Genomic DNA, 121,896 nt, shown 5'->3' with positions numbered 1-121,896 from the left:
TGGTAACCATCACCTTTAGACATGAGCAGTATCATGGACATAATAGAGTATACTATTTCGTCCATGATACCCCCATGCGTTGCCATTCCTGAGGACTCAGGTGTTATTCCTCTGTATCCTGTAAATTCACGCCATATCCCACCCTTCAAACCGAAACACAGCCATGCAAACACAATCGCTTCATGGTAAAAACACGAATGGAAACCTAAATTAAATATGTATTTAATCTTACATAACAAGTGATCAGTGTTGCTGGACAAGTACAAATTATAAAATTAAATCGTACTTTAAGTGTAAATATAATATACGTAGCGTAAATATATTTTTTTTTATGAAAAAACTTTTTCATTTTTTGATTAATCGGGACATTTAGCGTCCCGATCAGGTACAAATAGGGACGCGTCCCCAGACCCCTGAAAATTTGGACGTCCCGCGCAAATCGTGACACCTGGCAACACTTCTTTCAACTTAAGTATTGTGAGAATATTCTATTACATAATTAAAGATTGTGGAAAAACTAGTTATTTTTATTTAAAAACTAAACTTCTGAATTTCGTTAAGATTTTTATGAGAACAATCTGCAAGTTAACCTTTGAGATAAAAAAGCTGTTTTCCCAAATTGGTTTATATTCGTAACTGACGGAGTTATAAGGTAACAAATATAATAAAAAAATACAACCGATTTGAGTATCTCGAATTGTGATTGAGAATTGAGAAAAAAAAATGTGTTAAAGTAAATGCTGTGAATACCTTCAATAGGCATGTGCATTAATACTGTATTGTATTTAATGTTTGTCATATATGTTATAATACGCATAAAAGATAGGCTCTCGACAGTCTGCTATCGGAGGATTCTCGGATACTTCGGTCATATTGCTCGACGACAGTCCGACAATCTTGACAAACTAATGGTTGTAGGCAAGATAGAGGGGAAAAGACCACGCGGACGATCGCCTAGTCGACGGTCGGACCAAGTAACCGCCGTTACGGGACTGTCAATTGCAGCTGCCCTGCGAGAAGCTGAAGACCGTGCGAAATGGAATAACATCATAAGAGAGGCAACAGACACCTTTCAAGGACACGACCTTCAGTAATGAAGAGGACGAAGAGAGAGAGAGAGAGATATGTTATAATGCAATATGCTGTTGGTGTTCCTTTAAATAAATTCCTTCCTTTCAAAAGTCGGTTGCAAAATTGTGTGGGTCGAAACGTCTGCACTTAAAACTGAATACTAACTTGACAACAGGATACGCTATATATAGCGTTTCCTGTTGTCAAGTTAGTGTTTTTTATGTGACATACAATGGTAAACAAGTTGATAGAAAGTGGTGACTGTCGCCTATAGATAGTCAGCTTTTTGTGGAGCATAATTTTATTTTTTATAAGTAAACTAATGATGAAAACACCTGAAATTCAGCACGATGGTTTCCAAGGGGGGACTATATGGACTTTTTTATATCTTTAATGGAAATAGTAACCCCGCCCGTGCTAACGGTATACGCTGGGGGGCACCAGTGAAGGATGATATGTGAGAATGAAAAGGCAAAGATGGTCAATCGTGATGAATACATTTGAAATTTAGCATGATGGTTTCCAGGGGTGACCACGTGGAGCTCGACTTGACAGAGTATATTGACAGCAATGAGACTGGTATTTAACTCTATTAACAATCTCTCTCACTGTCTTTTTTCATACAACTTAGTATGGCAAACAAGCTGACGTTCCACCTGATGGAAAGTGGTAACCGTTGCCTGTAGACATGAGCAGTACCATGCACATAACAGAGTATACTGTTTCGCCCGTGATACCCCCCATGAGTTGCCATTCCTGAGAACTCAGGTGTTATTCCTTTGTACCCAGTAAATTCACTGCCATATCCCACCCTTCAAACAGAAATACAGCCATGCAAACACAACAGCTTCGTAGTAGAAACACGAATGGGACAAAGGTGCCCAGCACACGATTTTTCTCTCCTCAAAATCTCCCTCTGGTCTGTTTTGTGGTCGGATTAAAATGTATTTAAACAAATTATATGTGTACGAATAAATATGTGTACAAAGTATACATATGTATGTCGCAATGTAAAGTTATAAACATGAGGTATTTACAACCGCAAATGTGTTGCCATATAAATCCGGATATTAGGTATTATTTTTATATTGCGGTTACGTTAGTACAGACAGCAAAAAAGTGAGTGAACTCAAATAATTATTCTTGTTACTTAACACTTCTTTATATCTATGATTTTATACCATTTTTTATGCAACAACGCTGTTTGTAAAATATGCTGGTTCTTCTTATTATATATTATTATTTATATTTTATTAATTGTAAAATAAAAAAAAAATAAAAAAAAAATATATATATATATATATATATATATATATATATATATATATATATATATATATATATAATACATCAAGTCAACAGACGGCATTTTTATTTTACAGTTAATATAAATAAAAAATAATAATATATATATAACAAGAACTAGCATACTTTACAAACAAACGCTTAGATTGTTGTGGAATGACTTACCTGCCGATGTTTCCCTACAGACTAAAGCATGGGGGTTATTAAAGAAGGGCGTATTTAGACTTTTCTATCTATCCTATTTAAGAGCTGCGCTCTTGTCGGTGGAGCTCTTGCCACTCACTACGATTTTCAGCGAGTCTCTTTACATCTTGAATGTCAGCGAGTCTCTTCACCTACGACACGACACCAACTCCTTCCTTGATCTGCCTGATGTAACTATATCTCGGTCTCCCTCTCCCCCTCCTTCCTTCTATCTTACCTTCTATTATAATGTTCATAAGTTCGTCGTGTCGTATCATAGTTCTTATTTAGATTGCCACAAAGAATAGTCCTGAGCCACCTGCATCCACTGACTTCTCGCAGTGCATTTGAAGTCGTCACTCCATCGAGTGGGGGATCGTCTTACACTGCATTTGCCCGTACGAGGTCGCCACTCGAGAATTTTATATCACGACCTATGCATTACAATTCTTGAACCTTTAAGGTGCTATGTTTTTTTTTTTTTTGTACAATAAAGGGGGCAAACGAGCATGCGGCTCACCTGATGGAAAGTGACTACCGCCATGATCACCCACAACACTAGCGGCATTGCAGGTGTGCTGCCGGCCTTTTATGTCTTCGTACCTTGTAATTTCACTGCCACATCCCATCCTTCAAACCGAAACAGCTTCACAACAGAAGCACGACTAGGTCAGAGGTTTTTTTTTAAAAGAGCATTAACCAAATTTTTTATCAATATCTTTCAACTAAAATTATTTTTTTCGAATTGAGTTGGTTAGAAATATAATTGAAAAAGGCTTAAAATTAAGTTGATTCGAATAAAAATTCCCCTTTCTTAACCGTGGGTGTCGTAAGAGGCGACTAAGAGAACTTAATGGTCAGGGGATAGGCAGTAGCATTACTCTTAAAAAACCACCAAAGCCTAACTGCGGTTCCCAACCCGCCTGCCAAACGTGGCAACTACTGGAAAAATCTTTATTCTTTATTGTACACAAAAGGTTATTGAAATGTAAAAACAAACATAACAGTGCACAAAGGCGAGCTTATCTCCAATAGAGATTTCTTCCAGCAAACCCAATATGAGAAAACTGACAGTTCATTAGTAGTTACAGTCATACATGTGTACCAATCGACTTAAATGTTATAGTTAAAGTAAATAAATAAAATGTCTTGTGTATGTCTGAACCTTCCTTAAGAAGAACGGTTCTTTGCATGATTTTTTTTTATTGGTGAAATAAATTAAGGTAATATAATTCATGTTCAAAATTAAAGGAAAAATGGTTAAAAAAATAAATTTGACAGCCATGTTTTTTTTTCTGCAATGGACATTAAAAAGGTATCCAGACACGATCAACTTAAAGTGAACTTGTTCTTTTATATAATTTTTGGGCATTCAATGCTATGATGGAAATTTCCACCAGTATGCAAAGAAGGGTTAAGGGCCATAATGTTGAGCAGAGAACAGTTAACGGCTGACATGATGATGATGATGAAGGCGATGATGAAGGAAAATTACTTTTAGTAAATTTAATTTTTAGACATATGCATTATACTGAGGTTTTACTCTTGTGAACTAGGATATGAATATGCTTGTCCTACTCTGTGCTCTATCTGTGCACCAAAATTTCATTCAAATCCAACCAGCCGTTTAAGGGTGATTTGGTAACAAACATCCAAATCTCTGTACAAATTTTCATGAACGTGACGGACGGACGGACCGTTGCATGCTAGTCTAAATTCGCTTGATTTTTTTTGCGTATATATTACGCGATGTCTTTGCCAATTCTGGACAGATTTTTTTTGCCATTGATAGTGTTTTTCTTTTATTATTTATTCTTTTGTGTTGTTTGTCTTATATTTACGATAGAATATTTGGCAATTTTTAATGAAGCAATATCTTCAAATTTTTTTTTCTTTCTTTCAAATTGTTAATTTAATCTATGGCTGTATATACATAGAAACTTTTACATATAGTACGTGTTTGTTAGTACTCTATATAAAAAATAAATTTAGTTCAACATACTATACTTCCGATACACCGATCCATTCATTTACCGACGAAAAAAAAACCAAAAACCAAAACATGAGGTTAAAAAAACAAATCGCGGAACTAACACAGTTCTCTAAGAGCGAAGTAATTCAAAATCTAAAATACATTGCCGTCTCAATACTTATACTGAAAAATAAATCATTAAATTATCGAGCAATGTATATAAAACATTGCAAAAGAAACAGTTTTTAGTATCTAGGAATGATTGTAAATCTATGATATAATAGTCCAATTTAACTTGAGCTACGCTATACAAATAGTAGTAAGAGGGAAGGGGTCAATTTAAATTGGCATTGGTAAGTACAACAAAATGAACACAGCCTGTCACTTCACTATAAAAATGTCCGTTAAGTCTGTAGTGTTATCAATTGACTGTGTGTTGTTGACGACAATCGAAATGTGCTCGTTCCAAACATATGTGAGTTGTGTCCATTAATTATATATTAATATATTAATTTAATTAATTGTGCTCGAAAAAAAGGTCGGAATGTGATTTTACATTTTTTACCATGTTTTTTTTTTATGTGAAATATCTGATATACATACGATTAGATGGAGCGTTGAGTGTAAAAAAACGCCGCGAAAACGATCGGTCAACTGTTGGTTAACGTGCCATTTTTGCGTACTTTGTGTCCATGTTTAGTTTCTTATGAGGGTGAAAGAGTAAGAGAATCCTTACTGATATTATAAATGTGAAAGTGAGTTTGTTTGTTTGTTATCTCTTGGCTTGTTTACTTAGTTAAGTATAGTTATTTAGTTTAGTTATTCTGCCGCTGTAATGGCTTAACCAGTCATTTTAAATTTTAGGTTTACTTGTAGACTTTATCTCAATTAATCAAATAATCTTTGATAATAACTATTATTCATATAATAGTTTACAATATAACTTCTATACATGATTGCCAGATGCGATTTAGATTTATTCAAACGTAAAAGATTTTTTATTCAAATCGATAAAATTTCCATGATTTTTACCCAATTACAAACTCGTATAATTTTTCACTACATTTTATCATATGACAAAGTTAATGACGAAAAATAAGGACATTTCTTCTATTCCTATCAATAACTTATCTTATCCTCTCCTTCTCTCGTCGATCTCATTTCGATATTTCTATATACTTTACAAGTATCAAAGCTGCCCAAAAAAATTATTCACTTTTCTCGAAACTCATTTCATTTTTCTTCAAAAATTTCTTCAACAATTTTGCAAACAAATGCTCAATCTGGCAACACTGGCTCTACGGGTCGGTTTAGATGAGTCTGAACACAATAAACTATAAGAATACTGGTTAAACTCTAAAATAATTGCTACGTAGTTTTAGATATTAGAGAAACACATAATGCCTTCCTAAATATCAGTAAAGACATATATCACGGATATCCGACAATGCGCTTCATGTTGTGTAAACATACGGGACAAATTGGAAAACTTTGCATCGCAAAAATTAAAGATTGTGTCCCACAAAAAAAGTGACTTTAATTGTGAAAAAACCTATGTCTAAAAATTAAACTACTAAACCGATTTTAAAAAAAATTCTATAGGACTAATCTGTAAGTACGAGTATATCCTTTTAGCTAGAAAAAGACATAATTTTCGATGTCGGTTGAAAACTAACGGAGTTATGATGTAACAAACTTAAAAAAATACAGCTGAATTGACAATCTCTTTCTTTTTGAAGTTGGTCGAAAAAGTGCGTAAAATTATTAGTGATTAGTAATCATTCTGAATCTGAATTTCACGAAGATTACTGCTAGTCCTTAAAATTAATAATAATATGAGATTAAATTTTTCATAGACACATTAGAAAAATATTTGAATTTAGAACGCGGAATCATTTTGTTTCACAAAGAGGACGTTGGATGTTGCGGTTTTTTTTTGTTATAAAACTATCTTTTTACTCGCTATTTCGTGCGCGTAGATTTCAGAAGTAAAAAAAAAACAATAAAGTAGACTTTTAGATAGCGGATCAAGATAAAACAGACACCAGATTTTATGTTAGACTTTTAGGAACACGATGTAATAAAATTGTAACTGGATAATATCTGTATATATACGCCAGAGGGAGACTTTGTACAAAAGATTTTATGTTTCGTGTTTCAGACTTTTGTTTGCATGGCTGTGTTTCGGTTTGAACACAATTTTACGTAATAAAATTGTAACTGGATGATATCTGTATACGGGAAATATTTTGAAAAAGTTAATATGAGGGATTATAATAAGAGAAATAGAAGTTAAACAATATTTTTTTGAAATTTTGTCTGTTTAACTGTATGTTTGTTTCGGCATCACACAATGACTACTACATCATATTAGACGCGGTTTTCACAGTTGTATTCTTGAAGATCTAACTTATTTTTCTATTTCTAGATCTAATTAGTTTTCCTACATTTGAAATCCATGCGTACGAAGTGTCGGAGAAAATGCAATTATTTTTTTTATGTATCTTAGAAAGGCAAACAAGCTGACGGCTCACCTGATATACTACAAAACGGTAATACAGTTATTAGTGACTTTTGCAAAAAAGACGCCGCTTCTACATATATAAGTATTCAAATTTGTAAAGGGGGGGGGGGTGAAGAGATTATTAGTAATTGAAGCTAAGGGCTTCATTACTAGCAATATACCCAACTAAGTTGACCTCCACGTGCTTCCCACTGGAAACCCTTATGCTGAATTTCATCAAGATGTGCTAATTAATTTGCTTTCATCACCTAACATCCCTCACCGGTACCCTGCCGGCGTATATCGTTATTACAGGCGGGGTTACCATTGCATTATCATCTATTAAAACCGTTACGGTTCCGTTCCATATAATCGAGCGTGTGTTTACACTTGTGTAATAACGTGTACAGAGTAGAGGACCGTGCAGCAAGAAGCAGGCCGTCTGCGCTTCGTACATACTTGTTATTTATCGTTGTAATTATGGTATAGTGGGTGGGTTAATGCCTTTATTGTTACAAGAAGTAGATTTATATACAACTATGTACATCCTACTTGTACAGAATGTACGGGATGGGATGTAGTGGATGAAAAATATGTACCTTATCTTTATCCTTAATAATATTGATAGTTTAAGATTGTGTTTTATAAAAAAAATCGACTTCAATTTTGACAATACCAGTTATTTTGATTTATATTTTTTTTTTATACAAAGAATGGCAAACAAGCTGACGGCCCACCTGATGGAAAGTGGTAACCGTCGTATACACCCTTCAAACCGAAACACAGCCATGGACATACACAACTGTATCACTGTTTGAAACACCAATGGGTCATTCAGAGGACTCAAGCAATCGATTTTCCTCCGTATGGGAGTAATTCACGTAAATATATCTCTTTTAGATAAAAAAAAGAATTTTCCAAATCGGTTTAGAACTGACGGAGTTATGAGGTGACAAACATAAAGATATACAAACTAATTGAGTATCTCCTTTTTTGTTGAAGTCGGTTAAAAATAAGTACATCTTTATCTTACTAATATTAAATACTGGGAGGAAAGGAATTGTTAGTAATGTGTAATAACAGCCGCATTGCTAGTAATATACCGTATCAGGACGACCTGCACGCGGTTCCCCCTGGAAACTATCATCGTGTTTAATTCTTCACGATGAGTCAACTAACCTGCCTTCATTTTCACCTATCATCCCTCACTGATGCCTTGCCAGCATATTCCGATAGCGCAGGCGGGGTTACCATTCCATTCTCATCCATTAAAAAAATATATGAAATACTAGCCGACCCGTTGAAATTCGTATCATTTACAACGCTATCTATTAAAAATATTTCGAAGTAGCGATTCCCATACAAATTTATTTTATTTTTTTGATTTTCGAGCTGTATTTTTCTTTTTTCTTTTTAATCCCCCATTATAATGAATAAAACGAAAAAAATAAAAATTATTGAAAACAGTCTACTATAAAAACTGGTTTGTGTTTTATTTTGACAATCCTTTGGATAGTTCATTTGTTTTCTTACTTCATACAGATATATTATGCTGAGATGTGCGTACCAAGTAACGGGCAGTTTTAAAATAAGAACACTGAGATAATTCTCTTCTTTTCTTAGTCAGTCACTGCTTTTTTAAGCGCGTGAATTTTTTTTTAATATATGGCAATGGAATGGTAACCACACCTGCAGTAACAGTATATAAAAAGGCAAGTCAGTTATCCCATGGTGATGAGCATGAATTCAGCACGATAATTTCCAGGCGGGAACAAGTGGAGGTCGACCTGACAAGGTATATTGCTAGCAATGGAACTGGTAGCCCGCATTACTAACAATCCTCCCCCTCCCTCCAATGGAGCCGTTTTTTTAATGGGAGATAATGGTATGGTAACCCCGACTGCGCTATCGGTATACACTGGCGTGGCACCAGTGATATATGACTGATGAGGATGAAAGCAGGTCAGCCCATCCTGACGAATTCAACTAGAATTAGCCACGATGGTTACCAGGAGGAACCACATGGAGGTCGATCTGGCAGGGTATATTGCTAGTAATGGGGCTATTTGACTCCATTACTAACAATCCCTTTCTCCCCGCAATGGGGCCGTTAGTATGCATTAATATCTCTTCTCACCAGTCAGCCACTGTAGGCAGAATGGCCATGGCTGTCCAGATCGTATACCATGGCAGAATTTCATTATTTATTTTCTTGTCTAAAACATCACCACTAGCGAGAATACTAGTCAATATTATTTTAATCACGATTTAATTCTTCTTCTCTATTTGCGTAGCGAACTTTAACTTTCGAACATGCAACGCGGGAAGTAAAATTGACAGATGTCAAAATTCAATGTCACCGTGACAGCCGAGCGTTACCGAATCGTGTATCTGTGGCGCGTGATGCAACGTCCCATTCACCGGAGCCGTGCAGTTTTTTTTCGCGCCTTTTTCCCTCTCACCGCGAGATTATTCCGGTCTATTTTCAGTTAAAAATAAAAGACGAATTTGTGTGTATCGCTTATTATTATGTCACTTCCGATAAGCAGAATGCTTACTAGGGCGTAACGTCGTGTATGAATTGAATAAATTATAATGACAGTGAAAGAGTATTTGTAAATACTATTTTATAATTATGTTTTTACATAATATCTGATCGAGTTCGTCTATGGTATTTTTAATGGCCTATTATATTGTTTACGTGCAATTATAAAGTGCTAATGAAGTAATTTTTTTTAATGGGTGAAAATAGTATGTAGTAGTAACCCCGCCTGCGCTAACGAGATACGCTGGCGGAGCACCAGTGAAGGGTGATAGATGAGAATGAAATCAGGCCAGTTAGCCCATCATGATGAATTCATCAGGAATTAATCATGATAGTTTCCAGAGGGAACCGCGAGGAGGTCGACCTGGTTGGGTATATTGCTAGCAATGGGATTCTCAGTCTCTATTACTAACAATCCCTTTCCCCCCAATGAAGTTATATTCATTAAAATATAACCACAAAATAAATAGACTGGATAGAAATGACACTCTTATGTACTAGATGTATCACGTTGCTTCACTCGTAAAAATTTGTACATAAAGAATCTTATGTATTACATTAGAATATAACCTATCTGTGTACTAAATTTCATTTAAATCCGTTCAGTAGTTTTTGTGTGAAAGAGAAACAAACATTCATCCATCAATTCTTCTTTACTAACTTTGGCATTTATAAAATTATCTAATAGAACTATTTGTATACCGTTGCTTCTCCCGCGTGAATTAAGACATTAAATATTCTATGCGCTAAGTTAGGATATAGCCTAGGTAAGGTAACAGTGTACCAAATTTCGTACAAATCATATATATATATATATACAAGCGAATTGCGTACCTTCTACTTTTTTATATCGCTTAAAAATAGACTTTTGACGTCATTGTGACGAAGAGGGATAATGTATTTTCCCATTATATCTATGGGAACCGTCGAGTGGACTGCAAGTGATGCGTGTACAGATATAGTGGCTGGCTGCTAACCCCATGATATATTAAACAGGAGCGACGTGACACTACGTGCAACACGCTGATAGCGAGCGTGTTGTCAACTAGGGTGACACGCTTTTGTTGTTTCGCAGGATTTTTTTTTCAAATAATCACATCTCCCCTCTTAAGGAGAGGAGATGGCAACTAACCCCCGGCAGAAGCACAGTCGGTCGGGGTTCAGGGCCCCAGGGAGAGAAACCGGCGTACAATGCGGGCAGTATCTTATTATTATTAAAGCCGTTAACTGTCCACTGCTGGATGCAAGCATTCTCCATAAAGGGAGTTCTGCCAGTAGTTGCCACGCTTGATAAACGCAGTTAGGCTTTTAGAAATGTTTTAAGAGGGACGCTGCTGCCCATCTTTCGCCCTTAGTCGTCTCTTACGACACCCACGGGAAAGGAATGGGTGGCCCATTTATTTTTGTACATTTTCGAGTATGATTTGTAAAAGTACTAAATCACAAGTTGTCATTGATGATTGATGATGACGTTTCGAAAGTAAGGAACTATTACTATAAATGTGAATCGGATAATTGTTTGTAGTGGCGTAACTATACCATTTGGGGTCTGTGGCAAATTCTTTTGATGGGGCCCTATCAGTAAAAAGAAAAACTTTTCACGTAAAATAAAATACTCAGGTACAATGCAAAAAAATCTGAGCTTGCGGCCTCTTGAGCCGGGGCCCTTTTGGGTCGGGGGCCCGTGGCATTTTGCCAGCCCTGTCACCCAATTGTTACGCCACTGTTTGTTTGTTTGTTACTTTGTAGCGCATTAACAATTTAACCAATCATTACGAAATTTGATATTGACGTGTTATACGAGATGGAAGAGGATATAGACTTTTGTTCCGGTCACGCGGATAAAGTCGCGGGTAAAAGCTAGGAAATAATAAAAAGTATTTCTCAACAAAGACAGTGAAACGAAGTTCAAGTGATTGCAGTAATATTATATATTCGATATTTTTTTATGATTATTATCGGAGATATTAATTATATAGGTTCTTGAGTGGCGACCTCGTACGGGCAAACGCAGTGAAGGACAACCCCGCCCACTAAACGGAGTGACTACCTCAAATGCATAGTAGAGAGAAAGATAGAGATAATGGCTGAGATGATGATGATGATGATGATATTAATCATCAAAAATGCAAATCGAGTGTACTTTAAATGATAAGTGTACATATATAGTGGATATTCCATAATGTATTGAATAGAGGCGGCGTGACGCTACCTGTAAACCATAAAACCCTAAATACATATTTAATCACATAAAGTCAAGAATTTTAAATGTTATATGTCTCCAAATATGAAATATATTCAATTTTATTTACTGCTAAAGTTTCCCATAGACGTGAGAGAATGTACTGTACAAAGAATTAAATTAGGGTCGCACCAAATTGCTTAAAAACCCGTGACGCGTGCGCCGATACGCTCTACTTGCAGTTTTATCGTTTTTATAGACTACATACAAAAATTAAATTTAACATCTTTGGCATAAATACTTTTTTTAAAGTTTAACTTGAATGTATGTATATAAGACTTAAAATTGTCACGAAAGTAATCTTTGTTGAGGTAGTTAGAGGCATTTGTCGACTGTTGCATGTTTAAATCCTACCTGTCAATGGGCGAACCTAGCGCCATCTCTTGATTCTTTATTGTACATAAAACATAATATTAAGCACAAACAGAAAATGTTATGGCCTGCGCTAACGGGATACGCTGGCGGTGCAGCAATGAAGGGTGATAGATAAGAATGAAAACAGGTCAGTTAGCCCATCATGATGAATTCATCAGGAATTAACCATGATAGTTTCCAGGGGGAACCGCGAGGAGGTCGACCTGGTTGGGTATATTGCTAGCAATGAGATCCTCAGTCTCCATTACTAACAATCCTTTTCCCCCCATAAATATTGATTGTTATCGGTATTAGAAATAATTTATTTTCTTTTTAAACTTATTACGTCCACGTGATAAGAATGCAGGGATAAGAAGTATGCCAAGTCCTTCTTCACTTCAAATAGTATATATATATATATATATATATATATAATAAACCAAATTTCTTGACAATTAGTCGAGTCCTTGAAGAGAAAAGATTCGTGGACGCTTGAACAGTACGTTTCTCATAAAATTATTTCCAAGAAATATAGTCCTGTTTCTCCCAAGCTATTTATGGTCACAACATCGAAGTCAGTGTCGGACATTTTTGAAATATGGCGTAAAGTAATCTTTGATAAATAGCCCGTGTCCACGCGCCCTGAAATGTCTCGAGAAGGCTGCTCCAGACTATAGCTACACGCTATAAATATCTTATACCTTACTCAGAATTAAGTAGATTGAACAAAGTTTTTCCTAAAACGCGTTACAGAGATGATTTCTTTTTATGCAACTTACAATGGCATACAAGCCGACGGCCCACCTGATGGAAAGTGGTAACCGTCGCCTATAGACATGAGCAGTACCATGGACATAACAGAGTATACTGTTTTGCCCATGATACCCCCATGCTGAGGATCCAGGTGTAATTCCTCTGTACCCGGTAAATTTACACCATATCCCACCCTTCAAACCGAAACACAGCCATGCAAACACAACTGCTTCACGGTTGAAACACGAATGGGACAGAGGTGCCCAAGCAAACGACTTTTGTACAAAGTCTCCTCTCATAAACGAACTTATTTCTTCTAGTTCGTGAGCGCGCTGCTAGTCGCAACATCCTTCGCTGACCAGACCCAATGGACGCCCTACAATATGAACTTGCAAGGGCTCGGCTACCAGCAGGCGGACCAGTCAGGGCAGCAGAGCATCTTCGATGCACAGCATGATCAACAGGTACGACGAACAGGAGAATAAATATGTAACTGTTAAAAAAAAATTCTATTGCTAGCAATGTACTCTGTCAGGTCGACATCCACGTGGTCTCCCCTAGAAACTATCGTGCTGAATTCCAGGTGTATTCAACACGATGGGCTAACTGACCTTTACAGGGTACAGAGGAATAACACCTGAGTCCTCAGGAATGGCAACGCATGGGGGGTATCATGGGCGAAACAGTATACTCTGTTATGTCCATGGTACTGCTCATGTCTATAGGCGACGGTTACCACTTTCCATCAGGTGGGCCGTCAGCTTGTTTGCCATTCTATGTTGTATAAAAAATAAAAGAGTAACGCATTAATATTAAAATTAAGACACTTTTTGCCTAACAAAAACCTGTATTGCAAACAAAATGAAAGGAAACATACTTTAATTCTGGTATCTTTTGATGTGATTATTTCATAAAAATAGTATGTCCTTTGAGCATTAAAAATTCAAGGGAATCTTCATGTCCATAAAGAACGTATGGGCGAATATTCTAACACAAATATGCTCCGTTTCTGGTCTATTTTTGTTCGGCAACAGATGAGCTAGTTTTAAATATGTATTCATGCCTTCCTTTCATGTATTTAGTAATACTGTATTCCCTTTTATTGAAAAGACATAATGGATTTTCTATATTTACCTTTTTTTTTGGACATTAACGGCGGAAATAAAAATAATTATACATTTCGATATTGCGGCAGTGTTGCCATTCTATTGTAACACATTTAAAAAAAAAAATTAAAATGTATTCTTTCAAACAAAAAAAGAACTTTTTAAATTGGCTTATAAATGACGGCATTAACATCACGGTAACAAATACAAAAGTTACAATGTATTTGGGAACTACTTCTTTATTTGAAGTCGGTGAAAAGAGGTATTTTTTATCGGACTAATGTCAGAATACAGTCAAAATTCTCGCTTTTTGATTTTGAATAAAAATAGACGTCAGTAGCCTAAACCGGATATCAGGGGGAAAGGGATTATTAGTAATGGGGGTCTAATAAACCCATTGTTAGCAATACACTCTTGTTTGCCATTCTAAGTTGTATAAAAAAAAATAGAAAAATAAAGTAATGTGACAATGTCCAAATACTGCCCAGTACCGCGCGCAGCTCACGTGTATACCACAGCTATTGTCAGTAAAAAATTAAGTAAGGAATAAGTACCTAAATATAAAATTAAACTAAGTAGGTATCATAGTAAAAAAATAAAATAAAAAATGAATGAATCGACTGTTAGGCGGAACGAAGTTCGCCGGGTCAGTCAATAATAATAATAAACTCTTTATTGCGCACAGTAGAGATGTCTACAAGGAGTATTTATACAGAATGTGCATAAAGGGAGAGGAAGACCAGAGGGAGACTTTGAACAAAAGTCGATTGCTTGGGTACCTCTGTCCCATTCGTGTTTCAACCGTGAAGCAGTTGTGTTTGCATGGCTGTGTTTCGGTTTGAAGGGTGGGATATGGCGTGAATTTACAGGGTACAGAGGAATAACATCTGAGTCCTCAGGAATGTCAACGCATGGGGGGTATCATGGGCGAAACAGTATACTCTGTTATTTCCACGGTACTGCTCATGTCTATAGGCGACGGTTACCACTTTCCATCAGGTGGGCCGTCAGCTTGTTTGCCATACTAAGTAGATTAAAAATAAAATAAAAAAGCTTGGAGAAATGTGAGTAAATTTTAAATGATATATTTACTGATCGAAATAATGAATAAATTTTATGCTTCTCCATCCGATATAGTAATCTATATATCAAATTTCATAGTGTACAGTGAAACCGTTAAGACGCTAAAAACAAACAAACAAACGCACTATCACATTCATAATACTAGTTCAGTGGGGGGAATTGGATTGTTGGTAATGAGGAGGTTAGTTCTCATTGCTATCAATATACCGTACCAGGTCGAAAAACCATCGTAACAAACAAACACACTATCACATTCATAATGCTAGTTTAGTAAAGACTATAATTCCATTATCTTCCATTAAAAAAAAAAATACTAGTTTAGTAAAGATTATAAATTAGCCTTTTATTTGTTTACTTTTTTTATATTTACGGTGTCTGACTTGCGCCATCTACCTTTCTCTTTATACTTATTTACTATGTATGCCAAATTGTCTGTAAGAGATTGCTTGTAGCGATAAGGCCGCCTTTTGTATATTTTGTTTTATACAACTTTGAATGGCAAACAAGCTGACGGCCCACCTGATGGAAAGTGGTAAGCTCATTTCACATTTCTCTCCAAAAATCCCTGAGGACTCAGATGTTATTCCTCTGTACCCAGTAAATTCACGCCAAGCTTCAAGATCATTTCACTTTTCTCCAAAAATTTCATAAAGTATATCATATCTCCAAGCAATCAATTCTCCAATAATTAATTTTTACCCAAAATTGGGGGAAATTACCCAATCTGGCAACGTTGCAGGCGGGGTTACTATTTCATTAAAACAAAAAAAAAACAGGCTCAGGAATGCCAATAATATCGGAGTGTGTACTATACAATAATATGTATATTAGTATTTTTTTTAATGGATGATAATGGAATGGTAACCCCATCTGCGCTATCGGTATACACCGGCGGGGCTCCAGTGAAGGATGATAGGTGAGGATGAAGCAGGTCAGTTAGCCCATCGTGACGAATTCAACAAGAATTGTTCACGATGGTTTCCAAGGGGAACCATATGGAGGTTGACCTTATAAGACATATTGCTAGCAATGGGGCTGTCAAACTCTATTACTAACAATCCCTTCCCCCCCCCTGTATATTAGTATTATGCAATGTAAATTGTCTATAAATGCTTATTTTCTATGGACCACGGTTTACACTTCCAATCGTTTGCCCGTCAGTTTGTTTTCAGTCGAAGCTGCATAAAAACAGGACCCTAAACACTAAAATCGTAATGTTTTGCTAACAGAAAATATAAGAGCTCGTAAACATAGCTTACCATGGCGGGAAAATCGTAGAGATATTTTTTTTTTTATTATAGCCTCAGGAGCGACTCCAGACAGCTTTGTTTCGGAGCGCGTAAGGTTTTTGTTTGAATAATACTTCTTTATCGGTGGCAGGGAAGTGAGAAGAAACAGAAGTTTGCAAGCATTATTGTTTGGCAATTATTTGTAGATTGGACAAAACTTAATACGTTTAATTTCATACGAATATAACTCGCCATAGAATTTACATAATTAATGGATCCCTTAAGTTAAGGATTTGATTGGTTGATTGGTTTTTGTTTATTGAAGATTATTGTAGTTTGTTGCTATAACTAGCTTTTACCCGCGACTTCATTTGCGTGACAATGAATCCGTCATAGTCGTAGAATACTGACGGATATTTATATGTAATCTTTGTCAGATCCGTCAGTATTCTACGACTATGACGATATGTTTATTGACCAGGATAAAAGTAGCCTGTATTCTTTTCCATGTGGCGGTATATGTGTGTGTGTGAGTCGTAAGGCGTTATAAAGTTATAAACAAACAAACGCACTTTCACAATAATAATATTAGTATATTATTATGGATTTATGTAAAATGTTGTTATTCAGCGTTTTTGCTTAACTATTAAGTATAGGCGTTGTCAATTTGAAAAAAAAATCGATAAATAATGTTTTTTCTGTTATATGCTTTTTTTTATACAACTTAGAATGGCAAACAAGCTGATGGCCCACCTGATGGAAAGTGGTAACTGTCGCCTATAGACATGAGCAGTAACATGGACATAACAGAGTACTGTTTCGCCCATGATACCGCCCATGCGTTGCCATTCCTGAGGACTCAGGTGTTATTTCTCTGTACTCAGTAAATTCACGCCATATCCCTTCAAACCGAAACACAGCTATGCAAACACAACTGCATCACGGTTGAAACACGAATGGGACAGAGGTACCCAAGCACTTTTGTACAAAGTCTCCCTCTGGTATTCGTATTACTTATATTATACTTTTATTGATTCTAAAATATTACTTTTAAGGTTTAAAAAATAACTAGCAACAACAAAAAACTATAAACTAAAATATTTATAGAAAACATTCTTTTTTCAAGCGACTTCAAAAAGAGGAGGTGTAAGGAGGTTTCAATTCGGTTGCATTCGTTTTAATGGTTGTTATCTCATAACTCCGTCAGTTGTAAACCTATTTGAAAAATTCTTTTTTTATCTAAAAGGACATGCTTACAGATTCCTTTCATAGAAATTTTATGGAAATCAGTTTAGTAGTTTATTTTTTAGATAAAAAAAACTGGTTTTGTCACAATTAAAAAATTCAAAACACACAAAAAAGTCGGTTTTTTTGTGGGACACGATCTTTAATTATTTATATTCGATATTGAAATTTTCAATTAGTTATCTACACATAACATGTCAATTAAACTCCATTTCTCATCTTAAAAATTATTACGATAGACATGAGCTGTATGGGCAGAGCCCTTTGCCTTTCCCTTTGAGATGAACAGAATAAAAAAAAAATGAACGCAACACCTCAATTGTCTACAATTATAAACAGAACTTAAAAAAAAAACAACGCAGCAGTAGCGACCTCTTCTTTGCGAACTAAATATAGTGTGTGTGTAAAATGATTTTAAAAATTAAATATTTAATAGTAACCAGCGAGAATAATAACTATGAAAGTAAAAAGGAACAAATAAGCTTGGACACATTCACAACTCCACAACAGTTGAATGCAGCGAGCGATTTTATATTGCTTTTTTTTTAACTCTTCCGTTTCTATTGTTATTAAATTGGCGCGAAACGAAGCTTTATGCATAAATAAAAAATAAATTCAGTAGTTTAACAGTTTATTTCCGGGAAAAGCATAAAGAGAGTCATAAATGCCTGCACGAATATTAAAAAAGTATTAAAATGGTTATATGCTTAGATTATGTATGTAGGTTGTCTCCATACAAATGTTACCCCAAAAATAGGTCAGCTATTTTACCCATGTGTGAGCAAATCGGGTTACCAGTATGTATAGTTAATACTAAGCATCTAGGAGAAATTTATAAGGTTAAATTTAAAAATAAAAACGATACAAAATTCTTACGAATATATTGTTACCAAAGGAAGACCTTGTACATAAATCGTTTGCTTGAGTACCTCTGTTCCATTCGTGTTTCAACCGTGAAGCAGTTGTGTTTGCTCTTCCTTCACGATTTCTTCACTTTTAAAACCATATTTGCATGTCTTAAATACTGACATGCAAGTTGAAGGGTGAGATATGGCAATGAAAATTATAGGGTTCAGAGGCCTAACACCTTAATCCTGGGGGGAGAAGGGAATGTTAGTAATTACTCTAAGTAATTAGCAATATACTCTGTCAGGTCGACCTCCTCGTGGTTCCCCCTGGAAACCATCGTGATTGATTTATTGTTAAATTCGTCACAGTGGGCTAATTGACCTGCTTCATCCTCACCTATCATCGCTCACTGGTGCCCCGCCGGTGAGGGATGATAGGTGATGAGGAAAGCAGGTCAGTTAGCCCATTGTGACGAATTCAACTAGTATTAATTACGACGGTTTCCAGGAACAGCGTGGAGGTTGACCTCCCAGTCAGCAACGGGGGGGTTGCTAGCAACGGGGACGAATGTCTCCATTACTAATAACCCCTCTTCCTCTAAATATCGGTTAGATACCAAAAGATACCAATCTTTTGTTTCTGGAATTGTCAATCTATCTTAAACTTAATCATTTTGTTTACAGCTACAAGCGAGCGACTTCTCGGGTGGTTACGACTTTGGAGGTCACGGGGGCGGCTTAGGAGGTCACGAGAGCAGCCTCGGCGGTCACGATTACGGCGGTCACGACCTCGGCGGTCACGGATTCGGCGGTCACGAGCTGAAAGCCCATACGTACCCAGTCCACGAGCACGTCGAAGAAGAGAACCCGGAACCGATAAAACACTACAAAGAAGTAGTCGTTCCAGTTCCGAAGAACGTCGAGTTCAAAATCAACCAGCCCATCATCATACCGGTACCGCACCCCATACCCATACAGGTACCGGTACCAAAAGCGGTCGTCGTGCCAATCGTGAAGGAAGTGTCCATTCCTGTAGAGAAGTCTGTACCTTATCCCGTAGAGAAGACGGTGCACGTTCCCAAAATCAAGGAAGTGCCTTTTGAAGTAGTCAAGCACATTATCGTACCTGTGGAGAAACCGGTTCCATTCAAGGTACCGGTCTACGAGACCATAATACACACGAAGAAGGGCTCGCACAAGATCTAATTTGTTGTTAAAGTGCATTTGTTGTTAATGCATTTGTTGTTAATGTAATGTTAAAGTCTGTTGTTTGTTGCGTGCGACTGTTGTTGAATGTTGTGTGCTAGTTATTTTGTTGTTAATATTATTCAATAGAAATTAAGGTACAATAAATATATTTTACATAGATTTTTTTGTTTTTTTTTTTAAATAGCTGTCTATATCTTTGTCTATGCTCATATGAATCAGAATAAAAAATATCGTACAAACTAATCTAGTATCTAAATAGATATTTAATTTATAAAACATTTAGCCAACTTTGATAACAATAATAACTAGTTGGTTTGAAATAAGTGCATAATTTAAATACATATGTCTTCTATTATCAATGCCTCATTTGTATATGTAACCCCATATGCTTATATAGATAGTCTCCATAGAAATGCTTCGAGAAAAACGGGCAAATTTTTCATATAATTTTGCGTGATAAATAGTTATGAGTGATTCTTTTATAACTTCTATGTTTATTTTGTCTTATAATTTCTGCATCTTTTTAATGTGTAAACACTCATTTTATTTTTTAAATAATACGTCAAGATACATTTTACGCGTAAGTGTGCAGAATACTGATAAAAAAACGAGTCAGCTAATTTGACAATTAGCTGATAAAAACTTGACCTGTTTTTGTGGCTCTATATATCAATGATGCCAACGTTTTTTGCCTCGCCTCATGCGTCATTGATTACAAAAGATGATTTAGGTATCGTCAATTAAAATTTGCAAGCAATTATTAACAGATTCTCTACGTCTGTCGCTAAAATGGATTCATCATTATAGCCCATTGTGTTTGCTACTGCCTATTCTATTCCATATATGCCAAGTGTAATGTTCCAATGGAAATCCCTTGACAAATTGTTATAAGCGTCTAAAATCAGTATCGTATCGGATATTTGTTCGTTAACATCTAATTGAATGTTATTCAAAATGAAGCTAAACATATCGTTGTTAAGATTAATAATAAAGTTAATAATATTATTAATATTGGTCTCTGTACTTTTCATACTGTCAGCAACACTGTACAGTTCGCGTTATTGGCCTGATCTGTACAACTATGCCAACGCAAATATAACAATAAAAAGAATACCAACAATAACGGAACTCAATTTGACGGCACTCGAATATGTTACTGAGAATTCAACGACCGAAATAGATTATGTTTGGTCGACGAGAAATTTTGATGTGAATACAGAAGATTATATGGCTGTTGAAGATTTCGATTCTCCAACAGGTAAAATTAAAAGGAACGCACAAACTGAAGAAGCAAAAGATTACGGCGAAGTGCCAAACAAAATGGTTGTGATCGATTATTTTTTTGAAGACGAACACTCGAATACTAAATTAATTAAAGATATAATAGACGAGAGTAAATTAACGACGAAAGATCTGGAAGACGTTGAAGTAATGAGTGGACGGGGAGCTGTTGATGAAGTGGTAAGTGTTATTATATTTTAAGGCATGAATATTTATAAGCTCGACGTTTGCAATAGGATTCAACAAATCCTCTGCATCTATTACCCTACTGGGTATTACTGAATACCTTTTACATCCATGAGATTTCCCATTTAAATAAAGGTCGCGTTCCACTTTCAAATTTGTATAATTTATTATAGTTTTGCATGTATGTTTCTCTTTAAATAAATTGCGTATTATTTTGTCAATTCTATTTTGGCACAAAAGGATCTATTTGGACTTTGAATGGATTCAAGTAATTCTTTCTAACACTATAAATGTGAAAGTGACTTTGTCACTTCCTTAACCAATTAAACCTTTATAATAATAATATAATTTATTTGCTGAAAAACATGGTATACAGATGTTAGCAATAATATGTTAGGAACAGGCGTGTTTTGCCAAAACATTGGAGTGCAAAATTTTAATATTTATGGTAACTTCTTTTCAAATACTATTAACAAAATATTATTTATGTGCTTATAAAGTGGAATTATTCTTTAGTCCAACAAGTCCTTAATTGAGTAATAACACTTGTCCTAAAGTCATTTGTACAGTGCGTTCTTAAATTTTGTCAGTGTTTTTATATTTATAATATTTTCGGGTATATTAGGACTTGTTCGGACTGATACCTGCTGTTGATTTTCACCACCGTACAACCCGCCACAAACTAAAGTTTCATCCCAATCACCTGGACGAGTGGCGGTCTTCCACCGTGCGTTTTTCAAGGCACTTTCTTCCACACACAACCATTCTTTGGAATCAACTTCCAGCAGCAGTATTTCCGAACCGATACGACAACATAACCTTCAAGAAAAGAGTATATTCCTTTTTACAAGGCCGGCAGCACACCTGTAATGCCGTAGGTGTTGTGGGTGATCATGGGCGGCGGTAGTCACTTACCATCAGGTGAGCCGCATGCTCGTTTGCCCCCTGTGTTGTAAAAAAAAAAAATTTTGATAAATCGTTGTCCTAGGAATTCTATGTAATACTAGTCTATTTGGATTTCTCCTTTCTTTCTTTGTAACGACTTAACCAATCTTTATGAAATTTGGAATACACATAGGCTACTTAGAGTCGTAGATTGTTTCATTCTTCTAATACAGCTAATTGTCTGTTACAGTAATATTTATGTATTTATTCATGTATGTATATATTTATTTATTTAACAAATTATATGTATGTTTATATTAGTCTAATTATATGTTTATAATATATGAATATATTAAGCATTGCTTTTTATATTTTTTCAATTTAGTAATGCATCGCCTATTTATTTCTCGGTTTGCCCAATGGTTGACTGGTAGAGAACATCGTCCGGTGTTGAGTTTGCCAAATGTGCATAGAGTTTCACTGTTCATTAAAAATTTTAATAAATAAGTAGGGTGGAGAAGGACATAGCCTGGTTTTTGTCCCGGTTAGTGATCATATCCCGGTTACGCAGACATATTCACAGGTAAAAGCTAGTTCTGTCTATAAAATAATAAATGCGAAAAACTGTAATGATAGATAGATGGACAGATTTTTTTCTTTTTTATGCAACATAGAATGGCAAATAAGCTGACGGCCCACCTGAAGGAAAGTGGTACCCGTCGCATATATGGTAGACATGAGCAGTACCATGGACATAACAGAGTATACATACTGTTTCGCCCATGATACCCCCATGCTGAGGAATGAGATGTTATTCTTCTGCACTCTGTAAATTCACTACCATATCCCACCATTCAAAGCGAAACACAGCCATGCAAACACAACTGCTTCACAGTTGAAACACGAATGAGAAAAAGGTGTCCAAGCAAACGACTTTTGTACAAAAGCTCACTCTGGTAAGTCCCTCTCTGTTTGTTACTCTTTCACGAAAAAACTATTGAACGGATTAGAATACAATTTAATTTAATTTAGCTTAGCAAATAAAATACGTACTGATTCACTGCGAGCGGAGCCCGGGACACAGTTAGTCATTAAGAAGATAAGAAGCAATACTCGACACCTTTTTCTACACAATCGGTTAAAACGATCCGTCAATGTGTAAATGATTGACTCAGACTCCCCGTGACCGCATGACGAGGGACGGACCCTGTCCGTGGGTGTTTCCTGCTAAAATTGGCAAAATGGAACACCAATAGTCACAGCGGTATGTCCAATATGTCCTTCGGTAGCTCCCAGAGGCTTTCTCATTAAAATTAGTGGTATAAATTATGCGAAAGTTAAATATTGTTAAAGACTTGTATTGGAGCCTAATTACAAACGCCTACGTGTCATTTGTAACACTAACTACTAACTCTTAGCCGCGACTTCGTCTGCCTGGGATACATTCATTGAACGAGATAAAAAGTAGCCTACACCCTTCTATATTTATTTATTAATTCATTAGTACATATATGTGTACATGGCGGACTTAATGCTAAAAGCATTCTCTCCCAGTCAACTATAGGGAAGTGTCAGAATACTCGAATGCGGTACTAGTAATTATTGATATACATACATACTAAAATTACATACATAAACAAATAAATATATATAAATAACAATTATCTATTCCGTATAGTATTTTTTTTGATGGGTGAAAATGGTATGGTAACCCCGCCTGCGCTAACGGGATACGCTGGCGGAGTACCAGTGAAGGTCGATAGATGAGAATGAAAACAGGCCAGTTAGCCCATCATGATGAATTCGTCAGGAATTAACCATGATAGTTTCTAGGAGGTACCGCGAGGAGGTCGACCTGGTTGCGTATATTGCTAGCAATGGGATTCTCAGTCTCCATTACTAACAATCCCTTTTCCCCTCCATAGTATTATATTATCTGTGGTATAGATAAAGATAAAATTAAGGCACTATAGTGCTAGTGCATCCGGGTCGGTTTATATTTTTTAATTAAAAATATCAGTGTCGTTCCAATTTTATGAAACGAATATGATGTGACCAACATAATAATATTCATTTTATAAAATTAATGCATTCGGAATGTTGGTCACGTTTGTATGAATCCGTATGCAGTTTTTAGGGTTCCGTATTGAAATGGCATTAAGAAACCTTTACGATACGACTTTGAAACGTCCATTCGTCTGTTACAGCACAATAAGTACCTATAGTAAGATTTTTATTTATTGATTTAAACTTTAATGCACAGTTTTTATCAGAGGGAGATTTTGTACAAAAGTCGATTGCTTGGGTATCTCTGTCCCATTCGTGTTTCAACCGTGAAGCAGTTGTGTTCGCATGACTGTGTTTCAGTTTGAAGGGTGGGATATGGCGTGAATTTACTGGGTACAGAGGAATACACCCGAGTCCTTAGGAATGGCAACGCATGGGAGGTATCATGGGCGAAACAGTATACTCTGTTATGCCCATGGTACTGCTCATGTCTATAGGCGACGGTTACCACTTACCATCAGGTGGGCCGTCAGCTTGTTTGTCATTCTAAGTTGTATAAAAAATAAAAATCGGTAAAAAAACTTTTAAGTTAAACGGTTTTATTTTATGTGCACTGAAAACTACAAAATAAATAAATAGTTACTTACCTATCAACCTACGTAGGTGATCTCGGTCATTAATATCTCTGATGGTAGTGGTTGTCATAACATGAACCATGTCAGCGGCCGAAAGGCAGTTCATGAGAGAACACTAACACCAGGGTTTGCTTGGTAGGTAAACTAAGCAGCCCGCACTATAACAAGTAGGTATTTTGACCTTCTAGTTCAGAAATATTTTAGTACTAGGCAGAATAGCTTTTAGGCATATTAGACTAAAATAAAAACGTGGGGCCCATTAACTATTTCTGTATTACTTTCTACTATACTAAGTGTGGATTGCATCGACTTATTATAATCGTCATCATCATCATCCTAGCGGTTTATCCCGGTCGCATCCGAAACCTCATAGCTCCGGAGTCCAGGGTCCGCTGAATCGACTTACTATAATCGTAACTGGAGGTTTTGACCATCAATAACCAGCCGTTACGGCTTCACCAGCGAACGCCGAGCTCATGATCTACCAAAGTATAAGATATGCTCTGCTATAGGTATGATTTCAGAGGGGCCCCACGTTTTTATTTTAGTCTAATATGCCTAAAAGCTATTCTGCCTAGTACTAAAATATTTCTGAACTAGAAGGTCAAAATACCTACTTGTTATAGTGCGGGCTGCTTAGTTTACCTACCAAGCAAACCCTGGTGTTAGTGTTCTCTCATGAACTGCCTTTCGGCCGCTGACATGGTTCATGTTATGACAACCACTACCATCAGAGATATTAATGACCGAGATCACCTACGTAGGTTGATAGGTAAGTAACTATTTATTTATTTTGTAGTTTTCAGTGCACATAAAATAAAACCGTTTAACTTAAAAGTTTTTTTACCGATTTTTATTTTCTTGTTTTTAGTATTTAGTGAAATTGTTTACCGAATATTCCTCATTTTATTTAATTCATTCAGTGCATCATTATTACATGGTTTCTTACCTGATAATTTAGTACAATCTAATTCCTCAATACATAGCCCTTCCAGAGACTTGACTCGACTTAGAGCCACGTATGCTTGTCCTTCCTCAAACCATTTTGAGCCCAAATATACTACTGCATGGTCGACGGTGCTGCCCTGCATTTTATGGACGGTGAATGCTCATAACAAAACTAAGGGCAACATCCTTTTTTCAGCCGTACCATAATTGAATTTTGCTGGAAACTGTATGGCTTTAGGGTAAATAACGTGCATGCCGTCTGTGCCAAAGTCAATTAAAACTGATGATATATCTGTTTCGTACATTTGGGTTCGACGGAACTGAGGCCAAAAAGGTGTCTGAGTGTCAAGTGTCTGAGTGTCTTGTATCCGAGTGTCCAGTGTCTGAGTGTCTAGTGTCTAGTGTTTAGTATCTGAGTGTCGAGTGTCGAGTGTCTAATGTCTGAGTGTTGAGTGTCTGAGTGTCTAGTGTCTAGTGTTTAGTGTCTGAGTGTCGAGTGTCGAGTGTCGAGTGTCGAGTGTCGAGTGTCTTGTATCTAGTGTCTAGTGTCTGAGTGTCTAGTGTCTGAGTGTCTAGTGTCTGAGTGTCTAGTGTCTGAGTGTCTGAGTGTCTGAGTGTCTGAGTGTTTAGTGTCGAGTGTCTGAGTGTCTAGTGTCTGAGTGTCTGAGTGTCGAGTGTCGAGTGTCGAGTATCGAGTGTCGAGTATCGAGTGTCGAGTGTCTAGTGTCAGAGTGTCTAGAGTCTGGGTGTCTGAGTGTCAAGTGTCTGAGAGTCTAGTGTCTGATTGTCTTGTATCCGAGGGTCTAGTGTCTGAGTGTCTAGTGTCTGGGTGTCTGAGTGTCTAGTGTCTGAGTGTCTAGTGTCTGAGTGTCTAGTGTCTAGTGTCTGAGTGTCTGAGTGTCTGAGTGTCTGAGTGTTTAGTGTCGAGTGTCTGAGTGTCTAGTGTCTGAGTGTCTGAGTGTCGAGTGTCGAGTGTCGAGTATCGAGTGTCGAGTATCGAGTGTCGAGTGTCTAGTGTCAGAGTGTCTAGAGTCTGGGTGTCTGAGTGTCAAGTGTCTGAGAGTCTAGTGTCTGATTGTCTTGTATCCGAGGGTCTAGTGTCTGAGTGTCTAGTGTCTGGGTGTCTGAGTGTCTAGTGTCTAAGTGTCGAGTGTCGAGTGTCGAGTGTCGAGTGTCGAGTGTCGAGTGTCGAGTGTCAAGTGTCGAGTGTTGAGTGTCGAGTGTCTAGTGTCTGAGTGTCTAACGTCTGGGTGTCTGAGTGTCAAGTGTCTGAGAGTCTAGTGTCTGAGTGTCTTGTATCCGAGTGTCTAGTGTCTGAGTGTCTAGTGTCTGGGTGTCTGAGTGTCTAGTGTCTAAGTGTCGAGTGTCGAGTGTCGAGTGTCGAGTGTCGAGTGTCGAGTGTCAAGTGTCGAGTGTCGAGTGTCAAGTGTCGAGTGTCGAGTTTCGAGTGTCTAGTGTCTGAGCGTCTAGTGTCTGGGTGTCTGAGTGTCAAGTGTCTGAGAGTCTAGTGTCTGAGTGTCTTATATCCGAGTGTCGGAGTGTCTAGTGTCTAGTGTTTAGTATTTGAGTGTCGAGTGTCGAGTGTCGAGTGTCTAGTGTCTAGTGTCTGAGTGTCTGAGTGTCGAGTGTCTGAGTGTCTAGTGTCTAGTGTCTAGTGTCTAGTGTTTAGTGTCTGATTGTCGAGTGTCGAGTGTCGAGTGTCGGGTGTCGAGTGTCTGAGTGTTTAGTGTCTGGTGTTTAGTGTCTGAGTGTCGAGTGTCGAGTGTCTGAGTGTCTAGTGTCTAGTGTCTAGTGTCTAGTGTTTAGTGTCTGATTGTCGAGTGTCGAGTGTCGAGTGTCGGGTGTCGAGTGTCGAGTGTCGAGTGACGTCGAGTGTCGAGTGTCTGAGTGTTTAGTGTCTGGTGTTTAGTGTCTGAGTGTCGAGTGTCGAGTGTCAGAGTGTCTAGTGTCTGGGTGTCTGAGTGTCAAGTGTCTGAGAGTCTAGTGTCTGAGTGTCTTGTATCCGAGTGTCCAGTGTCTGAGTGTCTAGTGTCTGGATGTCTGAGTGTCTAGTGTCTAGTGTCTAGTGTTTAGTGTCTGAGTGTCGAGTGTCGAGTGTCGAGTGTCGAGTGTCGAGTGTCGAGTGTCGAGTGTCTAGTGACGATTAGTGTCTAGTGTCTGAGTGTCGAGTGTCTGAGTGTCTTGTGTCTAAGTGTCGAGTGTCGAGTGTCGAGTGTCAAGTGTCGAGTGTCGAGTTTCGAGTGTCTAGTGTCTGAGTGTCTAGTGTCTGACTGTCTAGTGTCTGGGTGTCTGAGTGTCAAGTGTCTGAGAGTCTAGTGTCTGAGTGTCTTATATCCGAGTGTCGGAGTGTCTAGTGTCTAGTGTTTAGTATTTGAGTGTCGAGTGTCGAGTGTCGAGTGTCGAGTGTCGAGTGTCTGAGTGTCGAGTGTCTGAGTGTCTAGTGTCTAGTGTCTAGTGTTTAGTGTCGAGTGTCGAGTGTCGAGTGTCGAGTGTCGAGTGTTGAGTGTCGGGTGTCGAGTGTCGAGTGTCGAGTATCGAGTGTCTAGTGTCTGAGTGTCAAGTGTCTGAGTGTCTAGTGTCTCGTGTCTAGTATTTAGTGTCGCGTGTCTGAGTGTCGAGTGTCGAGTGTCGAGTGTCGGGTGTCGAGTGTCGAGTGTCGAGTGTCGAGTGTCGAGTGTCGAGTGACGTCGAGTGTCGAGTGTCTGAGTGTCTTGTGTCTGGTGTTTAGTGTCTGAGTGTCTAGTGTCCGAGTGTCTAGTGTCTGAGTGTCTTGTATCCGAGTGTCTAGTGTCTGTGAGTCTAGGGTCTGAGTGTCTGAGTGTCTAGTGTCTGAGGGTCTAGCGTCTGAGTGTCTAAGTGTCGAGTGTCGAGTGTCGAGTGTCGAGTGTCGAGTGTCGAGTGTCGAGTGTCGAGTGTCAAGTGTCGAGTGTCGAGTTTCGACTGTCTAGTGTCTGAGTCTCTAGTATCTGAGTGTCTAGTGTCTAGGTGTCTGAGTGTCAAGTGTCTGAGAGTCTAGTGTCTGAGTGTCGAGTGTCTGAGTGTCTAGTATCTAGTGTCTAGTATTTAGTGTCTGAGTGTCGAGTGTCGAGTGTCGAGTGTCGAGTGTCGAGTGTCGAGTGTCGAGTGTCGAGTGTCGAGTGTCGAGTGTCGAGTGTCGAGTGTCGAGTGTCGAGTGTCGAGTGTCTGAGTGTCTTGTGTCTGGTGTTTAGTGTCTGAGTGTCTAGTGTCCGAGTGTCTAGTGTCTGAGTGTCTTGTATCCGAGTGTCTAGTGTCTGTGAGTCTAGGGTCTGAGTGTCTGAGTGTCTAGTGTCTGAGGGTCTAGCGTCTGAGTGTCTAGTGTCGAGTGTCGAGTGTCAAGTGTCGAGTGTCGAGTTTCGAGTGTCTAGTGTCTGAGTGTCTAGTGTCTGAGTGTCTAGTGTCTGGGTGTCTGAGTGTCAATGGTCTGAGAGTCTAGTGTCTGAGTGTCTTATATCCGAGTGTCGGAGTGTCTAGTGTCTAGTGTTTAGTATTTGAGTGTCGGGTGTCGAGTGTCGAGTGTCGAGTGACGTCGAGTGTCGAGTGTCTGAGTGTCTTGTGTCTGGTGTTTAGTGTCTGAGTGTCGAGTGTCGAGTGTCGAGTGTCTAGTGTCTGAGTGTCTAGTGTCCGAGTGTCTAGTGTCTGAGTGTCTTGTATCCGAGTGTCTAGTGTCTGTGAGTCTAGGGTCTGAGTGTCTGAGTGTCTAGTGTCTGAGGGTCTAGCGTCTGGGTGTCTGAGTGTCAAGTGTCTGAGAGTCTAGTGTCTGAGTGTCTTGTATTCGAGTGTCCAGTGTCTGAGTGTCTAGTGTCTAGTGTTTAGTATCTGAGTGTCGAGTGTCGAGTGTCGAGTGTCTAGTGTCTGAGTGTCGAGTGTCTGAGTGTCTAGTGTCTAGTGTCTAGTGTTTAGTGTCTGAGTGTCGAGTGTCGAGTGTCGAGTGTCGAGTGTCGAGTGTCTAGTGACGAGTGTCTAGTGTCTAGTGTCTGAGTGTCGAGTGTCTGAGTGTCTTGTGTCTGGTGTTTAGTATCTGAGTGTTGAGTGTCGAGTGTCGAGTGTCTAGTGTCTGAGTGTCTAGTGTCCGAGTGTCTAGTGTCTGAGTGTCTTGTATCCGAGTGTCTAGTGTCTGTGTGTCTAGGGTCTGAGTGTCTGAGTGTCTGAGGGTCTAGCGTCTGAGTGTCTAGTGTCCGAGTGTCTAGTGTCTGGGTGTCTCAGTGTAGTCCTATTATTTGATACCCATATTGTGGTGGTTGTGGAAAAATATGTACCTAGTCCGTAATATTGGAACGGCGTCCATCTTGAATTTTAAATTTTGACATAATCATCGTGTTTTACTAGTGTAGCCCTTTCATTTGATACCCATATTGCGGGGGTTAAGGAAAAATATGTAATCCGCCATTTTGTATCGGCGGCCATCTTAGATTTATAATGTTATTGATTTTATTATATTGTATTGTCATCTAAATTAAATGTGTGTACCAAATTTCAGATCAATCTGACAACGGGAAGGTGCTTAAATTCCAATTTCTAATTTTGACCCAAATAAATAAATACCGTACAGGTCGAGCTAAATAAAACCGTTTATAAAAAATAGTAAAATTGTACATATGGCGGACTTAACACCGGACGGTGTTCTCTACCAGTTGTAACCATTAAACAAACTGATAAATAAGTTTATATTTATATCAACAAAGGATGATCGATGATGCCAAAAGCAGAGAATCGTCCATGGTGGTGATTGGGAAAGGTCCATGTCCAGCAGTGGATAGATACAGGTTGAAATGATTATGATATTTATTGACACATCTATATTTAAAAAAAATATTTTTAATGTCTTTGGGAATAAGAAATGTCTGGTTGGTTGAAATTCTAAAATGAGCTTACTAGTCCAAGTGGAGTATCAAATGAAAAGGTTTTATTTGATTATTTTCATTTGAATCAGAAGATTGACATGTGTGTGTGCGTGCGTGCGTGCGTGCGTGCGTGTGTGTGTGTGTACGTGAGCGTGCGTGCTTGTGTAGCAGGAATTCTATAAACTTACTATGTTGTTTGTTTCCGACAATTGTTTCGAGTTTATCTGAAATTTTATCATTAAATAATTAAGATTGTGCACTACAAAAAAAAATATTGACTGCAATTGTAGTATTTTTATTCAAAAACTAAACTTTTGGACCGATTTTGATAAAATTTATATGGGACCAATCTGTAAGTATATTCTTTCAGATAGAAAAAAAAGGTTTCCAAATCGGTCTGCAATTGACTAAGTTATAAGGTAATAAATATAAAACATTCTTTTGAAGTCGGTTAAAAATGAACATAATTTAAAAAAATATAATATCATAAAATATGAAAGAGGTTTGCCTCCACATAATATTAAAACCAGTTCTCATTTTATGCCACTAACTTTTCGACTTGTGACAGAAAAAGTAAAAAAAAAGTACGGAACTCTCGGTGTGCGAGTCCAATTCACACTTGGCAGGTTTAATTTAATTGAATCGTAATCGCATTGCTATCTCAATAGGGGGAATTTGTGAGTGTACTTGTAATGTTAAAACACAGTATTTATTCTTAAATAAATATAAAGCAAGAGTGGCCGACTTGACTAGACCCAAGATCTACTGTTTACTGACGAAATCCTGCACGATCTACCAATCGCATACTTCTTGAAATCACAAATATATAATAATAGAATAAGTTTGTGTTTACTTAAATTTTTATATTCATCTAGAATCTTATATATAAAATTCTCGTGTCGCGGTGTTTGTTACCAAACTCCTCCGAAACGGCTCTACCGATTTTTTTGAAATTTTGTGTGCATATCGGGTAGGTCTGAGAATCGGCCAACATCTATTTTTCATACCCCTCAATGATAAGGGTGACCCTCCCAAAAAAAATTTTTTTTCTTTTTTTGACAAATTTTTCCATTTTTATTTTATTATGATTTAGCATTGAAAAATACATACAACCTCAAATTTTCACCCTTTTACGATCAGCCCCTGTTTTTTAATCGCGATTTTTATATTTCGCAATAAGTGGTAAAACAACGTTTACGGGGTTAGCTAGTTTTATTATAAATTTTTCGAAATCAGTTATTTTGTCCCGATCCTGTAACCGATATATATATATTCTTTATTGCACTTGTAAGTTACATATAAAGTAATGTATTTATAAATGTTGTGAGCAAGGGTGGGCTTATCTCTGACAGAGATCTCCTCCAGTCAACCCAGTACAGTAAGAAAGCATTTCGTTAGCGGGCAGCTGAAGTGCTACAACTATTAATACATAAACAAATTAATAATTTAGATAACCTTTTTAAAATTGGTTTAACCCAATCACAGTATTACATCGATAGACTAAACTATTACGCTAGAGGTCGCCTGTGCAATGGGGGTCAGTGCGGTGTCGTAACCGGTGACCGCGGGGGTCACATACATCACTTAATCTCTAATTTGAGCAACTGTGACGAATGGATCGCTAATTTTATTGTTAGACTGCGTTTGGGTATCACGATTCTTGTGGATAATTGTACTGGGTTTTGTAGGACATTTCGGTTTATAAAAAAAAAAAAAAACATGTGTTATTTTATGCAATTTAGAATGGCAAATAAGCTGACGGCCCACCTGATGGAAAGTGGTAACCGTCGCCTATAGACATGAGCAGTACCATGGACATAACAGAGTATACTGTTTCGCCCATGATTCAGGTGTTATTCCTCTGTACCCTGTAAATTCACTGCCATGTCCAACCTTTCAAACCGAAACACAGCCATGCAAACACAACTGCTTCACACAACGTGCACAAGCAAACGACTTTTGTACAGTCTCCCTCTCTCCTTGTTTTTCAAAAGCACGTAAGAATATAATATAATAATTGCAGTCTATATATATTTTATTTATTATAAAATGTATAAATCAAGTGCCATTGCACGCAAGTTTCTTGCTCGTTCTTCTTGTGATGAGACAGCTTTCCGAACGAGCGGTAGATTAAAAAAAATGTAATGACTTTTCAAAAGTGCTTCAATGTAAGTTTATTTGAATAAATGATTACTATTCTATTCTATTCTATTGTGAAAGAAAGAAATATTATTATTATTATTATAATAAAAAAAAAGCCGAGGAATGTCCGAATAATGTGCCCTAAATGTGTACGCAACACAGCGGACTCTCGAGAGATAAAATTGATTGTCGTGAGAATGAGGAACAAGTCGTAACATATTTATATAATGTGTTATTATGTTAGAACGATAAATAATTGAGTTTTTTTTTTCTGTTATTATTACCGCATTCTATAATTTAAACGTTCGTTTTCCGATTATTACGTAAACAGAGTGGCTTAGTTTTTATGTTTTATTCAAATATAATATTCTGATAGCTTCAAGTTACTTAGCGGGCTATGGAGAGGGCTATATATATATATATAGGCTCGAAGTCTCTTTGCGTGATAGAATCCGAAACGAAGATATCCGCAAAAGAACCAAAATAATCGATGTAGCCCGAAGGATAAGCAAGCTGAAGTGGCAATGGGCTGGTCATATAGCTCGAAGAAACTGATGGGGGAGAAAGGTTCTTGAGTGGCGACCACGTACAGGCAAACGCAGTGTAGGACGACCCCCCACTAGATGGACTGACGACCTCGAATGCGTAGCAGGGAGTCGTGGACGCAGGTGGCTCAGGACCGTTCCTTATGACAGTCGATGGGGAGGCCTATGTCCAGCAATGGACAAATACTGGTTCAAAAAGAAACAGACTTAACATTCGATTGTATTTTTCCTTATGTTTTTCTACCTAATATCTTCGTCAGTTGTAAACTTATTTGGATTGTTTTTTGCTTACAGATATATTATATACTGGTTTTATGTAATTAACTGAACCCAAATAAAAAAAAAACTAACATCTCTTTTAAATTATTAACGCCCATTAATTTCTTTCTTTCCATAAAAAAAAAATAAGCAGATAAAACCCTATCTGAGAAATCAGTTCATATCAGGCACGATATGGCTGATATACCCGAAGAAGGTAAAAGCCCTTAAGAATAAAAATATATATCAAAATCGGTATAGTAATTTTGTAATCAAAATAACAAATTTTGTCACAATTGAATTCAGTTTTTTCTACGGAACGTAATATGTCGTTGTTATTTTCTCGTTAAACGTAGACTTAATAGTTTTGAATTTAAATGAAATAAATGTTTATTTATACCATTGATATTATAAATGTGAAAGTTCACAAAGAAAGTTGTTATTCAAATACATTTAAAGGACAAAGGATTTGTATGAAATTTGGTACTGGGTTTTAATCCACTTTGTGTACAAAATTTCATGCTTGGATTTCATCCTTATATCTCTAATTTAACAATAGGGATTTCTATGTATGAATAATGAATAAATAAAAAATATTATTTTTTTATTAATATAAACAACTGATTTTAGGTTTATTAAGCTTTTTAAATAAAACATCAAATAACAATTTGAACATTATTTCACAATTTTCATTATTGCCAATTGTTATAATTAGATAAACTAACTTTATATAAAATCAACATTCTATATGTAGCACTAAAAATTTAGCTGAACTATTATTATACTATGTAATGTGGGTTGAGCGCTGTTGTCTGAGATACAGGCTTTATAACCTAGTTCAGACACAGATGTTTAGGCTGATCCAAATGTACAAATGAATTCGTATCTACTTTTACTGTAATTTCCAATGCTGAGTTTGTTACAATCGTGGTTATGCAATAAAGTTATTATTATTATTATTAAACAATTTGAACGTTTAAAATCGTGCGTTATTTTACATACACATAAAAACTGAAGGTTTTATGTATGTAATTGTATTATTATATATACACCAGTAAATATTGATTTTTATAATTTAAAAAAATTTATTTACGTATATTTAATTCTATACAAAAAATTACATTAATAATATATATAAAATAAAGATGCACAACAGGCGAGCTTAACTCTGTAAGAGTTCTCTTCCAGCAAACCCTGAGTGGAGAGGAGCATTAATTATTAGTGGGCAGTATGCGTACAATAATAGACGGAAACTTTATAGATGTTTCTATTAAAAAATATGAAATATATATATATATATATATATATATATATATATATATATAATAAAGATGTACAACAGGCGAGCTCAACTCTGTAAGAGTTCTCTTCCAGCAAACCCTGAGTGGAAAGGAGCGTTAATTACCATATAGATATCTTTTAAGGTTTATTCAAGAATTTACATCGTTATACTATGTTGAAAAATTACATGATATTAATATTTTTTTTTACCGTCATCATCATTTCAGCCATTACCCGTCCACTGCTGGACATAAGCCTCTCCCATAGACTGTCATAAAGAACGGTCCTGAGCCACTTGCATACACTGACTTCGTGTAATGCATTTGACGTCGTCAATTCATTCGTCACTCCATCTAGTACGGAATCGCCATTCAAGAACCTTTTTCCCATCTTATGTGTTTAGCCCATTGCCACTTCAGTTAGCTTATTCTTAGGAAAATTAAAAAAAAAATTAAAAGTGAGTGTGTGTAATATATAGCAATATCTACGTATATATTTTAGTTACAGTGTCTATACATATATTAACCCAATAACAAATGTTTTAGATATCCGATACCCATCTGTAATTAAAAATCTTCTAGATATATCCAGCATATGTATAGATATAAGTACATAAATATAGCATCGCTTATGCGTTGTTATTGTTAAGATTATAAATAAGGCCAGAGGGAGACTTTGTTCAAAAGTCGTTTGTTTGGGTACCTCTGTCCCATTCGTGTTTCAACCGTGAAGCAGTTGTGTTTGCATGGCTGTGTTTCGGCTTGAGGGGTGGGATATGGCGTGAATTTATTGGGTACAAAGGAATGACACCCGAGTCCTCAGGAATGGCAAGGCATGGGGGGGTATCATGGGTGAAACAGTATACTCTGTTATGTCCATGGTACTATGTTATATATATATATATATATATATATATATATATATATATATATATATATATATATATAATGGAATAGTAATCCCACCTGTTCTAACGGTACACACTAGCGGAACGTCAGTGAAGGATGATAAGTGAGAATAAAAAGGCAGGTCAATTAGCCCATCGTGTTGAATAGACCTGAAATTCAGCACGATGGTTTCCAGGGGGAACCACGTGACTGGGCATATTGCTAGCAATGGGACTAGCAGTCCGCATTACTAACAATCCCTAGCAAAGATATATTTAAGAGTACAAATAAGATATAATAAATATATCCAGTTTTTCCTATATTTGTACCTTCATTTCGTACCTTTGTTTCTGTGAAGTTTTGATTTATGGTCCCTTGGGATCACTATATATTGTCGGGATATAATACACTTAAGATCATGTTCGTATCAAGAAAAAAAAAAGGTAGGTTACTTTTTCTCAAGTATCATTATAGTGGAGTACTATATTGCATTAAGTTTTCTTTTATATTCCCATTACCTTATTACCTCAGTATTGTATACGGACATGTGAGGCTCTGGGATGTAGGGCATGTTTTAAGGATGGTATTAAGTATAAATGTGGAAGGTTATAAGGGCAGGGGGAGACGTAAAAAGACGTGGATGGACTGTATGAAATGATGATACCTGTATGATCAGAAGGAGACTGTACAAAACACGCATTAATTGATTATTATGTAATAATTAGTCAATGTAAATAACAGCGCAGGCTAGGTTACCATTCCATTTACATTTATTAAGAAAAGTCACGGGACAAAGTTAGTGTTAAGTACAAGCAAACACTATTCAGATTACATCAAATCATCTAAGGCTTTTATACAAATCCTATTATTCCCCCAAAACTGCTCATCCATCAGCGTCTTTATTATAATACTCAAGGTGAAGCAAAAACTACGTAACAGAATTCACACATTAATTTGAATTTTAAACGCAAGATGTTAAAGTTTAATTTAATTGCAAATTCAACTTTGCCCATCGTCGTAACATAATTGTATTTATTCATCTACACATGCATTTGTTTACTATAACTTGCATAGCGAACACGCTTCTATCGAAAGCTCTTTGTAAAATGTATTTAAAATATATTCTCACATTGTGTCTCGTGCTAGTCGGTGTGAATAGTGAATGTGACAATTATTTGAAGTGTTTAGGTGATTTCATTAACAATTTCTTTGGTAAAATTAACAATACGACAAATATTGAAAATAATGCAAAAAACTTTACCTATTACGAAGTGAAGGACGTTAACGGTAGTGAATTTACTAAAATAATAACGGATATTTCGTCTTTGTTAAAAAATGAAAGTGACGGAGCAGTTACATCGGAATCGGTGTTATCTAAATCTTACAGTAATAATCAAACGCATTTAATAATAAAATTGTTTGAATTCAATGATAAATCAATGGAGTTTGAAGCTGATAATGGGACTACAACAGAACCTGAAGACACCATAGATTCAGTGCAAGAGATAACAATAAACGTGAACAAATCCCATGTTTTAACAGTAACTGAAAATGTTATAAAGGAAGTTAACAATATGATTGTTAATGTAGAGAATTTAGAAGATAACGAAGTATCATTTGACGAGTCATATTTTAATTTTGATGACGAGAATAATACAGATTATCCTAATATAGATTATATAGAATTATATAAGGATGCAACCATTGAATACAATGTACTGAACGTTACTGTAGCACCCAAAGTGGACGACGTATTTGAAAATGAGAAGGAAATTGATAATATCATTGATTATTCCTCAAACATTCCCAACGAAGTTTCCAATATCTCCAAAGATGAAGTAAGTAAACTTGAATCGTTTTTGTTTTGTGTAACAAAAAAGTTAGTTGGTTTATTAACGAAACAGGTTTTTAAAATTGTGGAAATACTTAAATTATATTATTTCCATAAAAAAAAAACATCATAAAGTATAAACAAATCTTGGTTTATGGTTCGTATGTCGATTATAGTTCGATTGAAACGATTTTCAGTTTCAGTTGAAGGCTCGTATGATACATAGACATTTTTAATATTATATATGTTTTTATAATACTTTGAAGAAGATGAGGAAGAAGCGAAAGAGGTTTGTTTGAATCGAAGCATTTGGCGTTCCATTGTTTCTGTCTACCCTAATGGGAGACAGGCGTGACAGATATGTATCTATGTATGTAATACTTCGAATACTAAAAAAAAACTCGGCACATCACTAATCCACTTTCAATCAGCTTTTTAATTTAGTAATTAATTCATATACAAAAGAATCGCTAATTCCCACTGTGTGAACGAAACCCGGAACCCGAAACACTGGTTTACTTACCTTTATTATTTTACGAGTACCACGACATGAATGTTTTTGAAATATAATAACACGGAAGTGTATGGGGACATTGTGACATAACATAAACGACTTATTTATGTAAGAAATTACATGATGCGATTAAGATTTTACATACAATAAATATGGTTATAAGTTGATAAATCTTTCATACATTTTATGGGTTCCGTACCTCTAAAGGAATAAACGGAACCCTTATAGGATCACTTCGTTGTCTATTAAGATCTTTTTTTTTAGGAATGCGTCGAGGTATCAAGTTGAAATTAATATCATATATTCAGGTTTGCAATCTCTTAAAGCAGTGAAAAAATCAAGCTTCTAAATCGACGCAATCAAAAGATACGGCCGTTTATGTTCCATTTATATCGCATATTTTGACATTCGCAAAGGGAATTAAAACCTATAGAGTACTTCCTGTGGACTCAAAGTCATGAATTTTGGCAAGAAGCAATGTTATGTAGCACAGCTAAAGGGAAAAATATGAAACTAGTAAATTTGTAGATTTTAAACTAAAATAAATATTTAAACTTGATGAGTTTGTACAGAACCCTCGTTGGGCGAGTCCGACTCGGATTTTTTTATATTATAATTGTTATTAAATTAATAATAGTACTTAAAATCATGATTGCTTTTTAAAATAACCGTTTTTTATTACATGCCCATTTTATTATATGCCCAAAAAAAGATTGTTTTTAAGTTTGTTGTGTATGTAAAAATATCTTGCGACCCCCTTATTATGTAAAAATATCTTGCGATCCCCTTATTATGTAAAAATATCTTGCGACCCCCTTAGTATGTAAAAATATCTTGCGATCCCCTTATTATGTAAAAATATCTTACGATCCCCTTATTATGTAAAAATATCTTGCGACCCCCTTATTATGTAAAAATATCTAGCGACCTCCTTAGTATGTAAAAATGTCTTGCGACCCCCTTAGTATGTAAAAATATCTTGCGATCCCCTTATTATGTAAAAATATCTTGCGACCCCCTTAGTATGTAAAAATATCTTGCGATCCCCTTATTATGTAAAAATATCTTACGATCCCCTTATTATGTAAAAATATCTTGCGACCCCCTTATTATGTAAAAATATCTAGCGACCCCCTTAGTATGTAAAAATGTCTTGCGACCCCCTTAGTATGTAAAAATGTCTTGCGACCCCCTTAGTATGTAAAAATATCTTGCGACCCCCTACCCTCCACGGTTTCGAATGTGTATGAATTTTACTATAGTACAATTATGAAATCCGTACAGTTGTATTTATATTCACAGTTAGGTATCGATAAAATAAAATAAATAATACATAATAAAGTATTTAAAACAGACATGTAATCGATGTCTGTTATAGATACTTCATTATGTATTATTGATTGATTGATGTATTTATGGAACTGTTGATTTTTCACTGCTTCGCGACCTTCCGCAACCCCCTTGTAGAGGCTCGGGGACCCCCTAAGGGGTCATGACCCATACTTTGAAAAACACTGAACTAAATCAACCGTGATGAGTCAATGGTATTTTAATGAATTTCTAATTATAAGACGTTCCAATATTAGTTTAATATTAATATCAAAGTTAAACATTATAGGCAAGAGGGCAGAAATAACAATTCTTGTGTAAACAGTTCTAAATGGGACACAGAGCACGTAAGTTTATTTAACAAATATTTATATATCGTAAAAAATAAAAAAAAGATAGTTTTTTTTTTATGATACTTAGCACGACAAACGTGCTGCCGGTCCATTGATTTTCGGTTTGAAGGGATTTTTTTGATGGGTGAAAATAGTATGGTAACCCCGCCTGCGCTAACGGGATACGCTGCCGGGGCACCAGTGAAGGGTGATAGATGAGAACGAAAACAAGTCAGTTAGCCCATCATGACGAATTCAACAAGAAATGTTCACAATGGTTTCCATTGGGTACCACGTGAAGGTTAATAAGGCATATTGCTAGCAATGGGGCTGTCAAACTCCATTGCTAACGAGCTTTTTCCCCCCTGCAGATGACTATTGTACAGAGTTGCCCTCTGGTGAATGTAATTTCAAGAGAGCGACAGACAAACTGCTTTACCGTATGTCAGCAAGCGGCGTGGGTAGGCAAAAATGCGAATCATTCATCCAGTAGAGACGAGAGCGATTCAGGAATGCGCCAAAACAATTTTCCATTGAACACCATGACTGATGGTTTGAGTTCGCCATTTTTCACATGTGTTTGAATAGATTTTGACTTCTCTCTCGGCGGCGTACGTATTGCAATCTAGAGCATACCTTCTAATATTTAAACTTTGCAGCCGACTTCAAAAAAGGAGGAGGTATTAAAGTCGGTTGTATAATTTTTTTATGTTCGCGACCTCATAACTACGTCATTCATAATTCTTTCTTTATTTATTTATTATACCAATATAAGATACAGCGAAGCATTTCAATACAATACACTGGCAGATTTTTTTTTAATGGATGATAATGGAATGGTAACCCTACCCGCGCTATCGGTATACACCGGCGGGGCACCAGTGAAGGATGATAGGCGAGGATGAAGTAGGTCAATTAGCTCATCGTGACGAATTCAACAAGAATTGTTCACGATGGTTTCCAGGGGGAACCACGTAGAGGTCGACCTAATAAGGCATATTGTTAGCAATAGGGCTGTCAAACTCCATTGCTAACAATCCCTTTCTCCCCACACTGGTAGATTAGATCTAACTGTACTTACATTTATAGGCAACCACAGCATGACTTGTGTTTGATAAACATTAAAATAGAGTTAAATTATTAAATGTCATTAACGAATAAAGATATTTAACAATATTAGTAAATAATGGAAATTGTGATTAAATTATTTTAAATTATTAATAAATATAATATAATGGCGTGGTACCTCAATTTTACCAGAGGGAGACTTTGTACAAAAGTCGATTGCTTTGGTACCTCTGTCCCATTCGTGTTTCAACCGTAAAGCAGTTGTGTTTGCATGGCTGTGTTTCGGTTTTCGGCGTGAATTTACTGGGTACGGAGGAATAACACCTGAGTCCTCAGGAATGGCAACGCATGGCGGGTATCACGGGCGAAACAGTATACTCTGTTATGTCCATGGTACTGCTCATGTTTATAATGAAAACAGCTTGTTTGCCAGTTAGCCCATCATGATGAATTCATCATGATGGGCTAACGCAAATAGTGTCTGAACGTGGACACACGAGGTTCAGGATGGCTTCGGAAAATAAACTGGAAAATTACTGAAACCACCTGACGGAAAGTGGTAACCGTCGCCTATAGACATGAGCAGTACCATGGACATAACAGAGTATACTGTTTCGCCCATGATACCCCCCATGCGTTGCCATTCCTGAGGACTCAGGTGTTTTCATTCTCATCTATCACCCTTCATTGGTGCTCCGCCAGTGTATCCCATTAGCACAGGCGGGGTTACCATACCATTTTCAATTTTAGTAAATTTTTTTAATAGGTCATATATAAGGGGGCATCCATTAATTACGTATTTTTTCGATCAAGACTTACGTGAGATTAACGCAATATTTTTACAATTTATATTTATTATTCGCGTTCTATAAAACTATAAGTAATTTATTTAAATTAAATAAAATTCAAAGCAAAAACATTTTCTTTTACCCATCAAAAAAAAAATTAGACCCTTCCCCCCTATTCACCAGGGGTGTCACGTGCGCGTTGCCGACCGTGAAGAAATCTTAATATACCCTTTTTGAAGAACTCCATTCCGCAGTCCATAGGGAAAACCTCGGCAGGGAGCTCATTCCACAGCCTGAGCGTTCGTGGGAGAAAATTTCTCTGAAACCGCACTATACGTGACCATTTAGGTATTTCCACTGTATAACGTTAGTTTTTTTTTTAATGTATGATAAAGGAATGATAATCCCGTCAGCGCTATCGGTATACACCGGCGAGGATAAAAAAGGTTGAGTAAGGATGAAAAACCAGGTCAGTTAGCAGATCGTGACGAGGGGAATGGATTGCTAGTAATGAGGAGGTTAGTTCCCATTGCTATCAGGTCGACCTCCACGCGGTTCCCCCTGGAAACGATCGTGACTAATTTATCGTTGAATTCGTCACGATGGGCTAACTGAGCTTTCTTTTCATCCTTCCTTTTCATCCTTACTGGTGGGCACCAGTGCTAGTGTAACATATACCGATAGCGCAGGCGGGGTGACCATTCCATTATCATCCATTAAAAAAAGCGCATCGTGACGAATTCAATGATAAATTAGTCACGATAGTTTCCAGGGCAAGGACAGTTAACTTGTAGAGATAGACCTGATAGGATTAACTGGTAGCAACGGGGACTAACCTCCCCATTACTAACAATACCTTCCCATCAAATAATTTTAGTTTAAACGCATAAATACATAGATTCAAATAGATATATAGATGGAGCATTGAAAATAAATTTATTTTTCAACGCTGATAACTCGGCCAGACAACGCTTAGCTGCGGTATGACGATTGCGAAATCGAATCCCAACACAAACCACTGAAATATCAAACGATATTGGGATCATTTAAAAAAATGATTAAAACCATTTCGTTACGGATCCCCAAAATAAGTGATACCTATTCAGTAGCTGGTTCTGAACAAGCTTGCAGAAATCGGAGTTAATTCTATTATATGTATTCTAAGAATTCGCTATCGGCAAACTTTATTACAATTCGTGAGAACTGTTACGTCTTCTCTACTATGCATTTGTTTCCACTGGCTGGATAATTCAAGTGGGATTTAAATAAATGATTTTAAAAAAAAGATATATAATTAGAATATAATAAAAAAACATTCTGTTTTTAAAAATTTATATATTTTTATGTCATAACTATCGGTTTAACGTGTAATCAGATCGAGAAAGTTCGACTTGTTTCGGGATCAATTCGTGATTCTTATTCATGAGCGGCTTTGACTCTAAATTGCGCGCTAAATTGTTATGCAATAGATTAGTATTTTAATCACAATAGTATATTACATGCAAGCATCGACAAATCAGCCTTTATAAGTCTCCCTCTTGGGGGGTGGGGGGGGGGGGGGGGTCTGCCAGTAGTTATTATGCTTGGCAGGCGATGATAATGGCTTGGTAAGCCCGCCATCGCTGACGGTATACGCTAGCAGGGCACCAGTGAGGGATGATAGGTAAGGATGAAAAGGCAGGTCTGTTAGCCCACCGTGATGAATACACTTCGAATTAAGCACGATGATTTCCAGGGGGAACCACGTGGAGGTCGATCTGATAGGGTATATTGCTAGCCATGGGACAGGCAGGCGGATTGGCAACCGCAGTTAGGCTTTGGAGGATCCTTCGCCCTCCCTTAGTCGCTTCTTACGACACCCACGGGAACGGAAGGGGTGGCCTATTCTATGCCAGGACAACACGGCAAGTGTGAAGTGCAAAATTACATATATAATACGCCTTTTGTGCTATGAAGTACAAAGGGTAGTCTTATAGCTAAAACAATCTCTTCTAGACAACCTTTGGGTACAGGGGGAAAGGCATTGTTAGCAATGGAGTTCGACATTGCTAGCAATATGCCCTATCAGGTCGACCTCCACGTGGTTCCCCCTGGAAACCATCGTGAACAATTCTTGTTGAATTCGTCACGATGGGCTAACTGACCTGCTTCATCCCCATCTATCATCCCTCACTGGTGCCCCGCCGGTGTATACCGATAGCGCGGGTGGGGTTACCATTCCATTATCACTCATTAAAAAAAAAAAACCTTTGGGTACAGGAGAAAAGTAAAACACGATAGCTATCATCGGATTAAGAAGAAATCATATTGTACGTCAAAAATAAGGTAAAACAACGTCCATTTGACGTCTATTCGACGTCGTTTGATCCCGATTCGATTGCATAAAAAGTCACCCGCAGTTTTGTCGCCGAAATAACAAGAGCAGATAAAATTGTCGACCGACCCGTTTCCTGTCATTTTGTGTTTTTTACCCAGGTTTTTTGGGTTTCGTTTTACAAAAAAGGTAAACCGATCCTTTATAAGAGTGTCTGCCTGTGTCTATTAATATATATCTTCGCGGAAATATATATATTTTTATACTTTTATTACAGAGAGGAAAGAGTTGATTAAAAAAAAAACTCAAAAACTATTAAACGCATTTTAAAAGTTCTTTCACTTGTAGAAAGCTACATTAACAGGAAGTGACGTAGGTCATATGTTATTTTTAAAAAGTTACTAGAGGAAGACTTCGTACATAAATCATTTGCGTGGGGTACCTCTGTCCCACTCGTGGTTCAACTGTAATGCAGTTGTGTGTGTGTGTTGGCTTAACCTGTCTACTCTCAGTTGGCCAGAACCTAGGGTTTTTTTTTAATGGATGATAATGGAATGGTAACCCCGCCTGCGCTAACAGTATACGCTGGCGGGGCACCAGTGAGAGATGATAGGTCAGAATGAAAAGGCATGGCAGTTAGCCCACCGTGATATATATACTTGGAATTCAGCATGATGGTTTCCAGGGGGGACCATGTGGAGGTCGACTTGACAGGGTATATTGCTACCATGGAACTAGTAGTCCGCATTACTAAAAATCTCTTCCTCCCCCAAGTTGTTGTGTTTGCATGGCTGTGTTTCGGATTGAAATGTGGGATATGGGGAAAGGGATCGTTAGTAATGGAGACTGAGAATCCCATTGCTAGGAATATACCCAACCAGGTCGACTTCCACGCGGTTCCCCCTGGAAACTATCATGGTTAATTCTTGATGATTTCATCATGATGGGCTAACTGGCCTGTTTTCATTCTCATCTATCACCCTTCACTGGTGCTCCGCCAGCGTATTCCGTTAGCGCAGGCGGGGCTACTAGACCATTTTCACCCATCAAAAAAAACACCTTAGTTCTCAGGAATGGCAACGCATGGGGGGTCCATGGTACTGCTAAGTTAGAAATTACAATGATATAAACCGGATTATGATAACCGAAAAGTAAACGAGAGGAGAGCGTTGATTGAAATAATAAAGAGTAGAAGAGGCAAAATGCTGGGCCACCTTATACGACATGACGATTTTTTTAAGAGCATAATAGAAGGAAAGATAGAGGGCAAAAGAGGAAGAGGAAGACCGAGGATTAACTACATGGGACAGATAAAGGAAACACTAGGCGTCATGTCGTATAGGGAGATAAAGGATATGGCCTGGGATAGAGCTGGCTGGAGGAAGATGCATGGATTGGTTGCACCGACAAGAGGAAACTCTTAAATGAAAATGAAACCGGATTATCAAAAATTTGCCTATTACAGTTATTATAAAATATTTATTCACCTTTCCGCCTGTCTGGCTGTGCGGAGCTGGAGTGGATCGCTAGCAAATTACATTTGTGACATCCATACTGACATCAAAAATGTGAAAGTGAATTTTCTATTACTACAACTTTGTATAGCTGAAATGCTTAATTATTTTATATGTCGACGTTAATTTTATTTGTGTTCATAACACAATTAAATGAATTTTGTACGCCGGATTCTGGTGAAGAGTGTGAACAGTATTTAAGCAATATGTACCATCGTTTTTAGCACTTTTAAAACAAAATAAAGTTCTTTGCATTTGTACTTTTATTATCTGGTTCAGATTAATGACATAAAATTTACTATAGACGTAGATGAGATATAAAATATAAATAAATAAATACTTGGGATGGAAATAGACATAGGTTTATTTATCTATATTCTATTAAACTAATTTAATAAATATAAAAATAAGTTATAATTATTTTTATTACTTACATTAAACCTTTTCAACATGTGTGTTCTCTGACAGACGGATCGTTTACAACAGTGTTGCCAGATACAACTTCGAAATACCACAGTTTATATTTTGGCTCGATCATCCGATGGACTAAGTTGCGGGTTAAACACAGTTTGAAATATAAACAGGACGAGTACATAAACTTGTTATATTTTGTATATACTTTATAATACGTTTTAAGATTTTATTCCGGATAAAGCTAAATTCTTAGTAAATTCGTAGCAACTTTATATTCACATAATTTTGTATTCATATCTCTATATGTATTTAAATAACGAACAGAGTTTTGTGTCTCCAGTCAAACTGTTTACAATTACTCCTCTCCATCCAATGGTTGCCTGGAAGAGATCGCTCTTAGCGATAAGGCCGCCCATTGTTTTCGCATTGTGATTATTTCTTGTAATTGTTTATATTTATAATAAGTTTACTATTGTAATCTTATGGAGGAAACAATAAAGAGTATCTATCTATCTATCTATTCGTTCGTGAAAAGTTAGTGATAGAGAAACATAGGAGTAAAGCCTGGCGATTGGAGGGAGAAGGGATTTGTTAGTATTTGGGCTTAATAATCCCATTTCTAGCAGTATACCCTATCAGGTCGACCTTCACACGATTCTTCTTGGAAATTTTGTTTTATTGTTGAATTCGTCACGATGAGCTCACTGAACTGTTTCATCCTCACCTATCATGCCTCACTGGTGCCTCGCCAGTGTATGCCGTTGAGGATGAAAAGACACGTCGGTTAGCCCATCGTGAAGAATTCAACGATAAATTTGTCACGATAGTTTCCAGGAGTAACCGCGTGGAAATCGACCTGATAGGGTATATTTCTAGCAACAGGGACTGACCTTCTCATTACAACAATACCTTCCTCCCAACATTTAGACATTAGTTACTTTCCTCATTTATCTAAAGAGATGAATAACCGGAAAAAATACCGGACGAATAAAGATTCATCCGGTATTTTTTCCCGGTTATTCCGATTAGTTTCGCGTTCGTACCGGCGGCGGCGACGGCGGCGGCGGCGGGGAGCCGGTTGATAGCGATTATCACGCTATGCGCTGCCATCAATCACCCGCCCACAATGCACTCGGCCAGGTCTCACGCAGATCTACGAAAAAATATTTGTACTACGATATTTATTACAAGGATTACTTTAGTAAATGTTATTGAAAACGAGTATGCGTGTATATGCTTGTTTTTAAACCGTATTATTATTATTTCAGCCGTTAACTGTCCACTGCTGGACATAAGCCTTCCCCATAAGAGGAGTTTTGCCAGTAGTTGTCACGCTTGGTAGGCGGGTTGGCAACCGCAGTTAGGCTTTAGTGATAGATAGATAGATAGATACTCTTTATTGTTTCCTCCAAAAGATTACAATAGTAAACTTATTATACTATATATATATATATATATATATATATATATATATATATATATATATATATATGATGAGTTAAAGTTATCTATTAGAGATAACCTTTGGTTAAAGGAGAACATACATGCCTCAAATTAAATAACTGTAGGGTAATAGATTTATATAGTAATTTACATGGTATATAATATATTCTTTAGCAATATATAGGTTGTAAACCTCTTGGTAATAAATAGAAATGAAGCACAAGTTTTCAAAGTTCATTTATTTTAGATATCAAACTATTAAATCAAATATTTACTTATTTTACTCTGTATTTGACATATAACAAATAATATAACATAAATACTCAACTTCTGTTAATCCATTAACACTTATTTAACTATAGTTTCTTTAGGAATTCCATCAACAATAATTGTGATATATTTTATATAATGACCACGTGGTTCACTATACTTGTTCACTCTTGATACGACAGAGAGCTCCGCTCTGTTCAACGGTTGGACAAGAAGTGTCTCCCCACTCAAATAACAATCTTTTATATCTACAGGGCCGAATTCGAGTGAACAAGTCAGCGAGACCACGTGTTCTTACAATTTCATTACTTTTTATTTAAGTATCATGATAATAAATGATTATAAAATAAATTAAAATATAAATTAGTGTTTTATATACATTACAAGAATAATTCATTACAAATATTTGGTATAATAACAATTTTAATATTTTATTATATTTAAAGTAGTTAGTCTGATTTTTATTAATAAATGTAGGTACACATTTTGACACAAAATGTTTGAGAAAATTGATATAATTTAAAATAACTAACACATGTATATGTATATAGGTTGCAAGTTTTGTTACCTATTTGTTTTCCGTTATCCTTGTATGGCGTGATAAAATAATAAACATCAATTTATCTGTCGTTTAGTTCCAACTAATTTATAACGAAGCCCATTAATTGTATTATCATTGTAACAAAGTTACATCTATTTATATAAAGCACATAATTATTAGCTCGGCGTCTATAGTAATGTTCTCCACACGAACGCCCAAGGTTGGGTAATTAAAGACGGGGGAAAAAACCTCAGTTGTGTTTTGCTCACGCGTCCGAGAGTGATTATGTTTGTTTTGTACAAATAATAAACAATTGCTCGGGTACTTATGTCCCAGTTATGTTTGCTGTATATATTGTCCGGAAAGTTCGTATAAAAGTGTTCTGGAATGCGAGAAAGAGGAGTGGGGAGGCCAGGTCGCAGGACCCCTTCCTTATGTCCCTAACAATGCTTCAGTTCTGGTCTGACCGCCGTGCGGTGCGAACTGGCTTGTCACGCCATCTGTGAAGTTACCTCTGAACGAAACCCCGTCGGCATGGAGCCCGCTTCCGTTGAAGAGCAGCGCGTCGTAATCAAGTTTCTCTCGAAACTCGGCAAGAATGGAAATTTTTGCCGATCTCAGAACAGTTTATGGGGATGATGCTGTGAAGGAACCAACCGTCCACAAGTGGCTAAAAAGATTCAGAGAGGGCCGAGAAAGAGTTCGATGTTCGGGGGATTGTCCATCAAGAATTCGTCCCTCCAGGCCAGACAGTTGATGGAAAATTCTACGTCGATGTGCTCAGACGCCTCAAAGCTCGTGTGGCACGAGTTCGTCCAGAATTGGCGCGAGAGGGGCGTTGGATTCTTCACCACGACAATGCCCCTGCCCACACCTCTCTTGTTGTCCGTGAGTTTTTGAGTAAAAATTCCATTACGGTGACCGAACACCCCCCTATTCGCCGGATTTGGCCCCGTGTGACTTCTTCTTGTTCCCAAAAACCAAATTGGTACTGGGGGCGGCATTTGGGGGACATAAATGAGATAAAAAAAGCTACGACGGGGCAGCTGAGAAACCTACAACCAGAGGACTTTCAAGGAGCCTTCTCACAGTGGAAACGGCGTTGGCACAAGTGCATTATGTCACAGGGGGAGTACTTTGAAGGGGATAAAATTGATTTACCTGAATAATTGTAAAATAAAATTTTTAAAAAACTTTTATACGTACTTTCCGGACAAACCTCGTATTTTGTCTAGTTCACCTTTAAATGTTATTTTCTAGGAACCTGGTGAATTTGTTACGATGGATTTACTGACTTGACTACATTCTCAGGGGGGGAAGGGATTGTTAGTAATACGGACCACCAGTCGACATCCACGTGGTCCCCCCTGGAAACCATCGTGCTGGATTTCAGGTGTTATCGTTACGATGGGCTAACTGGCCTGCCTTTTCATTCCCATCTATCATCCATCACTGGTGTTCAGCCAGTGTATACCGTTAGCGGTTCTGTACATACATATATATGTATATTTCATTTCATTTCATTTTATATATGTATTTATGTATTTGTATGTACATATGGATTTACTTAAGTATGTATTAATAACTTAAAATATACATTTATATATTCACACAATTGTACGCTTTCGTATCTCCATATATATTTAAAAAACGAACAGAGTTTCGTGCCTTCAGTCAAACTGTTTATAATTACTCCTCTCCATCCAAAGGTTGCCTGTAAGAGATCGCTCTTAGCGATAAGGCCGCTCATTGTTTTCTCACTGTGATTAATTCTTGTAATTGTTTGTATTTATAATAAGTTTACTATTGTAATTTTATAGAAGAAACAATAAAGAGTATCTATCTATCTATTTATCTTACACGGCTGTTAAAGATGACGGAATAGCCTCTTTTTTAGCACTCAGGTAGAGTAAAGAAGGAAATTCTATACATATTTTTTAAATGTTTTTAAAATTACTGGTGTGAAAGCTACCGTCCAAGCCAGCCGGTCAGAATGCGCGCACGGTAAATTTTATCTCATTACTCGTCCATTGTAAACTTGCCCTTACGAATAAAAAAAAAAGCCTATTATAAAGGAATTCTCTCATAATTTACGGGGAGTGTGCTGAAAGAGGTTTAAAATTAAAAAAAAAAATGAAATCGCTCTGCCCGCCATCTTGGAATTTTGTGGGGTGGCGATAAATAGTCGCCAATTGTATTGGATTTGAACATTATATTAACAAAATTTTAATAGAATCAGGTAGAGTCTTTACTTACGTTATTACTTCCATGTTTCAGTAAATATTTATAATATAAATTTTGAATTAAAATTTGATTGTTCACTTGCAATGTATAAACTCAAAAATATTTATTCGATTTTAATTTTTAACCTATAAAAAGCTACGTTATCAGCTGTTTTTTATTAAAAAAAAAAAAAAAAAAAAACAGCTAAAGCCGGAGTGAGTCGTACGTTTAGAATATTTTATATATTGTTAACAAATTTTTATTTTTAAATAAATTCAGAATAGAAAAACGTCTTCGATAGGGTGCCAAAGGGGGTACGTTCACTAATTCTCTTACCGTTGAAATGTTCAATGCAAATTTTTCCAACCTTTTTTACCACCAACCCAGTTTGCATGTTCTTTTTTAGAGTCCCTCACTTTAATTTTACTTATCATTTGTCGCGAATACAGTATAACATCAGTATAATCTCTCTTTCTTTCTCTCATTTCTAATTTTCTCTGGTTCTTCAACCCCGCTGAGAGATTCAAATGCTTACAAAGGGACGTTATCACCCACTATAGATAAACCTATGGTTTAATTTATATAAATAAAAATATTTATGTAGTATTTCATCATCATCATCATCCTCATCATCATATTAGCCTTTAACTGTCCACTGCTGAACATAGGTCCCCTTAAGGGATTTCGCTAGTAGTTGCCACGCATGGCAGGTCAATTGGCAGTTGGAGATGTTTTAAAAGGGACGCTGTTGCTCATCTCTCGTCCTCCTTTAGTCGCTTCTTACAACACACACGGTATTTATTCATACTTATTTATTTATTACACACACACACCATATACACACAAGTATGCACACACATAAACTATCATGGTTAATTCCTGATGATTCATCATGATGGGCTAATTGGCCTGTTTTCATTCATACATGTGTATTGGTTACCATACCATTTTCACCCATCAAAAAAAAAAAAACTTATTCATACATGGTGGGATCTAAATGAAATAATTGCATTATACAGATTAGTTACACAATTGTGAGTACTGCTAAAAAGCCTATGTTAATATCTGTATGCATGTATCTGATAACGCGAGTACTGCTTCCTGCAGGACAGGCTCAGCCTAGTGTAGGAGGCAATGATAAAATCTGTGCCAATACAAACATACTTTGTTAAATAAATATATCTTTATCTTTATTATTTCAGGTCCACCCAATTTGCCATGGAAACATAACGCAAGGCGTGTTCCCATGGATCGCTGCTATTTTCGTTAAAAACACCACAATTGATAATCAGTTTGAATACTACTGTGACGGAGCGTTGCTGTCTGAGAGAGTGATACTCACAGGTACGTATATCTTTACGCTAACTTCTCTTATTTTTTTTTTATACAACTTAGAATGGCAAACAAGCTGACGGCCCACCTGATGGAAAGTGGTAACCGTCGCCTATAGACATGAGCAGTACCATGGACATAACAGAGTATACTGTTTCACCCATGATACCCCCCATGCGTTGCCATTCCTGAAGACTCAGGTGTTATTCCTCTGTACCTTGTAAATTCACGCCATATCCCACCCTTCAAACTGAAACACAGCCATGCAAACACAACTGCTTCACGGTTGAAACACGAGTGGGACAGAGGTACCCAAGCAATCGACTTTTGTACAAAGTCCCCCTTATACAGGATAGACAGAAAGAGGAATGGAGTGCCAAGGAATTTTAAGAAGTCCTCCTGGAAACCACTTTTGGTTAATACTTCATGAATTCGTCATGATGGGTGAAATGAGTTGCTTTGATCCACACGTATCATGCTTCACTGGTGCCCCGCCAGTGTATACTGATAGTGTAGACGGGGTTACCATTCCATTATCATCTGTAAATAATTTTTAAACGTGCACGTATCTTTTAAACTATTATACTTCTCTTGTTATTTTTACCTTTCCCTCTGTATTTATTTATTTATACCTTATTATACACCTTGATAATACATAAAATATGACAGAGGTAAGTAAATGTACAAAGGCGAGCTTAACTTTAAAAGAGTGGGGGGAAAGGGATTGTTAGTAATGGAGACTGAGAATCCCATTGCTAGCAATATACCCAACCAGGTCGACCTCCTCGCGGTTCTCCCTGGAAACTATCATGGTTAATTTAGCTGAACTATTATTATACTATGTAATGTGGGTGGAGCGCTGTTGTCTGAGATACAGGCTTTATAACCAAGTGCAGTGACAGATGTTTAATCTGATCCAAATGTACAAATGAATTCGTATCTACTTTTACTGTAATCTCCAATGCTGAGTTTGTTACAATCGTGGTTATGCAATAAAGTTATTATTATTATTTTAAATTTCACAAAAATTCTCATCTCCCCTCTTAAGGAGAGGAGATGGCAACTAACCCCCTGCAGAAGCACAGTCGGCCGGGGTTCAGGGCCCCAGGGAGAGAAACCGGCGTACAATGCGGGCAGAATCTATTATTTTTCTTATTAATTCCTGATGATTTCATCATGATGGGCTAACTGGCCTGTTTTCATTCTCATCTACCATCCTTCACTGGTGCTCCGCCAGCGTATCCCGTTAGCGCAGGCGGGGTTACCATACCATTTTCACCCACCAAAAAAAAAAACTCTGAAAGAGTTCTCTTCCAGCAACACTCAAAGTAGGAAGGAGCATCAATATCAGCGGGTAGAGCGGTGTACAATATTCATCTACAGGAGGGAAAGGGTTTGTCAGTAATGAAGTTTGACAACCCCATTGCTAGCAATATGACCTATTAGGTCGCCCTCCACGTGGTTCCCCCTGGAAACCATCGTGAACAATCCTTGATGGGCTAACTGACCTGCTTCATCCTCACCTATCATCCTTCACTGGTGCCTCGCCGGTGTAAACTGATAGCGCGGGTGGGGTTACCATTTCATTATCACCCATTAAAAAAAATCTACTATTTACGTCAGGTTGCCAGTAAGAGATTGCTTGTAGCGATAAGGCCGCCTTTTGTATATGCACATTCTGTATAAATACTCCTTGTATACATCTCTTTTGCGGGCAAAATAATTTGTTTATAATTATTTATTATTGTATTTGGTAAAATATATTAATTTATTACCAATAACCTTTCTTTATAACCGTGTTGTTATAACATAATGGATTCCTTAAAATAAACAGCCACCACCTTCCAGAACAAATAAATAAACAATTTTGGTTTGCAAACGATTTTAATTCGAAAATTAATATAATCAAGCGCTTTCAGCGGGATACGATGAGATTGTGTTTTCACCTGAACGCCTGTTATTACAGCGCTGTAGCGATATATTATTTTAGCTGTTGTGGCTTTAAAATGAAATGAACTCTTTATATTAAAGTTATGTAGTATATATATATATATATTGTAAATTATTTACTATTAGGTATTTACTAGATGGAGACTTACAAATGTCGTCTGCTTTGGTACTTCTGTCCCATTCTTGTTTCCAATGTTCCCACACGGTACGGATTAAATCTTTAGCGAAAATTACATCGACATACCGCTGTAATTCTAAATTTACCGTAAATATCCAGCTGGAAAGAAAATACTTCGGGATTGTAAATCCTAGTCACGATGGACCAACTAACTTAGTATCATCTTGAACTATCATCCTTCACTGGTACCCCGCCAGCGTATACCAATAACGCAGATGAGATTACCATACTATTTTCATCCATTAATAAACAACTCTATGGTATAGTATGGTATTATACTGTCTGTACCTATGGTGTTTAGTAGATATACTTTTTTCTACCGTGAAGCAGTTTTTTATGGATGATAATAGAATGGTATCCCCGCCTGCGTTAACGGTAAACGCTGGTAGGACGCCAGTGAGTGATGATAGGTTAGGATGAAAAGGCAGGTCAGTTTTTCCATTGTGGTGAATATACCTGAGATTTAGCAAGATGGTTTCCAAGGGGACCACGTAGAGGTCGACCTGATCAACCTTTCCAATGCATTTGAGGTCGTCGATCCCTGTGGAAAGGGGGGGGGGGGTCGTCCTTCACTGCGTTTGTCTGTACGGGGTCGCCACTCAAGGACCTTTCTTCACCATCGGTTGATTCTTTTGTAATAAGATCAGTAAATAGTATGTAAAAGTATGCCAAAAAATAACTATATCAAACTGATAGGACAGCATTAGTTTATAATAGTAATGCTGAAAACTAAGGCTGAAATATAATATTTTGACAGACGGACGGACAAATGAAGTCGCACTGTATGTTCTTAGCTTTTTGTACAAAATCTCATTGACAGTAATAAATTCTCTTATGTATATTATAATTATAAAGAGACAAATTAAGAAAGAATAAATAAGAAAGTCAATAAATAAGCAAGCAATAGGGACAATGCTGGTTACTTCCTCTTTTAAAGAAAATGCCATTCAAGTGAAGTGACGCAATTTTACACTGAGATGAAACTGTAGAGCAGCCTTTCCCAAAATGGGCGATAATGCCCCACTGTGGGCGCTGCAGGCCTAAAGGACAGTAAGAGACCCAGAAAAAATTGGGGGCGTTGTGTAGAGGTTTGGGGGGTGATTTGTTGATCTTGAAGTAATAGTGGTTTTTGAGTAAGTGAAAAAATGGGGGCGCTAAGAAAATAAATTATTCTCAAAGTGGGTAGTAGACAAAATAAGTTTGGGAACCCCTGCTGTAGTTCTAATAGAAAATATTTTTTTTTTATTTCTGTGTATGTTCTTGGCACTTGTTAGATTTATATATATATATATATATATATATATATATATATATATATATATATATATATATATATATATATATATATATATATTTTATACTACTTAGATTGGCAAACAAGCTGACGGCTCACTTGATGGAAAGTGGTAACCGTCGCCTATAGACATGAGCAGTACCATGGACATAACAGAGTTTACTGTTTCGCCCATGATACCCCTATGCGTTGCCATTCCTGAGGACTCAGGTGTTATTCCTCTGTACCTTGTAAATTCACGCCATATCCCACCCTTCAAACCGAAACGCAGCCATGCAAACACAACTGCTTCACGGTTGAAACACGAATGGTACAGAGGTATCCAAGCAAACGACTTTTGTACAAAGTCTCTCTCTGTTAATTATATATAATTAATAATATTTATTAATTGCTTTGCTTATTTCCTATATTGTATAATGCAAATAAAGTATACTCATTTATTCATTCTATAATTCCTGCGTACGAAGTTGCGAGAAAAAATGTAATAAAACGTCCGCTCTAATCAAATAAACTGTGTGCGTTTCCCGTCTCCTCCTTGAACTCCTCGGGAAAAATGGCCAATTTAATTATGAGCGACATCCTTCCATCTGTTGCTGTCTGGCCGATAAAAAATAAGGCTTATTGAATGAACAAATTAACAGCGTATTGATGAAAATGAAGCGGACAGTTTGTTTTATGGGGAACTAGCTGAGGCCCGCGACTTCGTTTGCTTTGAACTCTGTTTTATATTATCGTCAGCATCATATCAGCTTTTAACTGTCCACTGTTGAACATAAGCCTCCCCCTTGGTGGGTTTTGCCAGTAGTTGCCACGCTTGGCAGGTGGGTTGACAACCGCATTTAGACTTTTAGAGATGTTTTAGAGAGGGGCGGTACTGCTCATCCCTCGCCCTCCCTTAGTCGCCTCTTACCTCTTACGACACCCACGGGAAAGGAAGGGGTGGCCCATTCTATGCCGGGACATACACAGCGATTTTGTATTCTATACAACTTTCTTTAACAGATGTGTCTCGCCGTATCCGAGGCACGCTCGACCCATCAATATGAAGCGTAGGCATTGTACATAATGTCATTCCGACAATAAATGTTATGTTACATTTTGCTGAACACAAAAATAGCTGATTTTTTTTTAATGGATGAATATGGAATGGTAACCACCAGTGAAGGATGACAGGTGAGGATGTCCACCAGTGAAGGATGATAGGTGAGGATGAAGTATGTTCACTGGCCGGGATAAAAAGTAACCTATAACCTATTCCGTCCCATAAAGTGTATACCAAATTTAATAGTATCTGGTCAAGCTGTTAAAGCGCTATAAGGTAATACAAATAAACAAACACCAGAGAGAGACTTTGTACAATAATCGTTTACTTGGGCACATCTGTCCCATCCGTGTTTCTACCGTGAAGCAGTTGTGTTTGCACGGCTGTGTTTCGGTTTGAAGGGTGGGATATGGCGTGAATTTACAGAGTATAGAGGAATAACATCAGAGTCCTTAGGAATGGCAACGCATGGGGGGTATCATGGGCGAAACAGTATACTCTGTCATGTCCATGGTACTGCTCATGTCTATAGGCGACGGTTACCACTGTCTATCAGGTGGGCCGTCAGCTTGTTTGCCATTCTAAGTTGCATAAAAAAAATTAGTAACTTCGAGGATGAGTGATTTGTAAAATATGCGGGAATTACTAATTATAAAGAAAAGTTAAAATCGGTTTTAAAATGTGCGAATGATGCTTTTTAATTATATAATTAATCGCCATTTGTACTATTAGGCCTATTTTGAAGTTTCATGTATCCTTTTGGGACATATCTACATTACAATATATATAAAAAAATGTATGGTACAAAAGGCGGATTTAATGCATAAATATGGCATAATCTCTCAGTCAACATTTGGGAAAACAGAAATGTAATTATGCAGTGAAAAATATTGAAAATTGTTAATATATAGTTAGTTTTAATCTTTCGCGTTGTTTACACATACGTATTTTAAATACACAATCGGGACTTAATGCGATGTAAAAGCCTTTACAGGTAAATAGTACCTACATATCTGCTACCTAACCTACCTACGTACTTACGTACATATACAGTTCAGTAGTTCAGTACATATACAGTATACATATACAGTAGTTCTTACCAACCTGTCCTTTAAGGACAGGTTGGTAAGAACTGAAACAGTAAATTCAGACCATTTTTCTGAAATGAAAACCAGTGGAAATTCTTTCCGGAAAATTAAAAAATTTTCAAATGTTTGTTTTATTTAAAATTTATTTATTTATTTATAAAAGACACACCAACAATATGCTCCCATCAATTAAGCAGACAATGTACAATGATATAAGTAAGTAAAAAGTGAAAAATTACTATTAAAAAATGCTTAAATCTAAGTTTACTTGAACAAAAACATCTCACTCCTCATTACCAAGCTTAAGGCCATATGAACACATCAATTAAAGGTGTATACAACTCTCACAGATAAGCGTCAATGTATACTAAGTAACAATTATGAAATACCAAAAAACAGCAATGTATTGTTCGTATTAAAATTAAATTAACCGCCCTAAGGTCAACGTCACAAGCGTACGAAAACTACCTACGAAGAACCGTGCGTTGTAGGTACTCGTCACACTCGTCGTGTGAATCGTAAACTTTTAAATACATTGCGCGGCGTCAAAACCAAGAATCGTTCATTATATGGCTATGGTGCTTTTTCGGTGGGAAATTAATCTACCATCTGATTCAGACCATTGATCTGAATCAGCTGTTTTCGTTTTGGCCAACCTGCCCCTTCCACCCTGTATATGTACATTGATGTAGAACTTTAAAAATCTTGTTGTTTTTAGTGCAATTTCCTTTCACGTCTCATTTAAATGGGTCTGAAACGCTTTTCCTATTTTCTGGGCCACGACTAACAAGTGAAGAGTCTATTAAAGGTGCCGCTCCACTACTAATTAGTCTTAAAGGTCTTTGAACGTGAAAATAAATAGTTGGAACCAATTTAATTGGCTTCAGATCCATTCAGGTCGGTAAATAAGAGTTCTGACAACTGGAAAACGAATTAGCTGCTTGTCGTTTAGAACTTTGGCAACAAATAACAAAGTTGGACCCCTGGTTCGGCAAATTTATAAGTTGGTAGTAATTAACGGGTGTAATTGGTCTAAACAACAACGCGGGTTTATGGTCAAAGTCATTGGGAACTGATGGTTCTGCTTCCTGAGCTTATATATTGGTTTTACCTTTTAATAAATTTGTAAGTGTCAGTAATAAAAACCCTGTTAAAGTTTGTTTTAATGAAACAATTTGATGGGAGCGTTAAGATAACTCAGGTTAATTATCATAGTTTATCTAAATGATGGTGTTTATTCCTGTGTCTTATAAACCATATGACCCGTGGTCCCCGTGTGGTCCCGGCATAGAATAGACCGTCGTGCGGGTGTTGTAAGAGGCGATTACGAGAACATAATTTTCGAGGGATGGGCAGCAGCGTCCATCTTAAAACGTTATCGAAACATAACCTCGGTTGTCAAACGTGGCAAATACTGGCTAAACTCCCTTAAGGCCTATGTCCAGCAGTGGACAATTAACGGTTGATATGATGATGATAAACAAATACATCATTTAACGCGAATGAATGAAATGTTAATCAATTTTTAGTTCTATTGAAATATATAACACAACTAGAAAAACTAAAGCCGTGTGAAGCCGAAGCGGACTTAGATTAATTTTAGTTAGTTAGTTTGCTGTTTTGTCATACATAATGTATGTTTAAATGAAACGGTTCTAAATTTAAAATAAGACGTAATCTCGTATTATTAAGAAATGGACAGACAGTTTGCCCACGTCTGGGTCGTCTACCTGAAACATGCAGGAATATATTTTGTAACATCAAAAACGAAATTTCGTTACGAGCTTCAGGAATTCTTTCTCGGTACGTACACGGGTAATCAGATTTGCCTGTGCTTCATTTATTTCTGTCATTCTCTCGCGAGAGATTTTATCAAATCCCATGTTATAATATAAAGCATAATTTTATATAGATAAGAAAGTCACACTTTATTTGGCGCCGACTGGATTGACAATATCTTTATGACCTATTTGCGAGTGAAAAAAAATAATAATACAAGAAATATGGCAGAAACGCTGCAAATATTTGTTGTTATTCCACTGAAATGGCAATCAAACATACTGCCCACCTGATGGTAAGCGGATACCGTAGCCTATAAACGCCTGCAATACCAGGGGTATTACACGCGCGTTGCCGACCCTGAAGAAACCTCTTTACCCCCCTTTTGAAGAACACCATGCTGTAGTCTCTTGGGAAAACCTCGGCAGGGAGCTCATTCCATAACCTGAGTGTTCGACGAAACAGTATACTCTGTTATGTGCATGGTACTGCTCATGTCTAAAGGCGACGTTTACCACTTTGCATCAGGTGGGCCGTCAGCTTGTTTACCATTCTAAGTTACATAAAAAAAAATGTATAAAATTCTTGTTATGTATATACCAAGTATATAGGCATGTTTTACTACTTCATTAATGCTCTTCTCTAATTCACCCGCTGGGTCCGTAATGCACCGAAAATAAATTAACAAGAAATTATTGCAAATGGAAATATGCAGGTAGGTATTTGATCTAAAGAGATCTTCGTTATGAATACTAAAGCGAGTTAAGCGCTTTCCTGAAGCTGATTAATAAGAATAGTACGTACAAAGCTAAAACACTGAAGTAAAAATCTTTTCATTTGCAGCGGGCCGCTGTGTAACTACTAATTCTACCGTTGATCCGGAAGACCTAATAGTTATTCTTGGAAAGAAATCTTTACATTCGACGAGCGAGAATGAACAAGTTCACAGGGTTAGTATGAAATTGCTTAGCCATTTATTTCTTCGATATTAATTAACAGGTATTTATTTGTACTGCGTATTAAAGAGAGAATTTGCAAAAATTATTAGATAGGGGCTGTTAATTCTATAAGCCCTTCAATTACCTCTTTCAAGAAAAGGTTGAAGTTACATTTTCTTTCCTTTGAGTCATAAACTTAATTTTTCATTTTTATAATTGAACTGTCAAACCTTAAAATCATTCAACTAAATTTCTATTGTAGAGAGTATATTCATTTATTTTAACATCTATTGTATAAGTAGGGAGGTATTATATTTATTTATAGTATATGTATTTATGTAATATTTTATTATGTATCTTAATATTTTATTTAACTGTATATTTGTTTATGTACTCTAAATATTAATAGTTGTAGCATTTCAGCTGCCCGCTAACAACATGCTTTCTAACTGCATTGGGTTGACTGGAAGAGATCTCTGTCAGAGATAAGTCCAGCCTTGCTCACAATATTTATAAATGCATTAACAATGTAATTTACAAGTGCAATAAAGAATATACATATAAGAGACTTTAATAAGACATGAACAGAATTGCACATATATTGAACAGAGGAAGACTTTGTACAAAAATCGTTTGCTTGAGCACCTCTGTCCCATTCGTGTTTCTACCGTGAAGCAGTTGAGTTTGCATGGCTGTGTTTCGGTTTAATGGGTGAGATATGGCAGTGAATTTACAGGGTACATGGGAATAACACCTGAGTTTTTAGGAATGGCAACGCATGGGGGTATCATGGGCATAATTGTATACTCTGTTATGTCCATAGTACTACTTATGTCTATAGGCGACGGTTACCACTTTCCATCAGGTGTATTACATGTAAATTAAATTGTATGTAATTTACATATACATGTATGTTATGTAAATTACATATATATATATATTTATAAATATTGTGAGCAAGGTTGAACTTATCTCAGAAAGAGATCTCTTCCCGTCAACCCAATATAGTGGGATAGCATATGGTTCAATTCCATGCAAATTTAAAAACTGTCAAACACACTTTTGCTTTCAGACAGGAAAGTAAATTAAATAGATGCTTTTAAAACCTTTCTTTTTGCAGGTAAAATCTGTAAATGTACACGAAAATTATACAGTTAAAGATGGCGTCGCTGTAAATGACTTGGCAATGCTTGTATTGGAAGAATCGGCTGATTTGAACAAGGACGTGGGGGCGGCTTGCATGTTTGGAGAACAAGACATCATAATTGATTATCAGAAAGCTGCGGTTAGTATATTTAAGACACTTTAATTAATACATTAATATGTAATTTAAGACTGTTATTTCTTTTTTTTGAAAAAAAAATGTTTTATGTCAATGTCAATGTTAAGATGGATTGGTAATAGATTACCTGGTGGAGGAAGAAGAGTTTGTAAAAGAGACTAATGGACTAGCAGCTCCATTACTAGTAATATATCTTGTCAATTCGACGTCCAAGCAGTTCTCCCTGGAAACCATCGTGGTCAATCTTGATGAATTCGTCACTGCATGCATTGGGCCCATTGATCTGCTTTCATTCTCACCTATCCGCCTTCACTGCTGTTTTGCTAGCGTATACCGATAGTGCCGTTGGAATTACTATTCCATTTTTATCCATTGAAAGCCTGTTACTGTCTGTATGGATCATCCTGAATAGCTTTTTTCAATACTTTAATTATCATCATATTAGCCTTTAACCGTCCACTGCTTAATATAAGTCTCCCCCATGGGGGGTTTTGCCAGTAGTTGCCACGCTTGACAGGCAGATTAACAATCGCAGTTAGGTTTTAAAGATGCTTTAAGAGGGACGTTGTTGCCCATCCCTTGCCGTTTCTTAGTCACCTCTTACGGCACTCATGGGAAAGGAAGGGGTGGTCTATTCTATGCCGGGACCACACGGTCATTTTCAATAATTTACTTTCTGTATAATTTTACTAAATCAAACCAAGTGCTATTCAAATATGTCTGTTATCTGAAGTTTGAAAATGTCTAATGAGCATTTTTACTTACCTATCTACACCAGACTCATTTAGCGCCTACCGTATTGCCTATAGCAAAGATACGCACTATCATTTCTCTCTTCTTGCGAATTGTTGCTACGCCCTTTTCATTAGGCGCTAACAAAAGAAATATTTTTATTTCAGACTACTGCATGGAGCCTTTCTGGGGATTTAACGCCAATATATTTTGATAAAGAGAAAAGTAGAGCTTGTAACCAGAAGAATAAAGTGGAAAATACGTTTTGCTCTACTTACGGCGATGGTAAGATGTAAAATAAAATACATAGTTTCTTTTTGTTTACTTCTGTCCGATTGTGGCGGAGATAAATAACAGGTGCTTTTCTTGAGAGTTCCAGTTATTTCTAAGGATAATTTACTCGCTGTACAGTTAGACGCTGTTTTAGTGACGTGGGTAAATTAGTCGAGAACGAAACAGTGTTTTATATAGTTTTTTATATTGATGCTCTGTATATCAAACTATGAAAATGAACAAACGAGATGTATGAAGAGTAAATGAAATATACTTAGATTATACAGATAGTGTCTCTATACAAATGCTTCGAGAAAAACGGGTCAACTTTTTCGTACAATTTTGTGTGATAAATAGTTATGAGTGATTCCTTTAAAACTTCTATTTTATCTTATAAATTCTGCACCTTTTTAATACGCACAAAACTAATTTCAATTATTAAATAATAATATAATATAGATACGTCAAGATACATTTTACGCGTAAGTATATATACTTACAAATAAACTAATAAACAATGAATAATAACTAATAAAAATGAACACTAATAAAAAAACGAGTCAGCTAATTTAATAATTAGCTGACAAAAAGTTGACCCGTTTTTAAGGTACGATGCTCTATCTATATCAACCTTTCCTAAAGTGGGCGATAACGCCCCTTGTGGGCGCTGCAGACCTAAAGGGGATCGGTAAGAAACCCAGAAAATAAATATCATGAAGTAATAGTGGTTTTTAAGTAGATGAAAGAATGGGGGCGCTAAACATTATTTATTCTCAAAGTGGGCAGTAGACAAAATAAGTTTGGGAACCCGTGATCTATATAATTTAAGAAGTAAGAATATAATAAAATTATAAGTGTAGGAAGTCTGTATATTGAAAGTAATTAAAAATAATTGATCTAAGCGGATTGTTTAATAAAGCAATTTTGTCTGTCTGTTTGTTTGTTTATCTGTCTGTATGTTTATTTCGATAGCACGCAAAATTTACTGCATCAAATTGAATTCAGTTTTCACTTATGTATTCTTGATAGTCTAACTTAAATTCTGGTGTATGCGAAATTGGGCTTTGAATCAATAAAACAAGCTCTCCAATATTATTTTATATTGGTGTTCTCTACTGTGCTACTAGGAAGTCAATGCAAGTCTGCTCTCTAGCGCTTAGAAGTATCGCTCGAAAAGTAGTGGGGCGGTGACGTAGCAAAGTGAAAGATAAATACATGAGTCATTCAATATCAGTCTTTAGTCAAATGAGAGATTAATTTTTGCACATTAATTTAAATAATATCAACATGGTCTATGTTTTATTTTGATACGCCATGTACAAATGGTTTTCTTTTCATTAATGTTCCTACTTCTGAAATCCGCGCGAATGAAGTAGCGGGCAAAAAGTTAGTTTGGTTGTATTACATATTAATAATCTCGGTTTTTAATGGTTGACTGGTATCCGGTGTTAAGTCCGCAAATGTACATAGAATTTTTGTGCATTAAAGTTTAAATAAATAAATAAAATAAATAATATTTAGGATAGAGAAGAACAGAGGTTACTTTTGTCTCGGTTACGCAAACGAATTTTGACGTAATCGCATACCTTGAAATAGGTCATGCTTACTATAATATCCAAATTGGTGGCGACGTGATGGGCCGGATCTTTGGCTTTCCTATAATATGGTTGTTGATAGTTTATCCGTCCATATAACATGGTCTGTTTAAGAATACTGTACATTTTTTATTTTCTATCTTTTAGTTTATGTTAATCATCATATTTTTTATTGTAAACTTAATTTTTATTAAAAAAAAAAAAACAACAGCTGTGTTTCTCGTCCGTTCTTCCCAGCTGAAATTGCATTTCGGACTTTATTTTTTATACAACTTAGAATGGCAAATAAGCTGACGGCCAACCTGATGGAAAGTGGTAACCGTCGTCTATAGACATGAGCAGTACCATGGACATAACAGAGTATACTGTTTCGCCCATGATACCCGTCATGCGTTGATCGTCAGGTGTTATTCCTCTGTGTAAATTAACGCCATTAAACACAACTGCTTCACGGTTGAAACACAAATGGGACATAGGTACCCAAGCAATCGACTTTTGTACAAAGTCTCCCTCTGGTAAACTGGGCGGTAGATTAAAAAAAAATATTATTCTAAAATGCTTATTATTATTACTTGAAAAAAAAAAAACGATTTACTACTAATAACCTATATTTTTTCAGACGTACCCCTATGTCCCAGTTACGGAGGTCTGCATGCGACAAAACATACGGACGAGAAATGGTACTTGCACGGTATTCGAACCGGGGACCCGGCGGCGAAGCGAATATGTATAAAGAGAGATATTACGTATACTAGCGTGATAAATTTTGTTGATTGGATTCTCGAGAATGTTCAGAGCAATAAAAACTAAATGCTGTTATTTTGATACAGTTTTTAATTTGCATGCAATTCCATATTTAAAAAAAAATACCTCAATTTCAAACCTCAAAACGGTTTATTACATAAAACCTAGCTGACTCGGCAAACGTTGTTTTACCATATACATTATTTCGAGAACTATACATGAAAATTTATCGTACTACAATTATTATATTCCATTGCCATCTTGCAATTAATATAAAAATCGCGATTAAAAAACAGGGGTTATCGTAAAAGCTTTATTTGTTGTGTGGTTTTCAACGCTAAATTCAAATAAAAATATAAAATTTTGTCAAAAAAAATAAAAAAAATTTATTCATGTTGAGGACATTTTAGGCCGATTCTCAGAACGTCAAATTTTTACATTATAATTTTATATTTTTAACCTACCGTCACGAGTTCGGTATATTAGATAAAAAAAAAACTGATCTTTTATAGAATTTTGTATTCAAGAAAATTTTGCTTTACAATTAATTTATTTATTTATTCTTTATTAGTTGTGTGGTTCTAGTATAGAACAGGCCACCCCTTCCTTTCCCGTGGGTGTCTTAAGAGGCGACTAAGGGATGGCAAAGGGATGGGCAATAGCGTCCTTCTAACAACATCTCGAAAGCCTAACTGCGGTTGTTTATCTTATCTTATCTTATTTTTCGCATATGGGGTCAGCTAAGCCGATGCACGTCGACCCATACGGATCTTTTGTGCTTCCCTCTGCCTTATATCATCATTACATGGATGCTATGTGTTATCCTAACGATATCCCGCGGGGGGGAAAGGGATTGTTATTAATGGAGACTGAGAATCCTATTGCTAGCAATATGCCCAACCAGGTCGACCTCCTCGCGGTTCCCCCTGGAAACTATCATGATTAATTCCTGAATGAAATTCATCATGATGGGCTAACTGGCCTGTTTTCATTCTCATCTATCACCCTTCACTGGTGCTCCGCCAGCGTATCCCGTTAGCGCAGGCGGGGTTACCATTCCATTTTCACCCATTAAAAAAAACGATATCCCGCAGTTTAAGATATATGTAGTCCCCTGGCTCTGAGTAAGCTGTTCCCTGTAGACTCATACGCATACTTGCCAACGAATCGCAGTTGCACATCAAGTGTTCCATGGATTCCGATTTCTCCCCGCACAGTCTGCACAGTGTGTCCGAAGATAGACCCATCTTGTGTAGTATATGCTTTATTGGCATATGTCCAGTTACGGCACCCGGTTGTTAATCCGCCTGCCAAGGGAGGGAACTTAAATTAGCTGACAAAATTTTGATACGTTTTTTTTACTCGATGCTCTATCTATATAATAAAAACTTTAAACATAAAGCGATACGGAGACTGATTGACATATCTGACATGTCAGTGTCAATAACAAAAGATCTGTGTTGCCACATACAATAAATTTAAATACGATAAATACAAAATTATATTGCAACATAAATAAAGCCTTAACGTCCTAATATAACACCCTAAAAAAACATCTTAAACTTAGCCCTTGAAATAATGTCTTAAAATAACACGACAACAGTTTAACGCCCTTACACAACATATGCATTCATACGAATGTGTCACTATTGTGCATGGTCCCGGCATAGAATGGACCACCCCTTGTTTTCCCGTGAGTGTCGTAAAAGGCGACTAAGGTAAGTTACTTATTTTTTAATAGATGAAAATGCAATGGTAACCCCGCCCGCGCTATCGGTATACACCGACGAGGCACCAGTGGAAGATGATAGGTGAGAACGAATGCAGGTCAGTTGGCCCACCATGATGAATTCGACAAGAATTAACCATAAAGGTTTCCATGGAGAACCGCGTGGAGGTCGCTCTGAGAGTGTTAATTGCTAGTAACGGTGCTATTAGACCTCATTACTAACAATCTCTTTCCCCCCCAGGTAACTTACTAGTCGAGGGATAGGCAAAAGCGTCCCTCTCAAAACATCACCAAAGTCTAACTGCGGTCGTTTACTCGCCTGCCAAGCGTGGCAACTACTGGCAAAACCCCCTTAATCTAATCCCCCTAATTATGGGGGAGATTAATGTTCAACAGTGGACAGATAATGGTGGATACGATGATAATACGAGAGCTTACTCTTTTCTTATGCCCATACAGTATTTTTTTATGCAACTGAGAATGGCAAACAAGCTGACGGCCCACCTGATGGAAAGTGGTAACCGTCGCCTATAGACATGAGCAGTACCACGCACATAACAGAGTGTACTGTTTCGTCCATGATACCCCCCATGCGTTGCTATTCCTGAGGACTCAGATGTTATTCCTCTGTACCCTGTAAATTCACTGTCATATCCCACCCTTCAAACCGAAACATAGCCATGCAAACACAAATGCTTCACGGTAGAAACACGAATGAGACAGAGGCAAGCAATCGGCTCTTGTACAAAGCCTCCCTCTGGTTCTCTGTCTCTCAGATATCTATAGCTTAATTTTGTCATTGGCCCAAATCGTCCCTTATTAAGTTCGAGAGATGAATCAATAAGGATTAAGCGGTCCAACTATACAGGCCGTGTACAATCACTAATTGTATGTCTCCTGACATTGATTACTGAAGAAATATCAAAAGAAATTTATTATTTCCCCCCTTCCCCCCATATTTTAGGGTTGTCATCTCCATATTTGAGTATTACGTAGAAGGTTGAAGCGGGGATAATAAGTGACATATACCAACCAACCAATCACATACCAAAAATTGTTGAACAAAAATTAACCACTCTGTTTTCCAGGGGGAACCGCGTGGAGGTCGACCTGATAGGGTGTATATAGCTAACAACGGACCTGTTAAACCTCTTTATTAACAATTCCTGTGGCTAAGAAATTTGAGGTTAGGTTGTGTTTATAAAGTTTTCTCATAAAGTGTATTTCGGGGCTTTTGGCCACAACAGAATATCAGTGTTTTGCTCTTTTGAGGGCAAAACAATAATTTGATTTGTGTCCATCTTGTGTTACTGTGTGCGTGTGCCAACACGCAGGAAAGAAAAAAAATTACTTCTTTTGTGTATTTTGCTTTTTTTTTTTTGTATATATGCATTCTTTAATCTCTTTTTACCGTGTATGTCTATATTTGTCTGTTATTATTTGTGTGCTGTAATGTAAGTAATGCAAATAAATTATATATCTATTTATATATGATTCAATTATACGAAATAACGTAGGCACAATAATTTATTACGAAGCGCGGGTGGCAACCCTACCACGTCGGTTATTGGATGAGACCCTATTATGTAATATGAATTAGAGCAGTATTATTTATGACCGTAATATTTAGCGCCTCTTTGGTGTATTTTTTTTTTTTTGGGTCCATGTATCCCGAAAGACAACGTCGAAAGGGCTCGTGTTAACACTGGTTGTATTCCGCGGACTTGTCCGCGTGATTTAGTACATTAAGTATCCTATGTAGTGTTAGTTTGGTATCGGTCCCTGGACATAAAAGGATTAAGGGTAATGAAAAGGCCGGTGAGTTGGCGAGAATGGGATCAGAATCAAAGATGGTAGGTCCTGAACCATGCGTTGCACTTGCATCAAGTGTTGTTAACTCTGCCCTTGAGGAGTATACGAGGAAAAAACAGCAAAAGAAACGGAGGACTTTGAAGGGACTTAGACATTCTAAAAAGTTCTTAAATGACAATATTGAGGGATGGGATAAACTCATCTACAGCGGTGGCAGACAACAGGCAAGACTCATTATGGGTGCCCTAACTGGACATATGCTAATAAGGCATATACTACACAAGATGGGTCTATCTTCGGACACACTGTGCAGACTGTGCTGGGAGAAATCGGAATCCATGGAACACTTGATGTGCAACTGCGATTCGTTAGCGAGCATGCGCATGAGCCTACTGGGAACGGCTTATCCAGAGCCAGGGGACTACAGATATCTTAAACCGCGGGATATTGTTAGGGTAACACATAGGATCTATGAAATGATGGCATAAGGCAGGGGGAAGCACAAAAGATCCGTATGGATCGACGTGCATCGGCTTAGCTGACCCCATATGCGAAAAATAAGATAAGATCCTGTGTAGTAATTTAGGATCTAACCTACTTGTGTACTAAAAGTAATTTAATTCCGTTCATTAGTTTTGTGTTTGAAAGAGTTACCATTATTCCTCTTAGAGAGGTTTTATCACTAATTGTCACGCTTAGCAGACAGATTTTTTTTATATACAACTTAGAATGGCAAACAAGCTGACTGCCCACCTGATGGAAAGTAGTAACCGTCGCCTATAGACATGAGCAGTACCATGGACATAACAGAGTATACTGTTTCGCCCATGATACTCCCCATGTGTTGCTACTCTCGAGGACTCAGATGTTATTGCTCTGTACCCTGTAAATTCACGCCATATCCCACCCTTTAAACTGAAACACAGCCATGCAAACACAACTGCTTCACGGTTGAAACACGAATAGGACAGAAGTGCCCAAGCAAACGACTTGTGTGCAAAGTCTCGCTCTGGTAAAAAAAAGATTTACTTAACACTTTTATTATATATGATAATTGACAATGACGATAATAATAATAATTATGATCTCTTTATGACCCTTTTACGACCCCATTACTAATAATCCTTCCCCCCCCCATCCAAGTATATTGAAATACAGAGCACTATGAACTTCATAGAACACGGGTCAGATGTGCCACAAGCTGTATGTTTATATAAAATTTTTATAATATAAAAAAATATGTTTACCACTGTACCGTGTAGGTATTTTTTATGCAACTTGGAATGGCAAACAAGTAATAATGTAATAGACTAATAACATTTAGATAGAGTGTCACCTTAGAAATGCTTCAACAAAAACTGCCTGACTTTAAACGCCGCGGTTTTGAATTTATAACATAACTTACTTTTATCACACAAACAGTTAATTTAGTTATGTTTATTATTTAATGAAATCTACAACATTATTTTAAGCATTTTACTAACCTAGTGTAACTGAATATTTCTCCCAAAAAATATTGGTCCAGAAATAATATGTAGGTCCTTCCATAATGACTTTTTACTAGGACATATCATTATTTTTTTGTTATAGAAATATTATTAAAATATGATAAAATCATATCATTTACCAGAGGGAGACTTTGTACAAAAGTCGATTACTTGGGTAACTCTGTCCCATTCGTGTTTCAACCGTGAAGCAGTTGTCTTTGCATGGCTGTGTTTCGTTTTGAAGGGTGGGATATGGCGTGAATTTACTGGGTACAGAGGAATAACACCTGAGTCCTCAGGAATGGCAACGCATGGGGGTATCATGGGCGAAACAGTATACTCTGTTATGTCCATGGTACTGCTCATGTCTATAGGCGACGGTTACCACTTTCCATCAGGTGGGCCGTCAGCTTGTTTGCCATTCTAAGTTGTTATAAAAAAATATTCCAATAATTATTAAGTGGTGTATTATTATATATTTATAATATTTATAATATATATATATATATATATATATATATATATATATATATATATATATATATATATATATATATATATATATATATATATATATATATATATATATATATATATATATATATATATATATATATATATATATATATATATATATATATATATATATATATATATATATATATATATAGTAAATTGCCATGTCTAATCCTATTATTTAATATTATAAATGAAAAAGTTTGTAAGAGTGGATAGATGGATAAATGTTTGTAACTCTTTCATGCAAAAATTATTGAATGGAATGAATCGAAATTTGATACATAGGTATTTTAATTTAGAACATAGCATATTTTATTTGCTGATAAGTCAGCAGGAGAAGTCATGAGATACAGCTAGTCATATTTTTTTTTCTAACTTTTTTTTATTATAAAATTTGCTGTTACTTAGTTCCGGAAGCTCAAAACTATTTAGCGTTTATTGCATCGTTTCTTTGAGGAAAATATTCAGTTTTATGACTAGAGAACTCTCTTAAGGAGATAACGATTTAATCTCCTACGTTACTTGATATTACTTTTTATATTTTACCACTGCATTTTCTAACATAGATATAATGACGACTGTTGTGTTTTATTAATCGATGCATGTATCTTGTAATTTGAACTATATATATATTGTCTTTGAGTGTGTTAAAAATTCAAATTTTAATTCCAAGCAAACTGCCTTGTATATAAATAAATACAAAAAATACTTTTAGTATTATAAACACAACATAATACAAGATATTGAATATTAGAACAGTTTGAAAAGACGCTTCAGCCGGCGGTTGGTTGAACGTTTCTGCGGCGTTTCTTGACACTTCGCCCTATCTAGATGCGTTTGATCTATGATTATTAGCTATTTTTACTGCCAACTGTATCCACTTAAAGTAAATCGATTTGTATGCAAATACCAAGGATAAAATACTTAGGTACCGCCTCTGTCACATCGATAATGCGTGTTGCATAACAATCGCGACGCTCGGTGTTTTGACTTGATATATTTCTTTCATAGTTATTGGATATTCCGTATTTTTTAACATCTTGGAATTGCGAATGTGATTATCGGACACGTATACAGTGACCTTGGCATAGCGGTTTTTTAGATGACTAGCTACCCGCTCCGGTTTCGCGCGGGTGTATTAATGAAGTGAATATGTTTTTTTAATGGATGATAATGGAATGGTAACCCCACCCGCGCGGGGGGAAAGGGATTGTTAGTAATGGAGACTGAGAATCTCATTGCTAACAATTTACCCAACCAGGTCGACCTCCTCGCGGTTCTCCCTGGAAACTATCATGGTTATTTCCTGATGTATTCATCAGGATGGGCTAAGTGGCCTGTTTTCATTCTCATCTATCACCCTTCGCTGGTGCTCCGCCAGCGTATCCCGTTAGCGCAGGCAGGGTTACCATACCATTTTCATCCATCAAAAAAAAAACCCCACCCGCGCTATCGGTATACACCGGCGGGGCATCAGTGAAGGATGATAGGTGAGAATGAAGTAGGTCAGTTAGCCCATCGTGACGAATTCAACAAGAATTGTTTACGATGGTTTCCAGGGGGAACCACGTGGAGGTGGACCTAATAAGGCATATTGCTAACAATGGGGCTGTGAAACTCCATTGCTAACAATCCCCTTCCACCCAGTGAATATGATAGTCTACCCTGTCAGTCACTCACTTTTTTATATGAGGATTTTTTATCTCAAAATTTTGTATGATTGCAAAAGATTGCTCTCAGCAATAAGACCGCCTTACTGTACTTATACAATTGTATCGTTGTGTTTGTAAATTGTCTTGTTTATTTGCTATATTGTATAATGCAAACAAAGTATACTCATTCATTCATTCATAATTATTAGTGACTCTAGTAATAGAATAAGTGGAAACATTTCTTTGTATGTTTTTTTATGCAACGTAGAATGGTAAGCAATCTGACGGCTCACCTGGTGGAAAGAGGTAACCTTCGCGTATAGACATGAGCAGTACCACGGACGTAACAGAGTATACTGTTTCGCCCATGATACCCCCCATGCGTTTTCTGCCATTCAAGCCATTCCTGAGGATTTCATTATATTTTCTAAAATTGGTGTTATAAATATAGAAAAATTAGCCAAAGAAATGATATTATTTTATTTTGCCAATAGCTATTCGTGAAGTAAATAATTTATGTGATAACCAATACCCTACACAACCTCGTATAGAAAATGGAAGAGTCGACAGATAAGAAAAATAGTATAGTGTAATATATATATATATATATATATATATAGGTATTATCATGGGCGAAACAGTATATTCTGTTATGTCTATGGTACTGCTCATGTCTATAGGCGACGGTTATCACTTTCCATCAGGTGGACCGTCAGCTTGTTTGCCATTCTAAGTTGTATAAAAAAAAATTGGCAAATGTTACCTTTTAAAAAAAATATAAGATTTTTTCAATATATATCAGTATTATAAAATGGAAAAGTTCTGCTTTTTAATTTTTTTATTAGATAGATAGATATTGTTTTTGTTCTTCTGTTTATTTGTTCATCACGTTGCACCGTCCATTATATTTTCTATTATTCCTGTCTACGGTCGACTGGTAGATAACATCATATGGTGTTAAGTCCGCCATTTATTCTATCATTTATAAAAAAATATATATTTATATAACATTACAATTATAAATAAAAAAAATATTTTGATTAAAAAAATAATTTATTTTGATTTAAAAACAAAACTATTTAATCGATTTTGATAAAATTTCACTGAGGCTAATCTGAAAATAAAATCTTTTAGATAAAAAAAAAAATTTAAGCCGTCAAATTCAAAATCAAATTTTTTTTATTCAAATACACTTGTTTACAAGGAATTTTTATATCGTCATTTTTTTTTAAATCTACTGCAGGTTTCGTAAAGTTGTTATCTGTTGAGAAGAGCCCGCAAGAAACTCAACATTTACTCTTTTAAATCTTTGTTAACATTATGTGTATTTATTTTAACGTACTATGTTTAAAATTACACGTCGCCTATACACATGAACGGCACAGAATATACTGTGACGACGGCGGTACTTCCAGTTAAAAAAAAAAAGTTATGCTCAATCAATACTTATATTAATATGCATGATGGGCTATTGATAAATATCTTAGGGCAAAATATGGCGGCCGGAGTCACATCTGCATACAAATCGCCGACATAACCGAAGGCGATGTTTCATTTATTCCGGGTCTGTAGCGTACACGACAATTGCTTGGCAGTTGTAGACGGGCGACACGTATATGCATTTTTCAATATTAAACAATAGTAGCGACCTCGTACAGACAAACGTGGTGTAGGACGACCCCCTGTTAGTTGGAGCGACGACCTCGAATATATTGCAGGGATTCAGTGGATGCAATTTTTTTTAAATGGACGATAATAAAATGGTAATCCCGCTGCGCTATCGGTATACATTGGTGGGGCACCAGTGAGGGATGATAGGTGAGGATGAAGTCAGATCATCAGGTTGGTCCATCGCGATAAATTTGAGAATAATTAATCACGATGGTTTTCAGGGGGAACCGCGTGAAGGTCGACCTGACGGGGTGTATTGCTAACAATGGGTCAGTTAGACTCCATTACTAACATACCCTTTCCCTCCAGTAATGGAGATATTTTTTAATAGGTGATAATGGTATGGTAACCCCGTCTGCGCTATCAATATACACTGGCGGGGCACCAGTGATAGATTACTAATGAGGATGAAAGCAGGTCAGTTAACCCATCCTGACGTATTCTACTCGAATTAACCACGACGGTTTCCAGGCGTCAGGGGTGTTCTTCTCTAGAAATCTGTCCGATTCTAGAATAAGGACATACGGGTTTGCGACCCCGGCCTCCCGAGCCGCTGCAGTGTCCCAGTCCTTTCCGCAATTGCAGTGTCCCCTCCCCTTTCCTTTCCCACATAAGTTCCTTATTTCCCTCATTCACCAATTTCCTTTACGCTTTTCCAACGTTCCCTTCCTTTTTTCTTCAATCCTTTCCTCCATACCGTAGGTGGCGGGAACCACCAACAAATGCATTCCCAGAGAGGGTTGACGTCAGGCAGGTGGCCGGTCGTAAAACTGAAAACCAAATCTTTTTGTAATATAGATAAAATCATATTACGCCGACCACAAATGATTGGGATAAGGGTAGGAAGATGATGATGATGTTTCCAGGGGGAACCATGCGTAGAGGTCGACCTGATAGGGTATATTGCTAGTAATGGGGCTATTTGACCCCATTACTAACAATCCCTTCCCCCCAGTCAGGTCAGTTAGCCCATCATGAGTCAGTTCAAACTCCGACTTGCACTTGGTTTATATTTGGGTGGCTGTGAGCACATTTTTTTTTTAAGTTTACACTTTTATTATACCAATATAATAAAAAAGAGATATTTAGGAAAAAATAATATGCGAGTTTTTAATAAAAACAGTAGAAGTTATATATATATATTTTTTTTATTTTCGTCTGTCTGTCCGTATGCTTGTTTAGGTATAACGTAGAAACTGCTTGACTAAATTTAATGCAGTTTTCACAGATGTGCTCCTAAAGGTCTAATTTAAAATCTGGCATTATGTTTTATATCAATACACAATTTCAAAGTAGGTACCTATTTCCAAAATCCACGTGTACGTAGTTGCGGGCAGAAGCTTAAGTTATAAATGTGAAAGTTCGGTTGTTTTTTGTTTGTTACCTCCGGGCTACTTAACGACTCAACAAATCAAATAGTATTTGGTACGGAGAAGGATGTAGGTTACTTTTTATTCCGGTCAATCAATAGAATATGTATCTCGGTCACGCAGATGAAGTCGCGGGAGAAAACTAGTATATATATATATATATATATATATATATATATATATATATATATATATATATATATTTTTCAAAAAATTAGCATTGGAAAAAGAAGAGTAGGGAGAACAAAAAGACGATGGGCTGACGAATCTACAACTAATGACAGTGACTGGAGACTGGGGAGGCCTTCAACAAAAATATAAACTGAAAACTTGCCACGTCCTTCTGCCAAACGTGGCACTCCCATTATGGGGAAGGCTTATGAACGTAACAGGAGAAAAAATGATTAATCTTTGCAGAGTAATAATTTCATAATCGATTTTGTAAATAAAGAATATATATATATATATATATATATATATATATAAAATTACTTTTAACATAACGCCATCTAGTGATTTTTTCCGATTTTTATAGATGGAATATATTTTAACGTTAAATTTTTTTAAATGTATTGTTTTTAGGTCGAATTAGCTGTTGTTGTCATAAATGAATATTAAATAAAACGACCCATCTGAAGGTGATCGTATTAATATATTTTTGTACATGGGACTATATATATATATATATATATATATATATATATATATATATTGTATATATATATATATATATATATATATATTTAATTGTATATAATAATATTATATTTGGAAAGTAAATCTTTATCTTATTATATATCTAATTAATTTATTTATTCATGAAACAAAAATTTTGATATACAATTAAATTAAAAAAAAATATATTTTGAATTAATCAGAAATAATCTAATTTGAAATTTATTTTTGTTGTTGTCATAAATGAATCCAAATAAAACCCATCTGATGTTTTTATATTTTTGTGTATGGAACTATGAATGGCAGATATATATATATATATATATATATTTAATTGTATATAATAATATTATATGTATAAAGATAATTATTATTTAACTAATCAATTTATATTTTTAAAACTTTTAATATACAATTAAATTAAAAAAAATAATATCTTGAATTAATCAGAAATAATCTATTGAGTTTATTTTTCGTCTCCACTGTCTTTTTTTTTTATACAACTAGACATGAGCAGCACCATGGACATAACAGAGTATACTGTTTCGCCCACGATACCGCCTATGCGTTGCCATTTCTGAGGACTCAGGTGTTATTCCTCTGTACCCAGTAAATTCACGCCATATCCTACCCTTTAAACCGAAACACAGCCATGCAAACACAACTGCTTCACGGTTGAAACACGAATGGGACAGAGATACCCAAGCAAACGACTTTTGTCTGTATTCATGACTTTAAGAAATTTATTATGATAGTATAAAAATGTACAAGTCAGAAAGGGGTCTTCGAAAGGGGTTTTCGGTGATTTGATTGATATAGTTATGAACGACAACAACATAAATTGTCAATAAATAAAATTAAATACTGTATATATATATATATATATGTCCATTATATGGTCCCGGCAAATGGTTCAATAATTATATATATATATATATATATATATATATATATATATATATATATATATATATATATATATATATATATATATATATATATATATATATATATATATATATATATATATATATATATATATATATATATTTTGATTTAAAAAACTGAACTAATGAGTCGACTTAAAATTTCTCTGGGATTAATATATAAGTATATCCTTGCAGATAAAATAAAAAAAAATTCCATGATGGATGGATGGATGACTATTATATAAAAACAACAAATACATTTATGTTGGGAACTTCCCTCTTTTTGAAGTCAATTGATATAAGAACGTTAGTCGATTTTTATTTAGATGTCACTAATTAGCGCGCGATTGAAAATCTCAAGTCAATAAGAGACGCCGATGGCTGACAAACAATCGGATGCTCATTACTAGTCGACGCCGATAGAATTTTTTATTGCGCTCCCCTCATTACGTTGTCGTTAGTTCCATATCATCAGTGCAGTTGGACGCTTGTCACGGATAACGGCTATTAGAAAACATAATATCACAGTTGAAAATAACAGTTTATCAGTGAAGTAATGTTCCCAAAATGTGGTGGAGGATATTGACTTTTTGTGTTTTGGTCACGTTCGTGCTTTTTGTCGTGTTGAGTTGTATACACGGACGCCCTGTCGTGCAATTATTCTTCCACCGTTGCTGCGAAGACAATATAGAGAACGATCAATTGATATACGAGAATTTGGGCAACAATTTCCTCAAAGAGAGACTGGTCGCCGTTGATGACGTTGTCGATAACAGTTCTCTAGCCTCCAAAGAAGATGTGGACGAATTAATTGTAATGCTGAGGGAAAAGATGAACGTACACAACCCTGTTGACAGAACAAAGTTGAAACACGAAGATGCTTCGAGACTAGCGCTTGGTGACGTCAAAGAAACAAATATGCCAATGGAAAACGATACTAATTTCGATGATTATACAACAGATAATGCAATAATAGCGATCGATAAGGACATAGAAGGTAATACGACGTTCAATAAGGAAGTAACGGAAAAGATTGCGTCGAAGGAAAGAATTGACGTTCTAGGATAAAGGAATCAGTAATAAACTTGTAATACAAAAGGTCATAGAATTACAACGGTATAAAATTACTGTGGAAATGAAAACATCATTGTTTTTTTTATCATATTGAAAAATGTCCAAACGAAAGTTGGTGCCAAAAGTTATGGTAGCAAAGATTTCAGTTCCCATAGTGATAAATGGAAGATATAGTCTATGACAATGAGTTAATATTAGATGCGTGAAGAACTTCATATAACAAAAATGTATTCTTTTTTACATCTGTAACTTCCTTCAGTGTGAAATTAAAGTGTAAAGTTAGAATTGTCTGGAATATTCAATAAATATAATAAATATTCCTAGACACGTTATGGAAACATCCAGTCCTGAACCAAACAGTGCTTTAGTTTGGGTACTACAAAAATCACAGGTATATTTCAATCCTCATCATATCAGCCTTTCACTGTCCACTGCTGGACATTAGCTTTGCTCTAGGGAAATTTTGCCAATAGTTGGCTTGACAGGCGGATTGCCAACCGCAGTTAGGCTTTGGAGATGTTTTAAGAGGGACGTTGCCAATCCCTCGTCTTTCCTTATTCGCCTCTTACGACACCCACGGGAAAGGAAGGGGTGGCCCATTCTATGGCGGGAACTACACAGCGATATATTTCAATACTTTTGTATAATAAAAAAAAAAATTTACTCTTTATTTCAACAGTAAACGAAATAAAAAGATATTGGTTACATATAATAATAAAATATATGAAGCTAATAATATAATGTCAAAGAAAAATTAAACAAAAAAAAAACACAATGGCATCTGATACATTAGTCCTATCATTCGACACTCAGTCTTAATCACGTGCATTGAATAATGATTATTAAAACAATACGAAATGAGTTCAAAATCGATTATCTTGTTTGTTATTTGTAAATTCCAGATTTATTACTACCGGGTTCATACTATAATGTTCGGTCTAAGGTCAATTTTCTTAACTCTTCATGCTTAAACTCCGGATACGGAATTATAGAGGCACTAATAACTGTTGTTAATACAAAGATGACCAGAGGGAGATTTTGTACAAAAATCGATTGCTTGGGTACCTCTGTCCCATTCGTGTTTCAACCGTGAAGCAGTTGTGTTTGCATGGCTGTGTTTCGGTTTAAAGGGTGAGATATGGTGTGAATTTACAGGGTGCAGAGGACATCTGAGTCCTTAGGAATGGCAACGCATAGAAGGTATCATGGGCGAAACAGTATACTCTGTTATGTCTATGTTATGCAACTTAGAATGGCAAACTTTCTATCAGGTGGGCCGTTAACTTGTTTGCCATTCTAAGTTGTATAAAAAAAATTACTGTACGGGGAAAGGGATTGTTAGCAATGGAGACTAAGAATCCCATTGCTAGCAATATACCCAGCCAGGTCGACTTCCTCGCAGCTCTTCCTGGAAACCATCATGGTTCATTCCTTGTGAATTCGTCATGATGAGTTAACTGGCCTGTTTTCATTCTCATCTATCACCCTTCACTGGTGCTCCGCCAGCGTATCCCGTTAGCGCAGGCGGGGTTACCATACCATTTTCACCGATAAAAAAAAATATTGACTGTATCCCGTGAGTAATACTGTTAAATAAAAAAGTAACATTGTATTTTTATAAATTCATATAAATATTAAAATGTTATATTATATAGTAGAGTCTCTGTCTACAGTCGTACACTCTTGACAGAGTGGTCGTGGTATCTATAATAATAATTATAATAAACTTTATTAACAAATACAGGGTTACACAGTTACATGTTTTATGCCCTAGCTTACAAATTAGGGTAACCTGATGACTGTGATGATAGTGGATCTTCCATGAGGCCCTCCTTCGCGATTGAGGTCCTCGCAATGCGTCTCCATCTACTTCTGCTTACAGCCGAGCGAGAGCATTCCACAATAGACTGAGATATCTAGAGAATAGATAGAGTATCTCCATACAAATGCTTCGAAAAAAGTAGGTCAACTTTTTACCAGATTAAAAATTATTACTTTAAATTAAGGTAAATAGGTGAATTTAAAATATTGTTAGGATTAAATAATGTATTATAACATTTAATTATTTAATTTTATTCATTAGGTTTTGTTGGTAGAGAACTCTTACAGAGCAAAGCTCGATAATTGTACATCTTTATTCGAAATAAATTAAAACAATGTAATTTTTTGTATACAATAAAATATAAATAAACAATTACAAAATTAGTATCATAATATAAAGGATAGGTTATTATATTTATTCTAATGTCAAATATGTTAATAATATGATAATCTATTTGTATTGTAAAACAATTATTTTCTTAATTAAATAAACTTATAAAAAATTATTCAACCGATTACATAAATTATATTTTTTTTTTATATATTATTATTATTATTATATTATTCGTTCGTTTCTGTCGTCGTCCATTGTATATTAAATCATTTACCAGTATTTAATCTAAGTTATGTACAATAAAGATTTTTACAATTACAATAATTCGATTATAATTGTAATAGTATACTTAGAATGACATCTTATAAACTGATGGCCCATTTCATCAAATAAATTTCATTTCATTTCAGCAAATAAATTTCATTTCATTTCAGCAAATTGATTTTTTGTTTTGTAATAATGTATGTAAATATTTATGATTCTTAACGTCTGTCTTTAAACAATATAAGAGTTGAGATAATCGAGTTTAAAGTTTTACAAATCATAGACGTAAATATACTTTTTAACAGACATAAAAAAGACGATTTTCAATTGGGTACTTTTTTTTAAATTTTATTTATTTATTTATTTATTTACAGAGTATAACAAATACAGTTATTTAATCGATGATACAAAAGGCCCTTATGCGTTGCCATTCCTGAGGACTCAGGTGTTATATATATATATTATTATATACCTATATACTGTACCCACATAATATATCACGCCATATCCCACCATAATCGAAATTGAAAATAACTGGTTTTGTCACAATTGATGTTGGTTTTTGTTAGCGGAGTACAATTTAATTATATATCTCAAATTACATTATTTAAATGAAAAAAATTGTTACTTGTTTAATGTATTTTTCAAATATTATATGTATTCAAATATTATAATTATTCTTTTATCTCTTGTATTTATATGTAATCGACTTTGACAAACAAGCTGATACACCTAAGTCTCCCTCTGGTAAGATGGATCTATGTATCAATGTTGGTTGTTATTTGTATGCTGTAAGTAATGCAAAAAAATTATATATTTATCAATGTATTGTAATTCAAGTAATTCAATTGCATTAGCTGTTTATTGGAGTAAAACTTACAAATATTAAGGTGGCCTCAGGTTATAAATTTCTGACAAAATTCCCGATTGTACTATATTTTAATAATATTTTTTTATTGTATGTAAGTGTTATAATTGTAAATAAATAAAAAAAGAGAGTTTTAAATATTTTGACAGCTAGATTCACTAGGTTAATTTCTCAAATCCCTTTTTATTGTACTCCAAAAAATTATTTCAAGTATTCCATTTATCAAACATTTATCAAACGATAACAATTTTGGCCGAATTTGCTAAAAAAAACTCAACCTGGAAAATTTTTTCCAGGTTGAGTTTTTTTGAGTGTCTCGGGAAAAAAATTTCACGATCACCTCTAGAACTTTTTTTTAAAAAGAAATGTAATGACTTTGATTTCACTGAATTGATATATTATTAGAAATATATATTATTGTGATAAATAGATCTAGTTTTTATAATAATATTATAATGACTGTTGTTTATGCCAAAGTTAATGATAACACGAATATTAAATAAATAATATTTTTTTCAAATAAAATACATTTATGAAATAATTGTGTTTTTTTTTATAAACATAATGATGGGCTATCATCATCTCGACCATTATCCGTCCTACTGGACATAAGCCTCCCCCATAGACTGCCATAAAGAACGGTCCTGAGCCACCTGCGTCCACCGACTCTTCTTGCATTCACGTCGTCACTCCATCTAGTGGGGCTCATTTTTAAATAGATGATAATGAAATGGTAACCCCGCTTGCGCTAACGGTATATGCTTGTGGGGCACCAGTGAGGTATGATAGGTGAGAATAAAAAGGCAGGTCAGTTAGACCATCATGATGAATTCACTTGGAATTGAACATGGTAGTTTCCAGGGAGAACCGCTAGGAGGTCGACCTGTATTGCTAGCTAGCTAATCCCCATTATTACCAATCCCTTCTCCCCCCTCTAGTGGAGGGGTCAAATGAAGGTCTATACTTATGACTAAGTACATACGATCTTGCACCATTTGTATCTATTGATTCGGGAAGAGATGATTGGGAGTGGGGGTTTAAATAGCTTTATCATAGTTTTGAGATTTTTTTTAATTGGTGATAATGTAACGGTAATCTCGCCTACGCTGTTGCTATGTACTGGTGGGACACCAGTGAGACATGATAGATAGATAGATAGATAATTTATTTGCATTACTTACAGCACACAAATTACGACATACATATACAAAAAAAAGCGAGATAACATAAATGATAAAAAAAAAAAAAATACACAAAGCTAAATACAATTTTCGTTTGTGCGTGTGCCATAGCAATACAAAATGGCCACAACTCAGTTTATTGCTTCGCTCTCAAAAGAGCAAAGCAGGATCTGATAAATGAGGATGAAAGCAGGTGTTGCTAACTCCTTAGTTATTTTAAAGATTTTATATTTTTATTGTACTTTATATACTTTTGTTTTTACAATTGTCACTCTTTGCTTGCTGTCGTAGTCTGTTTTTCATTTGTTTTTTTTTATTATAGGTTTTTTTCCTTTAAACCCATTGTTTAATTACATTAAATATACATCAATATACACATTTAATAATATCGCCCATAGCAGGTCAGTTAGTCCATAGTGACGATTTCATAAGAATTAAACACGAAGGTTTTCAAGGGGAAGCGCGTATTGCTAGAAATGGGGCTTTTAGACCCCATTAGTAATAAATCCCCTTTCCCCGTCATTGGAGAGTTAGTCGAATATTTAAATTGACATACAAAATCTTTAACACTAATCAGATTCGAACCCACGACCTTTGTGATCAATAAGTCGGTATAGCATACCACTGGACCATGTGACTCTTGGCTCTACTTGCTCTATTTAAGAACCTGTATTAAACTCAGAGATAAAAATTAAGGAAAATGGTATTTGCTCATCAATTAGGGACATTTTGATACGTTTATAGATCAAGTTTACATATTTTATCACAATATTTGTTTACATTCAATGTCCAAAGGAATAATTGGGTTGTTATTCGATTTACCAGAGCTGTCCAAAGCAGGGCCCGCGGACTGCGTGCGACCCACAAATCGTGAAAGATATATAAATAAAAATTAACAATATGTACACAAAGAAAATTAATACTTATAATAGGCGGCTTATTGCTAAGTAATGATCTTTTTTTTTATGCTACTTAGAATGGCAAACAAGCTGATGGAAAGTGGTAGCCGTCGCCTATAGACATGAGCAGTACTATGGACATAACAGAGTATACTGTTTCACCCATGATACCCCCCATGCGTTACCATTCCTGAGGACTCGGGTGTTATTCCTCTGTACCCTGTAAATTCACGCCATATCCCACCTTTCAAACCGAAACACAGCCATGCAAACACAACTGCTTCACAGTAGAAACACGAATGGGATAGAGGTGGCCAAGCAAACGACTTTTGTACAAAGTCTCCCTCTGGTGAAATCTCTGATCTCTGCCACGCAACCTCAATCTTCGTGTATTGACAAAAATGATAATGGAATAAAACAAAATAATTCTATAAAATATTTAACGTACAAAAGATGTTCTGAATTCGAACAATACACCAACCATAGTGTCCTGTACATTAGGGCTCCGGCTTCAAGTAATTTAGCCAAATCTCAACAAGGATATTGGAGATTTATATCTTAAGACCGCCGCCCATTAGTTCTCCGTGGCAGATTCACTCAAACAGCGTCTGTTCTCAAGTAGAATAAGGTATCTACATTAATCAACTAATTGGCAATTCGAAGACAATATACGAGTAATAATAATAAATACGCTTGGAAACTCAAACTTGTTGTATGGTCCCGAAATAGAACGGGCCACCCCTTCCTTTCCTATGGGTGTCGTAAGAGGTGACTAAGGGAACTTAATGGTTGACGGATAGACAGCATTAACCACTGCTGAACATAGGCCTCCCCCATAAACTGCTAAAAGGAACGATCCTGAGCCACCTGCATCTACTGACTCCATGCAATGCATTTGAGGTCCTCATTCAATCTAGTGAGGAGAGGAGGAGGGTCGCCCTACACTGCATTTTTTTTATGGGTGAAAATGGTATGGTAACCCCGCCCGCGCTAACGGGATACGCTGGCGGAGCACCAGTGAAGGGTGATAGATGAGAATGAAAACAGGCCAGTTAGCCCATCATGATGAATTTATCAGGAATTAACCATGACAGTTTCCAGGTTCGCGGTTCCCGCGAGGAGGTCGACCTGGTTGGGTATATTGCAATGGGATTCTCAGTCTCCATTACTAACAATCCCTTTCCCCCCTACACTGCATTTGTCCGTATGAGGTTGCCACTCAAGAACTTTTCTCAATCGTTTGTCGGTTCTTCGAGCTATGTAACCAGCTTGTTGCTACTTCAGCTTGCTTATTATCGGGCTATATCGATTACATTTCATTACTAATTCGGGATAATTCCCGTCTGTTAATAAAAATAAAAATAAGCAACGCGTAAGTCCTAAAAGTCTTACGTTCATTATGAGATCTTATGTCAACATACTTAGCGAGAACATCCTGATGTTGACACACATAAAAAAAATATTACCATATTTCTCTCGACAACTATATTAACAAAATGGCGGGGCTCTATTATTTTTTTGGCGGAACATTTCCCCCGCGATAAGTGGATTTTCATGTCAGGAGACCTTCGTCTCCTGTTTACTCCAATAATACGAAGGTATGTTCTTAATATTTATGAAGAAATTATTGCTAATCCATGTTTATATGGGACTACGGCGTCTAATTCAAAATGTAACACAACAGTTCTGGATGTAACAATAAAAAGACGTGTAAAAACAAACGTTAAAATTGTACTATACATATTTCCTAACGGGGAGATGAGGATCAATGACAGGTATGTTTGTATTTTTTCGAATCCACTGTGATTATCAAATGTATATATAAAATACGACAGTACAATGAAGTCATTAAAATCGGTTTAAAAGTAATGAAAGTACAGTGTACGTACATTACGCGTTAAAAGTATTGCGTAAAAATATTATGTAAATTGTTTAAAAAATACAATTACAAGTATTTTATAAATTTTTTTGTTTTACATATTTAAGGAAAATGCGTACATTAAAAAAAAAAGCGACAGTAAGTAGAATGAATGAAAGAGAATGTAGCCGTGTAGGTTCCGGCATAGAACAGACCACTCCTCCCTTTCCCGTGGGTATCGTAAGCGGCCACTAGGGGACCTTATAGCGGAGAGATGGCAGCAGCGTCTCTTTTAAAACATCACCAAAATCCAAGCTGCGGTTGCCAACCCGCCTGCCAAGCGTGACAACTACAAGTAAAACTCCCCAAGCCTCTTTATATTCAGCAGTGGACAATCAAGGGCTGATAAGATGATGACGATAATAAAAAAAAAAAAACTCTTAAATATTTTTTTTTAGATATTTAAGGACAACGTGTATATTTAAAAAAAAAAGCGACAAGTGAATATAATAAAGCCACAAACATTGCCACTTACCCGGTTTTCGTTGTGAACCGTTATCCCATCTCACGATCTTGATAAGCTGAATTACAATTGCTGTTCCCATTAAATTTATTGTTATTACAATAAATTCTCTAAAGTACTCGCCTAGTCTCCGATTTTGACAGTTCCAACAAAATCTGTACCAGATGTACATATATAAAGAGGCTACTCACTTAGATTATATAGATGGAGCATCGAGGGAGACTGTACAAAAGTCGATTGCTTGGGTACCTCTGTCCTATTCGTGTTTCAACCGTGAAGCAGTTGTGTTTGCATGGCTGTGTTTCGGTTTGAAGGGTGGGATATGGCGTGAATTTACTGGGTACAGAGGAATAACACTTGAGTCCTCAGGAATGGCAACGCATGGGGGGTATCATGGGAAAAACAGTATACTCTGTTATGTCCATGGTACTGTTCATGTCTATAGGCGACGGTTACCACTTTCCAGCAGGTGGTAACCGTGCTGCTCATAAACGACAGTTGCCACTTACCATCGTGTAGGCCGTCAGCTTGTTTGCCATTCTAAGTTGTATAAAAAAAAAAATAAAAAAAAATGCAACTTAGAATGGCAAACAAGCTAACGGCCTACACGATGGTAAGTGGCAACTGTCGTTTATGAGCAGCATTGTGGAAATAACAGAGTATACTGTTTCGCCCATGACACCCCCCACGCGCGCTGCCATTCCTGAGGGCTCAGGTGTTATTCCTTTGTACCCTGTAAATTCACTGCCAAACAGAATGTGTAAGTGTGCCAAAACAGAGTGCCAGAAACAGCAGAATGTGTAAGTGTGCCAAAACAGAGTGCCAGAAACAGCAGAATGTGTAAGTGTGCCAAAACAGAGTGCCAGAAACAGCAGAATGTGTAAGTGTGCCAAAACAGAGTGCCAGAAACAGCAGAATGTGTAAGTGTGCCAAAACAGAGTGCCAGAAACAGCAGAATGTGTAAGTGTGCCAAAACAGAGTGCCAACAGCAGAATGTGTAAGTGTGCCAAAACAGAGTGCCAGAAACAGCAGAATGTGTAAGTGTGCCAAAACAGAGTGCCAGAAACAGCAGAATGTGTAAGTGTGCCAAAACAGAGTGCCAGAAAGCTGCAGGAGACTGTATTTTTTATTTTGCATTACGTGTCCAAGGTACAGCAATTTACAGCGTTTTATAACGTTTATTATTGAAACCTGAGGGCCTACCATGAAGTGTTTTCCGAAATTTCGGAGCCAAACGAAACACAAATTTTATGGTAAAATTACATAATACATGCCGTTTGGAAATATTAAAAATGTTAAAATATTGTTTCTTTGAACTTTTATGATAGGATGTATGACGAACGAAATGTTAAATTCCATTTATTGATACGATTTTGGTATAAACAAAAACACGAAATTGAGTCCGAAAATTCGGAATTTCATTTCATGGTAGACCCGCTGTTTGTGTATTTGTTGTAATTATGTGACACTTATGTAATATTATGATATTTATTTTTACTTTTAGAACTACTTGCCACTTTTTCTCGAAACCGGTTTTTCGTATTCGGCGAACGTCATGTCATGACAATTTAAAACTTGTTAACAGTTCTATTTCATTAAAGACGTCTTTGAATTTAAATTTCGAACCAACTTGCGAACCGACTACCGACTTTCGACGAATTCGTTAAATTGAAGTATAGAGGAGAGTCACTAAATCCAATTTAAATTTTGAATTCATTCAAAGATTTAAATTTAGAACTTAGATGATAAATAATAATATATATAGAAATAAAAAATAATAATATAGATTGGCAATGTAGAAGAGAGAAAATATAATAACATCTATATTTCTTTTTTTTTATTATTTTTTTTTTCAGTGGAATTTCGCGGCTCACTTTTGGCCAGAACAGAATATCAGTGTTTTGTTATTTTTAGGGCAAAGCAATAAACTGAGTTGTGGCCATTTTTTATTACTGTGGCACACGCGTAAACAAAAAATTTTGCTAATTTTAACGTTTTGTTTTTGTTTTTTTTATTTATTTTTTTTTGTACATGTATCTTTTTTATCTTTTTTCACTGTGCATTTGTGTCTGTTGCTGTTTGTGTGCTGTAAGTAAAGCAAATACATTATCTATCTATCTATGTTAGAGCGAGATAAACAAGTGGGATACTCATGTACACAATATAAGCTCGAAGCTGATTTAGTTGGTGTATGAACAAAATGAATATTTTTAAATGTTGAAGTGTAATTAGTTTTAAGTAAATGTAGTTATTTTAGAGTTAAGTGTACTGTTCAAGGATATAACTTAATTTAAAAAGAAAAAAACACATTATTACCTTGCCTTCAGGGCACTGTTGGGGATACCTAGTCACTGTAGTGCGTCACACATGTTTGCACGGGAGCGTACGGATGATTTTTACGCAATACGACGCAAACGAATTGTTTCGCTGTTGGGTAAAGGGTGCGTGTTAGCTCAAACAGTGTCCTGAAGACAATTGCTGATAAAATGGACTGTCCCATCCTAAAATATTGGGTGGGACAGGTTATCAATGTAAGAGCGTTATGACCGCTCATTTACTAACATAGGTAAGGTACTAACAAAATGGGCCTTATAAATTAAATAAATATTATTATTATTACTACACATTTTCCACGTAATTACGTTGTGAATAAACGAGTTGTTTATTAATGGAGACACGAATATCTATGATGTTGTCGTTTACCATGGTATAATCTTGCCTGAGTTGTTTATTTTGATGATGGTATGAATCTTGCCTGCGTTTTTTTTTGATGGGTGAAAATGGTATGGTAGCCCCACCTGCGCTAACGGGATACGCTGGCGGAGCACCAGTAAAGCGTAATAGATGAGAATGAAAATAGGTCAATTAGCCCATCATGATGAATTCATCAGGAATTAACCATGATAGTTTCCAGGGGGAACCGCGTGGAGGTCGACCTGGTTGGGTGTATTGTTAGCAATGGGATTATCAGTCTCCATCACTAACAATCCCTTTCTCCCCCAATCTTGCCTGCGTTATCCATATACACTGGAAGTGATTTCTGATTTTAATGTTTTTCACCGCATAATAACATTTCTGTCTGCTAAAGGTTGACTGGGAGAGAATACTATATAGTATTATAATGTGGTCAATATATATATATATATATATATATATATATATATATATATATATATATATATATATATATATTACTCTCCATCCATCCAAAACTGTTAGGTTAGGTTGAGGTCGCTCTTAGCGATAAGGTCGCCCATTGTTTTCTCACTGTGATTATTTCTTGTAATTGTTTATATTTATAATAAGTTTACTATTGGAGGAAATAATCTTTTGGAGGGAACAATAAAGAGTATCTATTTAAATAAATAAATTAGTGTAAGGGTGACGTGTGTGAAGGTTCCTTTGTGTATGGAGCGATTGACCGCCATTACTCATATGAGACGATTCGTAGTCGGACGGGCGTCGGGCAGCCTCGCGGAAGTGCATCCGCTGAATACCAATGAGGATGGTTTGATTGTTCCACAGTATGTTATTGTATTTGTTTACTTAATATAATATTATCGGCATATTTTCTATTCATTCAAATACATACACCTAATGTATACGGGTGGGGGGAAAGGGATTGTTAGTAATAGAGACTGAGAATCCCATTGCTAGCAATATACCCAACCAGGTCGACCTCATCGCGGTTCCCCCTGGAAACTATCATTGTTAATTCCTGATGAATTCATCATGATGGGCTAACTGGCCTGTTTTCATTCTCATCTGTCACCCTTCACTGGTGCTCCGCCAGCGTATCCCGTTAGCGCAGGCGGGGTTACCATACCATTTTCATCTACAAAAAAAAAATACTTATTGTTAGTAATGTGGACTACCAATCTCATTGCTAGCAATATACCCCGTCAGGTCGACCTCCCCGTAGTCTCCAATGGAAACCATCATGCTGAATGCCAGGTTTTATTTTATACAAGTTAGAATGGCAAACAAGCTGACGGCCCACCTGATGGAAAGTCTTAACCGTCGCCTATAGACGTGAGCAGTACCGTGGACATAACAGAGTATACTGTTTTGCCCATGATACCCCCCATGCGTCGCCATTCCTGAGGACTCAGGTGTTATTCCTCTGTACCCTGTAAATTCACGCCATATTCCACCCTTCAAACCGAAACACAGCCATGCAAACACAACTGTTTCACAGTTGAAACACGAATGGGACAGAGGTACCCAAGCAATCGACTTTTGTACCAAGTCTCAATCACGATGGACTAACTGACTTGCCTTTTCATTCTCGCGTATCATCCCTCACTGGTACTTCGCCAGTGTATACCGTTAGCGTAGGCGGGGTTACCATTCCATTATCACCCACTATAAAAAATCCCTTAGTCGCCTCTTACGACATCCATGAGAAAGAGAGGGGTGGCCAATTCTTTACCGGGGTCACACAACGTTTTAATAACAAAGTAACTGGAATTTAAGCCTCACTGATTACTTATACGAAGTACGCTATCTAAACTATCAAGCTTCACCATTAAGTGGTACTTGATAACAACTTGGCCTAATAAATAATATCTTGCCTACTGAAGCAACTTTGTATAAGTGACTTGAACGATATCATACAATTTGAAGTGTGATTATGACCTAAGATAAAGAATGGGACAGAAACTATAATAACAAGTGCCCCACAGTCAGACCAATCGATTGATCTTCAAGATTATGTGGTATGAGGAATAAGACAACGAACGAGATGTACCCATACTGATTTATGAATGAATGAATGAAAATGAGGAGGAGGGAGACCGAGGACTAACTATATGGGACATATAAAAGAAACACTAGACGTCATGTCGTATAGGGAGATAAAGGATATGGCCTGGAATAGAGCTGGCTGGAGGAAGATGCATGAATTAGTTGCACCGACAAGAGGAAACTCTTAAATGAAAAGAAGAAGAATGAAAATGGTAGTAACATTGGTGGTCAATCTTCTAGTGTTGGCCATTACACGCATACTAATGGTAGCGGAATTAAACAAAATAATTTTAAACAAACAACCAGTGATATGGACTTCCGTAAATTAACGTTTAGTTCAGTAAAATATTAAAAAAGTTGCTGACCAAAAAAGCGCTTTTTTCTAAGTATAATTTAACTTTTACTTACGTTACTTTTTGTTTTACGATCATATTATATATAGCAATGCGGTTTAAAAATAGCAAAATCCTTAAAAAATATCCATATGTCTTCAAGATCGTTTCACTTTTCATTAAACATTTCTACAAGAATTTCATTCCTCCAAAATTTCCCGAAAGCAAAATTTTTTACCTAACTTTGGGGAAATCCACCCTATCTGGCAATTTTGAAATTGGGGAATTTACTTATTATGTCTATTACTGAAAATAGCTTATATGAATAAATATCTGTATGTAACAAAATGTAGTTTTTTTATACAACTTAGACTGGCAAACAAGGTGACAGGCCACCCGATGGAAAGTGGCAACCGTCACCTGTAGATATGAGTAGTAATATGTACCTACATAACAGAGTATACTGTTTCACCCATGATACCCCCTATACGTTGCCATTCCTGTGGACTCAGGTGTTATTCCTCTGTACCCTGTAAATTCACTGTCATATCCCACCCTTCAAACTGTCCCTTTAACTTAACTGTCAATTTCTGAACATAAGCCCTTGGGGGTAAGGGGTTAGTCAGTAGTTACCACACTTGGCAGGCGGATTGGCGATCGCAGTTAGGCTTTGGAGAAGTTTAAAGAGAGACACTGCTACCCATCCTTCGCCCTCCCTTAGTCGCCTCTTACGACGTCCATGTTCACCTTCATAATATAAAGTAACGATGTCGCACCCTTCAAACCGAAACACAGCCATGCAAGTACAGTTGCTTCACTGCAGAAAGACGGATGAGACGGAGGTACCCAAGCAGACGATAATTGTACAATGTTTGTCTACGATATTAGTTCTTAATTCGTTTAATTAAGACCCGTTTTTATAATTAATGCAAGTGGTTGTCTAAGAAAACAACTGATTACCATGGAGTTTTGCTATAATGAAGTTTCTTAACAAAAGTCATGGGAATTAACTAACTACTTAATCCATAGGCCTTATTGTGAGTCACGCGCGGTAACGAGAACCGGTTAGGTAGAGGTTACATGAATTTAACTGAGAAGCAAGAATGAAATGTGAATTTCATGATCATTGAAGAAGCAAGGTGAATTTTTTAAATACTATTGTACACTAAGAACAAGGAATTACACAGAAGCAATGATTAGATAAAAACTGTAAATCATATAGTTGCCTCCTTTTTTCTTATGCAAATAATATTAGTAAAAAGAAGACAGAACACAGACACTGTACAGAAAATGTGTATTTAAAATTTTTGTTCATATTGATATGTCAATTATTTGTCAATAACAAATTTTATATTACTAGATTATATATTCGACACAGTTTATGTAGAGAGTATGCAAGCAGGTTATATCTGAATTTGGTAGGGTTATACGGCCAATAAAACCAAGTGACATATCGTGATGAATTTTATTTCTACGGATTAGTCAAAAGACAGACGCGTTTTATGTGTCTATTCCTCTCTAACGCATTGGCAATGTCATAAATACAACGAGCAATACACTATGTGAATTATGCATTCCATCTATTCCACTCTAAAATCTTTAATTGTACATGTTGCATAGTACAATACAGTAAAATGAAACTAGTGCAGGGTTACAGTACTTCTGTACTGGTTTTATTTTCTGTTCCTTCGCCATTTAGGATATTACATAGTGGAACGAACTAAAATTCTAAATCTAACTCCCTTGCAATGTCATTTCATTCCATCTCAGTCTATCTCATTCCATTTCATTTAATATTATTTCATCTCAATCCATTTAATTTAGTTTGATTCAATTTGATTCCATTTAATTCAATTTAATTCAAATTCATTCCATTTAATTCAATTTAATTTAATTTTATTCTATCTCATTATATTTCATTCAATCTCATACCATCTCATTCTATTTAATTTAATTTCATTTAGTTATTTGACAACTATCAGTTAATACCCTTAATACTCATAGTATAAGCTTTGTTAAGTCTGAAACTAGATGGCGGTGTCCGAAGTGTTCAGTCAAGTTATAATAATCGCTATCCGCTACTCCCATGCTCTATAAGAGAGCCCTTAATGTGAATTACTAAGAAAGTTCCCAACTTTATAGATTTGTGCAGAAGTTGTTGAGCTATAATACCTTCACGCATAATGTTCTCAGAGAGGTTTGCACAAGTGTAATACGTAGTGTAAGCACTGTATTGAATATTACATTAAGAGTATTATATTTCTAAGAAAAGGAAGACTTTGTATGACAGACGTCTGCATAGGTTTTTTTTTTATGCAACTTAGAATGGCAAACAAGCTGACGGCCCATCTGATGGAAAGTGGTAACCGTCGCCTATAAACTTGAGCAGTACCATAGACATAGCAAAGTATACTGTTTCCCCCATAATACCACCAGATACCTCTGTCTCGTGTTTCTTGCGTGAATCACCCAACCATCAGCCGGGTCGTATGCTTGTTCGCCACTATCATCATCATCATCATATCAGCATTTAACTGTCCACTGCTGAACATAAGCCTCCCCCTTGGGGGTTTTGCCAGTTTGACAGGCGCATTGGAAACTGCAGTTAGGTTTTAGAGATGTTTTAAGAGGGATGCTGCTGCCAGTCTCTCTCCCTCCTTTAATCGCCTCTTACGACACCCACGGTAAAGGAAGGGGTGGCCTATTTGACAGTTGAGAAACTGACGCTTCACGTTCTTTTTTTTTTGATTTTTTTATGATACTGTCATTGTGAGGTGCGATAATTTATTCAGAGTTTGTTCTTTTTAGTTTCAGTTGTAAGTTTGTTGTAATATTTTATGTATTTGTTGTTAAGCGTGTTGAGTCTCCCATCCGAGAAATAGGTATTGGCGACCCGCACGCATGCTAAAGGTAAAGGAGTTAAGGGGCCGCCTGAAAATCAGCGCTATATAGGTACATCTCGCTGGAGCTGTACATATATAGCAACAGCTGAGGCCGGCTCATAATTGTAACGGCAACATTAATTGTTTTTTTTTATTGTTTTAATTTTTTATTTTCTTAATACTGGTAATAAAGGTTATCTATCTATCTATCTATTCTAGGCCGGGACCACACAGCTATGCCACTATAGTAGTATAAAAAGAAAATGTTTGTCTGTCGACGAGGCAGTGAAATTAAAAGGTATGTTCATAGATTTACAGTTTAATAAAAACTCTTTTTTATTTTCTTTTAATATAACAAGTGTTCCACCTCTAATTAGTTTGAGGCAACAAGCGTAATTATAATCAACATGCCTATCATAGTAATAAGTCGACTCCATTGATAGAATCCTTTGTTTCAATTATAAAACATCAATTAGTCTGGTTAATTAAATTTCTTCCTTAATTATTTTAATCACCAATCGCACAATCACTGTAATAGGTATTCTTTATTGTTCCCTCTAAAAGATTACAGTAGTAAACTTTAAAAAAAAATATACAAGAAAAGGTTAGACAGAGAAAACAATGGGCGGATTTATAGTTTAAAGCTATTTCTTCCAGGCAAGATTTGAATGGATGAGAGTAATTACTTGAAGAGTTTTTTTTTATGAAACTTTGATTGGCAAACAAGTTGACGGCCTGCCTGATGGAAAGCGGTATCTGTCATAATTGTACTGCTAATGGTACTGCTCATGTCTATAGGCGACGGTTACCACTTTCCATCAGGTGGGCCGTCAGCTTGTTTGCCATTCTAAGTCTACAAGCTGAAGAGGGTAGTGGCTGGTTACATTACGAAGAACCGACAACAAATGAGGAAGAAAGGTTTTTGAGTGGCGACCCCAAATGCATTGCAGGGAGTCAGTGGATGCAGGTGGCTTAGGATCGTTCCTTTGGCAGTCTATGGGGGAGGCCTATGTCCAGCAGTGGACAGACAATGGCTGAAATGATAATTATGGAGATAGGTGGGACAGACGACTTTTCTACAATTGACCCTTTTGGGTGTACCGAGCGATTCTTCCAGATCATTGAACCAGAATGGATTAAATTGACTTTACTCAATCAAACAACATCTATTTTATGGTGTCTAATTTCTTGTCTGCCCATTTTCCAAGCGTAGCAACTAGTGGAAAACCCTTCCTTAAGGGAAAGCCTATGTTCAGCAGCGGACGGTTAGCAGTTGACATGAAAATGAATTTCTTGTCTAATTGTCTATGTTCATATTTATAGGAGATGGTTGCCACTTACCATCAGACATGGCGCATCAGAAACTAAGAGTTGATCTTCCAGATTTCTGCCAATTTGAGAAAAATAGATACTTAAATTTGTCTGACGGAGAATCGAACCCATATCTTTTAAATAAAACAGTAAATATACCATTGCATTATGGTTAGGTAGCAAATTTAAAGCAGTTTTAATTCTTTTTGCCAGTAAATTAAATTCCCCGCATTCGATTAAACGGTGTAGAATAGGATTAAAACGTTAGAATCGGATTCAAATCCCACGGGATCAGTATCAGACATTGGGATTCTGCATTGCTTTTAAACGATTTTATTTTTAGGCGACATTTAAAAGATAGATGTTAATTCGTTGAATTTTTTCATGTGACTATACTTTTCTTTGTAATACAGGGTGAAACGAGCATTTTACTTTATACAGCTTAGAATGGCAAACAAGCTGACGGTCCACCTGATTGAAAGTGGTAACCGTCGCCTATAGACGTAAGCAGTACCATGGACATAACAGAGTATACTGTTTCGCCCATGATACCCCCCATGCGTTGCCATTCCTGAGGACTCAGGTTTTATTCCTCTGTACCCAGTAAATTCACGCATGCGACTTATCTGATGGTATGAGATTACCGCTGTCCATAAGCACCTCCAACTCCAGAGGAATTGCAGGTGTACTTCCGGTCGGTATAAAAAAGAATATGCTCTTTTCTTGAAAGTTACGATGCAGTATCGGTTCGGAAATATTGTTGCAAGTAGACGATTCTAAAGCGTGGTTGTACGTGAAAGAAAGTGTTTTGAAAAATGTACCACAAGCAGTTGGCGTGATTGTGCATACGTGCATATCTGTCACGCCTGTCTCCCATTAGGGTAGGCAGAAACAATGGAACGGCAAATGCTTCGGATGAAACAATCCTCTTTCGCTTCTTCCACATTCATCAATCTTTTCATACACGCTCGCCGGTTACGGGTACTTTTCATTTGGCCCTTCTTTAGCTTGTCGCTTATTTGGTCAACATATTATGTCTATCTAGGGCGCCCTCTACCAATGTTTCCATTCATTCTAGCTCGATAAATCTCCTTAAGTAATCCTTCTTTGATCCATCCTCTCCAAATGACCAAACCAATGAAACATTCCTTTTTCGATTTTTGTCACTATATCCTCTTTCAGTCTACACTTCTCTCTAAACACACTATCTTTGATTATTAGCTTGGTTGTGTGGCATTTATTATTATTGGCGATATTGGCAGTGACCTCACTTTCCGATGGTAGTGAATTCGATTCCAGCACTAATACAATCTAATTCAGTTATCAGTCCCAAATAAGTACTATGTGTTATGGAATGAGCTCCCTGCCGAGGTTTTCTCAAAAGACTACAACATGGGGTTCTTAAAAAGGGGGGTAAAGAGGTTTCTTCAGGGTCGGCAACGCGCGCGTAATACGTCTGGTATTGCAGGCGTTCATAGGCTACGGTAACCGCTTACTATCAGGTGGGCCGTATGCTTGTTTGCCACCTTAGTGGTATTAAAAAAATGCGTGACTAATGATAGTTGGATGAGTCGTCAAGTATGTTTTTTTTACAAAACTGGGGACAATGGAGCATGTGGATCACCTGATGGTAAGTATAAAGTGTATGACATTTAGTTTTGCAATTGATTTTGATATTGTATTATGTAAATTTATAGAAAACATATCCCGGACAAAATCGCGCGTAAAAGCTAGGTCAATATATATTTTTTCCTCTTTTAAACGTCAGGCATATGCTCACAGGAATTAAATTTACGGAAACATCGCGAAAACCCATTTGGACGAGTGGGAACGGACCTAACGCGAAATTAACTTCAGAACACCCATCTCACATCGTCTGAAATATGTAAAGTTACATCATTTCACCCGTATAACCGGGATCTCGCAGCGTTTACCGGGTTCTTGGGCGTTAAACAAGGATTTTATGTTTTATCCGGGTTGAAAAACCGCCGGGAAAAATTCTATGACGCTTTTAAAGTGCTATATAAGCTGGCACCTCGCTCACCTTGCCGTGTTCAGGGAATCTGGCGTTGATAAATTATTTTCCCCTTATCACAGTATCTCATATATTTTATTACAACATTATTACTCAACTGTTAAAGAAAGGTGGGTAATGTTTTTAAGGTGTATATACATGTGTGTTCAGATTTTTTTTGGCAACGTTTATGCTTAATTATTACTTCAGATGTTATCCGTCCACTGCTGGACATAAGTCTCCCCCATAGACTGCCATAAGGAACGGTCCTCAGCTACCTGCATTCACTGATTCCCTGCAATGTATTTGAAAGGGAGGAAAGGGATTGTTAGTAATGGAGACTAAGAAACTTATTGGGGTCGACCTCCTAAACTATCACGGTTAATTTCATCATGATGGGCTAACTGATTCTCATCTATCAAAAAACCATGTTTGGTTCTCCATAAAAAAAATTACTACTTTAGCTTGCTTATTTTTATTTATATATATTAAATAGACGTGTGGTCCCGGCATAGAATAGACAATCCCTTCTTTTCCCATAGGTGTCGTAAGAGTCGACATAGGGAAGGCGAGTGATGGGCAGCAGCGTCCCTCTAAAAAAATATATAAAGCCTAACTGCGGTTGTCAATTCGTCTGCCAAACGTGCCAAGTACTAGCAATACCTTCTAAAGGAAAGACTTGTGTTCAGCAGTGGACTGTTAAAGGCTGATATGATGATGATGATGAATGGCAAACAAGCTGACGGCCCACCTGATGGAAAGTGGTAACCGTCGCCTATAGACATGAGCAGTACCATGCACATAACAGAGTATACTGTTTCGCCCATGATATTCACCATGCGTTGCCATTTCTGAGGACTCAGGTGTTATTCCTCTTTACCCAGTAAATTCACGCCATATCCCACCCTTCAAACCGAAACACAGCCATGCAAACACAACTGCTTCACGGTAGAAACACGAATAGGACTGAGGTACAGTGTCTGTAGAGTTTACTTGAATTATAATATTTCTTACTTTCTTTCTTTCCTTATATTATTTTTTCTTGTTTCCTATGTATGTATATATATTATCTAGTTACAGTATAATAATATTATTATATTAAGACTTTAAAAACTCCTTTCGAATATATCTTATGCCCATAATTCTATTTAATCAGGCAAATATGGTGAAAGTAATATGGCGGCGCGTACATGTAAAGCTAATTTCCCGTGATATATCTCACCGGAGGTGGAGTGTAAAAGAGAAACAAAACGGGAACTGTTCCGGTACATTACGTCACCTGTGAAACCTTCAATAACTCAGCCGAGGTAAAACGCTGTTAGGTTTATAGACTGACAGTCACACGGACGTGTAATGTTCGCATTAATATGTTAAAAACTGCAAGGTAAAAAAAAAAACAATTTTTTTTATATGACACAGATGGCAATCGCGTACATAGATTTTTTTATACCACAAAGGTGGCAAATATGCATACAGCGCGTCTGATGGTAAATGGTCACTGTAGCCTATGGACGCTTGCAACACTAGAGGTGTCACGTGCGCGTTGCCGATTCTGAAGAAACCTTAATATATCCTTTTTGAAGAACCCCATACTGTAATCTCTAGAGAAAATCTCGGCAGGGAGCTCATTTCACAGCCTGAGCGTTTGTGGGAGAAAATTTCTCTGCAACAGTATTGTATGTAACAATTTAGGTTCAAGGGTGTGAGGACCTGGCTCGACTGATGGTAAGTGATTACCGCCATCTATAGGCAGCCGCAACACGAGAGGAATTGCAGGTATGTTTAAGGTACGTAGGACGACTCCCTACTAGATGGAGTGACAACTTCAAATACATTGCAGGGAGTAGGTGGATGTAGGTGGCGCAGAACCGTTCCTTTTGGCAGTCTATGGGGTAGACCTATGTTCAACAGTGGATAGACAATGGCTGAATGGATGATGGTACACAAAATGACAAGTTAACGGCTCACCTAATGGAAAGTGCTAACCGTCACTTGAAGACATGAACAGAATGTGGACATTATAGAATGCACGGTTATGTCTATATACCTTGTAATTTTACTGCCATAATCAAATCACAGCTCGTAAAACTGTTTCACATAAAAACACTAGTGAGACATTAGTACCCAAGCAGATGAATTTTGTGCAGTCGCATTTTAGAAGTTGGTCATAAAATACTATGAGTTTTAAATTTCATAAAATTACTGAAACCATTGTCATCATCATCAGATCAAACGTTAATTGTTCACTGCTGCATATAGGCACTCACCCATTGTGAGGGATTAGCCAGTAGTTGCCACGCTTGGCAGGAGAATTGGAAATCGAAGTTAGGCTTTGGTGATGTTTTAAGAGGGCTGCTGCTATCTGTCCCTCTACCATTAAGTTCTCTTAGTCGCCTCTCCCGACAACAAATGAACGTATTATGATATAATACAAAATCTTTCATATCTATTCAAAATTGTTGTTACAAATGCAATGTATTGTAATACACGTTCTGTGAAGGCACGAGAAAGGAAATATCAACTGTAAAAATAATCATAAAAATTAGTTTAGAATTTGCGATATAATCGTGAAACGTAGACTCAAAAAATACAAATAAGAGAACCTATTCCTCTTAGAAACACGTTTAAAAACTACTATCTACTTACGGCTAAAGTTACATTACCTTAATTACAATGCATCGTGTTCACCCGCGAAGAAATAATACCCAGATGTGAACACAAACTCTTGGGATTACGCGACGGTGTAATGTGGGTCAAATAAATCCCAGTTTTAGCGTACTAATCCGTGGTTACTATTCGCAGCCGGTGATTTATTGCGGCCTAAACGGATGTATGTGGCTTATTCAATTAATTCGGGAACACTATTTTACTACTCTCGATATTTAACGGATTTGTATTAACTAGTATTTGATAAGTGTCTAATTTTTTCATTATTTTCAGGACACAGGTGACTGGATAGATAGAGATAGATAGATACTCTTTATTGTTTCCTAAGCTAGGAGAAAACATTTCTGAATCAACAGATTCAGAGGTGTTTTCTCCCACGAACACTCAAGTTATGGAATGAGCGAGCCGAGGTTTTTCCAAGAGACTACAGTATGGGGTTCTTCAAAAGGGGGGTAAAGAGATTTCTTTAGGGTCGGCAACGCGTAATACCTCTGGTATTGCAGGCGTAAATAGGCTACGGTATTCGCTTACTATCAGGTGGGCAGTATGCTTGTTTGTCACCTCAGTGATATAAAAAAAGCTGTTGAATAAGCGTTTAGCAGCTACGACGCCACAGATAGAAGTACAGATGCATACGTTAAACTTATTATTTTATACCCGACTCTTATAAATAAATCATGCGTCACTAAAATCTAACAGTTAATATATTTTTTTATACAACTTAGAATGGCAAACAAGCTGATGGTCCACCTGATGGGAAGTGGTAACTGTCGCCTATAGACATGAGCAGTACCGTGGACATAACAGAGTATACTGTTTCGCTTATGATACCCCCCATGCGTTGTCATTCCTGAGGACTCAGATATGATTCTTCTGTACCCTATAAATTCACGCCATATCCCACCCTTCAAACCGAAACACAGCCATGCAAACACAACTGCTTTACGGTTGAATCACGAATGGGACAGAGGTATCCAAGCAAACGACTTATGTACAAAAGTATATACAAAGTATGTGTGTGTGTATATGTATATATATATGTATATATATATATATATATATATATATATATATATTATATGTTATATATATTTATACAGAAATTTTTAATGAAAAGTTTCAATATGAACAGCAGAATATCAGTGTTTTGGGCAAAGAATAAACTGAGCTGTTACCATTTTGTGTTACTATGGCAAATGAAGGAATGTTAACAAAGGAGATTGTTAGATTATGTATTTTGTTTTTGTATTTTTGTTTTTTTATTTGTGCTTTTTTTATTTTTATTCTTTTGTCTCTTTTGCTGTGTATTACGTGTATGTTTTTTTTTTATTGTAATTTGTGTGCTGTAAGTAATGCAAATAAATTGTCTATCTATCTATCTATCTATCTATCTCCCTCTGGTAATATACATATATATATCTCCTATGTTTGCTATAACGACCGAATTTGGTTTATATTTTATCAATAAACAGAAATTGATCGGAAACAATATGAAATGCATTGGGCAAATGAAAAGCCATGAGCCAAATTCAAATAGATGTAAATGAAAGTGTGAAATGTCCTTTTATATTCCACAAACGATACGCGGAAACGGGACGGAATGGATGGGAGCCGCGAAATAATTTAGTACTCGTGCACCGACGCTCGTAAGGCAAAATGTGTTAAATGCCTTACAGTGAATTTTTTTGTACAGTAAATTTAATTAAAATAAAAATATAAAAATTAATACAATTTCCCGAAACAAGTCCTGAATAGATCTTCATAAATTGTGGCTTCATCAATACTAGGATGCCGCAGACAGGCACACAGGCACGTCAAACTGACAACACCCCTCGTTTTGGGTTGGGAGTTAAAAGAAGAAACTAAACAAATTTTTTTTATTAGCCTTTACCCGTGACTTCTTTCACGTGACAGAAATATTGTCTGCCCTTCTAAGTTGAATAAAAATCTTTTTTGGAGGAAGGTTATATATAGGTTAGGCAAATAAAATGATATAATCACGGACGAAGCCGAGAGATATAGCTAGTAATACAATATCGGCCTACAATACAATATCAGATAAACGCAGTGTAGGACTACCCTCTTCTAAGTGTAGTGACGACTTCAAATGCGTTGCAGGGAGCCAGTGGATGCAGGTGGCTCAAGACCGTTCTTTATGGTAGTCAATGGGGGAGGACTATGTCCAGCAGTGGACGGATAATAGCTGAAATGATGAATGACGATGACAATATCGGCTATAGTGGCACTTAACGCGTTTTGCTTATCCAGTGTTGGTATGGTCCACGCTCCGGATGGATGGCTCTTTTGTTGACCATTGTTCTAGTTACCGGTATTTTACGGTTATCCGATTATTTCAATACACGCTCAGATAGAAAGGATTTTAATTTAATTGATATCTACCATGAAGTGAAATTCCGAATTTTCGGACTTAATTTCGTGTTTTTGTTTATACCAAAATCGGACCAACAAATGGAGTTTAACATTTCGTCATACATCCTAGTCAATCCAATAAAAGCCCAAAGGAACGATAATTTAACATTTTTAATATTTTCAAACGGCTTATATTATGTAATTTTAACATCAAATTTGTGTTTATTTTGGATTTAAAATTTCAAAAAACATTTCATAGTAGGCCCTCTGTGGTTAACGTGTCGATTACGATAGGTTTGGTTAAGGAATTTAATTAATTCCTATAGTTTTGGTGTCAGACAGATTAGGTATCGAACCATTGGGTTTTTAATGGACGAAAATTAAATGGAAACCTTGCTAGAGTTACAATTGTCGTGAAGCATTTCTGTAGAGTGTAATATGACAGTGAAATTAATGGGTGAGCAGGAATAACTTTTATATATATATATATATATATATATATTTTTATACAACTTAGAATGGCAAACAAGCTGACGGCCTACCTGATGGAAAGTGGTAACCGTCGCCTATAAACATGAGCAGTACCATGGACATAACAGAGTATACTGTTCCGCCCATGATACCCCCATGCGTTGCCATTCCTGAGGACTCAGGTGTTATTCCTCTGTACCCAGTAAATTCACGCCATATCCCACCCTTCAAACCGAAACACAGCCATGCAAATACAACTGCTTCACGGTTGAAACACGAATGGGACAGAGGTACCCGAGCAATCGACTTTTGTACAAAGTCTCCCTCTGGTAGTCTGGTAGCCTCAGATGGCCGGATGGCCGGCCCATGCTATTGGTATACACTGGCAGGGTACCAGTGAGACGTGATAGGTGAGGATAAAAAGGCAGGTCACTAGTAGTTTCCAGGGGGAACCGCGTGGAGGTCGACCTCTATCTTGGAGAGGAATAAGAGATATACATGTGGATATCGCAGCGGAATATATATATATATATATATATATATATATATATAGTCTATTTTTATACTATATAATACGTGTCTGTATATATGTATACATGCAGTTAATATCATAACGTTATGTATAAGAAAGCCCTTAGGGTATTCAATATCACAACAATAGATTGAAATTTCCAACATAGATGATCAGTTTCTAACAACAAACAAGCTCGCAGCTCATAATACCATCAAAGGGGTGCAGAAGCTTCATTGTCTCACACAACCGATGCTATGTTTACCTCGTAGTAATGAAGTTTGTTAGCCACGACATATTGCATGCTACAAACAATGGTATTCAAATAAGAATATTTGTAGAATAGAATCCAGATGGAAAATAACTTTGGGATTGGATTGGGAAGGGATTGTTAGTAATGAGGATTAATGGCCCCATTGTTAGCAAGCCCTGTCAGGTCGACCTCCACGCGGTTCCCCTGGAAACCATTTTGACTAATACCTATTGCATTCGTCACAATGGGCTAACAGACCTGTTTTCATCCTCATCTATCATCCCTCACTGGTGCCCTGCCAGTGTATACCGATAGCGCAGGCGGGGTTACCATTCCATTATCATCCATTAAAAAAAAACAATCCCTTCTCCCTAGCTTAAGGATAGATGGATATGGGCATGGACTTTGAGCATAGTCTGTCAATATAATCCGGTCATGCGAACGAAGACGTGAGTAAAGACTAGTTATTAAAATAAATGTTTCAGTAAGTATCTTATAGAATTTTTCAAGTAGATACACATTACGTCAAATTGGATAGACAAAAGTTGAACAAAGAAAAACACTACATCGCCTACCGGAGTGACACAGTGTACGAGTCGCGCACAATTAATATTGGATACCTGTCCCGAGTTCCCTGGGGAGTAACTTTCAGATTTCATTACTGAAGAGTTGCGAGAGGCACCTCGGTACGCGCCGGAAAACTTCTCTCTGATCCTTCAATTAAGGAATCCCTACGGCGCTGTTTGACGCCACGTAGTTGTTTATAATATATATATATATATATATATATATATATATATATACAAATATGTAAAAAATATAGTCTATCTATATTATTTTTTATTTAATTATTTCGAAAATTAATATTTGCTTACAGCACACAAATAACAATAGACATAGATAGACATACACAAAAAAAAAAAAAAACCAGTGAGAATGTAAAGGCAGCTGAGTCAGTACATCATGATGATTATACTTGAATGGTATGTTTTGCAATGACTAAAAATATCATTCATTCGTTCGTTATATCCATTCATTAAATACATCTGTTAATAAAATTCGTTATTGCCTGAACGAACGCAGTATGTTTGACTCTTTAAACGAACCGACCTCCACTCGCAAATTCTTCGCATCGCACTATTTGCATTTTGGCTGCATTTAATTCACTTTTTCAATCGACATCAAAAAGAAGAAGGTTCTCGATTCGGTTATTTTTTTTTTATGTTTGTTACGTCATAACTCTGATCGGTTGTGAACCGATTGGAAAATTCTTTTTTTTTTATCTAAAAGGATGTACAGATTTGATCAAAATCGATTTAGTAATTTAGGTTTTGAATTAAGATAACTGATTTTGCCACGACTGAACTTTTTTTGTAGATCTTAATAATATTCAATCAGATGTTATATGATTTGTATACACCACATATTTCTATATATTCTATTCTTCCAGAGGGAGATTTTGGATGTATGGGATATAGCAGAGAATTTACAGGGTACAGAGGCATAACACCTGAGTCCTCAGGAATAGCAACGCATGGAGGGTGTCATGAGCGAAACAGTATACTCTGTTATGTCCATGGTACTGCTCATGTGTATAGGCGACGGTTAGCATTTTCCATCAGGTGGGACGTTAGCTTACTTGCAATTCTAAGTTGCATAAAAAACATATATACATACATATTTGTTACGCCTGACTTCTGTATTTAACTATTTATTTATATATCAACGTTACTGTATATTGATAACCGTGTCGGATAATGAGATTATTCTGGTTCATTAGTTTAGAAATTGCATTTACTGGGAATGGATATGAATGCGTTTAATAAATAATGTTATGAACATTTATTGGAATTAAATACATAAGAGTAGTGACGCTACGTTTTAATATTTCATCCACGCACAACCATGTTTTGGAATCAACTTCCAGCAGCAGTATTTCCGAACGGATACGACAACATAACCTTCAAGAAAAGAGTATATTCCTTTTAAAATAGCTGTAAAAAAAATATTTAATTACAAAAAGTTATTATTATATATACTTTATTGCACTAAAACATATAGTAACAACAATAAGATAATAACAATGTTAGCAAAGGCGAACTTATCTCTAAAAGAGATTTCTTCCAGTCAACCTAACGCAATGGCATAGGAAGTAGTGAGTGGGCAGTAGTAGTGCAAGACAGAAATTTAAATAAATATTTACATAAATTATAAATAATTACATATATACACACATACATACATACATATATATACATACATATATATACATACATACATACACATATATATTGTAAATTTATTATATACTACAGGAATTTTTCAATGAAAAAATTTAATTGTATTTGTACCTATTTGTTTTAATGTAACAATGTTTTATTTATGTTAATCGACGATACGTATATATATATATAATGTAAAAATTTAGTTATATACTTTATGAAATATTTATTAATGTGATCGCTGCGCCCTTCCAGGGTTCATGTTGATTCTATACTTTTAATAACTTAAGACCTATATTGTTACAACATGAAATAGCAATAAATGATTGAATTGAATTGAATTGAATAAAAGGCCGGCAGCATACTTGCTATGCTCCTGGTATTGTGTATGTATTCAATACAAATACACTAATTAACTTTTTTATTTTAAGATACGTTTTCTTTTTCATTTTTATTTATTCTTATACAATGCAAACATGTTTTTTGTCTTAAATTTCAAAGAAAACAATCTATAGGTGTGTCTCATTCCAATAATACACGTCTCTATCGGCCATTGGTCCTTCAGGCATGACTAGCCAACCGCCACTCGGAGAGTTTGGTGTACGCAATTTATCCACACGAGTTGTCAACTTAAAAGAACTAACAAGACGCTTACTTCAGTACTTTTAGACAATTTGCTAAGTCTATATATTATTATTTTGCATTAGAGTGAGCAATATTTATAGAGTAAGCAATATAACTACATGGGACAGATAAAAGAAACACTAGGTGTCATGTCGTATAGGGAGGTCAAGGATATGGCCTGGGATAGAGCTGGCTGTAAGAAGATGCATGAATTAGTTGCACCGACAAGAGGAAACTCCTAAATGAAAGGAGAAGCAATATTTGTTTAAAAAAGTCGTGGTATATGTCCGTAATCATAAATGCAAGTTGTAGGTTCGAATTTTGATGATACATAATGTAATGTAATGTAATTTTGCGGTCATCTGGAGGAAAAAGCTAAGATAGCTTCCAAAAAGTTGGGGATGCTCAATAGGGTGAGACGGTATTTCACGCCAGAAAACCGCCTAAAACTGTATAAAGCTCAAGTAAGGTCACACATGGAATACTGTTCTCACCTGTGGGCAGGAGCGCCACAGTACCAACTCCTTCCGTTAGACCGCATTCAAAGTCGGGCAGCTCGAATTGTTGACGATCGATCTTACTGTCCGGCTCGACCCACTGAAACTGCGTAGAGATGTTGCATCTCTGTGCATCTTCTACCGAATTTATCATGGGAAGTGCTCTGAAGAATTGTTCGGATTGATACCTGCTGCAGATTTTCACCATCGTACAACCCGCCATAAACTAAAATTTCATCCCAACCATCTGGACGAGTGGCGGTCCTCCACCGTGCGTTTTTCAAGGCACTTTCTCCCACGCACAACCACTCTTTGGAATCAACTTCCAGCAGCAGTATCCGAACCGATACGACAATATAACCTTCAAGAAAAGAGCATATTCCTTTTTAAAAGGCCGGCAGCACACCTGCAATGCCGTAGGTGTTGTGGGTGACCATGGGCGGCGGTAGTCACTTACCATCAGGTGAGCCGCATGCTCGTTTGCCCCCTGTGTTGAAAAAAAAATTGGATTCTATTTCCGCGCTTAGCTTCTCATTGGGGCTGTTCTGGACAATACATATTTATATTACTCTCTCACGTAATCTTATCACATATTTATTTTTATTAATTTAGAGGGATTAAAGTTATCATTTTTCTTTGTAAGGCAACAAATAGATATTTGTTATACAAAAGTTGAATGTAGACATACGAAATCTGCATCATCGTTTTCCGTTGATCCGTTTTTTTTTGTCACGAGAGACTTTTTTTTTATACAACCTAGAATTGTAAACAAGCTGACAGCTCACCTGATGGAAAGTGGTAACCGTCACCTACAGACATGAGCAGTACCATGGACATAACAGAGTATACTGTTTCGCCCATGATACCTCCCCATGCGTTGCCATTCCTGAGGACTCAGGTGTTATTCCTCTGTACCCAGTAAATTCACGCCATATCCCACCCTTCAAACCGAAACACAGCCATGCAAACACAACTGCTTCACGGTTGAAACACGAATGGGACAGAGGTACCCAAGCAATCGACTTTTGTACAAAGTCTCCCTCTGATCTGGTCCTTCGCTTTTTTTTATTTCTTTTTAATTGGCAATAGGGTTGTATATTTATTTGTTTGTACATATATATTTCTGTTATCTGATATTCGAAACCAATATATAGATGTTTCAATATTGCATAAAAGCGGTGCCCATCTATACTACAGATGTATCTACAAAGCCTTTATACTCCCTTTATGCAATCCCCACTAGCGAATGATTTCCATAAGGAACGGTCGGGAACTACCAATGTATTGTCGTGATATGCCATTGACTCTAAGCTACATTTGCAGATGACACTCTACCGTCATTCTCATCATCATCACCTTGTTAGTTCTAGTTAACAATATTATATATAGTTAGTTAATAATATATATACCTAATATATAAAATTCTCGTGTCACGGTGTTTGTTACCAAACTCCTCCGAAACGACTTTACAGATTTTTATGAAATTTTGTGTGCATATTAGGTAGGTCTGAGAATCGGCCAACATCTATTTTTCACACCCCTCAATGATAGGGATGACCCACCCCTAAATATTTATTTTTTATTTTTTGGACAATTTATTTTATTTTATTATGATTTAGCATTGAACAATACAAACAAATTCAAATTTTCACGCTTTTACGATCAACCCCTGTTGTTTAATCTCAATTTTTATACGCCGCAATAGGGCTGCAAGATGACAATCGATTATAATAATTGTAGTACGATATATTTTCATGTATAGTTCTAGAAATAATGTATATGGTAAAACAACGTTTACCGAGTCATAGTATATATGTATATATATATATATATATATATATATATATATATATATATATATATATATATATATATATATTTCGATTGCTTAAATAGGTTAATAATTTTCTATCGACTGTTCAATGGGGAATGTTCCAGTGAATTATATAACGTAATGCCATCATCACTGTTTCACTGTCGTACTTCTCGCCATAGAGCTGGAATTTACCTTCATATCTTGAGTGCATGGTATACCATTACGTGTGATCCCGGCATAGAATAGGCCACCCCTTACTGTCCCATGAGTATTTTAAGAGGTAACTAATAGAAAGCGAGGGATGGGCGATAACTGCGATTGCCAATCCGCCTGCCAAACGTGGCAACTACTGGCAAAACTGAGTCCTCAGGAATGGCTACGCATGGGGGGTATCATTGGCGAAACAGTATACTCTGTTATGTCCACGGTACTGCTCACGTCTATATGCGACGGTTATCACTTTCCATCAGGTGGATCATCAGCTTGTTGTAAGTTGGAAAAAAAATCCCCTAAGAGGGGGCCTCCCCATTATGTTCAGCAGTGGACAGTTAAAGGTTCATATGAAGATGACGACGTACTACGACTATCTGTGTATCTCATTCATTTCTATCTCGTACATCTAGGTTGTGCAATGAGCTCCCGTCTACAGTTTTCCCTTTACAATATAATATGGGGAATTTCAAAAAATGGTACGTTTTTTGAAATTCCCCATACAACAACGTACAAACGTTTAAAAGGCCGACAACGTACAAATAACTCCCCACATGTTCATGAGCGACGGTAGGCGTTTCCCATCAGGTGGACCGTCTGCTCGCTTGACTTCGTAACAATAAAAAAAATATCAATAAGTGAAGGTTTTTTTTTATAGGTGATAATGGAATGGTAACCCCACCTGCGCTATCGGTATACACCGGCGGAGCACCAGTGAAGAATGATAGGTGAGGATGAAGCAGGTCAGTTAGCCCATCGTGACGAATTCAAAAAGAATTGTTCACGATGGTTTCCAGGGGGAACCACGTGGAGGTCGACCTAATAGGGCATATTGCTAGCAATAGAGCTGTCAAACTCCATTGCTAACAATCCCTTTCCCCCCAAAAGGGGTGGCCTATTTTATGCCAGGCCATCACCATATGTTATGTAAATAATGTCGGACGAAAAATTACTTAGATACAAGGGTAATACCAGCATCAGGCAACAGGGTCTTAAATAGATACGATTCTAGGGATTCTAAATAAAAAGGACGTAAATAATGTTTGAATGCCAATTTGCTTGGGACATATCTAATGTCAAAGGGTAAAGCCTTCTGGTGCTTGATAGATTTTTATGTTTCTTTTAAGTGTATTAATTTACTGACAATTATGTGTGTATTATAAATTATCCAATCCGTCTGCCAAGCGTGGCAACTACTGGCAAAACCTTCCAAGGAAGAGGCAGCTCAGTTCAGCAGCGGACAGTTGAAGGCTTAAATGATGGTGATGATGAAGATGGATTAACTGTAACTATTATTGTATTTTTTTTTTCTTTTCGAGCTGTGCTTGTTGTTGGCCGCAGATGGTCTTGGTAGCTTCACAAGGCGTGTGTGCAGAGGGAAATGGCACCCCAAGTTCGCGACAGAGTGTCGGATTTGTTGTTGTAGTAAATAACGACTAAGGGTACTTAATAGTCGAGGGATGGGCAGCAGAGTCCCTCTTAAAACATCACCAAAGCCTGTGGCTGCCAACCTACCTTCTAAGCGATATGGGGGAAAGGGATTGTTAGTAATGGAGACTGAGAATCCCATTGCTAGCAATATACCCAAACAGGTCGACCTCCTCGCGGTTCTCTCTGGAAACTATCATGGTTAATTCCTGATGAATTCATCATGATGAGCTAACTGGCCTGTTTTCATTCTCATCTATCACCCTTCACTGGTGCTCCGCCAGCGTATCCCGTTAGCGCAGGCGGGGCTACCATACCATTTTCACCCATTAAAAAAAAAACCTTCTAAGCGTGGCAACTACTGTCAAAACACCCTAAAGGGGAGACCTGTTCACCAGTGGACAGTATGGCTGTTATCATCGAATAAATATGTGTTAGATAAATAAATCCTATTACTAATATTCCTCTATCATTATAACTTATGATTCTAATTAATAACTTGCCAAATATCAATATAATATTGGGTAATAACGTACCCAATATAATATCATGGAACAGAATAACAGATTTTATTACTAAAATTAATATCCATGTATTTACCGAATAAGCTACTGATTATCCGGTGAAATACATTAATTTTTTTATACAACTTAGAATGGCAAACAAGCTGACGGTCCACCTGATGGAAAGTGGTAACCGTCGCCTATAGACATGAGCAGTACCATGGACATAACAGAGTATACTGTTTCGCCTATGATACCCCCCATGCATTGCCATTCCTGAGGACTCAGGTGTTATTCCTCTGTACCCTGTAAATTTACTGCCATATCCCACCTTTCAAACCGAAATACAGTCATGCAAACACAACTGTTTTACGGTAGAAACATGAATAGGACAGAGGTGTTCAAGCAGACATTCATACAAACAAATTAATTGTTTGTCTGAATGAAATAAACTTCTTTTTACTCCTCTCCATCCAAAGGTTGCCCGGAAGAGATAATTTTTAGCGATAAGGTCGCCCATTGTTTTCTCGCTGTGATTATTTCTTGTAATTATTTATATTTATAATAAGTTTACTATTGTAATCTTTTGGAGGAAACAATAAAGAGTATCTATCTATCTATCTAGAATAGAATAGAAATTTATTATTTGACACAAACACAAAGTTACAAACACAAGATACAATGGACCCCGCACTATGCGAACCTGTATCGTGAGCACTCGACAAAGATTAACAAATCACAATGTGTTATAGTAAAAAGTATATAGTGGGCGGGTGTTAATATAAAAACAAAAGGAATATAAAATTGACACAATGATCATTTGATGATCATTTCAATAATGTGCAAACTTTATTTTGTTTAAAAATATTTATTGGTAAAATGTTTATGTGATATTTTTTAAATTTTTTTTTTGTACATGACTATTTTTTGTATCTTTTGTATTAATATGATCCAAAAAGAATCTGAAATGAGGATATCCGCAAATGAACCAAACTTACTGACAGAGCTCGAAGGTTAAGCAAGTTGAAGTGGCAATAGGCTGGTCACACAATCGATAGTGAAGAAAGGTTCTTGAGTGGCGATCCCGTACGGCTAAACGCAGTATAGGACGTCCCCCCTCCACTGGATGGAGTGACGACCTGAAATGCATTGCAGGGAGTCAGTGGATGCAGGTGGCACAGGACCATTCTTTATAGCGGTCTACGGGGGAAGCTTATGTCTAGCAGTGGACGGATAATGGCTGAGATTATGATAATGACGGTGAGACTAATTTGATAAGTTTAAAATTTTGTGTTTTTGTAAACAAAGTATGTTTATAAATTTTGAAAGCACAGATATATCACAAGGGTTAAAAGGTACATTTGGGTCCACCTTACATCGAGCAGGGAAAACGACGTATTCAGAATAACCCTTTATAAACCTGTAAATGACAGTCTTGTGGGCCCAAGGTTTATTGCTACGAATGTCTTAATATATTTTATTAGGCGCGTGTTTTATGAGTTACATTCTATTATTCAGTATGTATTCCCCCCCCCCCACCCTTCCATCTTACTCGTTAAATTAGGTTCCGTATATTAAATCTCGTTCCAGATTTAAAATGGAAATATGGGAATGCGATGGTGTTATGAGCGGTCATTACGAAGTGAGGTGAAATCGTAATTATTTATTTATTAATTAATTTATTTATTCTTTTTTTATTTATTTCTTATTGCATTTTTTTTTATACAACTTAGAATGGCAAACAAGCTGACGGCCCACCTGATGTAAAGTTTTTTTTTTTTTTTTACAACACAGGGGGCAAACGAGCATGCTGCTCACCTGATGGTAAGTGACTACCGCCGCCCATGATCACCCACAACACCAGCGGCATTGCAGGTGTGCTGCCGGCCTTTTAAAAAGGAATATACTCTTTTCTTGAAGGTTATGTTGTCGTATCGGTTCGGAAATACTGCTGCTGGAAGTTGATTCCAAAGAATGGTTGTGCGTGGAAGAAAGTGCCTTGAAAAACGCACGGTGGAAGACCGCCACTCGTCCAGATGATTGGGATGAAACTTTAGTTTGTGGCGGGTTGTACGGTGGTGATGTAAAGTGGTAACCGTCGCCTATAGACATGACATACCATTGACATAACTGCGGTTGCCAACCCGCCTGCGAGGCGTGGCAACTACTGGCAAAACTCCCCTTATGGGGAAGGCTTATGTTCAGCAGTGGACAGTTAATGGCTGTAATAATAATAATAAAAAAAAACACGGACTGTGTTTTATTAAAAAAAAAACCGTGCAAAAAATTGATAATTTATGATGCTTTTTTCTTTATTTAATAAACAAATTGGCTGGAAGAGATCTCTTTCAGAGATATGCCCTCCCTTGCTAACAAGTTGTTAAACTAATCGCTATATGTATTGTTCAAGTGCAATAAAGAATATATATATATAAATAACATACATTTAGATCTACAAGCCACCGAGTCAGGCCGATCCTGTATCTCAGTGAACAGTTATATTTGATCATATTCTTGATGAAAATGCGAGATTGTGGACGCAGCCGTCGCAACATAAACTTCGGCTCGTTTGCCGTCCGCTCCGCACCGTTTCGGCTACCAGGATTTTTATTTCTCGCAAAATATGATAAGTTAATCAATCACCGGCGTCTCGCACTGTCGGCCGTATAATTTTTCATCAGATTAAAATTATTCTGTGTTTTATTTAGATTTGAACTGGCGAGATTGTTTATCCTTGTTTATTACCGAAATCTGCAGATAACACAAGATTTGGATATTTTAACTCTGATAGATTATTCTGAAGTGAATGAAGAAATGATTTTGTGAAAGTCTTTTATTTGTTGTGCTCTCGGCACAGAATGTGCCACCCCTTACTTTCCCGTGGGTGTCGTAAGAGACGACTAAGGAGGGCGAGCAATGGGCAGCGGCGTCTCTCTTAAAATATCTCTAAAAGTCTAACTGCGGTTGCCAACCCGCCTGCCAAGGGTGGCAACTACTGGCAAAACCCCCCTTATGGGAAAGGCTTATGTTCAGCAGTGGACAGTTGGAGGTTTAAATGACGGTGAAGATTAAATTCGTGCATTACTGTCACTGACACATTTTCAACTATTAAAAAAAAAAAACGATAACAAAAAAATATTAGACCACTAAATGAAACCTTGAATGAGGTAATATCAACATAGATGAAGCAATTTCAATACTCGAATTAACTTTGCTTCGTCTACTGAGCGGTGAAATGTTGCAACGTGCCAAATCCGTTTGCCAAATAGGTACTTCTGACTTTTCATTCTAATAGGAGTAAAGAGGTTACTTGAAAATTGTAGATAGTAGATGCATTTTGATGATTAATTTGATGGGAGAGAATGGAATGACAACGAAGTTTCAGAGATGTTTTCTCTTTCGAACATCCAGGTTACAGAATGAGCTCCCTGTCTATATTTTCACAGGACACAGGTGACTGGATAGATTAATAGATGGATACTCTTTATTGTTTCCTAAGCTGTCGATACAGATATATTTTCTCCCACGAATACTCAGGTTATGGAATGAGCCCCCTTTCGATGTTTTCCCAAGAGACTACATGCGTGGGGTTCTTTAAAAGGGGGGTAAAGAGGTTTCTTCAGGGTCGGCAACGTGCGCGTAATACCTCTGGTATTGCAGCTTACCATCAGGTGGGCCGTATGCTTGTTTGCCACCTCACTGGTATAAAAAAAAAGAATACCCCCGCCTACGCTGTTATATACACTGGCGAGGCTCCAATGAGAGATGATAGGTGAGAATGAAGCAGGTCAGTTGACCTATCGTGATAACGTTAATCAATAATTAATTATGATGTGGGAACCCCGTGGAGGTCGACCTGTTAGAGCATTTTGCTAGCAAATAATCGTAAATACAAATGTTTTTGTTGGGTGGGAATTGAACCTGTGACTATTCGATGATAAAGCGACGTGTTAAATTACTAAGACCGTCAAATGTATGAAGTTATGAACTGAAGATCTCCTTTTAAGCGTTTGTATCTGCATTTTTAGTCTAAGATCTTGCTGCTAATTTCTGCAGGTATAAGAGTTTTAATTAAAGTTGGCTTAAATAATTTAGGACTTTGCTCGACATAAAAAAAAAAAAAACACTGACTTCAACTGAAAAAAAAACAGATATTTCGTTTAAAAAACTGAACCAGTGAATGGAGTTTATTGAAATTTCTATTGGACCATTATGTAAGTAAATCCCATGTTTGTTTCTATGGCATTTCCTTTAGATAAAACAAATACCAAATCGAATTATACTCATAAATGACGGGGTTATGTGTAAAGTTAAAAGGGTTATCCTCTTCTCTCCTACTCGCTGTGCCCAACATGGTCCATAATTGAAGTTGAAATGTTATCTACTAATCACATTATGGAATGCAATAAGAAATAAAATAAAAAATAATGGAAAGTAGTAACCGTCGCTTATAGACATGAACAATACCATTGAACAATACGACTATATTGTGTCATTTAGATAGATAGATAAATAATTTATTTGCTTTACTTACAGCACACAAACAGCAACAGACACAAATGTACAGTAAAAAAAGATAAAAAAAGATACATGTACAAAAAATAATAAAAAAAAAAAACAAAAACAAGTTTCATTAAAGTCTTACGTCTGCAGAAGTTATCAGCGGGATCTTAGATTATTTCCACGCTGTAGAAATAGAACGCTATTATTATGTGAAACCATATTTCATTAAAGTCTTACATCTGCAGAAGTTAGCAGCGGGATCTTTGACTATTTCCACACTGTAGAGATACAAAGCAGTCGATATTCGCATTATTTCGAAGTATTATATGAAACCATATTTCATTAAAGTCTTAGACCTGCAGAAGTTAGCAGCGGGATCTTTCTTTTATATTATATATATATAGCTATAGAGCGCAGTCAATATTTGTACTATTGAGAAATAATATATGAAACTAAGTTTCATTAAAGTCTTACATCTGCAGAAGTTAGCAGCGGGATCTTAGACTATTTGCACACCGTAGACATAGAACGCAGTCGATATTCGTATTATTGCGCAATATGGTAATTCCTCTGTAGTTATATGTATATTTATGTTGAGTGACACTGAAATGGGTGCAGTTATGAGACGCGACGCCTCAGTTCCTGATAGAAATGTCGTATCTATAGTGAGAGTGTTATATTTTCCTTTGGCCATAACATACAATTACTGTTTTGCTCTTTTGAGGGCAAAACAAAAGATTGAGTTGTGACCACTTTGTGTTACTGTGGCACACGCGCGAAATGAAAAATTATGTTACTTCCTTTACGTACTTTCTTTTCCTTTTTTTCGTATACGTAATCTTTTGTCTATTTTTACTGTAATGTCTATTTACCCATTTTGTCCAATTCGTGTTTTAGCCATGAAACAGTTGTGTTTGAGGGAAAGGAACTATAAGGTAACGAACAAACTTACTTTCACATGTGGATTGTCAGTTTTTTTTTTATACAACTTAGAATGGCAAACAAGCTGACGGCCCACCTGATGGAAAGTGGTAACCGTCGCCTATAGACATGAGCAGTGCCATGGACATAACAGAGTATACTGTTTCGCCCGTGATACCCCCCATGCGTTGCCGTTCTGGAGGACTCAGGTGTTATTCCTCTGTACCCAGTAAATTCACGCCATATCCCACCCTTCAAACCGAAACACAGCCATGCAAACACAACTGCTTCACGGCGTATATCGATAGCCCAAACGGGGTTACCATTCCATTATCACTCATTAAATAAAAACTGCTTCACGATAGTAACACAAATGGGACAGAGGTACCCAAGCAATCGTCTTTTGTACAAAGTCTCCCTCTGGATTATATTATTTTTAGTACATTCATTACTTTTTTAAAAGCATTCTGATAACTTGGTTGCACTATTGTAATTTTCAAGGATCAGATTTTTTTTAAAACATAATTAAAATCCGTTTACCACAAAAAAAAAAACTGACTTCAATTGTGATCAAACCAAGTATTTTGATTTAATAACTAAACTACTAAACTTTATGGGCCCAAACTGTAAATAAAAGTAAAAAAAAATAATTTTCCAAATCGATTTAGAAATGGCGGAGTTGTGAGGTAAAAAAAAAATACAAATGAATTGAGGACCTTTTTTTTTGAAGTCGATTGAAAATGTAACACATGTTACTCGCGGATAATGCAAATTTTTAATGTGAAAGAAGTTTTAAAATCAGTGAAGTAGTTTTTGAGTTTATCAATTACAAATAAACAAACATACAAATATTCAAAATTAAAAAAAAAAATTGTATACAATTTTTACATTTCTCTTAATAGTCGCATCCGAGGTCCGGACTATAGATTGATGTCATAGCTATCCCAGGAATCCTAGTAAAGGGGCACAAAGCATTTTCCATTGCTGTGACCTTCAGAATATGAAATTTTGTCTTCAGACATCAAATGGGATATTACATTACTTACATTATAACTAGAACGACCTATTAACCTCTCATATATCATACAAACTCATCCTTGACCTTATTAGAGGATATTCAGCTTACTGTACTGGCCAAAGGGCTTGGTATAAGAGACAATGGTATAGGTGTATTTTTTGTTATATTCCTCTAGTAAGAAACTAGAGGAATATTGCAAGATGGATTTGCACTTCATCTGATGGTAAGTGATGATAAGATGTAGAATGAGTGCGTTTACTTAGAAGATATTTATCACAATCGACTTGAAGAGTCCCAGGTCACCGAATACACCTGCATCTGCAGGGAGGGCATTGCAATCTTTAGTAGTTTGCTAGAAACGAGGAGGTGAATCGATTCGAGACCTCCTAGAGTTTTTACGACGCCGAGACATGATGACGAATCTGGAAATATATCACCTTGGGATCTGCCAGAATATTAGCGCTCCCAACGGTGGGTAATATGTCCACTGCTGATATAAGCTATCAAAAGTGGGCACATTACCCACTGTTGATATAGGGACCCTTTCGTCATTTTTATTTATGTTATTTTTTGTATACTTCTCTTGTGAAATTGTTTTGTGGCCAATAAAGGTTTCTGGTATATCTGATACATAAGAGTCCTGTACACGCAGTACCTACTATTGAAGTTCTTCAAGTTTCTTTAATTGGTTTCAAATGGTTTGGTGATCCTGTCTGCGCTATCAGTGCACACTGGTGAGATCTGTTAAACCATTTTGACGAATTTTCCAAGACATTATGATGGTTTCCAAGGGACACCGCATGTGTGTTCGTTCACTCAGACCAGCTCGGAGAGAAGTGCAAATAATGATCGTGTTTTAAATGGAGTTTTAAAATAATTGGAATAAAGTTTATTTTTATATATCAATTCTGGACCTCATGTTATCCAACTTTTTTTACTCACTCCAAACGTCCCCCTCCTTTTTCCTTAATCCTTTTCCCTCTACCGCAGGTGAAGAATATCATCAACAAATGCATTCCCAAAAATACCCTAAGTTATAACATTATTATAGGAAGTTCATTACTTGAATGAATGTCAGTCCAAAACACAAAGACCCGAGTCAATTTAGACCAGAATCGAAACAGAGACCTTTAACCTGAAGCGTTGCATTTACCACTATGCTATAGAGTAACTGCAATCAAAGGGAGAGGTACTCTAATGGGAGATCAGTCTTTATTATATTTTGTATTAGATTGAGCACTTTCGTTATTTCATCTTTGAGGATTTGGTTATATTCTGATAAACGATTTTCTCTAGTTATTCTCGTAGCATGTCTTTCAGGATAGGTATAGAGGTAATAGTACCAAATTCCTCTAACTTCACATACTTGCATTTCCTTGTTTTGCTCATCTTTATCCATCCATATCAGCTGCTGTTGAACATAGGCTTAGAGGGTTTTGCAGGTAGCTGCCACGCTTGGCTGGGCATTGGCAACCGTAGTTAGACTTTGGGGATGTTTTAAGAGGGACGCTGCCTTATGGCGATCTTTTAAAAGGGTGTATTAAGGTTTTTCCAATTTCGGCAATGCACACGAGACTTCCTTGGTAAAAATCATCTGCTTGGATATCTATCTCATTTGCGTTTTTGCTGTGAAGCAGTTATGTATGGATGGCTGTGTTTCGGTTTGAAGGGTGGGATATGGCAGTGAATGTAAAGACAGAGGTAGACAGGGTACAGAGGCATAACACCTTAGTCCTCATGAATGGTAACATATTATGGGCTACTATGGGAATAATAATGCATTCTGTAATATTCATGGTGCTGGTCATGCTATCAAGGGTATCATGGACGACAGAGTACACTCTATTATGTCTATGGTACTGTTCATGTCTATAGGCGACGGTTACCACTTCCCATTAAGTGGGTCGCCACTTGTTTGCCATTCTAGGTTGCATAAAAAAATATTTTAGTCAATATTGAAGTCACTCTTTAAAGAAAAACTACCTATTTATATAATAACGTTATCAGAACGTATCAGTATCACATCCTGTCGCGTGATAACAACACAGATATAATCCTCTGTGAAACAAAAGCTGTGCATGGGTACGTGAGAAAAATGTAATAATAACTAGAAAAGGGGACTTGGCATTTTGTTGGGAGCGTCTGAATAAGGGATCGGCGGACATTGGGAGAGAATTTATGTGACTATCTGTTGAACCACACTACAAATATATAACTATATATAGTAACTGACTTCTAAACCGCAAATATTGTGAGTTCAAATCTAGATAAAATATTTTTAATACCAAAGACTTTCCTTTATTCAATTTTTTAGTTATTTTGAATTTAGAACACATTAGGATAGGATTTCCTGATTATTTATTTGATGTAACCACTTACCATCAGGTGGGCCGTATGCTTGTTTGTCACCCCAAATTAACGGTAGGAAGAACGCGTCAGGGGTGTTCTCTACAAATCTATCCGATTCTAGAATAAGGGCATAAGAGTATGCGATCCGCGATCCGAGCCGCTGCAGTGTCCCAGTTCTTTCCGCAACTGTAGTGTTCCCCTTTCCTTTCCCACATAAGTCTCTTTATTTACCAATTTCCTTTACGCATTTCCAACGTTCCCTTCCTTTTTTCCTCAATCCTTTCCTCCATACAGTAGGTGGCGGAAACCACCAACAAATGCATTCCCAAAGAAGTTTGACGTCAGGCAGGGGCCGGTCGTAAATTTAGAAGCGAAATCTTTTTGTAATATGGATAAAAAAACATATTACGCTGATCCCAAATAATAATTAAAGGATGAGGGTAGGAAGAAGAATAACGGTAGAAAAATGACGAGTAACTAAGTACATACATTTTATTATAATTTTATAATTAAATAATTACCAGAGGGGGATTTTGTACAAAAGTCGATTGCTTGGGTACCTCTGTCCTATTCGTATTTCAACCGTGAAGCAGTTGTGTTTGCATGGCTGTGTTTCGGTTTGAAGGGTGGGATATGGTGTGAATTTACTGGGTACAGAGCAATAACACCTGAGTCCTCAGGAATGGCAACGCATGGGGCGTAACATGGGCGAAACAGTATACTCTGTTATGTCCATGGTACTGCTCATGTCTATAGGCGACGGTTACCACTTTCCATCAGGTGGGCCGTCAGCTTGTTTGCCAGTCTAAGTTGTATAAAAAAAAAAGAAATCCCTTTAATTTAGTAGTGATTTTTAGCATAATAAAGAAGTTCAATTAATCCATTTGCGAGTACATTTTCCATTAATTATGTGTATCTAAAACTGCTAGTAGCCAAAGGAAAAGAATTCTAAGTTCAATACAAAGTTCGAGGAGAACTCGACCGTGATGTGCAAACAGAAAATTGGAATCAGAGGGAGCGGGAGGGAGCGTCTTCTTTTTTAAAATTTGCAAAAGGACTTGTTTGAATAAAGTTGAGGGTACATCAGTTGATTTTATTATATCCGTCTTTAACTGTCCACAGCTGTACATAAGTCCAGAGCGAGTCTTTGTACAAATGTCGTTTGCTTGCCCACCTCTGTCCCATTCGTGTTTCTATCGTGAAGCAGTTTTTGTTTAATGGGTGGTAGTAACCCTGCTTGCGCTATCCGTATACACAGGCGGGGCACCAGTGAGAGATGATAGGTCACGATGAAAGTAGGTCAATTAGCCCATCGTTTTGGTTAATTCCGCTACAATTAACCAGGTTGGTTTCTAGAGGGAACCGCGTGGAGGTCGACCTGATAGGGTGTATTGCTGGTAATGGGTCAGTTAGACCCCATTACTATCAATCTCTTCCCCGCCAAGCAGTTGTGTTTGCATGTCTGTGTCTAAATAATACGTTAAGGAGCGATCCTACTGCCATCGTTCGTCTTATAACAACAATAATTTTTGTTAGTTGTGATTTAGAATGGCAAACAAGCTGACGGCCCACCTGATGGAAAGTGGTAACCGTCGCCTATAGACATGAGCAGTACCATGGACATAACAGAGTATACTGTTTCGCCCATGATACCCCCCATGCGTTGCCATTCCTGAGGACTCAGGTGTTATTCCTCTGTACCCAGTAAATTCACGCCATATCCCACCCTTCAAACCGAAACACAGCCATGCAAACACAGCTTCTTCACGGTTGAAACACGAATGGGGCAGAGGCACCCAAGCAATCGACTTTTGTACAAAGTCTAAACTAGCCAATTCCCGCGGTGCTGCCCGCGTAAATCGGTATATCTAAGAATATATCCTATGAGTTAAAGTATGTAACCTACCTTCATAAAGTTTCAGTCAATTTAACTGATCGGTTATTTTATAGTATTTTGTATATGATTCTTTGGATTAATATAACATTTTTATTTATGAACCGATTGAAATAAAACAGATACTAAGTGTTATGTGGAGCAAACCGCAATGCATTAGTGAAAACCGAATTTAAAATGGGTTAAGTTGTTTCTGAGATTAGCGCTTACAAACGTACAAACAAACAAACAGACAAAAATTCTAAAAAATCATTGTTTTGGGTTCTATTGCGTTCATAAAGCCCTTATAATAGTTTTTCTTATATATCTTTCATGTACAGACAGCGATTAGTTACGGCTTTATTATATATATATTGATTTAAAGCAAAGTCCATCTTTCATGCACTCAGTACACCACGTAGTTTAAACGGAGAGCATGGGCCATAAGGCACTTTTAACATCCAACATCCAGTCCGTTTGTGAGTTAAATTCGTACTCGCCAACTTAACTAGATTTTAATACCTTTGAACTACCTTTGAATCTAGTTTTGAAGGCAAATGCCTTAAACCGTCCACTACCATGGATATAATAAGAAATGAAAAGGACCTATGAATAAGAATCGTTGAATGAATGAATGAATGAATAAATGAATGAATGAAAGAACGAATGAATGAATGAATGAATGAATGAATGAATGTTAGAATGAACGAATGAATGAATGAATATTTATTTGCAAGAAATATGGAAAATACACAAGTTGTACAGTAATTCCTGAAAGGTAAACCAAAGGTTTTGTATATTGTTAAAAAATTACAACCTTACTAATCAATACATAAAAAGTAATGAAGCTGCAGCTGAAAATCAGTGCGTTGCTTTTAAGTAAAACTATCACTGATCTATGTAGCCTTTCCCCCCTTCAGACGTGATTAGAAGATATCAGTTTGAGGGCATTTAGTGGAAATTTCATAAAAAGTTTTTTTTTTATACAACTTAGAATGGCAAACAAACTGACGGCCCACCTGATGGAAAGTGGTGACCGTCGACTATAGACATGAGCAGTACCATGAAGTACGGATACATTCGAATATGTCTATCAATACAATGAATAATCGTTATAATTATGGCCGCATTAGTTCGATTGCATATGGAACGAAAGATAAACATGCAACTTTCTCATTAAGCGTAAGTACCGATTTGGCAAGCGAACACACTAGTGTTGCTAACATTATCGCCGGATATCGAGTATATTATCTCGATTATTGCACAGCTGCGGTCGTTCGATCGATAGTAGCGCTATTGTCGATTATTGTTTATCGATTCTTCCATATTGGAGAAT

At 36.5% G+C, this 121,896-nt stretch overlaps 3 protein-coding genes across 4 annotated transcripts; all 3 read left to right on the top strand.

Moving 5' to 3' along the window:
• The first annotated feature begins 4,939 nt into the window (after window positions 1-4,939).
• Window positions 4,940-19,801, top strand: LOC113511433 (uncharacterized). The gene is made up of 3 exons (XM_052893518.1): window positions 4,940-5,006; window positions 13,249-13,392; window positions 19,124-19,801. Exons 1-3 carry the CDS (start codon window positions 4,986-4,988, stop codon window positions 19,643-19,645), a joined length of 687 nt encoding a protein of 228 aa, XP_052749478.1. The 5' UTR covers window positions 4,940-4,985; the 3' UTR covers window positions 19,646-19,801.
• Window positions 19,802-20,555: 754 nt separating this feature from the next.
• Window positions 20,556-64,454, top strand: LOC113513685 (tissue-type plasminogen activator-like). 2 transcript variants are annotated; one of them, XM_052893522.1, is made up of 6 exons: window positions 20,556-21,109; window positions 51,349-51,490; window positions 59,653-59,759; window positions 60,868-61,032; window positions 61,929-62,046; window positions 64,249-64,454. In XM_052893522.1, exons 1-6 carry the CDS (start codon window positions 20,591-20,593, stop codon window positions 64,437-64,439), a joined length of 1,242 nt encoding a protein of 413 aa, XP_052749482.1. In that variant the 5' UTR covers window positions 20,556-20,590; the 3' UTR covers window positions 64,440-64,454. The 2 variants fall into 2 exon arrangements, with proteins under 2 accessions (XP_052749482.1, XP_052749481.1); XM_052893521.1 differs by lacking the exon at window positions 20,556-21,109 and adding an exon at window positions 36,610-37,403.
• A 12,183-nt stretch (window positions 64,455-76,637) lies between these two features.
• LOC128200353 (uncharacterized) lies at window positions 76,638-77,609 on the top strand. The gene has a single exon (XM_052893534.1). It carries the CDS (start codon window positions 76,785-76,787, stop codon window positions 77,283-77,285), a length of 501 nt encoding a protein of 166 aa, XP_052749494.1. The 5' UTR covers window positions 76,638-76,784; the 3' UTR covers window positions 77,286-77,609.
• The last annotated feature ends 44,287 nt before the right edge of the window (window positions 77,610-121,896 follow it).

This window comes from Galleria mellonella, unplaced genomic scaffold (assembly GCF_026898425.1).
Source record: "Galleria mellonella isolate WM207_F2 unplaced genomic scaffold, CSIRO_AGI_GalMel_v1 utg176, whole genome shotgun sequence".
NCBI classification, from domain to species: Eukaryota; Metazoa; Arthropoda; class Insecta; order Lepidoptera; family Pyralidae; genus Galleria; species Galleria mellonella.
This window is presented reverse-complemented; position numbering and strand designations above follow the sequence as displayed.

What these genes read in the sequence shown, in the direction of transcription:
- LOC113511433 (XM_052893518.1), top strand. Translation starts at nt 4,986, where the DNA reads ATGTGCTCGTTCCAAACATAT. An exon ending in TGTGCTCGTTCCAAACATAT is followed by an intron (nt 5,007 to 13,248) that starts GTGAGTTGTGTC and finishes TATTTCTTCTAG; the next exon opens with TTCGTGAGCGCGCTGCTAGT. An exon ending in ATGCACAGCATGATCAACAG is followed by an intron (nt 13,393 to 19,123) that starts GTACGACGAACA and finishes TTTTGTTTACAG; the next exon opens with CTACAAGCGAGCGACTTCTC.
- LOC113513685 (XM_052893521.1), top strand. Translation starts at nt 36,612, where the DNA reads ATGCATTTGTTTACTATAACTTGCATAGCGAACACGCTTCTATCGAAA. An exon ending in AGAATGAACAAGTTCACAGG is followed by an intron (nt 59,760 to 60,867) that starts GTTAGTATGAAA and finishes TTCTTTTTGCAG; the next exon opens with GTAAAATCTGTAAATGTACA. An exon ending in TTGATTATCAGAAAGCTGCG is followed by an intron (nt 61,033 to 61,928) that starts GTTAGTATATTT and finishes TTTTTATTTCAG; the next exon opens with ACTACTGCATGGAGCCTTTC.
- LOC128200353 (XM_052893534.1), top strand. Translation starts at nt 76,785, where the DNA reads ATGTGGTGGAGGATATTGACTTTTTGTGTTTTGGTCACGTTCGTGCTT.